This window comes from Camellia sinensis, chromosome 4, assembly GCF_055761805.1.
Source record: "Camellia sinensis isolate YWXY chromosome 4, ASM5576180v1, whole genome shotgun sequence".
NCBI lineage: Eukaryota > Viridiplantae > Streptophyta > Magnoliopsida > Ericales > Theaceae > Camellia > Camellia sinensis.
The window spans coordinates 102,221,885-102,366,063 of NC_138964.1; the positions used below are offsets into that span (position 1 = coordinate 102,221,885).

The 144,179-nt window shown below is 36.6% G+C and overlaps 3 protein-coding genes and 2 pseudogenes across 4 annotated transcripts; 2 read left to right on the top strand and 3 right to left on the bottom strand.

Moving 5' to 3' along the window:
• Window positions 1–20,878: 20,878 nt before the first annotated feature.
• Window positions 20,879–22,699, bottom strand: LOC114297198 (uncharacterized). The gene is made up of 2 exons (XM_082923500.1): window positions 21,391–22,699; window positions 20,879–21,306 (listed from the first exon to the last, which is right to left on the bottom strand). The coding sequence occupies exons 1-2, from the start codon at window positions 22,697–22,699 to the stop codon at window positions 20,879–20,881; spliced, it is 1,737 nt and encodes a 578-aa protein (XP_082779626.1).
• Window positions 22,700–25,655: 2,956 nt separating this feature from the next.
• On the bottom strand, window positions 25,656–27,473 carry LOC145823930 (disease resistance RPP13-like protein 4). The gene has a single exon (XM_082923501.1). It carries the CDS (start codon window positions 27,471–27,473, stop codon window positions 25,656–25,658), a length of 1,818 nt encoding a protein of 605 aa, XP_082779627.1.
• Window positions 27,474–45,655: 18,182 nt separating this feature from the next.
• LOC114297197 (ATP-dependent 6-phosphofructokinase 3-like) lies at window positions 45,656–113,413 on the bottom strand (annotated as a pseudogene). Its single transcript, XR_014366778.1, has 13 exons — window positions 113,083–113,413; window positions 96,709–96,755; window positions 96,548–96,587; window positions 96,259–96,321; window positions 96,015–96,152; window positions 67,907–68,065; window positions 67,665–67,718; window positions 60,849–60,917; window positions 60,596–60,725; window positions 60,120–60,385; window positions 50,512–50,557; window positions 50,201–50,355; window positions 45,656–49,231 (listed from the first exon to the last, which is right to left on the bottom strand). The product of XR_014366778.1 is annotated as an ATP-dependent 6-phosphofructokinase 3-like (transcript).
• Window positions 73,092–75,678, top strand: LOC145788957 (uncharacterized). Its single transcript, XM_082922820.1, has 3 exons — window positions 73,092–74,388; window positions 74,606–74,719; window positions 74,800–75,678. Exons 1-3 carry the CDS (start codon window positions 73,092–73,094, stop codon window positions 75,525–75,527), a joined length of 2,139 nt encoding a protein of 712 aa, XP_082778946.1. The 3' UTR covers window positions 75,528–75,678.
• Window positions 99,880–105,960, top strand: LOC145823232 (F-box protein At1g10780 pseudogene; annotated as a pseudogene).
• Window positions 113,414–144,179: the final 30,766 nt, after the last annotated feature.

The following is a 144,179-nucleotide window of genomic DNA, read 5'->3' on the forward strand; positions in this document are numbered from 1 at the left end:
ATGGATTTTATCGACCTTGGAATACCTTGTCGAAGCGGGTTTTGCTCGGCAAGAGGTTAGTTGATAGATTTTATCAACTTTGGAATTCCTTGCTGAAGCGGGTTTTGCTCAGCAAGAGGTTAGTTGATGGATTTTATCAACTTTGGAATTCCTTGCCAAAACGGGTTTTGCTCGGTAAGAGGGTAGTTGATGGATTTTATCAACTTTTGAATTCTTTGCCAGCGGATATCACCAAAGAAAGATGCCTTGCCAATCAAGTTTAGCTCACCGAAAAGAAAGGCTCCTTGCCGAGTGGATTTAGCTTGCCAAAGAAGGATGCCTTGCCGAATCAATTTAGCTCGCCGAAAATAAAGCCTCTTGTCAAGCGAATTTAGCTCGCCGAGAAGAAAGGCACCTTGTCGAGTGGATTTAGCCTGCCAAAAAGGGGATGAACTGGTGAAAGCTTACTAAAAAAGCCGCAATTGTTAGGTTCACAAAATTTGAATTTTTTGAGAGAGAAAGTGCAAAAACAACTGCTCCAAAGCCTAACCCAAGGGGGCCACGTGTTGTTTGGCAGAAGATAGCACATGAAGAAGTTAGAACTGAGCTACTATATTGTGATAGACCGAGCTGCATGGTAGCTCGACAATTGAGTATGTATGTCCGTCAGTGCCGAACTTGAAGTCCAACAGTAAGATGAAGATGGTGGCCGGCCGAGCGCAGTACTGAAGAAATGAAACCGAGTAGAACAATCTCAAGCAAGAGAGACTGGGCCCATCTAATAAAGATAGACCGAACAGACCATGGGAATTTTGAACTAGAGATGGAAGTGGCATTCTGTGATGACCGAATAAAGACACCTGACTGAGGTAATTTGAAGTTAGTCCACTAACCGAATAGTAGACAACCTTCGTGCACTCCCATTATGACCGAGAAAAATGGAGTAAAATGAGCAGCTTAAGCTCTAGGTGGTGGATTCAAACAAGCACTAAAATATCCCTTCATATGAGATAAAGGCTTAGCTGACCAATTGAGTAATAACAAGCAAAAATGGGCCGAGCTAAGTGAAGTTGGGGCCTACTGAGCTATCCTAATATTGAACACCAAACCGAGCTAAAGTTAAGTTGTGTAAGACTGAAGTAATCCTAATCATGTTGTAACAGATGGGATTAAAGGGCAATTGAAAGGAAAGTTTTGTGCCGAGCAAAAAGAGCCGAGCTGCCCAATGTAATGGGCCAAGCTAAGCCCACCGAGCTGTGGTGAACGAAGCAGAATTGAGACCTTGCTGGAGGACAAGGGCAATGAGCGCTTGCGTGTCTCCAACCAAGCTAATAGCTCGGTTAGCTCTAAGTGATAGCACGGCGTACGACGCGTGCGAGAAGGTCATGCGCTTAACCGAGCTACTGCTAGCCTGGCCAAGAGAGGCTCTGTTGGGAGCCTCTCGCGCCCCAATAGTTTGTGGGGGGACAAACTATGATCTACCCAAGTTATTGTTGCTTGTCAGGTTATCTACTTTTGACAAGTACATACGTGAAAAGGAATAAAAGAAACAGAATGTCCTTGCCCCAAGACAATGGGGGTAGTGCGCACCACATGGAGAAGTGGAGCAAGTTGTCTATATAAGACCTGCAAGTTCATTCTTGAAGGTATGAAATCTGAAATACCCAAAAATACTCTTTCATTCTCTTATATTCTAAGGGTGCTAACTTGACCACCGGAGGGGTTTTCCAGTGAGACACCCGCCGGTTAGCTCACTTATGTTGTGTTTGTAGGAAAGACGACGCCGTTATAGTGAAAAGAACACAGAGGCAAGGAGTACAGAAGTGAAGATTATTTACTCCCTATACCGCATCCATGATTTTGAATGTTTTGAAGCTTAATTTCATATTTTGAAAATTTTGGAAAGGAGTTTGAAGCTAAATTGTACATATATAGAAAATTGAGTTCCAATCATGAAGAATTCATGAAGTTTTGAACATAGGGTTTGAAATGGATTTTGTATTCATGTTTATGAAGGTATTTATGTGGTTTAGAACTTGTCATGTAGGTTTTTGACATTGAACTTGTGTTTTGAAGCCTAAATTATGTTATGGAAAACCCAGAATCCGACCGCATCGCTCGAGCGAACAAGTTGTTGCTCAAGTGCACATTTTACGCATCTAGCATTTTTTGCAGAGACATTGCATAATGGCTTGAGCAACTAAGTGTCCACTCAAGCGATCTTAGTACATTTACATATTGGCTCGAGCGACCATCGAGCCTAGATTTTGAGCATCTAGAAGTTTCACAGATCGCTCGAGCGACGAAGTGTTAGCTCGAGCGACCTTAGTGTATTTGCATGTTGGCTCGAGCGACCTTAGTGTATTTTCATGTTGGCTCGAGTGACCATCGAGTCTAGATTCGAACCATCCAGTACTTTTGCAGACCATGTGATTCGCTCAAGCGACCAATGTTGCGCTCGAGCGAAATGCTCTGTTTCAACATATCTTGAAATGCCATGTTTTGTTCATATTTGCATTCTTACTCCTTTCTAAGCATTCTTATCCATGAATTGAGCCTCTTAAATGAATTAATGAGTAAGAAATTGGTATAAGAGAATTGGAATAAATAAGAATAACTTGGTTAAGCAACAAGCCTCAATGTGTGTTATGTTTACGAAATGTGTAGGTACATCTACGAGGCCGTATCAGCAACCAAATCACTGTGAGTAATATCTTAGTAAAGATATTTTTATGTACATTATTTTCTAAGTGTTATCAATGTGGTAAGTTTTTCCGAACCTATGATTTTGTGCTATGAATGAGCCTTATATCTGTCTGATTCTTAAAAGATCTGTAAGTATGATTGACAAGAATAAAGCATGTGACGGACCCAAGGTCATTCTGAATATCTGATAAGTTTGAATATCTGTTATGAGTTGACCAAATGGTCATTATACAGTTGTAAATGATTGGACCCAAGGTCGTTCTGTTAAGTTATGATAAGTTCCTTTTTGTACATCTGTTGTACGTTAGACCCGAGGTCATTTCGTATCTATTGGACCCAAGGTCATTCCGTTATGAATCGTATATGATATGGAAAGGGTTATATTTATATAATAAAACTCATTCATATAACCTCTTTACTTTGATGTTATTTACCGGGTGCTAGCTTACTCTATTATGTATATGTATGTAGGTGAGCAGCAGCATGTCCAACCCCTAGTGAACTGGTCAAGTTCACCCAATCTTTGTGAAGTTTATCAAGGAGCCCCTCATGAGCGAGGCTTTTGTTTTCTTTGAACTTTTGTTTTCTTTTGTTGGTCATGTTTGACTATGGTTGTACACAAGCTTTTGGATCTGTATGATGATGATGACTTGTGAATGATCTTGGACATATATTATCTATTTGTATATGTATAGATGTGAGTTATTAACATGTAAGATATTTTTGTTTACGCCATATATGCATAGCTCATTGGACAAAATTTATTATTCAGCTTCCGCTTTTGGCCCCATATAACTAAATATGTTTTGAATTCTATATGAGGCCGTAGGTAATCTCATAATTACTGGCCGGTTGTGATCTAAACCTCTAGAGGCAGGTTCAGGTCGTGACAATCCGTCTCTCTCTCTCTTTTGTGATATAAACTTTAAGTTTAGATTGGGAGTATTTAAAGTTAGTGTTAGTGATTTTATAAAAAAAAAGGAAGTTGTAGATTTTGTCAAACTTTACATGCCTTATGTCTTAGAATTTTGATCCACCACCTTTAGAGATTTATGGTGCAATATCAAATGATAAAAGTGTTGGTAATGGAGGGATTTAGCATCAAGTGATTAAGAAATTATTTTGAGGTAATTTAGGTGGTACACAATATGCTTCCTTTAAATCTTTTTGCAAAGAGTTTTTATTTTAATTACTTTCAATTTGTAATCTTATTGATTATTTAGGTTATTTGATAAAATTCTGTGTTGATAGTGTTGATTTGTCTGACTAAATGACATGGAATTGCTCCGTACATAGATCGAGTGGACCTTGCCAATAGCTTGCACTAATATTTTCGGATAAGCGATTATTCAGCTTCCGCTTTTGGCCCCATATAACTAAATATGTTTTGAATTCTGTATGAAGCCGTAGGTAATCTCATGATTACTGGTCGGTTGTGATCCAAACCTCTAGAGGTAGGTTCGGGTCGTAACAATCTGTCTCTCTCTCTCTCTCTCTCTCTCTCTCTCTCTCTCTCTCTCTCTCTCTCTTTTGTGATATAAACTTTAAGTTTAGATTGGGAGTATTTAAAGTGAGGGTTAGTGATTTTATAAAAAAAGAAAGTTGTAGATTTTGTCAAACTTTACATACCTTATATCTTAGAATTTGATCCACCACCTTTGGAGATTTATGGTGCAATATTAGATAAACAAAGTGTTGGTAATGGAGGGATTTAGCATCAAGTGATCAAGAAATTATTTTGAGGTAATTTAGATGGTATACAATATGCTTCCTTTAAATCTTTTTGCAAATAATTTTTATTTTAATTACTTTCAATTTGTAATCTTATTGATTATTCTGGTTATTTGATAAAATTCTGTGAAGTTATTCTGTGTTGATAGTGTTGATTTGTCTGACTAAATGACATGGAATTGCTCCATGTATAGATCGAGTGGACCTTGCCAATAGCTTGCACCAATATTTCCGAATAAGCGATTAGTCAGCTTCCGCTTTTGGCCCCATATAACTAAATATGTTTTGAATTCTGTATGAGGCCATAGGTAATCTCATGATTACTAGCCGGTTATGATCTAAACCTTTAGATGCAAGTTCGGGTCGTGACAATCTGTCTCTCTCTTTCTCTCTCTCTCTCTCTCTCTCTCTCTCTCTCTGTCTCTCTTTTGTGATATAAACTTTAAGTTTAGATTGAGAGTATTTAAAGTGAGTGTTAGTGATTTTATAAAAAAGGGAAGTTGTAGATTTTGTCAAAATTTACATACCTTATATCTTAGAATTTTTATTCGCCACCTTTGGAGATTTATGGTGCAATATCAGATGATCAAAGTGTTGGTAATGGAGGGATTTAGCATCAAGTGATCAAGAAATTATTTTGAGGTAATTTAGGTGCTATATAATATGCTTCCTTTAAATCTTTTTGCAAAGAGTTTTTATTTTAATTACTTTCAATTTGTAATCTTATTGATTATTCTGGTTATTGGATAAAATCCTATGAAGTTATTGTTGGACAATTTTCTGTGTAAATAAAATAATTGAAACAAATGAAACAAATAAAAATAAGTTACTTACAGAATTTATTTTACTGAACCGAATAAATATTTAAAAGATCAAGTCGAGTGTGTGACACTCTGTCCTTAAGACAGATTTGCCCCGCTACGGTGCTTACGGATATAAGGTGTCTATCTCACAGGATACAATGATCTTCGCAAATTGTAGTAGCACTCCAAACAATTTGTTCAGAGAATAAAACCTGTGTTCTAAACTCTCTGAATTTTTCCTAAACATAATATGAAGAATAATTGATGCAAGAGAGCAAAAGGAAGGAAACTTGATGAATTTTCTAGACTGTTTTTTGGATCCAGAACACTGCTGGAAAATGCTAGTATATATAGGCAAATTGCAGACCCGAACAGGTAGGTTATTTGAATTAAATAGGTGCAAATTCAAATTGGGCAGATACAACATCAATCTGGACAGATCTGTTAACTGCAGCAGTTATAAAACTGTCCAGAACTGCTGGGTAGTTTTTTTCCAATCTGTTTGAACATTTGTTCTGTTGAACCTCAGTTTGAACTTGTTCAATCTACCTGGGCAGATTTAAATCTGTTAGAAAAAACAGAATCTGTCTGGGTGCAACAGATTTGAAAACTGTTTGGACAGTTTAATCTGTTTGGAAAAATTGGACTGGAGGAGATAACAATTGACAGAAAATTAAATTCAATTTTGGCACAAAATTTGAATTTAATTTCATTAAGAATTTCTAGAAAACTTCAAATAAATTTTGTCCAAAAAATTAATATTAGAACCGACCCCACCCACACCCGGCCCGGCTCGGCTCGGCCGGTCGATCGGACGGCGGCGCGCGCGCACGCACTTGTGTGGTGGTTTGAGCCAAGGTTCAATTTGTCTATAACTCCTCCCTTCTACAAACTTGGGGTGCCTCTTGGGGCCTAACCCAAAGTTGTACACCTAGAGCTTATATACTTACAAAAGCTCTCTTAAAGTTTTAATGTGGGACAACCTATTTTAAGGAAAGCCACATTTAATTCTTTAAACATCCATTCCACGAAGTCAAAAACGACATCAAGTTCCCATTCACTCATAAATGGTTTTGATAAACCGTCTTCACTGTGTTATTTACCATGTGGCAAAGAACATGTCATCTCTTTGGACCCACCCCAAAAGACGTGTTGACCGCACTCAATTTTGGGCTCAAAGTTGGCCCAAAATAAGCCTATAAAAAACTAATTTTCCAACAATCCCCCACATGAATGGAATTTTACGGAGAGAAAATGCAACAACATGATCTAATTACAGACAGTACAGAAATTGGGAATATTCTACAAAGGATAGGTAGTTTTTGGCTTTGAACCTTCTCTTGTGAGACACTATCGGATTTACTAGCTAACCAGTGAACATGATGTCTTGAACTATTCATCCGTTTATGTAAACCAGGATAATAGAACTCACACAGTATATTACCAGACATAGTTTAGTTCTCATTGTGTTCATTTTGGCCCTGAACAACCTGATATTTCATGAGTGCTCTTGAGAATTGTAGCCCTTCACAAATCTCATAGAACCGGCCCAATTCACACTCATATAGGTGATTCTTATGAAGAGTATCCTGACATACTCCACTAGGTTTACCTAGATATATGAATCATTAAAATTTTACTTAAGCTAAAACACTGCAGACATCACTATTAAATTTTACTTAAGCTAAAACACTGCAGACATCACTATTTCATCATAGAAATGGGTAAGAGTTTGATTCCCCAGTGATCCTTATGAGTCATACACAAATCGGTTGTCCCTTTGAACCTAGATCTTGGGATCTCTAGTCAACTAGGTTGGGTTGCCGTTGTGGTAACTCTTATTTAATAGGCTTAAGTCTCATTCCCTTTGATGAATTCTCAACTAACTCTCTTGCTAACCCTTTGGTTAGTGGATTCGCTATGTTGTCTTTAGAATTCACATATTCAATGGAAATTATTCCATTAGAGAGTAGTTGTCTCACAGTGTTATGTCGATGACGAATGTGTCGCGACTTATCATTATACATATGACTCTGTGCTCTACCTATTGCTGATTGACTATCGCAATGTATGTATATAGCAGGCACCGATTTTGACCACATTGGTATATCTTCAAGGAAGTGGCGAAGCCATTCTACTTCTTCCCCAGCTTTATCTAAAGCTATGAATTCTGATTCCATAGTAGACCTAGCAATGCAAGTCTGTTTGGAAAATTTCCAAGATACAGCCGCCTTACCAAGAGTAAACACATACCCACTGGTAGATTTTGAGTCTCTAGTAACTGATATCCAATTTGCATCACAGTATCCTTCAAGTACTGCCGGATATCTAGTATAATTAAGCCCAATGTTACGAGTAAATCGGAGATATCTTAGAACTCTTATAATTACTTTCCAGTATTCTACTCATGGATTACTCGTATATCTACTTAATTTACTTACTACATAAGCTATATCCGGGTGAGTACAGTTCATCAAGTACATTAAGCTTCCAATAATTTGGCATAGTTTAATTGAGAAATACTTTCTTGTACATTATTAGAAAGAAACAAATTAACATCCACTGGTGTTTATTCACCCAAAAAAAAATCCACTGGTGTTCTAGCAAGATAATCATCTTTGCTGAATTTGTCAAGTATTTTCTCAATGTAATGAGATCGTGACAAAGCATATCCTTCTGATGTTTTGGTAATTTTCATACCAAGTATTACATCAGAAATTCCTATGTCCTTCATGTCAAAATGTTTATTCAACATTTTCTTGGTAGTTTTAATCATATCATTATTACTACCTATAATGAGCATATCAACCACATAAAGACATACAATGACATAACATTTGTCTGTGTTTTTAATGTAAACACATTTGTCACACTCATTAATTTTGAATCCATTTGACATCATTGCTTTATCAAATTTCTCATGCCATTGCTTTGGCGCTTGTTTTAAACCATATAATGATTTAACCAATTTACAAACTTTCTTTTCTTTTTCTGGAATAGAAAATCCTTCTGGTTGTTCCATGTAAATTTCTTCATCTAACTCACCATTTAAGAAAGCAGTTTTCACATCCATTTCATGAATTTCTAGATTGTACAATGATGCAATAGCAATTAGCATTTTAATGGACGTTATTCTAATAACTGGTGAGTATGTGTCAAAGTAATCAAGACCTTCTTTTTGTCTAAATCCTTTGACCACAAGTCTAGCCTTGTATTTGTCAATTGATCCATTCGTTTTCATTTTTCTTTTGAAAATCCACTTATATCCAAGAGGTTTACACCCTAGTGGTAAATTCACCATTTCCAAAGTGTGATTTTGCAGGATGGATTCAACTTCACTGTTTACAGCTTCTTTCCATAAAGGAGCTTTAGGACTGGATATAGCCTCTTTAAAAGTTAAAGGCTCATTTTCTAACAAAAATGTTAGAAAATCTGGACGAAAAGATTTTGAGGTTCTAGCACGTTTACTACGCCTAGGTTCCTCTTCATCATTTTGATCTATCTCTTGTTCTTGATCATGTTCTTGATCATGACTAGTAATAGCATCATAATATCTTTTATTAATACTAGTCTCCTATCCAGATTTATTTGGAAATACATGTTCAAAGAATGATGTATTTCAAGATTCAATAATAGTATTTATCTGCATTTCGGAATGTTCTGATTTATGAATCAAAAATCGATATGCACTACTATTCATGACATAATTAATGAAAATACAATCAATGGTTTTAGGACCTATCTCAGTCTTTTTAGAACTAGGAATAGCCATTTTAGCCAAACACCCCCACACTTTTAAGTATTTGTATGAAGGCACTCTTCCATGCCACAATTCATATGGTGTTTGATTCACTTTCTCTCGGGGTACTTTATTAAGTATATAGTTAGCAGAAAGTATTGCTTTCCTCCACAAGTTCTGAGGTAATCCAGAACTTATTAACATGACATTCATCATTTCTTTTAAATTCCTATTTTTCCTTTCAACAATTCCATTTTGCTGAGGTGAGTAAGGGGCATTGGTTTGATGAATTATTCCATGTTCTTTACAAAACTCACCAAAAGCTAATTCAATTTCACCACCTCTATCATTTCTAAGTTTCTTAATTTTCTTACCAAGTTGATTTTCAACTTCATTCTTATATTGAATGAAAGTTTTCAAAGCTTCATCCTTGGTTTGAATTAAATAAGCATAACTATATCTAGTATAGTCATCTATAAAAGTGATAAAATACTTTTTTCCACCTCTAGTTTGTATTGATTTAAAATCACAAATGTCACTATGAATTAATTCAAGTGGTTCTTTACTCCTTTCAATTGGATGAAAATGAGTTTTGGATAATTTTGCCTTAACACAAATTTCACATTTATGATTTAAATCAATGTCAAATTTAGGTAAACATTCCATATTAATTAATCTACGCAAAGATCCATAATTAACATGTCCAAGTCTACCGTGTCATAAATTTGAAGACTCAAGCAAGTAAGAAGAAGATGTATTTTTATTAATAACAGAGAGTACAACATTCATTACATTCATTTTGAAAAGACCATCAGACATGTGACCTTTTCCTACATACATCCCGTTTTTGGTAAGTACAAACTTGTCACTTTCAAAAACTAGCCTAAACCCATTTTACTCAACAAAGATCCGGAAACAAGATTCTTGCGAATGTCCGATACATGCACCACATTGTTGAAAGTGAGTTCCTTTCTAGATGTCATCTTCAGAATAATCTTTCCTTGTCCTTCAACTTTAGAAGTCGAAGAGTTGCCCATAAAAAGTTGTTCACCGTTGTCCACTATAGAATAAGATGTGAACATCTTTTTGTCGGCACAGATATGGTGAGTAGCACCAGTGTCCACCCCCCATTCTTTAGGATTTCTGACAAGGTTTGCTTTGAAAACAACTGCAAAACGATTTATGACATCTCTATTGGAAATTTTGTCCATTTCGGTCATATAGGCTTAAGCAGGCTTCTTGCTTGATCTTTCTTTGCCTTTGTGTTTGCAACAGCAATCTTTGGCTAGATGTTCCTCTTTGTCACAAATGTAACACTTGCCATCAAAATTGAAGCAAAATAAACAAAGATTTAAGCGAATGCGAAGAGCTGAGAGAATTCAGAAATCAAAAGGATTGATAAAGAAAGAAATCAAGTGAATTGATATAGGTATCGAGAAAAGAAGACGAAGATCGAGAGTCATACCCTGATGACTCTTTGAGGCAAATCGAGAGGTCCAACAGCTTTTTGGTGTTGAATGGTGGCATGGGGTTTGTGCTTGTGTGAATGTGAATGTCAGAGAGACAAAGAAACAAAAGGAGACGTAGAGAGAGAGAGAGAGAGGGAGAGAGAGAGACACAAAGGATGTTGATTGTGCCATAAGGGCTTCCTTTTAGAAAACAAAATTTCTATCTCAGGCTATTGTTACTCGTGCTTGTGTAAATGTTGTGTTTTTTTTTTTTTTTAAATCCAAATAAAAGTCTGAAAGTTTAGGGATAAGCGGGAAGAGAGGAGGTAGGGAATTAGGAATAAAGTTTTTGCGGCCATTTTCAGGACAGTCGCGAATGAGCAAAAATAAAATCTTTTGTGACGGATTAACAAAGGGCGTCACAAAAAAATATAAAACACGCAAGACATATAAAAAAAAAATTATGACGGGTAACGTACCGTCGCGTATAATATTACTTTTTTCCATGGTTTTAGAATTTTCGTCTCTAATAATGGTATTTATTCGGTCCTTTTTTTTAATTTTTAGATATACCTAATATAAATAGACTTAAAAAGTATAATATTTGTGAATTTGTTTTAAAAAAAATTCACTAAATACTAAAAATACAAAATATATATGTATATATATATAAATTTGGTACATTTTCATATTTTTGTGTATTTATTACATCTTAATATTTTTTTTTACAAATGTTTTAGTTTTTAGATACATCTAAGTTAGTGCATCTAAAAAAGTAAAAAAAATTACTTAAAAATTTAAAAATATTCACTAAAAACAAAAAAACACGAAAAATAAAAAAATCAATTTTCAAAAAATTGAATCTAGAAAATTAAAATCAAACACAATAATTGAAAATTTTTTTAGTAGAAGTTTTCATGACATGCTAATGCATGCTGTGTAAAGTTATAATATTTTACGACATGAAATATATGTCGTCTTAAGTGTAAATATTTTACGACATATTTTTGTATGTCGTGAAAATATTTTTTTTTTACGACATATTGCATGCCATAAAAAAAATTGATTTAAATTTTTTTTCCAGTAGAAGTTTTCACGACATGCTAATACATGCCGTGTAAAGTTACAATATTCTATGACATGAAATGTATGTCATCTTAAGTACAAATATTTTACTACAAATTTTTGTAAACCGTAAAAATATATATTTTTCACGGCATACTTTTGTATGCCATAAATATATGAATTAACGACTTACATGGTATGTATGCCGTTATTGACAAAGCATTAACAGCTTGCAAAAAAAAAAAAAAATGTCGTAGGATGTACTAATTACGACTTGCATTTAATGCATGCCGTAAACATGATGCCGTAAATAGTTAGTTTTGTTGTAGTGAATGGATTTTAAGCTTGGAGGGTATCTAGGATTTCAACTTCTTGAAAAACATTTTCAGTTGGCCAAGTTCATTAGTATCACTCCCTCCTCCTGTTTGAGGTCCTCAAATTTCTCACAAGCCTGGTTGATTTGCACATTCATATGATCTATATACTTCTGAATCTTTGCCATGTCCTCTTTCATGGAAATAAGATCTCGATCAATCATGTTAGCGAGCGCAGAAGCTCCACCGTGGTAATCGTTGTTGTTTGTGGTAGTGGTTAGGACAACAGCGGTGGTGGTGGAAGTGGAGGCGACAGTGGTGGTAGCTAATCGCGGTGAACTCTTGCCTTCGGAATAATCCGAAGATGATGATACGGAGGGGGTTGTATTTGTTGACATGATTTAAGAAGAAAATTACAAATAATATTGGCAAGAAAATCAATTAGAAGGATTAATGGACACAACTAGGTACAGAGAATGAGTGAGCTACTAAGCTAATTCTTTTCAAACACTTGAACTCATCATATATCTATTTAGAATTTGAAAATAAATAGAATAGATTTATTTTTATTTTTTAAATTTTGACCCATTCCAAACTAAATTTGCACATACGTGCACTTTTCTGAGCCTGCCAAATTGGACCACAAAGAAGAGTTCCGTAAGCCAACCTTTTTAAAGATCTTGGCCGAAAATAATCAGACCATACCTAACAAAAATAAAATAAATAATCAAATGCCATGCCCTTTTAAAATAAATTCCTCAAAACTCATACAATTTTAAACTCGTATCACTTTCTGATGTGTTGTTTATGACTTTTACTTTTGAAATCATATTTTCAACACGATCCAATGAAGTTGTGTTTTTTCAATTAACATATAGTAAAATTTCTGAAGTTGTGTTCTAAAAACATAAATTTGTGTTTGAAGTATGATTTTACATCAACATAGAAAGTTACCGTAATACTAGGAAACCAAAAATTTTATCAAGAAAATACTTAGAATTGTTTGGGATGATCTAAATAAGTATATTTTTTGACTTTTTATGAAAAAATATACAGAAAAGTTGAGAGATAATGTGATCCAAAAAAGATAAAAAGATAAAAAAAAAAAAATGCATTTTTTTAATGCACCCTAAACACTCTCTTAGTATTGTGTGGTTGAAATTCATTCCCAGTGTAGGTCCTACAATAAACGAATTGAATTTGGACAATATATCACAAATCGGGATACATGTCTTGAAATTTTTTTTAGTCTATCTTTTGTGAGAAAGGAGCAATGTTAGAAACCCATAAATTTTACCCATATTGTGTTATATTATATAATAATTGAATCTAGAAAACATATCACAATTGGGAATAAAATTTTTAATATTTTCTCTTAATCTTTATTTTTTCTGAGAAAATTATCATAAGAAAGTAGAATTTTTATGATAAAAAGCATGCAAAACATTTGTTTTTGAAAATGAAAAATTCTTTTTCCAATTTGTGGTAATTTCTTTTAAACTTATTTTACTTAAATGTGATGGCAGGGGAAAATTGAACACATTTTAAATATGTGAGTGGATAAATTGATAATATGAAAAGATCATGTGTGAAATTCATTTTTAGGGTATAGTTGGGAGGGGATCATTTTATATTTAAATTTTGGATAGCTTGATAATTGATGAAGGAAAATGTTTGGGACCCCAACAAAGGAGGACCCACATGACCCCACCGATATATTGACCATTAATGTGTTTGAATTTTTTTTTCTATTTCTGACAGTGACATAAATGGTCCAGATCATTTTCGGGGTTGTGGGGGGTCGTGTTTTGTGGGGGTCTCTATCATTACTGATTGAGGAAAACTTATCAGTAGTTTTAAACTGTTCAATGAAAGAAAGAAAAATCATTTTAACACTTGTGTGATAGCTACTAGCTAAGTAAGAAGGAATGACAATTATTAGGTGAGAAGTGTATTCTTGAAAAAGTAAAAAACATGACAACCGTTAGCACCAACTCAAGTATACATTTTATAAAATATATATATATATCTATATATATATATACTAGAAAGTGTGCATTCAAAACGACAATTGTAGAATCCAAAGACATGCTTAAAATCTACAGTTACACTTACATAAAGGTAATTTAAAGATAAGAAAAGTTAATACGAAAGTTTTCAAGATAATATAGATATACTCATTCCAAAACAGCTTTGTGCCCACTTTTTTACCTTCCCAAAGTAAAGTAAATAATTCATTTTTTTCTCATGTAATTCATTCACTACAAAAAAATTGCTTTTTTGCGACGGCAAAACGTCGTTGCAAATATTCCAAACGCCGTCTCAAAAGGTTTTTTGTGACGGTAAGTGGCTTTTTGCGATGGCAAGTGGGGGGTCGCAACAAAGGGGGTTGCAAAAGGGTTTTAGCGACGGCATAACGCTGTCGCCTTTTTTTGTGACGGCAAAATGCCTTTTTTTGCGACGGAAAAATTCTGTAGCAAATAACGCGTAGAAATCTGAGTTTTTTTGAGACGGCACTGTGTTGCCGTCGCTAAAAATGTCTTTTGCGACGGCAAAAAATACCGTCACTAAACGTTTATTTAGACAACACATGAGTTGTCGCTAAAGGACTATTGGCGACGGCAATAAAACCGTCGCTAAAGGCGTTACGTTTCAACCAATTCCCTATCTTTTGCGACAGTAAAGGTGCCATCGCAAAAAATCCTTATTCAATTTTTTTTTTGAGACTGTGTGTGCTGTCATCTAAAAAAAAAATGTAATAAAATTATTAAAATTATGAAAATGACCTGTATTAAATGAAAAATAACTTTAAAAAAATCAATAATTACATAATAATATAAAAAGTTCAGTATATAAATAAAAATTCATCCATAATTAAAAATATGAAAATGATCTTCTATTTTTTTCTTTTTGCTGTCATACATTGTACAAGAAAGACTAACTGAGCAGTAATATAAAGCTAACAGAAGAAAGGGCATCACTAGCATCATCTCACTAAAATTTAGCAATAAGCACATATATCTTATTCACATCTTCATGTCTGCCATGGCACAGATGATTTCAAATGAACAGAATGGAAAGACAAGGGAAAATTACAGCTCTCAACACCGCCTTCTCCACTACTTTCATACTATGCAGATATTCTTTCTTCAAGTCATCCGGTAGCCAATTACAAACCCTGAAAAATAAAGATTATATTAAAACTAGACTAAAACAAAAAATTTAAAATTAAAATGTGCATCCCTTGAAACCATCATTAGTCTAAATTATCAAGACACACCGACAGTTCTCCAAGTCACAAAATCATACACCTAAACACCAATCCCGCAATAGGTGACAAACATCAAATGTCTGAAATAAAAGTCACTACATTAATATGGCAATGATATCACAACAATTCAAACTAACTGGACACTAGTACATGAAATTAAATCCTACAAAACTAACCCAATTAAACATGCTTCCTGGAATACAAGATAACTACATTTGATTACCATCCATGCCGTGATGAACTCAATTAAAAATCCCACAAACCTGATTCAACTCAACTCAACAAAGTCTGGAATTTCAAATTAAATTCCACTGAAATCATATTTCAACAAATTGGATAACTTTAATTTCCATGGAACATATTAGCACCACAAAAACCCATTTGAACTTGGGATACAACATTACTACCATTGTACTATATTAACTTTAAACATGAGATAGAACTTAATACCCTTCAACCCTTACTTGGAAAAACTATAATCACGGTATGATGTAGTTATTGTTGTCTTCAAAATTCCGATTGAACACTCACTGAACATCTGGACTCTCGCAATGGACAACAATACCGCAACAGTAAAATGGTTAAATGCTCGAAGATCTGATTTCACCAACCCCATAAATTCAAATATGATTTAAAACAAAACTATCTAAAAACATAAACCCTTAATTAAGTTCTTTACAAATACAACAATTTAACACACCTCTTCATCTACTTCTGGCTGACCATCAAACCGCAAGAGCACATGTAATATGTATGAGTCATCAGCCTGGAAGCAACCAGAAATTTAGACAAGGATGGTTAGGGCAATAAGAATTTAACTGGAGGCAGTAAATAACAACCCAGAAAATTTTTAATTTCTTGAAAGCATGTTATTCAAGGATGTAGAAAAATATGTCTACATTACCACAATAAATAAATAAATAAATGGGAAGAAGAAGAAGAAGAAGAAGAAGAAGAAGAAGAAGACAAAAGAAAGAAAGAAAATTGGTGGGAAGTAGACAAACACAATATATGCACACAACACAAAAACAGCAAAGCATTCATAATGAAAATAATCCGGATAAAAAGAAAGATCAGTTCTTTATTGCAAGCATAACTATAAAGCTTTGAAATCAAACTTCAGAAGTTAAGACATTCCTTGAATAATAACGGAGTTAATAAAAAAAGACTGAAAAGAGAAAAATATCAGTGACCAAAGGACTGAGAAACTAAAACAACAATCATAAATAGCTCCTTTTTTTATGTTTTTATCAGCAAGAAATAGCTCCTTGTTCTAGAATTGAATAATCTAAGCTATTGCAGAGGTTCATCCATTGAATTGTAGTCCGATAAAAAGATAATTTCCAGTTGTCTAAAGAATCCCATCAAACATTATTGCCAGCTAGAATTATCACAAACAAGCATTGCAAATGCAAGAGCAAAACAACAAACTAGTTTTTTTTAATGATTATCAAGCATAAAAATACCGTTTCCTTCTTAGTCTCTAAATCAAGATATGGAGCAAGTTCTTCACTTGTGACAACACCACCGTTTGATGCTATGTATTCTCCAGTTGTTCCCTTACCAAAGACATAGCTTGTAACACGAACCTTACAACTAGAACAGTACCTAGAAACTAACAAAAAACCAACTCCCAAGGACATTCAAAAGGATAGCCGAAATAAACCGACATGCTGATGTGGACAAAAAAGCAACAATACCTGTGCAACTGTTCCAAAGTAGATTGACCATCACCCATTATAATTGAGATCAAAGTGATGCTCATTCATTCTCATTTCAAACACGACATTATCACAGGATAGATCATGCACTGTACATCTCTAGTTGCGCATACCATTTAAATATAGAACTTGATATTATAGTCCATTATAACAATCAAGTTAGGCAAAAATATATGCTGTAAATGAATTTTCCTTGGTTAATCTATATCAGCAGTCAGCACCAAAGGACAAAATAAAACAGCAGATCATAAAAATATAAAATTCAAAAACAAAATTAATTCAAAAAATAAAAGACTGAAAAGTAGCGGAAGCACTGAAGATCATGGAGTTATTAACTAAACCCATGTTATTTTCGAACAAATTACCCTAAACCCTAAACTTATTTCTCAAACCCAGGATGTGAAATACATTCAAAACAACTTGGGATTAGGGAAATCTGTTTCAAAATAACACGAGTTTAGTGATCAAACTCGTAGAGCATACATAAATTTCTAAATCTACACATACATAGCAAAGATCGGAAAATACAAATCAAAGCAAAACCATCATCAATATCTAAAATTAAAAGTAAATAAAAGAATACCTGGTGGATGTATTCACAGAAAAATGTTAGATCTGCTAATCCACCACAATCACATTCAATTCAAGACTAGTAGTATCTTGATTGCTAATTGCTTTTTTTTTTGTTTAAAATTGGGTATTTTTAAAACGAAAAAAAGTAAGAGAAGCCACAAGAACAAAGCAGAGAAAATAAAACCCATTTACCAGAAAAGAACCAAAGCACCCTGCTTCAAGCCTCGTGGTTTTGATGAAGACTCCTCGTGCTAGCTAACGACAGCACAAGTGTACCTACTCAGCCCACACGCGACCTCTTCGAATTCTCGCTACTACCTCTGCTAACCCTAATTAGAGAGAGATTCGAAACTTAGGGCTCTACAAACCTAAAAGGAAATGAAAAAAAATGAGGGAAAGACGGGGAAAAAAGGGAGGAAATTAAGGTTTTGTTTGGTTTAGATTTTCGGAATATTTTTAATATTTTGATTTTCGGAATATTTTTAATATTCTTAATATTTTATTTTCTAAATATTTTTAATATTTTAATTATCTAAATATTTTTAATGTTTATACAGGTCTAAAAAATTAATTGACAACAAAATTAATTGACAGAAAATAATTGACATAGAAGTTGTTTGAAAAAAAAATATTCAAAAAAATTACTTAAAAACAATAAATTGAAAAAAAAAATTTGTTTGAGTATTTTAAAAATAGTTTGGTTATGACTGTTGATAAAAAATACGGATATCGAGTTATGAGTTATGTGTTTGATTATCAATTATAGGTTGAATTAAGTTTTGAAAACTCATTACCAAACAAATTTTTTTATTTCACATGTCACATCAAACTTTCAAAACTCAATTCCACATACAATTCAAAACTCAATTCAACACTCTATTAAAAAATCATAACCAAACAAATTTTTTGTAGTGGAGGAGAGGGAGCGACAATAGTGGTAAAAGTGGTGGATAAGAGGTGGTGGTGGTGGTGGTGGTGGTGATGGCGAAGGAGATTAGTGATGAAGTTGTGGTAGTGGTATAGGAGATGGAGTAGCGGCGGTGGATGAGAGGTAATAGTAGTCGTAGTAGTGGTGGTAGTGGTAGTGGCAGTGGTAGTGGAGTGGTGGCGATGGTAGAAGTCATGGTAGTCGTAGAGGTGAAGTGGAGACAGTGGAAGTAGTGGTGGTGGTGAAAGAATGGCGTTTGCAGTAATGGTGAAGGTGGTAGAGGAGATGGGTGGCGAAAGAGAGAGATGGATGAGAGACAGATAAAGGAGAGAGAGAGAGAGAGAGAGAGAGAGAGAGAAAGAGAGACAGAGTGATGAGCGAGAGAGAGACAAAGTGGTTGCTAAAAGTGCATTTTCGTATAGTGGATCGATAAATCGAGAGGGAGCTCAGTAAATAGAGAAGACGGGAGGGAGAGAGTGAGCAACGCAAACATAGTGGGAGAGAGAGAGAGAGAGAGAGAGAGAAAGAGAAAGAGATAGAGATAGAGAGACAGAAAAGAGACAGATAGAGAAGAGAGATGGACGAGAGAGATAAAGAGAAGAGAGATGAGCGAGAGAGACATGAAAAGAAAAGAGATGAACGAGAGAGACAGAGAGAAAGATAGAGAGAAGAGAGATGAGCGAGAAAGACAGAAAAAGATGAGAGATGAGAGAGATAGAGAGAAGAAAGAAGAGAGATGGGCGAGAGAGATAAAGAGAAGAGAGATGAACAAAAGAGACAGAGAGAGAAAAGAGATGAGAGAAGAGATAGATGAGTGAGAGACACAAAGAGAGAAAGGGACAAATAGACAGACAGACAGAGAGAGAAGAGTGATGAGTAAGAGAGAGATGAAGATGAAAAAATGGATGAAAAGATATAGACAAAGAGAGAGAGAGAGAGAGAGAGAGAAAAAAAAAGAGCGAAAATAGATAAACGAGAGAGAGACAGAGAGAGATGAGTGAGAGAGCGAGAGAGATAAAGAGAAGAGAGATGAGAGAGATAAAGAGAAGAAATATGGACGAGAGACACAGAGAGAAAGAGAGAGACAGACAGACAGAAAAGAGTGATGAGTGAGAAAGAGAAAGAGAAGAGAGACAGAGACATGGAGAGAAAAAAAGAGACAGACAGACAAAGAAGAGTGATGAGTGAGAAAGAGAAAGAGAAGAGAGACAGAGACATGGAGAGAAAGAAAGAGACAGACAGACAAAGAAGAGTGATGAGTGAGAGAGTGAGAGAGAGAGAGAGAGAGAGAGAGATAGAGATAGAGACAGAGAGATAGAAAGATGAAAAAATTGGTGAAAAGAGAAATGTTCAAAAGAGTGAGACGACGTCGTTTTTTATTTTTTTATTTTTTTTTTGTAACAGAAAAATACCGTTGCATTTATTTAAACCATTTTATGACTATACATATGAAGCCGTCTCAAAGCCACAATATATATATATATATATTTTTTTTTTTTTTTTGCAATGGTACGTATTACAATCGCAAAAAACTCTTTTTTTTTTTTTTTTTTTTTTGCGACTGCAGCTGGTACTGTCGCAAGAACTCTATTTTTTTTGCGACAGCAATCTCTGCCATCGTAAATACTCTATTTTTTTTTGCAACAACAATTTCTGCCGTCGCAAATACTTTATTTTTTGCGACGACAAGTTGTGTCGTCTCAAAAAGTCACATTTTTTGCGACGGCAAGTTGTGCCGTCGTAAAAACTCATTTTTTGCGACGGCAAATGTGCCGTCGCAAAAAGTTTCGTCTCATAAGTCCACTTTTTTTGTAGTGATTACAAGATTCCTAATTAGAGAAATGGTAAATTTTGAACTTGAACTCATGTAATATAACCCCCATCGGGTAACATACAAGAAAACTATATAAAAAAAAAAAAATTATAGAAAAAAATCCTAAGATTTGAGCCTATAAAAAAATAAATATGAATTTTTAATTTTGTCAATTTAAATTATGATCTTTTGGTTTGTTTTCAACTTAAATCATTTACCTATTTTCATCAATTTAAACTCTCGAAAAAAGTATATTTTAGTCTTTAAACTCAATAAGAACAGATATTTTAGAAATATTTCGCAAAACTACATTGAGTTTAATGACTAAAATACTATTTTTCTGTCAATTTTACTTAAAAGGAAGTAAGTGGATGGTTTAAATTGAAAACAAATTAAAAAAATTAGAATTAAAATTGATAAACTAAAAATTAAAGTTTGTTTTTTTTGACAAAATTCATCTTTGATTTTTTTCCTTTTTTTTTTCTTTTTGTAATTCCCCCCCCCCTCCTCCCACCCACCCACCCAAAGAAAAAAAAAATACCAGTAAAGACATACTCTGCCTTACCCAAATGCAACTTTATTGAAAACTTGTAAAGAAGCCTTGATGAATGACCTTGAAGACATATACATTTGATTCAATAAATAAATACGTACAACTAGTTTTTCATGAGAGAGGGAAATTACTAAATACTATCTCTCAAGACATTAATTTGCCACCAAGGATCCTCTAAAGTTTTTTTTTTCCCCTAAAGTTTCCTAGAGTGGTGTGTTGTATGGTTGAGATTTGTCATTTCCTTAGCCAAACACCATTCTGATTACACGGGAAGGAATTGAGGCCGGGACATTCTACTTTCTCCAAGTAAATCAACGTGGGAAATAAGCTACTAAGGTCCATCCAACTCATCTGGAAGTCACTTAAGTACATCAATTGCAACATTTCAACATTGGCAGCTACTATTTCGTCTAGCTTACACAATAGTCCTCCTTTGATGTAAAGTTTCTTCAAGTTCTTCAAATTGTTGGACCTCAACCAACTGGGTGTATCTATCTCAGGAAAACACTCAAGCTCTAATTTTTGCAACGATGAAGGAAGTTTCACTGAGGGAGGAAGTTCTGGATCATGCTGCTCAACAAATGATCTTGTCAGTGTTGTCCGCTTGGAAAATAGTTGTGCTTGCTTAGGTGAATCATCAATTTTACCTCGTAAAATGCATCCTGACCAAGATATTTTCAACTTCTATAGGAATTTTAATCTTTGTAAATGACGAAGTTGCAGATCTGTTGGAAATTCTTTCATACTTGTGGACATGCTCACTTTTCTTAGCCATGACAATTTTGTCAAATCATTGATAGTACATGACTTTTTGTCGTTGGAATTTCCAATAATAAATCCCTTAAGGACTCGGAGATTAGATAGTGCACCAAGCCCCTTGGGTATATGATTTAAAAGGTAACACTCAGATATGTCCAAGTATGTCAAATTCTTAAGCAAGCCAATCCAATCTGGAATCACCTCAAGATTGTGACACGCTTTGAGATCCAGAATCTGAAGCTTAGTCAATTGTGAAATGAATTGAGGAAGCTCTGTAATCAAAGAAATTCCTCGAAGGCTAAGAAATCTCAATTGTTTCATATTCTTGAGTGCATTGAAAATTTTGATGTCTGGGACTTCAATGTGATGTGTGACCGAGCTCTGCCACCTTCCCAAGTAAGCAACTTCCAAATTGGTGCCCCTTTTGAAAATAATTTCATGTCTTCCATCAATAATAGCCGCATCAATGTTGAAGATGCATCTATTCCAACAGGTGAGGCATCGATCCGGAAAATAATCAAAACCAAACCACTCTGATTCAATGGTTAAAGCAGAACGAATGTAAGGGGGCATCCTGTAGCTATCCACAACCAATCCACAATTTTTGTAGATAGGCTCGATGAAGCCCTTTGCAGTAAATGCATCCAAGATCTCGTCGACAGTATCCTCTCCCGTATTCCACATCATAAAATCGTACAGCTTTTCCTGTCCAATCAACCAGTGAATCATAAACCTCTTCTTTATGGTAGCCATTTCTGGGAAAATCCCGAAAACTTTCAAAAAGTTTTGTACTTTCGGGCGAAAGCTACGGCCAGACTCCTGGATAACTTCAGGTGCAGTGGTGTGATCAAACTGTGGCTGATTGTGCAAACTGTAGAAATTGCCGGCCTTGTTTACGTCGACTTGGTAGTTGTCGCTGCTACTGTTAATGGATCCATCAAACCATGGTTTCCGATGTGGTTTTGAATCATAATCATAACGGATTTTAAGCTTGGAGGGAATCTGGGATTTCAACTTCTTGACAGACATTTTCAGTAGGCCAAGTTCGTTAGTATCGCTCCCTCCTCTTGTTTTGAGCTCCTCAAATTTCTCACAAGCCTGGTTGATTTGCACATTCATATGATCTACAAACTTCTGAATCTCTGTCATGGTCTCTTTCATGAAATTAAGATCTCGATCAATCATGCTAGTGAGATCAGGATCTCCAACTTGGTAGTCGTCGTTGTTGTTTGTGGCGGTGGTAGCTTTGTGGTGATGGTTATTAAGTGGATTTGGCTGAAAGATACTACTGTCCATGGCTTTGAAAGGAACTACTACCAAAACAGGGTCGTGTTGGAGTCTTGGCTAGAGAGAGAGAGAGAGAGAGAGAGGACAGGTTTTTTCTTTGATGGTCTGGTCTGGGTTTAAAAGAGAAAAATGGATCATGAGAGAGAGAGAGAGACACGCCAAATGAGACCAAGAAAAGTTGCAGAAGAGATAAAGAAGGGCGTGACCTATTACAGATGTTTACCGGGGCAATAATTGATGAGACGCGGGGAAGACCAGGGTTGTTGAACCGCGTTCTCTTGAGAGAAGTTGAGGGTGGATTTTGTTACGGTTCTGTTTTGGTCTATCAAGTTTATTATGAATCTATAGTTCAAAAAAAAAAATTGTTTATTATGAATCTATAGTTCAAAAAAAAAAATTATTATGAATCTTATTTTAATAATTTAAATTTTTTATTTTATAAATTTTTTATGTATACTATTTATATAAAAAAAATTAAATTGATTCAATAATTATAATATTTTTTTTTTCTTAAAAAAATAAACAGTCTATTTTAAAAATATATATTTGTTCAATTTTTCGAAAACAGTAAAAATGTTACCATTATCAGTTTAACTGCATTGAATACCCCACAAAATAAATAATTATGATCATTAAAATGAAACTTATAATAAAGTCACATCACTAAAAAAAATAAAATCTTATTTAAGTCAAAAAAATAAATAAAATCTTATTTATGATCATTAAAATCTTATTTAAGTCACATCACTGAAACTTAGGCCAAGTTTGGCATTCCTAAAAAAATTTAAAAAGTCAAAAAGTCACTATCCTATTTGAGTCACATCATCTTATTTAAGTCACATCACTTCTCTATCACATCACTTCAAACTCAACCCATATCCAACCCATATTTTATAAAGAAAAATGTTTGGGAGCACTAATTAGTGCTCCCACTAATTAGGTGGCAGTGGGTCCCGCCATTAATGATGTGATGTTTTGGTCTTGGAGTTGTATTTTTTTTTATTTTTTTTTAACTTTTTTAATGCATTTGTGCTATTAGTGGTGATGTTTTTAGTGGGATGAATCATTGTTGTTTTATAAAAAGTCAAAAAATGCACTTATTTAGGACACCCCAAACAACCCCTAAATTTCACGGAGAAGCTCAACCCTTCTTTAAACAATATGAGGGAAGTTTTACTTTGTCCCCAAACTATCACTCAAAATCAATTCAACATTCATTCTTTCGATTATATGAATTTTACACATAAAGCATTCAATTTTGGATCAATTTCATCCCGATCTATGATCAGACAGAATTTGCTGACTTGGCATCATGTTTTCATTTAAAACTTTATTTTATCCCCCAAATTATCTATAAAATATTAATTAGACCCTCAAATTTCATTTTGTTTAGGGATCTAATTGATATTTTAGAAATAATTTGAAAGGTAAAATGAAATTTCGAATTAAGTTTGAGGGTCATATCAGCAACTTTTGTTTGATTATAGATGACAATTGCTAGTGAGGATAAAATTCATGCAAAATTAAATAGTTTATATGTAAAATTGATTTGATTAAAAGAACAAGAATTGATTTGATTTTTAATTAAGTAATAGCTTTGGGGGAAAAATAATATTTTCTCAACAATGTGCCTCCTTCACAAGGTGCATATCATGTATATTCTATTATAATATGCATAATATAATTATAACGTTTCATAGTAATTTAATTTTTTTAATAAATTTTATATAATTTCTATTCGACATATTTTTATTTTCTAAATGAATATAAAAGAAAATTAAATAGTTAGAATTACTTTTAATTTTATGTTACTAATTTTTCGTCTAACTTAACTATTATTTTTAATATCAAAATAAGTATTTATTTTACTATTTTATAATTTAGTATATATCATATAAAATTATTATATGATAATTACACTTTTATAATATGATAGAACTAAAATTATCAAAATACATAAATAATTTAACTAATATTAATATATATAAGTATTCAAGTAACAATTTTTACAGAACGATAGCTCAAATATTATTAAAATAAATAATTAAAACCATATTTTAATTTTAATTTTAATTTTAAATCATAATTAAAATTATTCTTTTATAACACATTGTACCATCAAATTTTTTTTTTTTAAAAAAAAAAACACAGCTCAACTGTTAGTTAAGAAAATAAAATGAACTAAATTAAGAAATCTAATTCTAAAATATTTATACTAAATTACAAAAATTTTAATTAAATAATATATAAAAATAATAATAAAATTAAAAATATAAAAATTTCTGAACTTTTGTCCTGGATTACATTTTTTATATGATATAAATCCAACGTATCGAATAATTTGTGGAGAAAGAGAGGAAAGTGACAAAGTAAGGACCGAGAAAAGGTGCAGAAGACATAAGGAAGGAGCGGACCTGGTTGTTGAAGCCGCGTGGTTTCCGTGGTATCCAAAATTTCGTTGGTTTGTCATTTTCAAATTATTGAGATTTAAACTCTCGAAAAATGTATATTTTAGTCTTTAAACTCAATAAAAACAGATATTTTAGAAATTTTTTGCAAAACTACATTGAGTTTAATGACTAAAATACTATTTTTCTGTCAATTTTACTTAAAAGGAAGTAAGTGGATGGTTTAAATTGAAAACAAACTAAAAAAATTAGAATTAAAATTGATAAAACTAAAAACTAAAGTTTGTTTTTTTGACAAAATTCATCTTTGATTTTTTTTTCTTTTTGTAATCCCCCCCCCCCCCACCCACCAAAAAAAAAAAAAAAAAAAAAATACCAGTAAAGACATACTCTGCCTTACCCAAATGCAACTTTATTGAAAACTTGTAAAGAAGCCTTAATGAATGACCTTGAAGACATATACATTTGATTGAATAAATAAATACGTACAACTAGTTTTTCATGAGATAGGGAAATTACTAAATACTATCTCTCAAGACATTAATTTGCAGGGTATGCTATTTCCTTAGCCAAACACCATTCTGATCACACGGGAAGTAATTGAGGCTGGGACATTCTACTTTCTCCAAGTAAATCAACCTGGGAAATAACCTCCTAAGGTCCATCCAACGCATCTGGAAGTCACTTAAGTACTTCAATTGCAACATTTCAACATTGAAAGCTACTATTTTGTCTAGCTTGCGCAATAGTCCTCCTCTGATGTAAAGTTTCTTCAAGTTATTCAAATTGTTAAACCTCAACCAACGGGGTGTATCTATCTCAGGAAAACACTCAAGCTCTAGTTTTTGCAACGATGAAGGGAGTTTCACTGAGGAAGGAAGTTCTAGATCATGCTGCTCAACAAATGATCTTGTCAGTGTTGTCCGCTTGGAAAATAGTTGTGCTTGCTTAGGTGAATCATCAATTTTACCTCGTAAAATGCATCCTGACCAAGATATTTTCAACTTCTGTAGGAATTTTAATCTTTGTAAATGACGAAGTTGCAGATCTGTTGGAAATTCTTTCATACTTGTGGATATGCTCAATTTTCGTAGCTTTGACAATTTTGTCAAATCATTGATAGTACATGACTTTTTGTCGTTGGAATTTCCAATAATAAATCCCTTAAGGACTCCGAGATTAGATAGTGCACCAAGCCCCTTGGGCATATGATTTAAAAGGTAACACTCAGATATATCCAAGTGTGTCAAATTCTTAAGCAAGCCAATCCAATCTGGAATCACTTCAAGATTGTGACACGCTTTGAGATCCAGAATCCGAAGCTCAGTCAGTTGTAAAATGAACTGAGGAAGCTCTGTAATCAAAGAAATTCCTCGAAGGCTAAGAAACCTCAATTGTTTCATATTCTTGAGTGCATTGAAAATTTTGATGTCTGGGACTTCAATGTGATGTGTGACCGAGCTCTGCCACCTTCCCAAGTAAGCATATTTCAAATTGGTGCCCCTTTTGAAAATAATTTCATGTCTTCCATCAATAATAGCCGCATCAATGTTGAAGATGCAGCCATTCCAACAGGTGAGGCATCGATCCGGAAAATAATCAAAACCATACCACTCTGGTTCAATGTTTAAAGCAGAACGAATGTAAGGGGGCATCCTGTAGCTATCCACAACCAATCCACAATTTTTGTAGATAGGCTCGATGAAGCCCATTGCAGTAAGCGCATCCAAGATCTGGTTGACAGTATCCTCTGCCGTCTGCCACATCACAAAATTGTACAGATGTTCCCGTCCAATCCACCAGTAAATCATAAACCTCTTCTTTATGGTAGCCATTTCTGGGAAAATCCTGAAAAATTTCAAAAACTCTTTTATCGGGGGGAAGCTAAGGTCAGACACCTGGATAACTTCACGTGCAGTGGGGTAATCAAACTGTGGCTGATTGCGCAAACTGTAGAAATTGCCGGCCTTGTTTACGTCGACTTGGTAGTTGCTGCTGCTACTGTTAATGGATCCATCAAACCATGGTTTCCGATGTGGTTTTGAATCATAATCATAACGGATTTTAAGCTTGGAGGGAATCTGGGATTTCAACTTCTTGACAGACATTTTCAGTAGGTCAAGTTCGTTAGTATCGCTCCCTCCTCTTGTTTTGAGCTTCTCAAATTTCTCACAAGCCTGGTTGATTTGCACATTCATATGATCTACAAACTTCTGAATCTCTGTCATGGTCTCTTTCATGAAATTAAGATCTCGATCAATCATGTTAGTGAGATCAGGATCTAAAACTTGGTAGTCGTCGTTGTTGTTTGTGGCGGTGGTAGCTTTGTGGTGATGGTTATTAAGTGGATTTGGTTGAAAGATACTACTGTCCATGGCTAGAGAGAGAGAGAGAGGGAGAGAGAGAGAGAGGACAGGTTTTTTCTTTGATGGTCTGGTCTGGGTTTAAAAGAGAAAAATGGATCATGAGAGAGAGTAAACACGTTTTTTCTTTGATGGTCAGGTTTCAAAGAGAGAGATGGATCATGAGAGAGAAGAAACGCTGTGACACCGAGAGAGAGAGAGAGAGAGAGAGAGGGAGTGTGTGTGTGCCTGTGTGTGTGGGAGAGAGAGAGAGAGAGAGAGAGAGAGAGAGAGAGAGAGAGAGGGAGTGTGTGTGTGCCTCTGTGTGTGGGAGAGAGAGAGAGAGAGACACGCCAAATGAGACCAAGAAAAGTTGCAGAAGAGATAAAGAAGGGCGTGACCTATTACAGATGTTTACCGAGGCAATAATTGATGAGACGCGGGGAAGACCAGGGTTGTTGAACCGCGTTCTCTGGAGAGAAGTTGAGGGTGGATTTTATTACGGTTCTGTTTTGGTCTATCAAGTTTATTATGAATCTATAGTTCAAAAAAAAAAAATTATTATGAATCTTATTTTAATAATTTAAATTTTTTATTTTATAAATTTTTTATGTATATTATTTATATAAAAAAAATTAAATTGATTCAATAATTATAATATTTTTATTTTATTTTTTCTTAAAAAAATAAACAGTCTATTTTAAAAATATATATTTGTTCAATTTTTCGAAAACAATAAAAATGTTACGATTATCAATTTAACTACATTGAATACCCTACAAAATAAATAATTATGATCATTAAAATGAAACTTATAATAAAGTCACATCACTAAAAAAAATAAAATCTTATTTAAGTCAAAAAATAAATAAAATCTTATTTATGATCATTAAAATCTTATTTAAGTCATATCACTGAAACTTAGGCCAAGTTTGGTATTTCTAAAAAAATTCAAAAAGTCAAAAAGTCACTATCCTATTTGAGTCACATCATCTTATTTAAGTCACATCACCTCTCTATCACATCACTTCAAACCCAACTCATATCCAACTCATATTTCATAAAAAGTCAAAAAGTGCACTTATTTAGGACACCCCAAACAACCCCTAAATTTCACGGAGAAGCTCAACCCTTCTTTAAACAATATGAGAGAAGTTTTACTTTGTCCCCAAACTATCACTCAAAATCAATTCAACATTCATTCTTTTGATTATATGAATTTTACACATAAATCATTCAATTTTGGATCAATTTCATCCCGGTCTATGATCAGACAGAATTTGCTGACTTGGCATCATGTTTTCATTTAAAACTTTATTTTATCCCCCAAATTATCTATAAAATATTAATTAGACCCTCAAATTTCATTTTGTTTAGGGATCTAATTGATATTTTAGAAATAATTTGGAAGGTAAAATGAAATTTCGAATCAAGTTTGAGGGTCATATCAGCAACTTTTGTTTGATTATAGATGACAATTGCTGGTGAGGATAAAATTCATGCAAAATTAAATAGTTTATATGTAAAATTGATTTGATTAAAAGAACAAGAATTGATTTGATTTTTAAGTAATAGCTTTGGGGGAAAAATAATATTTTCTCAACAATGTGCCTCCTTCACAAGGTGCATATCATGTATATTCTATTATAATATGCATACTATAATTATAACGTTCCATAACAATTTAATTTTTTTAATAAATTTTATATAATTTCTATTCGACATATTTTTATTTTCTAAATGAATATAAAAGAAAATTAAATAGTTAGAATTACTTTTAATTTTATGTTACTAATTTTTCGTCTAACTTAACTATTATTTTTAATATCAAAATAAGTATTTATTTTACTATTTTATAATTTAGTATATATCATATAAAATTATTATATGATAATTACACTTTTATAATATGATAGAACTAAAATTATCAAAATACATAAATAATTTAACTAATATTAATATATATAAGTATTCAAGTAATGATTTTTACAGAACGATAGCTCAAATATTATTAAAATAAATAATTAAAACCATATTTTAATTTTAATTTTAATTTTAAATCATAATTAAAATTATTCTTTTATAACACATTGTACCATCAATTTTTTTTTTTAAAAAAAAAAAACACGTGTATTGCACAACTCAACTGTTAGTTAAGAAAATAAAATGAACTAAATTAACAAATCTAATTCTAAAATATTTATACTAAATTATAAAAATTTTAATTAAATAATATATAAAAATAATAATAAAATTAAAAATATAAAAAATTCTGAACTTTTGTCCTGGATTACATTTTTTATATGATATAAGTCCAACGTATCGAATAATTTGTGGAGAAAGAGAGGAAAGTGACAAAGTAAGGACTGAGAAAAGGTGCAGAAGATATAAGGAAGGAGCGGACCTGGTTGTTGAAGCCGCGTGGTTTCCGTGGTATCCAAAAAATTTCGTTGGTTTGTCATTTTCAAATTATTGAGATTAATGTAAAGGGGATTTTTTTTAAGATTCTTGAGATTAAAATTTTATAAAATAAATTATATATAATGTTTTTATTATAGTTGGGATTTCTAAATATTTTTACAGAAAAAATTTGACACAGAAATTTTATCCTGACAAAAAGAAATTTCAATTTTCATAAAGAAATTTCTCTGGTATAATCACATAGAAATTTCATCAAGGAATCTTAACTAATAAAAAATATATATATTAGACTTCCCTTACTTTCCAAAATTAGAAAAAGGATGTTTTACTAATTTTCTATAATCTAAAAGTTGAAACAGCCAGCCAATTTCTTTTGCAAAAGACACTCTAAAATCTTTACACTATTGTTTGGTAATTAATGTAAAGGAGATTTTTATAATTGAGATTAGTGTAAAGGAGATTTTTTTAAAGATACTTAATATTAAAATTTTATAAAATAAATGATATATAATATTTTTATAATTGTTGGGATTCCTTAATATTTTTACAAAAAAAATTTGACACTCGACACAGAGAAATTTTAATTTTCACAAATAAATTTCTTTGCTATAATCACAGAGAAATTCCATCAAGAAATCTTAACTAATAAAAAATATATATATTAGACTTTTCTTACTATCCAAAATTAGAGAAGGATGTTTTACTAATTTTTTACTGAAATCTTTACACTATTGTTTGGTAATTTAAGAGAGAACATAAAAGAAATGATTAGATAAGTTATGAGAAAAAAGAAAAAAAATTATAATTCCTTTATCTTTTTATTTATTTTGTTTGATAGATAACTGAAAAAAAAAGTTATATTAATTTCTCTTTAATGTTGTTTAGTTAAATTATATAACAGAAAAAGAACAGAAATGATACTCTGTTTTTTTTACTAAATTCACTTGTTATAAGTGTTAGTCATTTTATTTGGTCTATATCTAAAAAGTTAATTTTAATATCATAACAAAATAATATTTGGGCACTATTTGGCATCCCCTATATTAGCACTTTTTTTTTTTATAATCTTTTTATCTTTTTTAGGTCAAATCACCTCTCTACTTTTTTTACACATCTTTCATGAAAAAAATATACTTATTTAGATCATCGCAAACACCCTCTTGATAAGTTTCATTTCTCTTCTAATATTTCCACTTTTGAAGAGATTGAAAATACGGGTTATGAGATAAATGTGTTCCTCACCCTTTCTTTCTATTTTTCTCATATCTGACAATCCAAACAAGTAATTAAAATTTATTTCCTTCCATTTCATTTTTTTTTTTCTCTATAAATCAATCAAACCAAACGAAGTATTAACAAAACATTTTTTTGACAAATAACTAAATTAGTCGTAATATTTATAAATTATTGTTCATAACATGACACAATATTTGTAAGGTAATCACAATTGATGCGTATAATTTTATTCTTCACAATTCTTACTTTATGTATATTATAAATTCACCATTTATAATTTTTATGACATAGTGACACAACACACAGCAAGCACACTTAACTTTTTTTCACAAAATACAATAATCAATAAATATATTATAATCAATATTATTGTATTTTTTTCGCAAGATACAATAATCAATAATCAATAAAGACTACAATTTTTTTTCTTTATTTTTTATAAACCAAGTGCAACTTTCTTGAAAATTTGTAAAGAAGCCTTGATGGATGACCTTGAAGACATAACATACATTTGATTCAGCAAATGAACATGTAGAGCCAATATTTTTAATGAGAGAAGGAAATTACTATGCTGGAAAATTTGGTTTTTATAGGTTTATTTTGAGCCAACTTTGAACCCAAAATAAAGAGGGTCCCACATGTCTTTTGAGGTGGTCTAAAGAGGTGACGTGTTCTTTACCGTATGACAAGTCACACGGTGAAGACGGTTCATCAAAACCATTTATGAGTGAATGGGAACTTGACGTTCGTGGAATGGACATTTAAAGAATTAAATGTGGGTTTCCTTGAAATGGGTTGTCCCACATTGAAACTTTAAGAGAGCTTTTGTGAGTATACAGGCTCTAAGTGTACAACCTTGGGTTGGGCTCCAAGGGGCATCCCAAGTTTGTGGAAAGGAGGAGTCATGGACAAAGTAAACCTTAGCCCAAACCACCACACACGCGCACCGCCGTCTGACCGGTCGTGCCGGGCGCGGGTGTGGGTTGGGTCGGTTCTAACATTAATTTTTTGGACAAAATTCATTTGAATTTTTTCAAAAATTCTTGTGGAAAAAATTAATTTGAATTTCAGAACGAAATTAATTTAATTTTGCGCCAAAATTTTTTTGTCCAAACAAACCTCCACCAGTCCAATCTCTACAGGTTCAAACTATTCAAATAGTTTAGGAAAACTGCCCAGCGGTTTTTTAACTGCTGCAGTTAAACAGATCTGTTCAAAATTTGAAACTATCTGTTCAGTTTCAAAACTGTACCTATTCGGCAGTTTGCATACCTATTCAGAATTTTTGAATAGTCACCATTGGCCCTATAAATTCCATGGCATTCTAGCAGTTTTGGGGGATTCCAAAAATTCATTTTCTTTGCCTTCATTTTGTTCTCTTGTATCAACTTATTCTTTATATTATTTTAGGGAAATTTTGGAGAGTATAGAACACAAGTTTTGTTCGCCATACAAATTGTTTGGAGTGCTACTACAATTTGTAAAGATCATTGTATCCTGGGAGATAGACGCCATTTGTCCGTAAGCACCATAGTGGGACGAATCTGTCTTAAGGACAGAGTGTCACACATTCGACTTGATCTTTTTGTACTTATACATTTCGGTAAAATAAATTCTGTAGGTAATTTATTTTAATTTGTTTAATTTGAGAGAAAATGCACCAACCTAGATCTTGGGATCTCCAGTCAACTAGGTTGGGTTGCCGTTGTGGTGACTCTTATTTAATAGGCTTAAGTCCCATTCCCCTTGATGAATTCTCAACTAACTCTCTTGCTAACCCTTTGGTTAGTGGATCCGCTATGTTGTCCTTATACTTCACATATTCAATAGAAATAATTCCATTAGAGAGTAGTTGTCTCATAGTGTTATGTCGACTACGAATGTGTCGCGACTTACCGTTATACATATGACTCTGTGCTCTACCTATTACTGATCGACTATCACAATGTATGCAAATAGCAGGCACCGATTTTGGCCACGTTGGAATATCTTCAAGGAAGTAGCGAAACCATTTTGCTTCTTCCCCAGCTTTATCTAAAGTTATGAATTCTGATTCCATAGTGAATTTAGAGATGCAAGTCTGTTTGGAAGATTTCCAAGATACAGCCGCCCCACCAAGAGTAAAGACATACCCACTGGTGGATTTTGAGTCTCTAGTATCCGATATCTAGTTTGCATCACTGTATCTTTCAAGTATTACTGGATATCTGGTATAATTCAGCCCAATTTTACGAGTAAATCTGAGGTATCTTAGAACCCATATAATTGCTTTCCAGTGTTCTACTCTTGGATTACTTGTATTTCTACTTAATTTACTTACTGCATAACCTATATTTGGGCGAGTGCAGTTCATCAAGTACATTAAGCTTCCAATAATTTGGGCATACTCTAATTGAGAAACACTTTCCTATACATTCTTAGAAAGAAACAAATTAACATCCACAGGTGTTCTAGCAAAATGATCATCAACTTTCCTAAATTTGTCAAGTATTTTCTCAATGTAATGAGATTGTGACAAATCATAACCTTCTGATATTTTGGTAATTTTCATACTAAGAATTACATCAGTAATCCCCATGTCTTTCATGTCAAAATGTTTATTTAACATTTTCTTTATAGTTTTAATCATGTCATTGTTACTACCTATGATGAGCATATCATCCACATAAAGACATACAATGACATAACCTTTGTCTGTGTTTTTAATATAAACACATTTGTCAAAATTTTAAGTTTTTAATTTTTTCAATTTAAATTCTAATCTTTTGATTTATTTTCAGTCTAAATCATTTGTCTATATTCGTAAGGCAACAAATCCATTGGGGTGTAATTATCCCTCTAGATTATATTTGGATTGCTCCACAAATCTCCACTCAATTTTTTTTTTTTTTTTTTTTTTTTTTTTTTTTTTTAATTCAAACACAACCTTAATCTTGATTTGTATCTTAAGATTTACATATTTCAAAATTTTCATTACATCGAATGGCCAGGAGTGCACAAAAATTGCACTTTATTAGATGTACAGAATTAGAATACAATGTACACAAAAGTCGCACTGTATGTGATTTGGATTCATTTTGAGTGTGATGTGAGTCACACTTATATTAAACTATACAATGCCCTTTATTATATTCTAATTCTGTATACCTAACATTTTAGATTAGGCATTAGGTACATGACATAAAAATTTTGGGTCTAAAATATATCCTTCACGAAAAAGTTATTTGATTGTTTGTAGCATTGTTCCACACCATTCATGTTTAGACAAATGTTCTATTGTCTTCTAAAAAGAGACAAATAGGTGGTGGAACCTCTGTTTTAGCTAATAAATATACAAGTTGAGACACCACCTAAATTTGCTCTCAAAGCAAATTATAATTTATGTTTGGATTCCGTTCAGGGTGCTGTCTCAAGTCCTGTTTCAATAATCCAAACTGTTTATTTTGGAGAACCTAACATGTATATCATCTTCTAAAACAAAAATAAAAATCAATCAATCTTATAATCATAACCTATTCAATAGTCTGTTTTTAAAAACTACATTTGTCATTCATTTCTTGACACAAACATAATAAATTGAATATGTTACGATTATCAAATTGATTTTTTTTTAATACTTTCAGATTAACACCTTCTAATTTAGATTGTGAACAGAAGAGAATCCAAGTACATATGATTTCTCATCCTTCACAGGTAGACGTATTAATTTTGTTTGTTTGACAAACAGAAGCTGTATAATTTGGGGGCGAGAAGAATAGGAGTGACATCACTCCCACCATTGGGGTGTGTTCCATTGGCAATCACATTGTTTGGAATGCATGAAAGTGGGTGTGTGTCAAGGATCAACAATGATGCTCAATCCTTCAACAAGATGATCAACTCTTCTGCAACTAACCTCCAAAAGCAACTTCCAGGACTCAAAATTGTCGTCTTTGACATTTACAAATCCCTCTATGACCTTGTTAAGACTCCTTCTAACTATGGTAGGACTATAAAATATCCTTATTTATTTATTTATTATGGATTTGAGTATTTTTGTTTGACTTTAATAAAAAATTAAATCGGATTTTATGAAACTAAGGTCTCGTTTGGAAATTAACTGCTTTAGTTGTTTTTTTTTTTTTTAATTTATTTAGAAAAGAACATATAGGAATTTAGAGAGAATGATACGATAATTTATAGTGACTTTTTGATTGTTTTAGCCAAATATCAAACGAGCCTTAAAAAGTGATTTTTGAATTGAATTATGACTAAAATATGATTGGGTGCCGATTTAGTTGTGTACTTTTTTTGCGGGGAGTTGTAAATTAAACTGACCTCCCTTGAGGTTTGCAAAACATACAAGTAGTCTTATAATTTGACATTATTACATTGAGTTTATATTGAGCTCCTATGAGATTTTAATCACATAACATTTATTCTCCTTTGATCAATGTTGGAAAAAATGGTGTTTTATGTGACTTATTTTGGGCCATCTTTAAGGCCAAAATGAAGTGGGCCCCAAATGCCTTTTGGGATGAGTCCGAAGAGGTGACGTGTTCCTTGCCGCGTGGCAAATCACACGGTGAAGACGGAACGTCAAAACCATTTATGAGTGAATGGGAAGTTGACGTCGTTTTCGGGTTTAACATTAATTTTTTAGATAAAAATTCTTTTGAATTTTTTCAATAAAAATTATTGTGGGAATTTAATTTAATTCTAAAATTCAAATTTTGGGTTCCTAAGTGGTTTCCTAAAGTTTGCAATTGTGGGAATTTAATTTAATTCTAAATTCAAATTTTGGATTCCTAAGTAGTTTCCTAAAATTTATACCTCTTCCTTTATTTATTAAACTATTTCAATAGTTTAATATATATATATTTAAATAGTTTAATATATATATATATATATATATTTCAAATAGTTTAAATAAATAATGTACCAATAGCATTTTTAAACTTTGACCAACGGTTGCTTTTTCAAAAGTTTGAATAAAAGACCAACGGTTGCTTTTCCAAAAGTTTGAATAAAAAGTGTTCATTGTCATACAGGCAGAATCTATTTATAACAGGTTGCACCTGTTCGGACCTCTATATTTGTCTATAAATACAAATCCATTTCAAGCAGTCCAGGATGGTTCCGAAAATCAGTCTGCAGATTATCTAAATTCCTGTCCAATTTTTCTCTAGTGCATTTATTCTTCATATTTAGTTTTAGAATAAATTAAAGAGAGTATAGATCACAGGTTTGGTTCGCCGAACAAATTGTTTGGAGTACTACTACAGTTTGTGAAGATCATTGTATCCTGGGAGATAGACGCCACTCAATCGTAAGTACCGTAGCGGGGCGAATCTGTCTTAAGGGTAGAGTGTCACACACTCGACTTGGTCTTTTATTTTTAATTCGGTTCGATAAATAAATTCAGTATGTTATTTATTTATTTTGTTTGATTTAGTTTCAATTTATTTTATTTACACAGAAAATTGTTCCAACAATCAATAATTCATTAGTCATATGAATGAAAAAATAATATTGTCATTTCTTTTACAAAAAAAAGAAAATATTATATATAATCTTATTTCTTATCCCATTTTCTTACTCTATACACAAGTAAATGAGTCTCGTGTGCGTTTATTGATGTGGATCACATTACTTTGTATCTTAGAGTGAGAAAGTGAGGGAAGAAACAATATTATGTATAGCGTTACTCTTACAAAAATATAACTTTTAGGAAAATGCTACATTTGTTTGTTTGTTTTTGTTTTTTTTTTTTGTTTTCTTTTTGTTTTTGTTTTTTCACTCGGAGACAGAATAGTGAATCCCATATGCATTTATAAATGTGAGCTCTATTATTTTGTGTCAGAGTGAGAAAATGAGATTATGGATAGAATGACTCTGACTTTCATCACCAAAAAATAACTTTGTTATTTATAACTTTAAGAGTGCATACTATAATTTCGCGATTCATAATTTTCACCACGAAAATCGTAACCTTTCATCAAAAAATTTAGTAACTTTTACGATAAAAATTATAAGATTTGTCTGTCAACTATGCTAATAATGTGTGGTTGCAGGTTTTGCAGAAGCGAGGAGAGGTTGCTGCGGAACAGGGATAATAGAAACGACATGGTTGTTGTGCAATCCAAAGTCGATAGGAACATGTAGGAATGCTACTGAGTATGTGTTTTGGGACAGTGTCCATCCATCTCAGGCTGCTAATCAGCTTCTTGCCAATGCATTGATCCTTCAGGGATCAGCCTCATTGGCTGATGAGGGAGGATCTTCCTCTCTGTCTATATATAATATACCATGCATTGTCAACAAGACCAGACTTTCAAGAGACAAAATGGATAATAAATCTACATGGTGAAAATGCTACTCTCTTCCTGCATTTCAATTTGATGCATATGAAACTAATTAGTGATGTTAGGAAGTTAGATTATGTTAGGGAGTTAACTTTAACCGTTCATCACTTTTTGGGATAAATTTCAAGATAATTTTTCTTGATCTCTATCTTTAGTGAAAGCTAATTGGTTGGGGGAATCTGATTAAATTGAAAAGGGTAGTCCAATGTCCTGGATTTTTACTATGAAAAATAGATCAATGGGGAGTATTTAAAGCTCTGGGTAAATTATATTGACTTTTCTTAAGTTTTAAAAAAATATAGCAGTCACAATTTTGACTTTATTGAACTCAGTTAAGATTTTAATTTATATAATACTCAATTTCATTTTCATCAATAACTTGTTAGTTATATGAATGAAAAAAAAAAAAAAAATTATCTCTTTTATACAAAAATATATATTTTTCACATTTATCTTTATGTCTTCATACTATTTACATTAGTTTTAGTCCATTTAGCCATACTAAAAGGGATGCTAGTATAATTATGCCAAAATTGTAGGGTTATCTATATTTTTTTTCAAATTTCAAGCGAAGTTGGTGTAATTTACCTTAAAGTTTTTTTTTTTGGGGGGGGGACCAAACCCGAATATTGGCCATTAATTTAAGTTTCTATGAGTTTTTATTTTTATTTTTTTTCCTTAGTAACCAATAAAATTTAAAACTATTAATTACTCTTGAAATATCATGTGTACAAGATGTGTGTAGACTAAGAGACAAAGAACATTACAAAAAGAGCAATGTATTCAAAAACAGTACACAAAAAGTATACGAATAAAAAGTATACATTGAATTTAAATTTACAATTTTTTTTTTTTTTTTGTTGAGTTTATTGATGTAAAAAGAGTAAAAAGAAGTACATCAAGAATGCATCAATAGAAAGACCAGGGTGAGATGAGAACATCACAAGGAAATAATATAACCCAACTAGGTTACCTCTTTTTTTTTTTTTTTTTTTATCATCAAAAAGACAAAATCTTTATTGATGGAATCAAAAGAATACTTCAATAAAAAGAAGGATGAATGTAAAGAGCATCAAAGCATATTAGAAAATTCCAATTAGGTTGGCACTGAAAAGAACGCACAATCATATGCTAGCACACCATCGAGGGTTGAGGGTTGATGAGAAACCAAGCAAACAAGGAAAGAGCAACATAGAAAACAAAAAACAACAAAACACAAAAAACCAATGCGGCAGCCCCAACAACTCAATGATAGCAGCCATTTAACCCAAACAATAGTGCAAAACAGATCAGCTAATTCAATCCCAGCAACAATGTAAAACAGAGCAGCCACCCATAAACTTCTGCCCAGAACCATCCACAATGCTCACTCTGCATGGATTCTACACCAGGAGTATAAATAATAACAGTCCCAACAACAATGCATTTCAGAGCTGCTTCAATACTCACACTGCAGGAAATCTAATCTGATGCATATTGGAAACCAGGTCATGCACGGATAACACACATCTGGGTGATGATACTTAATCCACAATGCAATCCTTACTTTTCCTAAATCAACAAGCATTTCCAACTGCGGCATGAGTTCCTTTAAAAACACATTCATTTCTACATTTCCAGATGGACCGCAGTAAAGCCATTGGTATAGTTTTCCATATCAGCCATTCAAACTTCTTAAACTCAAACCCAGCCCACCAATTGAGAAGCCACTCAATTGACCCAGGCACAACCACTGAATAGCCCACCAATCCACTGAACTAAACCACACCTTCCAGATTGAAGGACACAACAAAAGCACCTGATTAACAGATCAATATCATAATTGCAAAAATACAGGTGTTACGAACACTCCCACTAAGTACACCAATACTTCGAAGGTAGTCCACGGTTTTGACCCTCCCCTTCCAAGCCAACCACCCAAAGAATTGCGATTTAGGAGGAGAAAGATTGTTCCATATCAGAGAAGGAACATCAGATAAAACACCAACCTCATTTATGTAGTAAATAGAAGCAACATTAAACTCACTTGAGGAGGATGCAATCCATCTCAAGCAATGTTCAGAATCTGCCACTGATGTTCTGACTGCATTTAACATAGTGCTAAGCCTACCAACCTCAGCCACCTCCCATGCTCTTAATGGTCTTCTGAATGCCAGCACCCACTCTTCTGAGTTACCTTTCCTTTCCACAAGCATCCCAAGAGAGTCATCCTTCTCAACTGACAGCAAGTAGAGTCTTGGAAACAGAACTTTCAAACTTTGTTCACCAACCCAGCTATCAATCCAAAATCTGATTCCAGAACCATTTCTAGCAACTACCCTACATTTTGACAGAAAAAAATTCCCCAATTGGGATTACTACTAGCAACCGAAAGAATGTCACCCCATACTCTTGAAACTCTTCTAATATCTTCCAAGAATGGCATCCATCTCTCACCAGTAGATTCATATTTAGAACAAACAACTTTTTCTCCATGAGGCCTTGTCCTTATTGCCATATCTCCACCACCATTTTGATAACAAGTAGTCATTAAAGTCTCTGATTTTCATGATTCCCAACCCTCCTTGATTCTTACTTTTTGTGATGTTCACCCAACTAGGTTGCCTTGACAATTGTATGCAACACTACAGATCTACAAAGAGAAAAAACAAGGTACCTACTTCGAGTGGAAACTGTTAATGTACACTAAGCCTAACCCACTAACCTAACCCACTACATCCACCCCACTAAACCTAACACACTTACCATCTCCACTACCACCCACCACCTCCACTACCATCCACTACCACCACTCACTTACCTCACACCTCTGCTATATAATAGCTTGTAACATACAAATCAATACAACAATCTTGTAATCAATCAATCAATAATATATCAGTTTATTTTACATGGTATCAGAGCAGGTTTAAAACCTACTATTTTTCGCTTCACCGGCGGGCGGCAACCTCACCTTAGCCGTCCGCCGGACCTCCACCCATTCCGTTTATTTTCTATACATACCTTCACTATGTTGTAATTTTCGAGCTCTGCGTAATACACATCCCACACGCATCGGACGCATCCGCTGCCGCAACAGTCCCCCGACAACGGCTTCTCCGGCTGCGGCGGCCATTTGTACGGCCGCTCCTCCGCCTCTCTCTCTACACCATTTTACAAAGCGCTCCATTGACTTCACAAAGGCTTGCCTGCCCTTCGGGTTTGTTCCTTTACGAAACCAGAAAAAATGGCACCTTGAATTGATGCCACCAACTTGTGCACCTTTGCTCTGGCTTTACATTGCTTCTTGTGGACGCATCTTTTTTTTTTCAATTCCATTGGCAAGATCGAGCAAGAGATCGGCCGGATTGATTGTGATGGATGTTGGAAAACCAATTGAGTAGAAGTATTCCAAAGCTGTTGATGCAGGACCATAGTAGATGGGGCAGCCTTCAGAGAGCAAGACTACCTTATCAAACATGTGGTAAAGTCGGCTTGAGGGTTGGTGAATGGTGGTGATCACAGTTCTACCAACACACTTGCACTATATTTCTTTTATTTTAATATATTACCAACACAACTTGCACCCACAACTTTTTTTTTTCTTTCTTCACATGCTTCCCTTTCTTTTCTTTTTTTTTTTATTTTTCACTTTCAAACCCACTACTCTTTTGTTTAATCTCCATTCCTTCCTTTTTTTTATGCAAGCACACCTGCTTTCTTTTACTATATTCTTATTCTTATTATTAAAAAAACAAAAAAAAAAAAAAAAAAAAAAAACAAACCAAAACACACGCATGTGACTTGTCCCCTCTCTCCTCCGTTTGATTCCACATTTATTATTTTTATTTCTTTTTATTTATTTCTTAAAAAAAAAAAAAAAAAAAAAAAAAACAAAAAAAAAAAAAAAAAAAAAAAAAACCAATTGCAGCCGCAGAAGACGAACTACACACCAATCTTATTTTATTCATATCGGGACTCACCCCGATCACCATTTTACATAACATTTTACATAAAAAAAAAAAAAAAAAAAAAAAAAAAACACACCCCAAACAACCACACCCACAGTGGGATTTTTCTTATCCCTTCTCTACTCTGCCGCTGGTCTCTTCCTTTTTCCTCCGTCCTGGGCAGTCCTTGACGGTGCTGCCTCCGTGTTTCCCGCTCCACTGGGCACGATCACTACTCCCTGCTCCTCCACTGCAGCATATGGCGGCCCTCCAAATCGGAACATCACGGTGGCCTTCCGCTTCAGCTCCTTGTTTTCTGCCCTTAGCACGCTTATCTCTGCTCGGGCATCCTTATACATGCGTTGGAGCAGAGCCAGCTGGGAGTTTAATTGCTGCACCTCATTTGTCCTACTCTGCAGCCGGTGCGACAAGTTTGTGACCGCCGTCATGGACTCCACACATGCCTTTAAAGTATACTGATTAGCCTCCACATCCGTTTGCACTGCCATTTTTTGCTCCACCGACTGCATCGGAAAGTTCAACGGAGCAAACCCAGTGGTGTTTAGTTGAGGTTCACGGGACACCGCACCAGTTCTCTCTCCTGTGGACTCGTTGAGATCGGGAAAGAGAGTGAGCAGCCCACGGGACGACGAAGCCATTTTCTCTCGCCACAGAGTGTTACAGACTCTCTCTCTCAGCACAACAGTGTTACAGCCTCTCTCTCTCAGCACAACGCAGAATTCTTCAGAGGTTTCTCTCAGTTTCTTGTCTCAGCCTCTGCCTCGGCCTCAGCTCCGTCTTGGTTAAATAGCCGAGGCAGCCACGCGCATCGCGCGCCTCTTCTCGCCGACAAACTGGCACGCCTTTTCATGGCACGCCTTTTGATGCATTCGGGCACGCCTTTTGATGGCACGCCTTTTGAGGGTGCGGGCACACCTTTTGAGGGCACGACTTTTGAGGGCTCGATATCTACATCCATGTATATTTTTTGGGCAGCCTATATACCCACTCATACAGTGTCTTCTACACCGGTCAGCTTTATCAATCCCTTTGTTTCAACCTCAAATAGGTTTCTATCTTCACACCTATTTGAGTTTGAGGGGGGGTTATACATAGTATCATGTATAAGTCACTCATGGCGCACTCCCTAAGTCGCCCCCTTGGTACACCACCACAACATTCTACAACGGTCCGACATGACCCCATAAACTGTCCCGACATTGATTCCGGTCAGCTTCTACAATGGTCCAACATGACCCCATAAACTGTCTTCTACAACGGTCTGACACGACCACACAGTGTCTGCTACAACGGTCCGACATGACCCTGTAAACTGTCTGCTACAACGGTCCGACATGACCCCGTAAACTGTCCTGCTACATCGGTCCGACATGACCCCGTAAACTGTCTTCTACAACGGTCCAACATGACCCCGTAAACTGTCCTGTTACAACGGTCCGACATGACCCCGTAAACTGTCTTCTACATCTGACACGACCACACAGTGTCTGCTTCAACGGTCCGACATGACCCCGTAAACTGTCTGCTACAACGGTCCGACACGACCATACCGTGTCTCCTATCCTGTTTTGTTTTTTATTTATCAGTTTACTTTTCTGTTTTGTTACTCTCTTCAAACTCAAGTTGGTTAGTTCCTATCCTCCTTGAGTTTGAGGGGGGCTGTTAATGTACACTAAGCCTAACCCACTAACCTAACCCACTACATCCACCCCACTAAACCTAACACACTTACCATCTCCACTACCACCCACCACCTCCACTACCATCCACTACCACCACTCACTTACCTCACACCTCTGCTATATAATAGCTTGTAACATACAAATCAATACAACAATCTTGTAATCAATCAATCAATAATATATCAGTTTATTTTACAGAAACAATGCAGAAACTATAAACAAGAACACTAGCAGTGATTAGAGAATTAAAAAGAAGCCACCAGACCAAAATTGATAGATCACCAAAACTAACCCTAAAATTAAGCCTGCTGATTTGAATTTGATGGCGTTGATCACCTTCATCCGATTGATATCTGAAGAGTGTTGATGAAATTGGTTGAAAGAATGAAATTTTAAAACTTTCCAGCTTTGGTTTAGAATGAAAATGATGAAAAATAAAAGAAAACTAAATTTATTGTACAACACATATCAACATGGTAAATGACTTTTACAGAGAAAAAATATTTCATCATTAAAGTAGCTAATTGTTAAAAAAAAATTTCAAAAGTTTCATCTTAATCAAATGCTTGTTAGAAAATAAAATTTCCATTTTTTTTTTCCACTTCTCTTTCTATCACTTCTATTTTGTATCATATCTTTTACTTTTAAGACTGTAAACGAACAAAGCCTATTTATTTATCATTGTAAACAAAATTAAGATAAAAAATAACCATATTGCTGAAGCCCATTTATTTATTGTATAATTTTGAAAAATAATGAATTGAACTATTATTATATATATATATATGATTTTTTTGAACTCTATATATATGATGATTCATAGGTAGATGAATAAGGCAAAGTGCCTATCTTTGCAAAGGGCTAAGCCCTATTTGTTGATGTAAGTCCACGGGGCACAAATTTGAAATGAATAAAGTTACTTTTGAATCACATGTTGTACATTTTGAATCACAAAGAGATTCAATATAAGATGTACATGAATTGTGTGAAATGGAAATAGAGAGCGGGTTAAGTTTGAATCTCATCCTTCACTTATTATTATCTTCTCACTATTTCCCTTGACCCAATGATTCTCCATTGAATTTTTGGTGTTTCTTATTTTATCGTGTTATTGCCTTCATCCTTCTTGGGCTCTGAACGTGTTTGACAATGACTCTTTAAAAAGAGAAGGGTTGTACCCTTTCATCGGGAGAGACAACATGAAGAGTAGCAACATTTCATTCGAATGGGCCGTTTTAAATGAAAAGTTGTTATTTCAAATAGAGTCAATTCCCATCCACTTTTAAGTTTTCCAACAATTCCTCACATGAATAAAATTGACGACACAATACAAATGAAATGCAAACACAAATAAAGAGAGTATAAAATGAAAATATCCTGTATCGAAATATGTAATTTTTAGTGGCAAACTATCGAACTAATTAGTTAATCATATGATACCTGGAACTATTCAAACATTTATGTAAGCCGCAGCAATAGAATTCACACAGAAGAAAAAAGTTCACATTGAAATTTATCAAAGCGGTTGAAATGTTTGTAAGAGCCATGGGTTAGTGTTGAGAAGAAGGAAAAAAAATCAGATTGGATTGGTGCTGAGAAAATTTTAACATTAACTTAAAATGATACAACACAAATACAACTGACACGAACCTAAAATAACACCACAAATACGACTGACACGAAGATGACACAATATGAAGCACCACACCCCTATATCAAAGCAAGAATACATATGAAACAGTTGAAAATAAGATGGACGGGTCTAGTTCAGGCAAGCTTAAGTTGACAATTAAAAAAATTTCTCGTGCTCAAACCTAACTAGCCCGAGTTTGAGTCTAAAAGTCTCTCCCAAATCCAACACTAAAATATTATTACAATCACGAAGGCATCCAACAAATCCATAAATTAAATAAAAATAAAAATTAATAATTAATATTTTTGTAATTGAGTCATATAAAAACTTAATATTTAGTCCTTAAATGTTAGGTATAAAATTAGTTAAATTTGTTTTCCATCTTAAGTTCAATTTTTTAATTAATATATATATATATATATATATATATATATATATATGCACATACATCATACATACTTCGTAGAGAATTCTATCATACACATCTCTATATCATATTCATCCTACGTTGCACCTTCTTTTTTTCTTTAGTTATGATCAAATTTCTTATTTAATTATGACATTATTTTAAAATTTTGATTATGACTTTTTGTGTATTTGGTTATGACTTTTTATTTTTTATTTTTTTTTAGTTGTGACTCAGAAAATATAAAATTATACTATTTTCTTCTGTAGTCATAAGATGCATATGATACATATCTTTTGAGGGGTGTGTACTATGCCTTTCCCATATTTCATATTATAGATAACTCATCTACATAAACTTGTTCACAAAATCCTAACAAGTTCTCAAAATCCTCTGATTGTTATCATCAACAATATTCTACTTGAAAAAATCATGAAAACTCCATACTTACAAAACTTGTTCACAAACCCCTACAAGTAGTCAAATCATCTAATGTTCTCCAAAGTTCACCACAAATTAAGATAACGAAAGAGCACAATCATTTCTAGATGAATAGCTACTCTGCTTGGCCTTATTTTCCATTCTCTTTGCTCGTTGGCTCATCACTAACACTATTCCCATCTAAGAGCTGGGTTTTCGGTTGTTCCTCTTTCTTGGCTTCAATGATATCTTTAGGGTTCAAGAAACTTGGTTGATGTTGGGATCTGGGATCCCGCCCAAGACCTTATAGAAATTATTCCATGCAGAAAAACACACCCACACTCAAGGAGACACAATATTTAACGTGGTTCGGCCTCAATGCCTACGTCCACAGGAGAGTAGCCGGTTATCACTATAACAATGGAGATATTACAGAAAGATTACAATAGAGGAGGAGCTCACACTCTCCTCACTCACCCGTCTCCCTCGCTCACACCGAGGGAGACGGTCTCTCCGCCTCACATATCTCACTCTCTGTGGCTTGCTCTGCTCTCTCTCACTGTTCTCCTCTCACCCATCTTCATTTATACACTTCAGAATGGTGGATGGAGGGGCTGGCCAGCACATGGCCAGCTTGTGCCAATTCCTTCTTCACATGGCTAAAGGTTCTTCTTGCATTGGCTTCCTAACATGGCCAGCTCATGTGTGTTGGCTTTGCACATTGCCAACTCTTGCAGCACATGGAGAATCACCCCTCACATGGGGTGATGATATCCCACAAATCACCTCCTCAACCCATGTGAGGTGATCCACAACACACATTGCTGCTAATCTTGTCACGCCCAAATTCAACACAGTTTGCATCTCCTCACTGAGATGCTGCATCCCTTGAAAGCTAGAGATAATACACCAGAGATACAAGAGGAGGAGGGAATCCTACATCCTCAACTCAACTCACACCACTCTCTGATTTGGAGAGAACCGCTGCTCCTATCTCCTACAGATCTCTTCCACGCTTCCTGTCTCGGATGTCTTTAGCATAGTCTGCATCTCCTCACTGAGATGCTTGCACCCCCTGAAGCTAGAGATAATACACCAGAGATATAAAAGGAGGAGGGAATCTTACATCCTCAACTCAACTCACACCACTCTCTGATTTGGAGAGAGCCTCTGCTCCTATCTCCCACAGATCTCTTCCACGCTTCTGTCTCGGATGTCTATACCTGCTATGCTTGAACTTGCGCAACCAAGATATCCGACACCCCCTGATTGGATGTCCTGCATCCCCTGCTCGGGATACCTTTGCATTACCGTGCAACTCCTTGCATGATGAACACTGGAGCAACTAGAAAACTTCAGAGTTTGACACATCAACATCCTCAATTTTCCTTGCTCGGAGCTTATTTCTGAACAACCAGCCTTTACTTTCTGCACTTCAGAACAACTTCCCAGCGATCTCATACGCCCGTTGTCTGTGCTGCAATCCCTGGTGTTCGGTTCTGTCTCACTTGTACGTCCGTACTGATGTTTGACAGTTAGCCCTTCTGCCAAGACAACTTCCACCGGTCTGTACAAGTTACCACTATGCAACTCCGTGCATAGTGCTCGCACCCATGGCTTCTAGTCTCCCTGCGTCAAGCTTGCTTGAGAGATCTGCATCAACTCTATCATCTGCTACCATGGAACTAAAGAAACCACCATAGAGAAAATAAGACTTGCCACTCCTTGGCACGCACTCTTGCGTTTTACCTGTCTTAATTTCTCTGTCTAGAAGTTCCTGTGAACTGTCAACAACCCGCTGCTGCACACTCTTCTCGCGCCTCTGTACGACACTCTAGCGTACCCTTGCACTGTTGCACGTCTGCAATTGTACTTCTGCGCTTAGTATGCTCCTCTGCAACTATTGTTCCCATTAGTACCTACTCGTATACAGTAGCTCCAACAGCCACAGTATTTCCCTGAGCCTGTACTGGTTGCCAAATCATCTATCTGTCGATGAATGGTCTTCTCTTTTGATTGAACCAGATCCTCCGACGAACTCCGGAGATAATCATTTCTGCAATCCTCTGATCACCCCTGACCAATCTTGATCTCCCTCGATCTGCCATTTAATCAAGCCTGATCTCTTCTGGTCTTCAATAATCTATCTCAATCTGTATCTGTTTGTCCAATCTGGTCAGAATCTGCCCATTCTAACCTCTTCAGTGACTCCGCAGCGTTCCACAATATCCGGCAACCTTCCTTCGACTATTGAAGATGGCAAACTCCCATGTTTTGACAATCTTTCAAAACCGTTCAGAATTTCACTATTCTGACCTCGCGGTTGCTTCCGGAGCGGTCCGTTTAGCTAGGACCAACCTTCGCTGCACTTCTAGGGACCTCACTGACAAAATCTCCCCAAAAGTTGGGCCACACCACAATTTTCTGAAAAATTCTAGGCCAAATTGTAATTTTCAGAAGTTCAGGGAATATTCCGTGTACTAACAGAATATTCAGTCCACTGCCCCTGACGCCGTCTGCCACTTTAATCTGCCTTCTTTTTACAGAAACTCCGTCTCCAAAATCTGACCATACGGATGTGTCCGGAATACTCCAAATAGTTGAAAACCACTATTGGATTGCCAAAAAGCGGACTCCAAATGGCTTAGTTCTAGCCAAAACATTTTGTGCGCCTCAGATTTGCGGCTGCGCCTTAGCCGCGAAGCACTGGATCCTTCCTCTTGCAGCTATACCCTTGCCGCGTCGCACTGGATTCCTCCTCTGGATGCTGACGTGGCTGCTGACATGGCACGCGCGTGGTGGACACGCGCTACTCCCACTCGTCTTCTTCATTCTTTCGTGCGTGGCTCGCGTGCGTGAGACTAGGCCGACGCGCCGACTGTCTTCACGGTGCGTGGGGGCGCGTGCAGAGACTGGGCCTCACACGCCTTCTTCAGGAGGCGCGTGAGGGCGCGTGGGGACTCCTCTGGGTGTCTGCTTTACATGGTTGGACTTCTCTTCTCGAGCCCTTGCTCCTGGTATGCTCAAAACTTGATTTCGAGCAACTTGATTTATGGGCAGTTTCAAACAACACGCTGTTTTTGTTCCAAAACCCCACCAACGAGGCTCTGATACCACTTGTTGGGATCTAGAATCCCGCCCAAGACCTTATAAAAATTATTCCATGCAGAAAAACACACCCACACTCAAGGAGACACAATATTTAACGTGGTTCGGCCTCAATGCCTACGTCCACGGGAGAGTAGCCGGTTATCACTATAACAATGGAGATATTACAGAAAGATTACAATAGAGGAGGGGCTCACACTCTCCTCACTCACCCGTCTCCCTCGCTCACACCGAGGGAGACGGTCTCTCCGCCTCACATATCTCACTCTCTGTGGCTTGCTCTGCTCTCTCTCACTGTTCTCCTCTCACCCATCTTCATTTATACACTTCAGAATGGTGGATGGAGGGGCTGGCCAGCACATGGCCAGCTTGTGCCAATTCCTTCTTCACATGGCTAAAGGTTCTTCTTGCGTTGGCTTCCTAACATGGCCAGCTCATGTGTGTTGGCTTTGCACATTGCCAACTCTTGCAGCACATGGAGAATCAGCCCTCACATGGGGTGATGATATCCCACAGTTGATTGGTCGAAGACAGCAGCCTCGCCCACATTCTGTCAGTTATCACAACCTTGTTCTGTCTTTTCGTTACCCGCTGCACATCAACATACAAAAATGGATATGAAATCTGTTCAAGAATATTTATGAAGCATACACTCTGATAGTAGAGTAGAAATCTGTTCTAGCAAATAATTACGCTATGGAAGAATTTATTTTGTCATCTTTTGTATAGTATACATCAGTTATTAAGCTAAAAGAATCATAAAGATTTAAAAAGTAACTGAGCAACACCATAGATACCACTATCCAATTCCTCCACAACCATTAAATGATGCAAGACCATTGATCTAATATAAAAAGTTGGCAAATGCAAATTCAATTGTTGCAATTTTTATTTATTTATTTATTTCTATATTTAAAATCATTAACAATTTTTTCATGTCAAATCGTTTCAATCCTTCTTAACCATATATCTTCCAATAATAAAACTACATTTAGTGGAAAGTTTAATCAACTGGTCTCTGGCAGCAAGAGGCGTCACAATGCATGCATATTTAATCTCCTCATTTGGTTTGAGAAAAAATGATTTGGGTTGGCGAATGTATGTAAAATGTCATATGTTGCTCAATCCAGTAAATTAAACCACCAAGAATACCCTTCCATTAATATCAATCGTCAAACATGAACTTAATCAAAAAAGGAAACTTAAGGCAATTACTAATCCGCAATAATGGGGATAAAAGACTCCAATAATAAATCCCAAAAGAATCCTCAAACGGTCCCACCTAAAACAAAGATTGGAAATCTGAACAGTGGCATGTTAATGATATGTCAATTTTTGTTTTTATTTTTATTTATTTACTTATTTGTTTGATAAGTTCATGTTGACGATGTATCATTTAAAGCCAAAAGTAAAATGCCATGTTTAATATAAGTTGGTAGTTAGAGAGGAGCACATTGCAAGCAAGGTCTCTAAGTCACCTCTTCAAAGGACTTAATGACACCCAAATATTCAATCGTCAACACACTAAATACAAGGTTAGTTTTTCTATAATTAACTTACATAGAATGGTACATAAGCATGCTTTCCATTGACAGGGCCGACTGTGAAGCCTGTGTATCCTGCCATTGCACCATGGATTGCACTCTGAGCAAGGAGTGTGCAGTTCACATTATCAGATGCAATGCTCGGGATGGCCCGAATCATGTACGTGGGATCTGCCAAATGGGACAAATAATTGTCCAGTTATATCATTTGTTTTTGGACAAATCACCTTTATGTGTGTGTGTGTGTGTGTGTGTGTATAATAAAAAATAAAATAAAAAAAAGAAAAGAGGAGGAAAACAGCAAGAGGTGTTTTTCAGCAAAGCAACCTATATATTTAAGATTTAACACCTTCTTCTGCTTATTGAAATGATCCTGCAACAGCAAAAGATTAAAATTGTGAATATTTATGTAAATAAAGGTCATAGAAAAGCAAAATAAGCAGGAGGCTGACTACCTAAATAATATAGGTTGATACAAAGTACATAGTTGCACACAAAACCCAGATACACCCATGTAGACTATAGTTTCAACAGTCTTAAGGCTTTAGATTTGTTATGTTCCTTCAGTACATCTCCTTGACTGTCAATGATAATTTTTGGTTAAATTACATTTTCTCCCCTTGTAATTAGGCCAATTTCACTTTGTATTTTGAAATGCAACACTTGCACCAAGGGGACTGACCACTGTTAGATTTTCGAGTCTTCAGATTTTCCATTCAAAATAATTGCTACAGCAGAAATTTAATCCTTTGTGATAAATTCATTACAATTTAGTTCTATTTTTGTTCGCATTATATATATAAGAATCACAGACACTTTTAACAAGGTGATGTGTCCGTGTAGGACACGTGCCAGACACCAACAGTCCTCGAACACTCTAGGACACGTATCTAATACTTTTTTTTCCGTGTCCATGAGTAAAAATAAAAATCTTAATTTCGGGCACTTGTCCGACACTCGTTTTGCGACATGTCCATCACTTCTTGGCCATGTCTATTATTAAAAAATAAATATAAGACCAATACTTCTTGAACATTTGCCAATGTATGATTTTCAAGAACTTGATGGATATATCTGTTAGAATAAGGAAATTATATTCATATATTTTATTCTGATTTGTTTTATTGATGTAATGGGCTTTAAGAAGCTGGCCTATAATTCATGCCTTATAACACTCCTGTAATTATGCTTGATTCTTAATATACAAGGGGATGAGGTCTCACTCATTCCCTATCTCTTTCTCTTCTCTAAAAGAGGAAAAGCTCTCTAAAAGAGTCTACCTCTTTTTAGTTATTTTCTGTCTCAGGCTAAGTATTTTAATGAGGTCATTCACTGTGCTGGTCTTACTGATACTAAGGTTTCTGATATACCTACTGAGTTTCATGTGAAGCTCAACTCTACTGATGGTGTCCCTCTGGATGATCCCACTTTATATCGCGAGCTTGTGGGTTGCTTTGTCTATTTGAGAGTTACTCGTCCTGATCTTACCTATGCTGTTCATATGGTTAGCCAATTTGTTTCTGCTCCTCACTCCACACATTGGGCTGCATTGGTTCGGATTCTTCGCTATCTCCGCAATACTATATTTCAGGGTTCACTATTGTCCTCTACTTCCTATCTGGATTTGGTGGCCTATATTGATTCTGATTGGGCTGGTAATGTTATTGATTGTAAGTCCACGTCTGGTTTCTGTATGTTTCTTAGCGATTCCTTGATCCCTTAGAAAATCAAGAAACAAACTGTTATTCCTCCCTCTACTGCCGAAGCTGAGTACTGTGCTATGGCTCATTCTACTGCTGAGATTGTTTGGCTTCGTTGTCTCTTATCTGATTTGGGTGTCTCGCAGTCTTCTCTGACCTCCCTCTATTGTGACAACCGTAGTGCTATTTAGATTGCCCACAATACTGTCTTCCATGAACGGACGAAACACATTAAAATTGATTGTCACTTTGTCCGACAACACCTGCAGTCTGGCTCTATCTTGCTTCCTTTTGTCTCTTCGGCTTTGCAACTTACGGACTTCTTCACCAAGACTCACACTACCTCTCGGTTTCAGTTTCTTCTTAGCAAAGAATCTAACTGAAAAGAGGAAAAGGCTATCAGAGAGGTTGTCATAGGCAAATGCAAGCTTTTCACCACATAGAGGTCTCTAACTCTACGGCTAGTCCCAATCTACTACTTGGACATCCGATCCTGCACAGAACAGATAGAAGAAGAAAAGATAACATCAAAACTGGAAACATCAAGCTGACTGATTAGATAATAAATTGACAGATAACTGAGGAACATAAATGACAGATGAAATAGAAATAGCAGACATAGTAGACAGTAAGACAAACCCAACAGATATAACAGACATATCAGGCTCATTAGTAGCATTAACAGTAATAGGAAGGGGAGGGGGAGTACAATTTTGAAGTAAGAAGAAATGGTGAGTCATATGATGAGAGGTACCAGAGTCAAAAATTTAGATAGACGAAAAGATACCTGAAGAAGACCCAAGCAAACCTAAATGAAGAGAGGAAACAATTGAGGCAGATGGTGATGGTTGGGAGGTAGACAGTATATGCTAAAGCTGACTAATCTAAGTAATTAAGGAAGCCAGGTCAGGATCAGAAGCTAGAGCAAATGCAATAGAACCGGTGGGAGGCTGAAAAATATTCGGAGGAGGGGCACAAAATTGGATTGGAAATTGCTGAGAAGAAAAAGGCAGACAGACATCCCTTCTTGGGACAATGATACTTCCAATGACCCCTCTAATAGCAAAAGGCACATTCATCAAAGGCTAAAGACATTGTAATAACCAGAGAGGTGAGGGGTTCGAGTGTAATAAACTAGGAACTGATGAGTCAAAACATATAATAATCCCAAACAACTAGAACCAGATCACACAATATGATACACACACTGGTACTGATGTGGTCAAAGTGTAATAAGGACAAAACCTTGTGGACTAAGATCAGAGAACCAATACAAAGAGAGAGAGAGAGAGAGAGCGCTTAGTGACCAGAGAACAGAGACGAGACCAAAGACTAAGAGCTAGGGAGCTTCGTCAATACCAACAACAAAGCAGAGAGCTTCAATCAAAACGCAATCCTGAGAGATTACGAATAACAGAGACTGAGACTGAGACCCCGAAGCTGAACCCAGATGATGTCACGACTTCGTTGAGGCAGAGACAGATAATGAACCAAAAAAAAAAAATCAGAGAGTCAAAGACTCATGATCACGATCAGACCTAGAGAGAGGGAGTCGTGATTGAAATCTGAACCAGAAAAAGAGATGCAAGCTTTAGGCGAGTTTGACGAACCAGAAATCCCACTTACACAGTTCAATTATGAACCACGTGAGCAGATGACACTGACCAGATGAACTAGAACTTCGAACCAGACGGAACAAGGAAGAGAGAGCTTCAACCGACCATGATAATCCTGAATTGAGAGAGAGAGAGAGAGAACTCAATCAATTCGTGATTCAGAAACCAGAAGAAGAATTCATGAATCAAGCAGCTAGGGTTACGAACGTAGCTCTGATACCATGTAAGTTTCTGAATAAACTTGTATATTCAATTGTATCTTATTTACAAAGAGTTCATTAGTTGTATAACCCTAAACCTATGATTGAAAAGGGAAATACAGCCAATTCAAATATTTACACCACAATCTTTCCTAATTCCTAATATACACGATCATCCCAAATTGAGAATATACACAATATATTCTCACAACTTAGCCAAGGAGTTTGAAATCAAAGACTTGGGTAATTTGAAATATTTCTTGGTCGCATCTTCATATGCCAGAGGAAGTATGTACTTGACTTGCTAAAGGAAACTGAAATGCTTGGGGGTAGACCATGTGAAACACCTCTAGAACCGGGCCAGAAACTAATTGAAGATCAAGGGAGAGAGCCAGTGGATAGGAGGAGATACCAGAGGCTAGTGGGCAAGCTCATATACTTATCCCACTCGCATCTAGATATTGCCATTGCAGTAAGCATAGCTAGCCAATTTATGCATGCTCCCAGAACTTCCCACCTAGAGGCAGGTATGAGAATTCCGAGGTGCCTGAAGACTTCTCTTGGAAAGGGTCTCTATTTCTCGAAACATGGACATCTTGGTGAGGAGGCATTTACTGATGCGGATTGGGCTGGATCAATCACTGACAGACGATCAACCTCTGGATATTGCACATTTGTTGGAGGCAACCTTGCCACATGGCTAAGTAAGAAACAGAATGTGGTTGCTAGATCTAATGCTAAGGCAGAATTAAAGGCTATGGCATAGGGTGTATGTGAGTTGTTATGGATTAGACTATTGTTGAGTGACTTGGGGATCCGTTAGACTGATTCCATAAGATTGTACTATGACAATAAGGCAGTGATCAACATAACCCATAACCCAGTTCAACATGACAGAACCAAGCATGTGGAGATTGATAGGCACTTCATAAAGGAAAAGCTCACTAGTGGCACCATATGTACTCCATTTGTGAAGACTGGAGATCAACTAGCAAATGTTCTCACCAAAGGAATAGGAAGCAAATCATTTCATGACATTTTCAACAAGTTAGGCATGAGAGAGATCTTCGCACCAGCTTGAGGGGGAGTGTTAGAATAAGGAAATTATATTCACATATTTTATTATGATTTGTTTTATTGATGTCATTGGCTATAATAAGCTGGCCTATAATTCATGCCTTATGGCACTCTTGTAATTATGCTTTATTCTTAATATAAAAGGGGATGAGGTCTCACTCATTCCCTATCTCTTTCTCTTCTCTAAACTTACAATATCGTATACAGGAAGGAACAACCCCTAGTGCTACTGAGGCAACTAGAGCAATAGGTGGTGCAGCAGGGGGAACAGTACCTGCAGCTGAGACAGTAGTTGGCACAAAACAATGAAAATAATTATTTGGCTTTCCTATGAATGAGGTAGAGGCCATGTATATATAATAGATTCATGATACAATTTAGGAAACGATATAAATAAAGAAACAATATTAAATTAGTGATTGACACAATCACAGATTATATACATAATACTAAAAACAAAAAGATTCTATGTATTCTAATTTCTATATTCAACAATCTCCCTCAAGCTGGTGTGAATATATTCAACAATTGTAGCTTGGCAATGGATGACTGGAAGAAGCTGGAAAAAACTCAACGGTTAGTCCAAATAAATGCTACCGATCAAATCTGGTAGTCCACTAAATAAAAAGGCCAAAAAGTGCTTAATACATCAGCACCACACCCTAGAAAGGGAAAAAAAAAAGAGGGACCGAATTGCCCTAGAAGAGTTGCTGAAGCATCTATGGCCAAGAAACACCTTGGTCGGTAGCCAACAAGACCCTGGTCGGCATTAGAGGCTGGAGCTAATGTTGGGAGATAGTTTATGGTCATGCTGAACCATTGCAGAAACTGGTTAGAATGCCGGACCATTGCAGGAACTAACCAGAATCAATGTTGGGACAATTTACAGGGTCATGCTGGACCGTTGTAGGAACTAACTGGAATCAATGTCAGGACAGTTTAAGGGGTCATGTCGGACCGCTGTAGAGATTAACCGGAATCAATGTCGAAACAGTTTAAAAGGGTCGTGCCAAATCGATGTAGAGAACTGGATGACAAACTAGCAAGTGTGGCACACACTGGTACTTATAACGTGGTGTTGAACGATGATGGCAATAGATGACTGAGTGCACTAAGGGACGGCTTATTAGAAAGTGCGCTAGGGAGGGCGCCTTAGGTGGTGTGCCAAGGGGGCGACTTGAGTTGTGCGCCAAAGGGGGCGACTTGGGTTGTGCACCAAATGAGGCGACTTAGGTGGTTCACATGGTATATCACCATGCTCACCGCTCAAACTCAAATAGGTTTGAAGATAGAAACCCATTTGAGGTTGAAATAAAGAGAAAGACAAAGTGGAACAGAAACACAAAAAAATGGATTGCGAGTAAAAAAAAAATATGACAGATATTTGGGATATTAATAAACTAGTGGATAGAGGAAGAAATTATCACGAAGTGATACTGAAAGCAAATATGGCAGTGGAATGGGTTGAGGTCCAGCGGGCGGCCAAGGCAAGGCTGCCGCCGCCGACCAGTGAAGCAAAATTACTAGGTACTTAACCTAGCTCTGATACCAAAAAGAATGAAAAAAATTATTTGGCTTTCCCATGAATGAGGTAGAGTCCATGTATATATAATAGATTCATAATACAATTTAGGAAACGATACTAAATCAATGATTGACAAAATCACATATTATATACATAATACTAAAAATAAAAAGATTCTATGTACTCTAATTTCTATATTCAACATACTAAAGGAGGAATAGAAGAGGGGTACCTCATGGTTAGCTGCCCAGTGACTAGTTGCATTGCAAATGCACTCTGTTGGGTCTTGCGGACCTTGATAAGTACTGTACATTGAGACTTGGGTCCAATGGATGGGGGGTCAGGGGGGGTGACCCCCTAGCTGATTGTTTTTGGTATTTTGGTAATTTCCTGTTGTTTTGACTCAACCACACACTACTAAGGACTGGGGACTCATACCTCATCTAGATTAATAAAATGCAAGATATGTAATTCAATAAACCTACATCTTTGATACCACAATTGTCACACCCCAAATCAAAGGCATGACCGGCCGTGGGCACCAAGACCTTAGCCTAACGCAGATATGTTCCCTAGTGGCCAAAGTCACCACACAGAGTGGAATAAGTTCCCTGGGCTTTCATATATGGCTCCAATATAATCAAAATGATTCAGTTTCATAAACAAGATAGTTCACTATTACAAGCATGAGCCCATAATAAATAGTTTATTGTATGCCAAGTTTACACATGTTCAAGAATAGCTTAGTTCCAATGACCCAATAATAAATTTACCAAGGTAGTTTAGTCACGACATAACAATTCACATTCCAAATAGTTTAGGGTAAGGGAAATTTATAAAAATACGTAGCATACAACTACTCACCTAACAAAGGCACAATGCAATCCTCCTAAAAAATAAAACAATCCAACTAGCGCTCTGGACCAAGTAAGAAAATTACATGTCATTACTCACTCAGAAGTGACTAAAAAGGATAATAAACAAAGCAAGCCCAAGCTAGAGCGTACTCACACGACCTAACCTAACTCACCGTTATTAAATAATACCTAAGTTCATGTTATTCGAGGTGTAGAATCAAATAAAACTCTGGCAGGTACTGATGATATAAAGAGTGTACCTTGCACCACAAATGGCGTAGCCTCAACCTCTTCTCTAGTGAGAGCATATACACGCCCCGGAGTAGCTGACTTCTGCTCTTGAGTCCCATTACGAGATGTCTGCCCCAGATTAGTCCCATCTTCACTATTATTTTGCCTCTGGTTAGATCCACCACTTTGAAAAGGTCATCTCTCACCCAGCCCCTGAAATTATTGTGATGACGGCTGACTTCTGACTCCCTTAGACCTGCACTATGCTGGAAGATGCCCAGGCTTGCCACATGTTAAGTGTTAGTGTTATTTGAGTTAAGGGTATTTTTGGTACTTACGTAATTTGTGTCTATTATGGATACATGTGTCTAAGAGGAGAACCCTTTAATCATTGAGTATTATCTTTGCTTCAACTGTACTCTCTCTCTCCCCCCTTCTTCTTCTTCTGTAAAATTAACGCGGTATCAGAGCTAGATCTTCCTCCTTGAAGATTTTTCTTCTCCTGTTTTCTTTTTCCTTCTTTTTTTGCCTATAGCAATCGTAAAAATAAAATAAAAAATAAAAATTCCACCATGATATTGATCGACTAGTGATGGGCTAATTCACTATGACTTTATTTAAATTTTTTGATCAATTTTTTTTTTTGGAAAAACGGGTGATTTTTTAAGAATCCCTTGATTGAGCCTCTTCCAGCTGTTTGTCCTTCTTCTCATCTCTTCCCAGGGAGTCGACCGGAAGCATGGATGGCTCTGATGTCCTCGTTTTGAAGTTTTCTTGATATTTCTATCCATTTACCTGTGTTGTTAGACATTGTTTACTTCAGGTTCTCAGCTTCTGGTAGTTTTGTTTGCTTTGCCCTTCCACTATTTTTTGACTCAAGAGGTGCCTTCTTGTCTCCAGTTTATTTTTTGGACATGTCTCTCTTTGTATTGCTGCATCCGTGAGTAGTTGTGTGGCCTCTGATCTTCCATGGCTGAAGGTGAGAGTAAAGAACCTAAGGCCAATGAGAGGAGTGTGATGAATCATGTCGTGACTCTTGGTGATAGTCCCTCTCTTCAATTAGTCCCGTTAAACTTAATGGTACCAACTACTTGATTTGTTTATGCTCCTATTGTCTTGTTATCGTTGCCCGTTGTTTGATTGGCTATATTACTGGTGCCCTCCCTCAACCTACTAATGATGGTCCCTTGCGCGAGGCTTATGCTCTTGTTCAGCAAGAGGAGAGGCAAAGTAGTGCCATACCTCTATTTAAGATTGCTCGGCTTTGGTTGTTACTCCTAATCCACGAGACACCAAGTCCAGTTAGTTTGGCAATAAGTGTACCCTGGTAGATTGGGATAAATTGAAGTGATAATTATGGGAAAGACAAACATGATAGGGAACATTGTTGGAAATTGAATGATCGTCCTACTCGAGGACGTGGCCATGGTGGTGGTGGTGCAGTTCTTCCCACGTGTCTGAGATCACTGCTAGTACTTCTGGTGACACTAGTACTCTTTCCCAAGATAAGCTACACACTCTCAGGCGATTGATGGCTCAGCTTGATTCCTCGCCTACCATAGTTCCTTCTTCCCCTGCTTCTTCCAACTTTCCTCACACAGGTATTCTTGCTAGTGCCCTTAATACGTCCTCGTCACGTTCTTGAATTATTGATTCTGGTGTTACCAACCACGTGACAGGTGCCTCTAGTCTTTTCCATTCTTATTCTCCTTGTTTTGGATGGGATAAGATTAGAGTGGCTGGTGGTACTTTATCCTCTGTATCTAGCAAAGATTTAGTTCATTGTTCATATTTACTCTCTCTTTCATTTGTTCTTCATGTTCCTAATTTTTCTACTTACTTTCTGTTAGTAGCCCTTACTACTTTACTACTTTACTAAATTACTCTGTAATCTTTTTTCCTACTCATTGTGTTTTTCAAGAACTGGCTACGGGAAAAACGATTGATAGTGGCAGAGCACAAGGTGGATTATACTTTTTGGATGCCATCTCTCTTTCCTTGTCTTTGTCCTTTGTTTAGGCTCTTCAATGGACTACTGGCTCCTCCCTTCATCTTCTTCATCAGCAGCATCGTTGTGTGGGTCATCCTTCAATTAGAATTTTAGAAAAGCTTTTTCCCTCATTAGTTTAAGATTGTCCTAGGAATAATTTTGTTTGTGATGCTTGTGAACTTGCCAAGCATAAACTACTTGTTATCTTTCAGTTAATAAAAGAATTATTTTTCCTTTTATGCTTACTCATACTGATGTGTGGGCGCCTTCACCTATAATTTCTACTTCTAGGTATTGGTGGTTTGTCACCTTTATTGGTTGTTATTCCCAAGTGACTTGGATTTACTTACTTCGGGTTAAGAATGAGGACCGTTACACGCTATGTCCCATTGACATCATTAAAACAAAGGGCTACATTTCATATGGGTGCCATTTTTCTTCAGGGCCAGTGGGTAGCAGTGATGGTGCTACCGAGTGGTAACAAAATGAATAGAGCAAAACCCAAGTGGGTAACAGTGACTCAAAGATAGCTCCATTGCTTGCTCCTTCTTGGCAGTAAGATATTCAAGTATTATGCAAATATATCTCTCAATGTGTAACATATCATTCATGAGCTTTAAATAAATTCAGGAATCAGTTAGTATCGTAAATACATGCACACTGATACCACACACATGCACCTACAAACCAACCAGACATGGAAGACAATATGGCAACCAGTATACGGATGTGCAGATACCTTGATCTTCTGAGATATCCACAACCCAACATCTTGAAGTAGCTTGTTTCCTGATGCATCTTGCTGGTTCATGGTGTGCATGCTTTCAGAAAGAAGCTCTTGTCCAGCACCTTCAGCTATTACAATAACCATATGCCCATTTTCTTTGAGTCTTTTCTCCATAAATTCAAAAAGTCCACCTGGTCCTTCCAGATAAAAGGGTGATTCTGGAATTAAGCAACAATCCACATCTCGGCTGGCAAGAGTGGCATACATTGCTATGAATCCTGTATGAGTATTAAATATGAACTACATCAAGAAACCAGAAGTAACTTCTCGAGATATTTTTTAACCACAAATATGGCATGCCTTTCAAAGCAAGAAAATGTGGATTTCACGTAAAATCATCTACACTTTTGGAGGAGAGGAGGGGAGGGGAGGAAGTTAATGGTGGAATCAGTCAGTGCAGGAAGCAAAACTAGTGGAAGAAGACTTACCACTGCAGCGGCCCATTAACTTGACAACACCAACGCCATTCTCAAAACTTTCAGCTTCAACATGAGCTGCATTGATAGCCCGTTGAGCCTTCTCAACACCGGTGTCAAAACCGAAGGACTTGTCTATAACCTGAATCAGGCGAACTCTCATCGACATGAAAATATTTCATGAATAGTAACTAATTTATCATTTTGCATTCAATTATGGCAACATTTGTCACAATGAAGAGATTGTGCAAGGCATGAGAAGTACCGGAATGTCATTGTCAATTGTCTTGGGTATTCTAGCCACTGCAACTTTTAAACCACGCCTTTTTATTTCCTGGATAGCAGATTGTCATGTAAATGACCTTCACTATGACTCCCTAAAAAATTCAGTGCTATTCGAGTTCGTAAACATCATATCATTTTCCAAAATTAGAAAATAATGTAGGTGGTGTTTGATAAAACTGAATAATGAAAATTGCACTGAATTTCATAAGCTGAAAGACTGTTTGAAGAAAAATTAAGTGCTAAATTAAAACAAATTGTTTAATATGTACAAGATCAAATTTGAAAATTTTTATTTTCAAATTGTATATCTTACAATTTTTGTATTGTGATGGTGAGTTGGTAGTGGTGTAGGCTGCGGCGACATTAGCTATGGCGCCAATGGCAATAGTGTGGAGATTAAGGGATAGTAATTGTGGTGATGGTGGAAGGGTAATATTGTGGAGATAAAAAAGGGGTGTTAGTGGTGGTGGAATGATAATCGTGGTTGTAACAACGGTAGCAATGGTTGTGGAAGTGAAAGGTTGTAGTGGTGGGTAGTAATGGTAGTGACGACTGTGGTGGTGGTATGGTGGAGGTGGTGAAATGATTGTGGTACTTATGACAACAATGACAATGGTGATGAAGGTGGTGGTGGTGGTGGTGGTGGTGGTGGTGGTAGTGGTGGGGGAGGCAATAGTAGCGGTGGTGGTGGGATTATGGTGGTGGTGTGGTGGCGGTAGTGAAATGAGGGTAGTACTTATAACAACAATGACAATTGTGATGAAGGTGGCGGTAGTAGTAATGATAGTGAAGGTGGCGGTAGTAATAATGATAGTGGCGGTGGCATGATGGTGGGGGCAGCGGCGGTAGTAGCAATGGTAGTGAGTATATAATAGTGTATATCAATACTTATGCTTAATATTTTATAAATTCAATCAGAATTAAGTAAGTTTCATATAACTTAAATTTTTTTTGAACTTCAAGCCGACATTTTAAGAGGCATTTAATTTTTTAAGTGATATCAATTATAGTTATCAAACGGAGTTAATTGATTATCATTTAATTCATTTAGTTTTAAGTTGAAATATGATATTTTGTATTGTCTATTTTTGGTGATCAAAATTGGATTTAAGGATAGTTTAACTATGTTAGGATATTTTGGTCATTGCACAGGCTACGTCGGCCCCACACAAGAAGTTTGAAAGATTCAATCCCTTACCCATCCAGGTAATATTTGCATACATATTCCAACCATTTTGAAAAAGGTTTTTATACAAAAAGAGTTCTAATTGTTTCCCAAAACCTTGTTTTACAATCTTGGGCAAAATTTTTTTTTAGCCACTAGGTTGTCCAGATCAAAGCCCGACCAATCCCCAGGGATGCACAGCCCTCGACAAGGAGTTTTCCACAAGTGCACCATGGTTAATTCAAGGATTTTTCCCCAGTCCGATGGCCTCAAGAAATTGTTAGCACGTAAGAGGTTTCGATCCCTGAGCATTGCAGAGAGCACACTTGTACACACCCCATTTTGACCGACCCTAAGACTTGGGCTCTTTCTTCCAAACATCCGATGATGAAAGTTGCAATGTGCAATCTTTTGAATTCTTTTGCAGGAAAGCCTGATTCAAGCTTTAATCACAACCTTACACCCATTTTAACCAAACTATTTTTGACCTTTTCTTTTTGTAAAAACCCATCGTTTTTTAAAATCTTTTGGTTGTGTAATTCCAAACATTTCTACAATGTTATGAGGCTCACATTTCAAATTCCAAGTGTTATGCTTTTCAAGTAAACCGAGCAAAGGTCAAAGTGGAAATGAGTGGAAGGAGGATAATTCTTTGGAAAACCCTGTTTTTCCCTTCAAAACTATCTTGCAGTACAATATTCAATCTGGCCGTATGCTTTTTCTGTTTGGCTGTACAAAAAACCTATGGCTGGATGAAAAGTGGTCAGCCGGCTTAAAAGTGTGCCGACCGGATAAGTTGTCTGAAAAACAGACCATTTTCTGGGAAATTAGCTTCCATGCACGTGAGATATTTTCGGAGATATTTTCAAAGATATTTTTCGGAGATATTTTGCAGAGATATTTTGTGGAGATATTTTTGGAGATATTTTCAATAGATAGAAGCCATATCCGAAAACCTTGAGGATGTTTGGAAGCAAGTTTGGTAATCAAAAACTCTTCCTTGCTTTGAAAGGTAAGCATTGAAGTTTTTCTCATCCCTTTCTTCTTTTCTTTTTTTTTTCTTCTCTCTATTTCCATAGCTTTTTGTTGTTTATACTTGTGATCCTCTTTGGGATGTGGATGGCTCAGCCACCTCCATAGTGTTGTAGTATAATTTATGTTTGTTTCAATGTAATCTTTTAGCTTTGGGATGTGGATGGCTCAGCCACCCCTTATAAATGTTGTAATTTATTGCTTTCTTGTACTTAAATATGTATTTTAGCTTTGGATATGGATAGCTCAACCTATAGAATTGTTAGATAGTGTAATCTCTTCACTTTATTGCACTTTCTTACCTCCTTTGCATCATCCCAGTGTTTTGATCAATGTGATTCAATCCACAATCTTGATGAGAATTTGTGGTTTGTTATCTCTCTTTCTCTCCTTCTTTTCTTTGAAGCTATAAGAGTTTCCTCATCAAAAGTGCTGAAACCTCTTTTCTTAATCAATTTTGAACATGAAAGTGGATTTTACATCCTTGTTCCATGACCAAGAAGATGAGTCTTCAACTATTTTGATAAGTTATATGTATTGCTACTCTCTTCTTCCCTACTTTCTTAGAAGCCCTATAGAGTTTTCATTAGCTTTACGACGTTTCACCTTAGAAATGGTGGCAATCTGCTCTCCATTTGATCCCCATAGATTTGAGCATTAATTTACCCTTATATACAAAGAGATGAATGCATGTTTCTATCTATTTTTTTGGCTTGTATTTCTTTTTTGCTTTCATTCCTGTACATATTAGCGTCTGTCTATTTTATAGCTTTTGCACAAGTTACATAGCATATTTTGCTGTTGGATGTTGGATGAGGCCTATCTACATCTTCCTTCAACATCTTTATGATAGGAAGGAGTAAAAAGGATGAGCATCCTTTGGAAATGTTTTGTTTGTTCTGTTTTGTCTTTGCCGCACAAAATAGGGTTTTCCAAATCTGTTCATACGGCCGACCAGATAAATGGTACGGCCAACAATTATTTCATCTGGCCAAACCATTTATTTGTCTAGCTAGATGACTTTTCCAGGCAAAATAGAGCAGAATAGGGCGATTTCTGGCAGATGATCTCCTAGGCACGCGTAGCTTCTATTACATCTTTTCTTTTCTATTTTCATATGATTGTTAGATTCAACTCTTGTTTTGCTGAATCAATTTATTGTTGTAATAACTTCCAACCCCACACCTTCTATTCCTTTCATCGTAAAGGATTGTTGTAATAACTTCCATCCTCCATTTCTTTCTATCCCTTTTATTTTCATGCTTACCATATCTGTAGATGGCATCATGTTTTATTTATCATATCCATGCCTTGCATCCACTTTTCATGCATATGGATTCGGCTCATCTACATTTGTGGAAATTATCATTTGAAACGTAATTATGTATGCTACCTCATATTTTGAGATGATTCACATGTCATGTATTAGTAGCCGGATCTTTATGTATTGCATTCGATATTTTCATATAGGATCATGCATATGTTTATGGCATATTACTTTTGGGGCTTGCCATGGATGAGTACTAGGTGAGCATTTCTAGTTTTAGTATCATGTGTATGTCTGTTATTCTACTATGTCCGACAGTATACCATGTGGCTACTTGCTTATTTGGAATATTTGTATGAATGCCAGTGGATGGAGGTTGTGTTGCTTGAGTTGGAATGTTATTGATGGTCATGTGTGTGAACTTAGTTTTCTTTGAGTTGTACAAAAAGGCTTTTTTTTTTTTAAATACATGAAATCAAAGCATAACCAAAGTGAGCAACATGATCTATACTTGATTGCTTCACATAGTAATTTCTAGCATTATTTAATAAATTAGAACATGAGCATATAGTGTCTATAAAACTCATATCATGGCTTAATAGAGGCCGATATTTTGATCGGGTAAGCGGGAGTGCTCAATTCATAACCTTCCCCCCTCATACCTAAGGTTCTGAACTGAGATATCTTTGGTTATAACAAACAGTGACCTTTGGCACGAGTCACGAATTTCCTAATTTTCCCAAAAAGATTAGGTGACGACTTTGAGATCTGATGATGCAGTCTATTTTTGGCATATTTTGCAATAAATAGATTTTCTATAAAGTTGCTAAATTTGGACTCTCATTTTTTGTTTCACACTACACTAGTGATATCATATTAGAAATCGGGAGTCTGAACTGTTAGGTGCGCTTGGGTACCCCCGGAACATCCTACAACCAACCCCAAGACCCAAGACCTTGTCACCAACCCCACCCCTTGGGGTTTTAAAATCATGTGCAAAATATGTTTTCCTAAACATAGCAATCGATCGCATTGGGTAAGCGATCAATCACCGTTGGAGATCGATCACTTATCAACCGCTATGCTTTGAAAAACAGAACCTTGTGATTGAAAGGCGACCAAACCCTATTGGACTGAGCAATCGCTCTAGCGTATACGATCAATCGCTCTTCTACCTTTTTCCTATACCTAATTTTGTTTGTTTTAGAAATCCTTTTTCTTTTATAAAAAGCTTTTCTTAACCCAAATTTAGGTATCTGAACAATTGTGTTTTCATAGAAAAATACATTCTCACTATAGAGAGTTGAGTTTCAAAAGCCCATAAAATGCTTTACATTCTTGCATCATTCGCTCTACACCCTTGGCCGATTGGGTAATTAGAGCCGTTCGTGAAGGGAGATCGGACCTAAAGCTTCATGGACTCCTAAAGATCAAGAAGGCTAACTAGGTCATATTGTGCTCGTAGGAGTTACTACAAAACATTGTGCTAGACAAACCTAGGTGAAGGTTATAAGTCCTCTCAACTTTGTGTATATATTTTGATCATAGTGGATTTTCTTTGAGTGTTGGGACTATGATTTTTTACCCTATTGGGTTTTGCACGTAAAATCTGTTGTTCATGTGTTGATCGTTTATTCATGATTTAATCAACTAAAATTGAACTTAAAATCAATAATCAATAATTTCGTAAGTGTTGAATTAGATTATCAAACACCACCTTAGCCTACTCAAGATTAGAGATTTTGATGTAGTATAATAAGTGCCTTTAAGTGTATGATTACATGGCCTATTAGTTGTAGCTTAGTTGTAGTCTATAAATAGGTGATGTAATACCCATTGTACTTAGTGTTTTTGGATTAAAGAACATACATTGTGATTGGAGTAGAGCTTAGTTTCTCTTTCTAGCCCTTAGGGGCGTTACCCCTAATTGGGGCATTTATCTTCTCTTTCTCAATTTGATTCTTGATTTGCATTTGGATTCATTATTTGGTATCAGAGCATATATTCTGTGTTGGTTCCTTCCTATTACATTTCGATTCCACTGATCAAGCAGAATTTAAGTTCACTAGAGTTTAGTTCTCAATCCAAGCAGTGAGTCGAACCCTAAAGTTGCGAAACGTGACTCTAATTCAAGAACACAAGTTGAAATCGAGCCTTTAGGTCTTGTAATTTTGACTCTGTTTTGGATCTTTGACTCAAGATTTGAAACCCTAAGCCAATTCGAGAACATTTCGAGTTGAATTGGTTCTCTAGTTCAACATACTTGGGATTGGGAGACCTCTTCGAGTTATTCTTTCCATTCGGATTTGATCTGGCATATATTCGTGATTGTAACTTCATAATATACTTGGATTTGACTTCGTAGCATGATTTTGATGCAAATTTGAGATGCGATTTCGATCTAGAGTTTTTTTTTTTGATAAATAAATTTATTACCAAAAGCATCAAGCAGATGCCAAAGAATACAAAACCATAACCCCAAGCAAGGGCAAATACATAACCAACCAAACCATCTACAAAATCCCAAAAAGCAAACAAATCCAGATCTACCCGCCTAGACACCCAACTATACAAAACTTCAAAAAACCTATTCTCTAACATGGCGCTGGCCATGTAACCCTTTGAAAAACACGACGATTCCGTTCTAACGATACCAACCACATCAAGCACAATGGGGCCAAAGCCCACACCTTCCCACGCCTCTTCCCAACCCCACCCCCTCCCCAGCTACACAAAACCTCCAACACCCCCTTTTGCTGAACCCACACCACTCCAAAAGTAGAAAAAATAAGCTCCCACAAACGAGATGCCACTGGACAATGAATGAGCAAATGATCCACTTACTTTGCGTCACCATAGCACATGCAACACCAATTTACCAAAATATGATGACGACGACCCAAATTATCAATAGCGAGAATCCTTCCATAAGATGTCATCCACACAAAAAGTACCACCTTTGACAGCATAAATGTTACCCAAACACACCACCAAGGAAACTCCTCGTCCACACCCCTACACAAAACCCGATAGTAAGATGATACTGAACACAATATCCTATTAGTGTATGATTACATGGACTACTAGTTGTAGCTTAGTTCTAGTCTATAAATAGGTGATGTAATACCCATTGTACTAATTTTTTTTGGAATAAATAATATACATTGTGATTAGAGTATAGCTTGGTTTCGCTCTCTTGCCCTTGGGGTTTTTACCCCTAATTGGGGCATTTTTCTTCTCTCTCTCAATTTGATTCTTGTTTTTCATTGGATTGCATTAGATTTAAATATCTGAAGTGCAGTCTAGTGTCAAAGCTAGTCAAATTACACTACCTCAAAAATCACAGAAGCCCCTTTTTGAGCTCCATCTCCTCCAATTATGTAAACCTGAAATATAAAAAGTCACCATCCATGGATTGGAATTTTCTGCAATGCCAACATGACCTATGCACTGTGAACTTAATTAAATATATACACATACATATATTCAGTGTTTACACATGCACAATGACCTTTCACAATATCAAAAATAAACAGACGATACAAAATCGAAATAATAAATTCTTTTCCTATACCTGAGTAATGCCTCGGTCCTGAATGCTGTCAACTATTTTTGATGTCTCATGGCCCCCTCGTGATGTCCCAAGGATGGTGCCCCCACGTTTATGAATGTCATTAACAACTTTAGGTGTTAAAGGAATAGTATTACGGGAATAGAAACCCCTGTATCCCCCCTACATACACAAAGTAACCTCATTAGGGGCACATTTCAATCAAGCAGCAAATATCTCAGAATTTATGCTAAGACCAGTGTAGACACAAATTTTAAAACATGAAGTGTTTCAACACATTTTAAAATTTTATGTTACAAATGTCCACCGTTTAGTTTTTTGGACTAAATAGTGTTGATTATTTGAATAGCAGGTTCTTATTTCCGATCTGTATTTCAGATCGTTAATTGCACATTTATACAAATGAAACCTCCGATTAATGAAGAACAAAATAAACAACAAAAGACAATTTTTAAAAAAAAGAAATATTTTATTGAGATTGTTATGGGTTTTGAACCCTCGAATACAAAATACAGTTTGGGTTTGGAACCCTTTACCTATTCATCGCCATTAGCGTAGGCTCTTGAGTTCTCTTGGCTTCTCTTCTTCTTTCTTGTAACGATTTGTTTAGCTCTCAATTTCTTTCTCTCTCTCTCTTCTTTTTCACTTCTGATTTTCTCCTCCCCCGTCTTGTGTGATGGTCCTCATATTTATGGAGGGCCATCAGGTGATAGGAATGCTTCATCTTCAATTTGAATTTCAAACTGAATGATATTTGAATTTCAAATTGAATGATAGCGCCATTTAAATTTTGAATAATAGCGCTATCTAATTAATCGTATATCTGATTAATCGGATTGATCTTTGGGGTTTCATCCTGTGTGGTGTCCTTACTGTAGGCTCTACAGGTGTCATCTTTCGTAGGCTCCACGTGTCATTTGAGCATCTTGAATAACGTCGTTAAGATATGACGTTATTTTATTTATACACTTCAACGGAGCAAGTTAATCATTTTGGGAAGTGATTGCCTACAACAATCTTATCGTAGGCTCTATGTGTGTCATTGACTGTATTTGAAATTTAAACATAAATTTGGTTTAAAATTTATGTGCCAACAAATGCCCCTCGTGACTTGCACAAGTGAAATTTTTTTAACTGTGCGAGTCACGACAATTTGGAACTTTTATCTGAATGATTTTTAGGTCTCGGATGGGATTATTTCTTTGCTTTGGTCCCTAGCCTCTTTTTTTTTTTTTTTTTTTTTTAGGATTGACAGCTTTTTCATGAGCCTTTTTACTTTTGTTGCATGGGTCCTTTTTGTGGACTTGATCTTTTTTTTAAAAAAATAAAGGGTTAATTGCCCTTTATAGTCCATGGGCCAGTTACTTCTGTTGTATGGGTCCTTTTTGTGGACTTGATTTTTTTTTTTTTTTTTTTTTTAAGGGTCATGAGTAAGGTCCAAGATTTAATTGGACGTTTCCTTTTGTGGACCTCCAACTTGCCACTTTTTTCTATACAATGGACCTTTACTTTTCTAGGCCACCATTTTTTTTTAATTGGGCCTTTTCTTTTGTGGGTCTCCAACTTGCCACATTTTTATTTTTTTTACAATAGATTTTTTTGTAAGCCATCATGGATTTTTTCTAGACCATCATGGACCTTTCCTTTTCTAGGCCATTATTTTTTAATTGGGCCTCTTTCTTCATTCCGTGTGGGCTTACTTTTCTTTTTGAAAGAATCTCCTAATTTTTTTTTTTTTTTTTTTTTATGGGCTGGCTGTTGTATGGGCTCTTTTTGTAGACTTCACCTTTGTAAGCTCCACAATCTCAAAAATATACAACCTCTTTTTATATATATATATATATATTTTTTTTTAGAATCCTTGTGGGATAGGGCTTTACACAAAACTGTTTTTGTATAAACCTGGAACTCTTGGAACAAGACTTCAATCCTATATAAACTATCCTTCTTAGAGAGACACATTCAAGCAAAACCCTTTGCTCTACAAATACTCTGCCTTGCACACGTTATTGTGCACATAGTTTGGTAAGTCCAGCCATTCTCTCTCCTCTCCTTCCAGCAAAAAGAGTACGTTAAGGAATACACAAGGATCTTTTCATATTAGGTATGTTTTTTTTTTTTTGTAACCCAAATATGAACACAGACAGTTTTTATTATAACAACAAATAATAATTTATTTTAAAAAAAAAAAAACAAAAAAAAACCTTTTTTTTTTTTTTTTTTTTTTTAAGACTATGAATCTAAATAGGCCAAACAAAGTCCTTGTCACAAAGCCTTCTTTTTTTTTTTCTTTTTTTTTTTTGGGATGGAGGGTTTGTTTGAGGACTATGGATCATGTCCCCAGACTTTAGAGCGGGGCCAGTGGTTGATGATGATGGTTCCTCAGATTCATATCATCGAACCCCCTGATATCTCTCTTCTCCCAAAGATCCTACTCACAGAATCAAGTTCCCTTCTAAGAGTGGAGCTGTTCCCGGTGAGATGCTTTTAGGTGCTGGGCATGCAAGAGGGCATCTGAGCTATTAGGCTGGGTTAAAGATGTATTCCAACAGTGTGCACCAAATTGGGACCGGTTTTTTTTTTTTTTTTTTTTTTAAAAAAAACCCTTTTTTTTTGTAGACCATAAATCTAAGTAGGCCAAAACAAAGTGTTTTTTTTTTTTTTTTTTTTTTTTTGAAGAACAAACCAACACAAGTTGCCTTTTTTTAATTCCCATACTAGCTTCATGGATACCATGCTTTTTTTTTTTGGCTAACTATGAGCCCAAACAAAGACTTTTCTTGTTTAAAGAAAAAAAAAACCTGCTATTTTTTTTTGTAGTAGCAAATATTTGTTTATTTAGCAGATTTTGCTAAACCCAAATACAAACAGACTTTTTTTTTTTTTCTTTTAGCAGCAAATATTTGTTTATTTAGCAGATTTTGCTAAACCCAAATACAAACAGACTTTTTTTTTTAAGCCTGCTACCTTTTATTTTATGTTGTATTAGTAGCAGCCCTTTGTACAATTGGCCAATTTTTTTGTTAAAAGTCAAATCAGCCTTGCCCCTCGTGATTCGTGCGAATGAATTTTAATCGTACGAATTACGATTTTTTTTTATTATTATTATTATTTTTTTTCAGTAGCTCACGTCTTTTTCCCTCTTTTGCAGGCAACACGCAAGGCGTCAGAGTTTGTTTGCAGGTATCATTGCCCCTTCTAGCCTAATGGCAATAAGTGGCTTGAATCCTTGGCAGTGATTGTGTCCTTCACCCCAATGGGTTGAATCCTTGGCAGTGATTGTGTCCTTCAACCCAACGGCTTGAATCCTTGGCAGTGAATGTGTCCGTCACCCTAACGGCTTGAAACCTTGGCAGTGATTGTGTCCGTCATCCCAACGGCTTGAGTCCTTGGCAGTGATTGTGTCCATCACCCCAACGGCTTGAAACCTTGGCAGTGATTGTGTCCATCACCCCAACGGCTTGAAACCTTGGCAGTGATTGTGTCCGTCACCCCAACGGCTTGAAACCTTGGCAGTGATTGTGTCCGTCACCCCAACGGCTTGAGTCCTTGGCAGTGATTGTGTCCGTCACCCCAACGGCTTGAAACCTTGGCAGTGATTGTGTCCATCACCCCAATGGCTTGAAACCTTGGCAGTGATTGTGTCCGTCACCCCAACGGCTTGAGTCCTTGGCAGTGATTGTGTCCGTCACCCCAATGGCTTGAATCCCTGGCAGTGATTGTGTCCGTCACCCCAATGGTTTGAAACCTTGGCAGTGATTGTGTCCGTCACCCCAATGGCCTGAAACCTTGGCAGTGATTGTGTTCGTCACCCCAATGGTTTGAAACCTTGGCAGTGATTGTGTCCGTCACCCCAATGGCCTAAAACCTTGGCAGTGATTGTGTCCGTCACCCCAAATGGCTTGAAACCTTGGCAGTGATTGTGTCCGTCACCCCAACGGCTTGAGTCCTTGGCAGTGATTGTGTCCGTCACCCCAATGGCTTGAAACCTTGGCAGTGATTGTGTCCGTCACCCCAATGGTTTGAAACCATGGCAGTGATTGTGTCCGTCACCCCAATGGCCTGAAACCTTGGCAGTGATTGTGTCCGTCACCCCAAATGGCTTGAAACCTTGGCAGTGATTGTGTCTTTCACTCCAATGGTTTGATTTCTTGGCAAGGGGCTTTAGTCACTTTCTTTATATTAGGACATTTTGCCCCAACTAACCCTTTTTTTTTTTTTAGGAAGCATGGAAAAGACACTTGAATATCTTCGACGTGACGAGAGGAATGTATTGGATAAATCTGGTCCGAAAATAATTCGGCACAAACCTATCACTGCTTTATTGTCATCTATCGAGTTGGACCCCTACATCCCTTTACATACGGCTTCCGAAGACTTGGTCTATATAGGAATTTGAAACTGCTGTGAGATTCTCGAGAAAGGGCACTCCAAATCAATCGGTTCATTCCCTGTCTCAATCCTCCGTCCATTTTCTGAAGACATTGACTGCTCTGAATTTAATACTCTTCTCAAGAGAATGAAACATGAAAAATTGAAGTGGGATAATTCTTTTAATGTCCGCGGTATTTCTACCCATTTGCAATCCCCTATATGGATTTTTTGGTTGAATGACGTTCTTTCCACATTTGCCCCTATTTTGAAGAAGTGTGGGATTTATGCTGCAATCTATGTATCCCAATTTGCTTATGCTAGGAATGTTGCCCTGCTCAAAGGATTTTTAGAGCGGTGGTCACCCGACACCAACACTTTCCACACCATTTACGGCGAACTTGGGATCTCTTTATGGGACCTTCATCGCATTAGTGGGCTCCCCATCCGCGGTGAGTTTTATGAGGAGTTCACCCCCTCCAATGACATTCTATATTCATCCCAAACATCCAAGGCATGCCGTGGGCTTTTCAACATTTATGCCAGCTCTTCTCAATCCAAGAAGTTTAACCACTGGACTTTCAAATTCATTGATGAATCCCCAACTTCGATTAGTGGTTTTCAACGAAAAGATAGAATTCCTGATGATGTGTATCTTTTTGATTTTTTAGCGAGCTAGCTTAGCGGATTTGTCTTCCCTCACTCTTCCGGGGAAATTCGTCCGACGACCTTTCACGTAGCCACCAAAATGGCAGGTGGAACCTTATTTAGCCTGGCCATCCCCGTCCTTGCATACCTCTATCATTCTCTTGGTAAAATGGCATCATCATCTTCACCTGGGAAAGATAATATTCAGGGTCCTTTAGATTACCTTTTTGGATGGATTTCATTATATTTTGTTAAGACTTACTCTCATGGGGATCCTCAGTCGATTTGTCCGATTTCTGATATTCATTTCATGCCATATCTTGGGTTTATTGGAAACCAATCGGCTGCCCAGTTTTTTACTAATAAGTTTCCATTTGTGGACTCTCTCCTAACTTGTCGTACAGAGTGTCAGTTTAGGGCTCTTACCCATGAAAGTGAACCTTCAGGCGTTCTGGTCGACTCTGAAAGGATATCACCGTTCCACCTTGGCTATCTTATATCTTTGAGGCAAGGGATTTTAACTTTTAAAATGGGATTTAATTTCATTTCTGAACTGTACTCCCCCAGCCGATATGGTCGTCAATTTGGGTTTGCTCAAGCGTGCCCTACACCGCTTAATGTATCTTGTCGGCAGCCCTCTGAGTGGTCTAACTTTTATTACAACTGGCGCCATATGCTACGTTGCGGTACAAAAGTCTCATTGGAGTTACCAGGCTCCCGATCTACTTCTCACGTAACCATGCCTTATGCCAATTGGTGGTTGGGAACTTCCTTTACCGTGCTTCAATATGTTACTCATACCCAGCCGAAATCTTCACGCAAGAGAAAACTGGATATGTCAATTAAAGACCGAAAGACGAAGAATCCTCCTTACTCTAGAGCTAGGTCATCATCTTCACCTATTGCTCTGGAAGCATCATCACCTCAGAGAATGGATAATAGTCGACCACTTATTGCTCCTTCTCGATCTAGTTACTCGGTTTCAGATCTCCTTCATCTTTTCGAGGATATGTGTAATTCTCAATTTAAAATGAGATTTAGCTTTGAGCAAGTAGATTCTGGTCCTCAATTTTCTAATCTCACAAAGCTTTTTCCAGAGACTATGTTTATCAGTGATTGTACAGGAACTTCCCAGCCCACCGTAGCGACCAAAACCCCAATGGATCAATTTCGCACATACTTGTACTCTTTTCTTGAAGATAAAGATGAGAATATGATTCAAGAACTCTTTGAGGGAGATGGGTATGAATTAACTGCCTTGGGTCGTATTCACATTAAGAGTGCTGAAATTCCTTCTCCTACCAAATCTTTTAATTGTTCTCTCAATGGAAGTAGCGAGATTGAAGATGAGTTTTATGACTGCACCCCTCTTTTAGATGGCACACCAACTAAGATGAGTAAATCGCCTTCAGCAAATGTAGTTTTTTCTTCTCCTTCGAACGAGTCATCCAAGCTGTTAGATAAAGGTATAATTCTTTTTTCTCTTTTTTTTTTCTTTTTTTTTTCTTTTTTTATATATATTTTTTTATTTTTTTATTTTTATTTATTATTATTTTTTTAATACCTTTCATTTTCTTAGACACTGCGCCTCGGACTTCCCCAGCTGCCTCGCATATGCCATTGGCTACCTTTAAGGGTATTCTTATTCATTTCTTGTACCTCATTTTATTTCATTATGTATAGATACTCAAAGAACTCTTTTCTCTTTAGATCATGCCACATTGCAAAATCCACGGTCCACTTGTGGGAATCACAACTTGTCTCCTCCACCTAAGTCTCTTCAAGCCGTACACCAAGGTATACTTCATTCATATATATATATATATATTGTTTTTACCTTCTGCGTTTTCATTGAGTATCTCCTTCTATTTTCACAGAAAATACTTCTGACACATTGGAAGAGACAGACGAAATTATTTCTGATACCTCGGAAGAGGCTCAAATTCTTGCAGACTTACTTGGAGCAAATGGGGTTAACAAATTATTTGACAAACTTGAAGCACCCTTTGCTCCATCTAACCTTCTATTGGGAACTTCCTCTAACGAAGCAGCCACCTATATTCAGAAAGGTCTTACTATTTCTCTCCAATCAATGACGGATGTTAATGGCATGATTGCTGTAGCAAACAACGTTTTCATGATTTTGAAGAGTTTGGGTGTAGACTTCATCTCCTTTTATGAGAAGGTGAAGATATTCCTTGGGTGCTTTGCTATGAAAACCGAACTTGCAGATTCTTCAAACTTGTCTACTGCAGAATTTGAGGCCCAATATTATGAGAAGAAGCTTCATTTCGACAAAGTTTCTGGCGAACATGAACAATTGTCTGCTTCAATTATCAAGTCGGATGAGCACATTGCGGGTCTTAATCAAAGGATTATTCAAACCAAAGAGTTACTCAAACAACTTGAAGAGGAATTGTCATCCACCCAAGCGGAACATGCATCCTTTATGTGTGATTTTGCACAAGCTTCCGAGAGTGTTTCTAAATCAGAAGAAGACGTGCAAACTGCTCTGAATGTTTTGAGCCAACACAAGAAGAAGAATGGACAACACAGTGTTGTGGAACGTGCTTTTGAAAGGGCTAAGGCTTCTCTTAATGAATGAATGCACTTTTATTTTTTTTATTCATCCGAACATAATGTATTTATGAAATTTCGCTCAATGATAGATTTATTTGTTATATGAAATTTCTCAATACAATACATTGATTTGTCTTATTTTAGCCGTACACAATAGATTTATTTGTTTATATGAAATTTCTCAATACAATACATTGATTTATCTTATTTTGGCCGTACACAGTTTATACTCTTGCGGGCCAGGAGTATCCGATGTTTTATCACCTTAGATTTCGGTGAGGTATTTTAGCAGTTTAACCACATACAATACCGTTGGTGGTGTTTGACTTTTGTTTGGCTGTACACAGTTTATACTCTTGCGGGCCAGGAGTATCCAATGTTTTATCACCTTAGATTTCGGTGGGATATTTTAGCAGTTTAACCACATACAATACCGTTGGTGGTTTTTTTTTTTTTTTTGCCTTAACTTTTGCCTAGGCCGCCCTTTCGGGTTTTCAACCTAGCAGGCTTTCTTAAGGGTAATATCTCTTCAAGAACCTTGCATTGGTTGGGGGAATGATTTTGTCACCATCCATCATTATCAACAAATAGGTCCCATTAGAATAAACCTTCTCAATCACATAAGGTCCTTCCCATTTGGGCTCAAGCTTTCCTTTAGTTCTTCGTGAGACTACTATGGGTGTTCTAACCATTAGTACCAAGTCTCCCTTTTTAAAGGAACAAAGCCTCACTCTTTTATTGAATGCATTTGCCATCCTTTGTTGGTAGATTTTCAAGTTCTGTTGAGCATACAACCTTCTTTCATCCAGGGTCTCCAGCTCAGCCAACCTCACTCTTACACTTTCATCTTCTATTAAGGACTCTTGTATTGCCACTCGTAATGATGGTATTTGAACCTCAAGTGGTAACACTGCTTCTCCTCCAAAAACCAACGAATAAGGGGTTGCTTGAGTAGGAGTTTTGTGCGAAGTCCGATAAGCCTACAAAACTTCTTGTAACTTTTCGTGCCAAGCTTTTTTGTTCTTATCCACCATCTTCTTAAGAATTTTGCACAATGTCTTGTTGAAAGCTTCTGCCAAACCATTGGCAGGTGCATGATATCTTGATGAATGGTTGTTTTTGATTTTGTACTTGGAAAATAACTTGTTCAAAGCATCACTCTTGAATGGCTGTCCATTATCCATGATGATACTTTCTGGAATCCCGAACCTGTAAATGATATGGGTTCGGATGAACTCGGAGACAACTGTGCTTTTTATATCCTTTAAAGCCACGGCCTCTGCCCATTCTGAAAAATAGTCAGTTGCAGCTAGGATGTATCGATATCCTGCTGAAGATGGAGGTACAAAAGGACCAATAATGTCCATACCCCATGCTGCAAATGGCCAAGAACAAGTTGTTAAATGTAAAGGCTCTGGGGGTTGGTGGAGAAAGTTCCCATGGAATTGGCTGACTTGGCATCTTCGAGCATAATCTATGCAATCTGCAATCATAGTCGGCCAATAGTAGCCCAACCGTTTTAGCTGCATATGTAATTTAGGACCACTTTGGTGTGCCCCACATACACCTGCATGTATTTCCGTCATTACCTCTTGAATACGCTCCTTGGCTATACACCGCATGAACATTCCATCCAAAGACCTTTTGAATAACGTTCCATCTTTCCACAGGACGAATTTGGTAGCCCTGCGTCTCACTTCAATTCTTTTTACTTTATCTTCAGGTAGCCTACCATGTTGGACGTAAGCTATGAATGGTTCCCGCCAATCCTCCTCGTTTTCTCCTTTCGTGGTGACAACCAAGATTGGAACCAAGTCAGAAACCTCTTTTAAAGGTTGTAACACCCTTTTTTCACCTACCGTGATAGTAATTGTTTTGCTATCTGGTAGGGTGAGTGATGCAGCCAAACTTGCAAGTGAATCAGCTCGAGCATTTGATCTTCTCTTCACATGGAAAATATGTGCTTTCCTGAATTGCGAAAGCAATTGATCAGCCCTTTCATGATACGGGATGAGACTTGTTTTCTTAACAATGTATTCTCCACGGAGTTGCTTTACCACCAGTTCCGAATCTCCATACATTGAGAGTTCTTCAATAGGAATTTGTAATGTCAATTCTAATCCAGCAATTACAGCTTCATATTCTGCCTCATTATTGGAGCATCCTTCACTTAAGGCGAAAGAATGGGTGATTATAGCATTGTCTGGAGTCACAAACACAATTCCAATTCCAGCTTTATTGTTTTTAGGATTTTCTTGCTTTTTGTCATCTGGACTCCTTGAAGCTCCATCAAAATACATCTCTCATCCTTTCTGAATTTCTACTTGCATAACCTCTTCATCTGGTAAATCAGTTACTAGAAGTGAGTCATCATGTATAGGATGTGCTGCCAAAAAATCTGCTAGAGCCTGCCCCTTTACAGCTCTTTGGGGAACATATTCAATTGCGAATTGTTGGAGAATTACAGCCCACTTTGCAATTTTCCCTGAAAGTAGGGGCCGTGAAAGTATATATTTCAAGGGGTCTGCTCTTGATATCAACTTGACTTCGTGTTCCAAGACATAGTGCTTTAGTTTTTGCAAGGCGAACACCAAGGCAAGACATGTCTTTTCGATAGGGGAGTAATTGACCTCTGCCCCAACCAAAGTACGACTCAAGTAATACAAGGCATTTTCTTTCCCATGCTCATTATGTTGTGCCAACAACGCCCCTAACGAACCATCCAAGGCTGTTATGTACAACAAAAGTGGTTTTCCTTTTATTGGGCTCATAAGTACTGGAGGCTTCAAAAGATACTCCTTAATACTATTAAAAGCATTTTGGCACTGCTGATCCCATTCAAATGGAATACCCTTTTTCATCAATCTTGAGAAGGGCAAACATCGACCAGCCAAGTTAGAAATAAATCTTCTGATATAGGCCAATCTCCCTTGTAGCCCCTTCAATTCCCTTATATTTCGTGGAGGAGGCATTTCTGCAATAGCTTTAATCTTGGTAGGGTCAATTTCAATCCCTTTGTTTCGAACCACAAACCCAAGAAATTTTCCTGATGAAACTCCAAATGCACATTTTAGTGGGTTCATCTTGAGTTTGTACTTCCTCAAACGTTCGAAGATTTTTCTCAAATCTTCCACATGGTTTTCCTTTTCCTTTGTCTTGACGACAAGATCATCAACATAGCATTCGATGGTGTCATGGAGCATATCACCAAAAATTACAGTCATCACCCTTTGATACGTGGCCCCAGTATTTTTGAGGCCAAAAGGCATTACCTTATAGCAAAAGACTCCTCTCGGAGTCCTGAATGCAGTCATTTCTTCATCTTTAGGTGCCATTCGGATTTGATTGTATCCTGAGTATCCATCCATAAAAGACAAGGTTTCATACCCAGTAGTTGCATCTACAAGAAGTTCAGTGATGGGCAAAGGAAAGTCATCTTTAGGACAAGCCTCATTGAGATCACGGAAATCAATGCAAACCCTGACTTGACCATTCTTTTTCTTGACTGGCACTATGTTTGCTAGCCAGGTTGGATATTTGACTTCTCTGATGAATCATGCATTGATAAGCTTGTCGACTTCGGCTTCAATTTGGGCTGTAAGCTCTAGTCGAGTTCGCCTCTGAGGCTGTTTAACTGGCCGTTTCTCAGGGTGAATTGCAAGCTTATGGACTGCAATCTCTGGATTAAGACCATGCATCTCACTATAGTTCCATGCAAATATGTCACGATACTCCCTTAAAAAGGAAATATATTGCCGAGCTTCTTCTTCCTTTAAATTTGCACTAATGAAAGTTGGTTTGTTTTCTCCTTCATCACCCAGATTTATTTCACGAAGGTCATCCACGGTGACTTGGCCTCTTGCTTCAAATTCTGTTGGTGCAGGTTGAGTTTCATCTTGGTCAACATCTTCCAACACATCTTGAGTGATAGTCATGTTTACTGAAAATTTTTCCTCATCCCCCTGATAGCCTAACCCTTCTGTCCTGGCGGTGATAATACCGCCTTACTGGATAGCCTGCCTATGTGAAGGTGTTAATGCAAAGTCAAAGGGTGTCATTGTTCCTGGTATTTTTTTAGGATCTAAACCAACTTTTACCAACATCTGTGTGATTTCTGTACTGAAGGTAGGCTTCTCAAAACTCGAGATGTTTTCTTCTGGCACTTGTTCAACTTTCACTTTTTGTTCAACATCTCCAAGTGAGTGGAATATGATGGGTTTCGACCCTTTTCCTTTAGAAGGGACCACAATCTTATTATATTTCTCCACATAGGTACATTTTGTCTTCCTTAATGGCAACGTGAACTCACCCTTGAGATCCAAAATTGGATTTATTGGGGCTAGAGCCTTTGCCCCCAGTTTCCTTTCGGACTTTGGCACATATCGAAAAGTTCTTTTTGTTGAAACTGGAATAGACTCTAGAGCGTCTTTGACATTCGGAGTATCTTCAGACTTCTTCACATCTTTTCCCTTTCTTTGTGAAGTCTTTGTATAGAAGCGAGCATCAGCATAGTAGGCTTCTACTTCTCCAAATGGATCATTGTCAGCCACAATTGTCCCCTCTCTTTTGGGTGAAGGCAACGGGTACTTAATACATTGGTGATAAGTTGATGGCACTGCATGATGATTATGCATCCATAGTCTCCCAAGCAAAGCATTGTAAGAGGTGTCTACATCAATGACCAAGAACTCAGTGCTTTCTTCAATATCCCCAAACTTGGTTCGCAATTCAATCTTCCCCATTGGGCGTTGTTCATTCTGATTAAATCCTTGAATGACCAAATGACTTGGGCGAAGTTGTGAAATTCGAACCCCTAATAAGTTTAAGGCCCTCCGAGGTAGGAGGTTTACCGCAGATCCTCCATCAACCAGAATTCGAGAAATTTGCACATCATGGATAAGCCCAGTGATAAACAAAGGCCGATTATGGTCTGTCATTTTAGCACACATGTCTTTGTCACCAAAGGTTACCATGGCCATGCATGTAGTTGCCTTCTCTTGATTTCTACCCTCGATTTCTTTGTGGAAATCCTCTGGCTTGGACAAGGCATATATTAAAGACTTTCGAAGCTCTAGAGACATTTTTAGTGCATCATATACGCTCAACAATGCTGGAATTTTCTTTAGATGAGCTAATACATCATATTTCACTTGCTGTTCCTCCAGCAAAACTTGTGGAACTTCCGACGTTTAAGGGTCCTGAGGATTTCGTAATTTCCTCCGGTAGGTCAAATAAGTCTGGCATACTTCAGCAACCGCCTGTTTTTTGACCTCAACTTCTTTTATTCCCTCACTTATTTGGACCATGTTAACTGGTCTAGCTGCAGGGTGATCATCATCATCAGTCACTTCTCCATCTTCTTGGAGCTGCATTCTTCTCCCATTTCTTAGGTACCGGGAGTCACGCCTATAAAAGCATTGAGATTCTTCAAAACCATTCTTCATGGCCTCCCAACTAGGCACCACGACTCCATCGAGGGAGCAATACCAGTCAAAGGCGATCCCCTCTAAGGAAAGGGAGAATTGTTTTAGGCAAAGTGCTTCATTTTGAGCTGTTTCCCCACACTGTTTCAAAAAACGCCTAATATGTTTTTGAGGATCTCCATACCCCTCATATAGGACAAAATTTGGAAGTTCGTATCCTTCAGGAAATGGTGTTTGCTCTACCCATAAAGGGAACAAATCCCTTGGGCGATAAGTGCCCATCTCTCGAAGGTCAAGGGCAGTTTCAATCTTCTCCTCAATTGTGCCTTCTATGAAATCATATGTTTGAGAAGATGTACCTTCGTCATCCAAATGTTCTGACATCTCAATTTCTATTGGCCATGGTTTATAAAATGTCCTATAGAATCGATCAGCCATGGTGTCCCAATCTGGGATTAAATTAGGTGGCAGGCTGAAGGACCAATCCGCTGCCCATCCTTCCAAAGAAAGAACGAACTGGCGTAGAAGTAACGCCTGGCTTTTTACTGTGTTTCCACATTGTGCAAGGAAACGAACCAAATGGCGCCTTGGACAACCTGTCCCATTATATAAAGGAAAACGAGGTACTGCATATCCTCGTGGGAACTGAACCCATTCGACCCAATTAGGGAAAGGGTGTCCAAAAATTTGATTTCTTTCAATACTCAAATTTTGATGGGCTTCAAAACCCTCATCTTTCAAAGAGACTGTTACTTTTGCCTGATGTTCCGTTTCCCTTCTAGCTTCAATTTTTGCTTTCTCATCATCACCTGGATTGCGAATTATATGTATTTCTCGCTCTTCAAAATTTACGTCTACAGTGATGACATTACATGAAAAGTCAAAGTGGTCACTTGATACACTTTCTCCATCGTATGTCCTAGCTGGGGATGTGTATGGTGAACCATCAGGGGAAAAGTCAAGTTCCCAATCTTCATTAGGATCCTCAACTTGAGATGACTTTGCTTGTTTACTTGAATGCTTCCATACTTCATCATCCGACTTACACCTGCCATTCACCTCATCATCCTTGAAGTGTAGTCGTTTTTTCGCCTTTTTCACAAGCTCAGAGCCGGACCTACACCCAATGTCTCTTTGTTCTGTTCCCCTTACATATTCTGGAGTGCTTTGATAGTACATTGGTGGTACTGGCAAATACTCTGGAGAAGCTGGTGTATATTCTGGAGAGGCTGGTGTGTATTCTGGAGAAGTTGGTGTATACTCTGGTGAGTCAGGTATACAGATAGGAGATGTAATGCAATCCCCTTCCCTAACTTTTGAACCAACTTCACCCTCATCTTCCTCGCCATCACTCAAAACAATGATGGTTAGGCAAGGGGCCAAAGTAAACTTTTCCTCCCTTCTTTTATCAAAGTATGTCTGCAACTCCATAGATTGAAATTTTGAAGGTAGAAATTCCTCCAATGTGACTGGGACAAGAGGACCTTGCTCTAACTGGTCATCAGGGACCAATTTCTCCCCCTTTTCCTTCTTTGGGTTCTTTTTTCCTTTTCTCTTACTTACTTTGGTTTTTTTTCTGTTTCCTAGAAACATTTGTTTTTTGCTTTTTGGAAACTTTTGGCCCTTGTGTTGTTGAATCAACCACACTTCTAGCTTTCACTGTGGCATTTTGTTTTTTCTTCATGCTTTTTGACTGATAAACAACCCATTCACCTTCATTATCATTGTCGATAGTGATTGGGTTAGCAGATGCTTTCTCTTGAGGAGGGAGTTCGATAATTTTAGAGTCCAAAAGTTCCTGAATTTTATCTTTCAGAACAAAGCACTCTTTTATCGGATGGCTAATCAAACGATGGTAGGAGCAATACTTTGGATCATTGGTCTTTCCTACCTCATGTGGTCTTTTCACCTCAGGGAGAGCAATCAACTTTTGCTCCAACAGATCTTCAAATAGGTCTTCGACCAGATCATCCATGAAAGAATACTTCTTCTCCAACCTCTCTTTCATAGTCACCTTTTTAAATTCCTTAGGTTTTTTAGCCCCTACTACAACGGGACCCTTCTTTTTGGTTTCGATTGTAGCTGCAGTCGAGGACTCAACCCTTTCAACGGCCCTAGGCCTCCTTCGTTTAGCTAGATGCAGCTCCATATCATGAGCTTTAGTACATAGATCATTGAATCCTTCAGAAGTTTGAGCCATAAGAGCCGTAGAGAGCTCATGTCGAAAGTTGTTAAGGCAAATCCGAATTAACTCTAATTGTGTAAACTTTTGAGGACAAGCAAATGTCAAAGCTCGCCATCTTACAATGAAATCTGTAACAGACTCATTGTCACGTTGTTTGGTCTCAATCAGTTCTGGTACTCCAACTCGCCTTTGTGTGTTGCAGAACTATTTAAGGAACTCCTTCACCATGGAATCCCAATTTACGATTGATCCCTCAGGAAGGTTAGCATACCAAGTAAATGCAGAACTTTCAAGTGATTGAACAAATAGCTGCAGACACTGGGCCTCATTCTGGGCTATTGGCCCGCATCTTGAAAGGAAATGAGCCACATGTTGTCTTGGATCTCCTGTTCCATCAAACATTTTGAAATCTGGTTGGGAAAAACCAGAAGGGAATGGAACAGCATCTACCCATGCTGGGTAAGGTTTTGTAATTATTCGAAAATTCTCATCATCTTTTTCTTTGACTTTCTTTACTTGTCTCCTCACCATATCATCAATCATGGCCATGAGCATTGGATTCATACCACCACTAGTTAGATCAGAGTAACAAGGACCATTGCCCCCTGGGGCTAGTGTACTTTGTATGCCTACAGATGTTCCCACAACAGGCTGTGTCATTTGTTTGGGTGCACTTCCTGGTCCTGTCATTTGGGCCTGCAACTGTTGCATTTGCTCCAACATAGCAGTCATTTCCCGTTCTCTTCTCTCAAGTTGTTCTTGTAGGGCCACCACTTTTTCCTTGAGACCTTGGTCTTGCTGGACCTGCGAATTTTCACCTTCTTTCTCAACCTCAGTCATCATAACTGCGACTTTGTTGATATCTTTCAATTCATTGCTTCCAATATTCGTTGAAACAAACGAGATAGAATCATCTTGTTCGTACAAAGGATTATCAACCCCCACAACATTATTCATATTTGAAGCATCTGACTGCGATGCTTTGTTTTGAGCTTGACGGGTTATGGACCTTGTCACAGGCCCTTTTCTTATTCCCTCCATAGATAGTTCAACCAAAGTAGAAATATTTCCCAAGGGTTGCTTACCCTCCTCCACCTTGGATTTTCCAACAAAGACAGGACTTTCAATTTGTTTTTGGGGTTCATCTTTCGAGAGAGCCCTTTCAATAGCTCCTATAACATTTGTTGCCACTGTTCTTAGTTCTAGTTTCTTTAAAGCCTTATTTCTTCTTCGCCTTTGTCTTTACGAAACTGGACCGAATGACATATCAAGTTGAGCCCCCAGGGGCATAGAAGGAACCGTTTGCGTTTTTGCAAACACCTCATGAATTTTCAAAACAGTCCTTACATTTTTAGAGTGGACCAATTGATGTTGATTCAAATCCTGTTGGGCCAACAGGTGTTTGTTATTCGAACCTTGTCGGGCTAACGGGTGTTCCTTATTCAGTCGGGCCAACGGGTGTTTCTCATTCGAACCCTGTCGAGCCAACGAGTGTTCCTTTGGCTCTTGAGAGTTGATTGAGATTTGGTTTGACCGATTTTGTGCTCTGAACAGAACTATCAGTTTGTAGGCCGCAACTGTTTTTTCAACAACAGAGGCCTTTTTTCCATCAACAGGAGTTTGGATCATTACCCTCCTCCCAATGGCCCTAATGATGGCCATGTTTTCAGCAGAGGCTTTCCTCTGGGCAAACTCCACCATTTTAATGGAGTCTTCTACCCTTTTGAGTAGTTGGGCCACAACATTTTTTGTTGCCCCCGTTGAAGCTGCAACAAAAGTCGTAGTTGCAAACTGATTAGCCTCCTTTTCCTGAATTAGAAAGCTCTTTGTTCGGGCTGTGGCCCTCACAGTTGCATACTGCTTTGACGCTTTCACATAATCTTTAGTAATCTTTCTCAAACTTTCAGCTTTCTGGAGAAGTGTGACTTTCTTTGTCACACCAGTTACCTTCGAGACAGCCAAGAGCTTTCGCTTCGGAGCCCCTTGGGTGATAGGGGAAAGAAGTGCATCTTTCCAGGATTTCGTTGGTTCTACCCTTGGGACAGCCAAGAGCATTCGCTCCGGAGCCCCTTGGGTGATGGGTGCTATCTCCACCCTTGGTGATTTCAGAACCACTGGATTGTAGGTTTGTCTCTTGACAGTTGCTTCAGCATTCCTATAACAAAAGAATACATCAGTAAGTTTCAACTATATATATATATATATTTTTTTTTTGTTCTTCAGAAGATGGGAGGAGAAATAAGTCCCACCGGGCATGCCAGAATTTGTAGACACAAATTTTAAAACATGAAGTGTTTTAACACATTTTAAAATTTTATGCTACAAATGTCTACTGTTTAGTTTTTTGGACTAAACAGTGTTGATTATTTGAATAGCAGGTTCTTATTTCCGATCTGTATTTCAGATCGTTAATTACACATTTATACAAATGAAACCTCCAATTAATGAAGAACAAAATAAACAACAAAAGACAATTTAAAAAAAAAAGAAATATTTTATTGAGATTGTTATGGGTTTTGAACCCTCGAATACAAAATACAGTTTAGGTTTGGAACCCTTTACCTATTCATCGCCATTAGCGTAGGCTCTTGAGTTCTCTAGGCTTCTCTTCTTCTTTCTTGTAACGATTTGTTTAGCTCTCAATTTCTCTCTCTCTCTCTCTTCTTTTCCACTTCTGATTTTCTCCTTCCCCGTCTTGTGTGATTGTCCTCATATTTATGGAGGGCCATCAGGTGATAGGAATGCTTCATCTTCAATTTGAATTTCAAACTGAATGATATTTGAATTTCAAATTGAATGATAGCGCCATTTAAATTTTGAATAATAGCGCTGTCTAATTAATCGTATATCTAATTAACCGGATTGATCTTTGGGGTTTCATCCTGTGTGGTGTCCTTACTGTAGGCTCTATAGGTGTCATCTTTCGTAGGCTCCACGTGTCATTTGAGTATCTTGAATAACGTCGTTAAGATACGACGTTATTTTATTTATACACTTCAACGAAGCAAGTTAATCATTTTGGGAAGTGACTGCCTACAACAATCTTATCGTAGGCTGTATTTGAAATTTAAACATAAATTTGGTTTAAAATTTATGTGCCAACAACCAGTATAAGATTATAATGAATAAATAGAAGAAACAAAAGGCCTTAATTACTTGGAACAATATCTAAAGGCATGTTTGTATGTTCCGAAGACACAATCCATTTTGTTATAAATTGCGAATGAAGATACATCCAACATTTACGATAGGTATTGAGTAAAAGGAATGCATAACCACAACTAATTTGGTGAGATTAACTCAAAAAATGGAAAGAATTATTTGGCTTACCAATTAATGAGGTAGAAGCCATGTATATATAATATATTCATGATACAATTTAGGAAACAATATACACAAGGTAAGATTCCTATAATCAAAATAATTTCAATTCTAATTCATATTCTAATTTCCATATTCAAACATAATATTTTGATTTCTATATTCAACACTCCCCCTCAAGCTGGCGTGAAGATATTCAACAAATGTAATTTGTCAATGGAAGACTGGAGCAAAGTTGGTCCCATAGATTTTGTGAACATATCTACCAACTACTGAGCAGGAGAGACAAAGGATGGACATACAATGCCGGTCCAAACCTTTCTTGAATGAAATGTATGTCAATCTCGATATGCTTGGTACGCTCATGAAGCACAGAATTAGAGGATAACATAATGGTAGATTTGTTATCACAAAATAAAGAGGAGGGAACAGTCTCCTCAAAACCCAACTCTGCCAGAATAAAGCGAATCCAAAGAATCTCACGTCCCATGTGCCATAGCCCGATATTCAGCCTCTGCAGAAGACCTAGAAACCACCGCTTGCTTCTTACTTTTCCATGAGATAAGATGATCACTATAGAAAGTACAGAAGCCAGAAGTAGAACGCCGATTAGTCTTAGATCCTGCATAGTCTGCATTGATGAAACAAGAGAGCCCAGATTGGAGACTAGCGGTAAAGAACAATCCTAAGTTAGGAGAAGTCTTCAAATAGTTCAAAATATGATGAACCGCGTCAAGGTGCTCTTTACGAGGTGCATTCATGAACTGACTCACAACGCTAACTGCAAATGTCAAGTTAGGTCTAGTGTTGATTGAATAAATAAGGTGTCTAACAAGATGCTGATACATGCCTGGGTCATCCAACAACTCACCAGACTTTGATGTGACTTTAATATTAGGATTTATAGGAGTAAAAGCAGGTTTACACCCTAACATATCAGTATCCTGAAGCAAGTCAAGGGTGTACTTTCTTTGAGAAAAGGAGATCCCCTCTCTTGAGCAAGACACCTCAATTCCCAGAATATCAAAAGTTTGGCCTAAGTCTTCTTTACTTGACCAATGCCGACAGTCATCACCTGTGAGAATAATATCATCCACATAAACTAACGAGACTATACACTAACTTGCAGAATTCCGGCAAATGAAACAAGTGTGAGTTTAACATTAGGATTCATAGGAGTAGAAGCAGGTTTACACCCTAACATATCAATATCCTGAAGCAAGTCAAGGGTGTACTTTCTTTGAGACAAGGAGATCCCCTCTCTTGAGCAAGCCACCTCAATTCCCAGAAAATATTTGAGACATCCCACATCCTTAATATCAAAAGTTTGGCCTAAGTCCTTCTTTACTTGACCAATGCCGAAAGTCATCACCTGTGAGAATAATATCATCCACATAAACTAACAAGGCTATACACTAACTTGCAGAATTCCGGCGAATGAAACAAGTGTGATGGGAGTGTGTAGACACCCCATTTTTGACCGTCCTCAAGACTTGGACGTCACCGTTTGAACACTCGGTGATCATCCATGATTGTGTTCGTTTGGAGTTCCCGGAGGTCTCGGCTCGCGCGCCTTGCCTCAGGATCCCCGAACTCGACTGTTTAGTGTCTGGTTTTGCACCAAACACTTTTGTTTTGCCTTAGAGGGGCAGGGAATGCCTTGTGAGATATCCCCATACACCACCGGCAGTGGCTGGAGGCCACCGGCTGGTCTTTTTCTTCCATCGGCAATTTTGTTTGCCGGTCGGCACACTTTATTGCCGGTCGGCATAATATGTTGCCGGTCGGCACTGTTTTTTGCCGGAATAGCCTTTTTGGGCAGCCGACCACTGTTCCTCCACTTTATGGAGATATTTTGTGCCAGCTGTGATAGCTGGCACCAACTCCTTTCCCCTCCATACACGTGTATGGAGGGATTTCCCTCTAGCCAAGCTTGTTGAAGAAGCTTTGCAAGAGGGATCCTCATAAGAGGGAGGCTTTCCTCTTGGTTCTATGTTAGAAAAACAGAAGCAAAATCAGCCTTTAGAGATATAGATACATATTATCTCTATACCTCTCTCCCTCTCCCTTCTTGTGTGTGTTTCTTGGCCCAAAAGGTGTGTTTTACCTTACTTTTGCACCATTACACACACCATTACACCTTAGTCCGAGATTGAGGGGCTTGGGGGAGTTGTTTCTTGAGTTTTGGACTGGTTTTGATCCAAAGAAGGAGGTTAGGCCATTTGTTCTTCAAGGGTTCTTCAAGGGTGAGCATCTTCCCTTTTATTCCCCAAACTTGCATTGATTTTCTACCTATTTTGTTTATTGTTTTGGCTCTTGTGTATAACATAAAAAAGGCTCATATTTTCCTGCTCTAACACTTTCATTAAGGTCACTTTGTGGTTAGATTGCAAACTCACCCTCATAGGCCTTGTTTGGCCTATTTTGGTGCCTTTTTGATAAGGTTTCGTTCACTTCAGCATTTTGATCTTTTGATCACCAAAAATCAGTGTATTTTAGTGTCAAAAAAGTTGGTTTGAAGTCTTGCATAGGGGAGAGACACCCCTCTCCCTTTATGGTTTTGTTTCCTTGCTTTTTGGGCTCAAAAGGATAGCATGTGTGCTTGTTGTTTCTTGGCTTCATTTCGGCACTTTTTTAGGCATCTTAGGTCTTACATAACCTCTGTTTTTGGCCGGATTTGGCCCTCTTGTATGCTTGTGATATTTGCTTTGTATTGCTCCATCTTGCTTAAAAATACATCCCATGATTAGGCCATGATTTTTGTGTGTGTTGGCTTGGTTCCATGGAGCATTTAGCATTGTTTTTCCATGCTTAACATCTGTTGGTTATCAACTTGGTCATGCTTAGCATGTTTGTTAGAGTTGCTTTGTATTTTGGCTTGGAAGCTTTGGGCATTTTGACCTCTAGCATGCATGGTTGTGTTTACCCTCTTGATTTGGCATCATCTAGGGTCATATTTTAGTCCAAGAATCATGCTTACATGTGTGCATGCATGGTCTTTTTCATGTCTTGAGGGTGTGTCCTCTTATGCCTAAGAATGAGCCTTAGCGTATTTGCTTCATGGGGGATATCTTAGTTGCCATATTAGGAGCTTTTGGGGTCCTATTTTGCATCCATAGATTCTGTTTTTACTTGTCTTGATCATGCCATGAGTGGTCATGTCATTGAAGGTAAGTTGTCTCCTTGTGTGCCTTAGCTTTGGGACCATGAATTTGCTTGTTAACATGAGTTGATTGTCTATCATTTTGAGCACTCTTGGCCACCGTTTTGAGGAGGGTAAGGGTCTGCCCTTTTGCCATTTTTAAGCCCTCTTGCATGCTTACTCCATGTTTGTTGCATAGTTGTTCCATTAAGCTTTGTAGCACATCAATCCCATAGTCAATTTGGTCCATGTTTGCGCCATTTTTGTACCTTGTATGCTTAGCATTGTACATTTGTCATGTTAGTTGCATAATGTTTGTTGTGCTTTATATCTTGGTGGCATGATGTATTTGAGCCTTGTTGAGCATTACATGCATTGCATTTACTTGGTTTGGGGTGTCAAACTAAGTTCGGGAATCAAGGACCATTCATACTTCAAGTGATGCAACGCGCCTTGATTCCCGGTCATCGGGACCTTTGACTCTAACTTGATAAGGCCTCGGTTTTTCATGTTGTTTGTTGCATGCATTTTCATATCAAATGGCAAATTCGATCCTTTGACTCATCATGTACCATTGATGATTCAAGGATCGAAAGTCATGCTTCTTTGAGTCTAAAATATGATAAGAAGTAGGACCATGCTTACATGTATCCAAAAACTCCATACTATGTACTGCCTGTCCTCTGTTTGCTGTCAAAACTGTCTTCTGCAGGAAGTTTCTGCCGACCGGCAGAATTCAGTGCCGGCCGGCAATATTTTAATGGCCGATAAACCCAAACAATGCCGACGGAAATCCTGGACTGCCGATGGGAATTCTGTCCAGCCGGTGGTGCTCTGCAGCATGCAAGGAACATGTTCTGGAGTTTTGGCAATTTTCAGAAAGACAGGGCAGTGTAAACAGAGGTGGCAGTGTTATGGCACGGGCTTTTCGGGCGAGATGGGTCAAGCATGCATCATTCACGCATTCCAAGGCGGGCTGTGGCCACTTTCCATTTACATTTAATTTATTGATTAATTAGGAAATTCTGTAATAATTTTTATTTGTTTATTATTCAGGACTGTAATATTTATTTGGACCCTCCGAGTGAGGGCAATGGTGTAATAAGTGTGCGTGAGTGTATGTATGTCTTCCAACCCCCACTTCTTTCTCCCTTTTATTTACCTGCTTATGATGGTAGATTAGGGCACATTTATTTTAGCATACCTTATGCTATGCATGCGTGCATCCATACATTTGTACTGCATGCATTAGGCTCGGTACATCACGCTAACTGCATTCGTACTTCAATTCAAAAATTGACTATGTGATAGTTGATCGCATTTCATATGCCATGTTTAGGGCTAGCCGAGCCTGCCTAGATCGCATTTTGCATGTGATGCATTAGCCACTTTTAACATGAACTAGGACATGCATGTTTGCTAACTAGTTTACTGTTTTGGCACGGAGTACGATGTAAGTATTTTTGCTTTAGCATCCAGCATGCATGTGAGTGTTGCCATGACAGTATGCTTGCCATGCGGCTAAGTGCTTACATGAGATAAACTGCTTGAATGCCTGTGGATGGAGGTTGAATTACCTAAATTGGAATAATGCATTAAAACTGTGAGTTTTAAGCCCACTAGATAGTGGCAAAATCATCTTTTCTAAAAGCCCACTTGAGGGTGGCAAAATCTGCATTTTAGCCTACTTGCAAGTAGCAAACCATTTTCAAAACAAACATGAAATGTTTTGTTCAAATTTGGGTGATTTGGTCTATACTTGTTTGCTGCGCGCACAACATAGTAATTCTAGGCTAATAACCGGTTTAAGAACACGTAACGTTTTCAAAATTGGATATCACGGTTAGTAGAGGCCGGTCTTCGGACCGGGCGAAAGGGGGTGCTCATAGCTGACCTTCCCCGATCGTACCCAAGCTCCCGAGCCGAGACAACTCCGGTGATGACGGACATGTGGCCTTCGGCACCGAGTCAGGGTTTCCTAAATTCTCCCATAAAAAAAATATTTAGGTGGCGACTCTGTATCTGGCAAAGCAGTCCATGTTTGGCACTACTTTTTCAAAAATCTGTTTCTCAAAACGATTTGCCAGATTTGGACTCTTTGGTTCAGACTTAGAACCGCAACAAAATCGAGTCCGAACTGTAGCGTCGAGGCCCCCTCCACGGGCGCGTCTATAGAGTGGCACTGAACAAAGCCCATAGATATAATAATAGAACTGAAGCGACCAAACCATGCTCGTAAAGACTGTTTTAGACCATACAAGGATTTGCGTAACCGAAACACTTTATCCAAATACTCCCCCTCAACCCGAAAACCCGGTGGAGTAGCCATGTAAATCATCTCAACATCTCCATGGAGAAATGCATTCTTGACATCAAGCTGATGAAGAGACCAAGAATGAGATGCTGCAAGGGAGATAAGGAGACGTACAGAAGCTTGGCGACAGGGGCAAAAGTGGCACCAAAATCTTTACCAGAAATCTGTGTGAAGCCTTTGGCCACCAAGCGGGCTTTGTAACGATCAACTGAGCCATCAGCAAAGTACTTTATAGTGAACACCCATTTGCAATCAATTGTGCTTTCCCAAGGAGGTAAAGGTACAAGATCCCAAGTGTGATTCTGTTCTAAGGCCGCCATATCTGTCTGCATAGCCGCTACCCATTTGGGATTCTGAAAGGCCTCAGACACAGAACAAGGAATGGAGTCCGACTAAAGCTTGCCAAGAAAAAAACGATAAGAAGGGGAAACCCTGTCATAGGAAAGATACCGGGAAATAAGATGATTAGTACTATTCAAATAACTCAAACAATTTGGAGGATGTCGATCCCGATGTGGATTACGATGAGGAGATGGAGGAGGAGCTAAAAGAGAAGAGTTACCTGACCTAGGGATCGGAGATGCAATAGGAAGGGTGAGTGCGTGGGTGACGGGAGTATACTTGCAATGGGAGAGGAGGCAAAGGTTGAGAAGGAGGAAGGGGGACAACCTCATTCTCAACCTCACCTAAAATGGTCACAGGGCGAACAGTGGAAATAATAAGAGGAGAAGCCTACAAAGAAGGGTTAGTACCAAAGAAAGAAAGATCCTCAGAAAACATAACATCCAAAGTGTAGTGAAAGTGATGAGACACAGGGTTATAACACCTACCCTATGGATATGGAAGAGTATCCTAAGAAGATACAATGAATAGATTTTTCATCTAACTTTGTGCAAGTGGGACTCTGATTTTGAACAAAATAGGTACACCCAAAGACACGAAGTAAGAGTGGAAACAGAGTGATGGTGTGCATAAGGGTATGAAACAGAGTGAGTCTATGCAACATACAACTAGGGGTCCTATTAATGAGGTAAGCAGCAGTAACGACAACCACATGCCAATAAGACTTGGGAACTCCCATATCCCAGAGAAGATACCGGACAACAGACATAATATGACGGTTTTTGCGTTCAGCAACACTTTTTTGTTCAAAGGTCCGAGGACAAGGAAGTTGTTGAAGAATACCAGTTTGATTAAGATTGGAACAAAAGGCATTAGAAATATATTCCCCACCATTATCAAAACGGATAGTCCTAACAACTGTATGAAACTGAGTTTTAACCATCTGTAAAAATTGGACAAAAATGGGAAAGACGTCAGACTTACGACAAAGTAGACAAACCCAAGTGCACCTAGTGTGATCAATAAAAGTCACATAATATCTATGACGAGAAAAAACAGTGACAGGGGCAGGGCCCTAGACATCAGAATGTATAAGATCAAAAGCACTAGGAGCACGAATCATATGAGGGATATATCTAGTACGGGCATGTTTAGACAACTCACAAACCACACAATGAAACTTAGAATCTTTGCAAGCTTTATTAAATGAGGAAAAAAGTTGACATATATATTGAAAATTAACATGACCCTTACGAGCGTGCCATAATTCTAAAGTCTAAATATTAAAAACACAAGACATGGAAATAGACAAAACAGAGGCCTAAAAACTAGCTAAGGAAGAAAAAGAAGGCTCATCAGGTGGATCCCCAAAGTAGTACAGTCCCTCACGCTCATAGCCGTTGCCAAAAATCCTCTTCGAACTTAGGTCCTGTAAAAGGCAAGAAGAGGGTAAGAAGATCATAACACAATTAAATTGTTTGGCAAGACGACTAACGGATAAGAGATTATATGCAAAATTTAGAACATGTAAAACAAATGATAAATAATGGTAGGGGATAAAGACACTACACCCTTATGACAAACAAAGGATAATGAACCATCAGCAAAACATACAGATTGGGCAATAATAGCAGGGACTGGCGAAGAAAGAAAGGAAAACTCACTCGTTATATGATCATTAGTCCCAGAATCCATAACCCATGAGGGACTAGCAGATCGAACATGGAAAGTAGTAGAAGTACCTGTTGCAAGGGTTGCCGTGGTGGCAGATGATGGGCCAGGAGAACTAGCAGTAAGAGATCCAAGCAGAGCCTGAAGCTGACCAATTTGAGTTTGTAATTCCTGTAAATTAGGGAGATGAGAAGACCCAGGAGAGGAGTAGCGGAATCCACTAGAGCTGTAATGCGAGGGGTGCCAGCGCCACGAGAGCGAGAGGAACGTTGCCTCAACTAAGGATGAAGTTTGAAACAATGAGCCTTAATAGGACTAAAAACGCCACAATTATGACAAGTAACTAGACCAATAGAACCTCGAGAACCAGACTTTGTATCAAGAGCTATCTGATTAGATGAAACTAGAGACAGGGGAGAAGGATTCGGCTGAACCAGACGCCGACGACACTCATCAGTATTAATGGTGGTAGCCTCATAGAGAGTGGGCATAGGTGATGTATTTAAAATCTGAGTTTGAAGGGATTCAAACTTAGAGTTTAAACCCATCAGAAATTAGTAAGTATGTTGGCGAGCAAGACGTTTGGACACAAGAGAGGCAACATCTACTAGTAACTCAGTCAAGAGCTCATATTGAACCAATTCTTCCAAACAGGCCTGAAGGTATCCAAAGAATTCCGACACAGAAAGACCTAAGGCAGGCTGGGAAGCATGAGTACTATCCTGATAGAACTCAAAAATGCGAGCATAGTTATGAGCATGAGCATACATCTGTGACAAGGAATGGCATAGACCGGGAACTATGCTGTAATAGAGAAACATGTGATAAATATGATCTTCCATGGAGTTGAACATCCATGCCAAAATAGTATAGTTATCAATATCCCACTGTACACAGGTAGGATCTGTTGCAGCAAGCTGGGAGTGGAAGATAAAAGCCAATGAGCTTTCCCTTGCCCCCTAAATAGAGTTTAACTCCAATCGGCAAAAATTTTCCCGTTCAACACCACAATCGTAACACCATGAACAGGAGTATGATGAGAAAGAGAAAAATCAGAACTAATTGGGACAAGCTTGGTGGGTATATCAGCAAAGGATGGATCAGTCATGGTGGAAGAAAAAGGGCTGAAAAACACATAAAAATAGCAACACAGTCCAAGAAAAAATAAGAAGCCGGAAAAAACTCAACGACTTATCCAAATAGATGTTACCGAATAAATCCAGTAGCCCAAGAGAATAAAAGGATAGACAAAGGGGCTTAATACATCAATCCAATCATCCCAAGAAGGGAAAAAAAAAGCTACGGACCACCTGAAGAGGCAGCCAAAGCACGTAAGACCAGAACCAAGTCTGGTTCTGGTCAGCAGGGATAAAGAAGGCCTGCTGAGGTAAAGACAAGGAAGGAGAGGGGTTGCGAAGGCTGGGTTGAGAGTGAGCGGATGGAGAGAGAAAAGGACTGTTGGAGGCGAGGTGAAGGCTGGTGGAGGCTAAAAGAAGGCTGGGTTGAGGCTGTCGGAGGGAGAAAAAGAGCTGGAAAGGACTATCGAAGGCTAGAGACAAGAAAGAAGGGAGTCGGTGGTGATGGGTGGTTGAGAGAGAGATGGCTAGGGAGGCTCTGATACCAAAAAGAAAGGAAATAATTATTTGACTTACCAATCAATGAGGTAGAGGCCATGTATGTATAATATATTCATGATATAATTTAGGAAACAATATATACAAGGTAAGATTCCTACAATCAAAATAATTCATATTCTAATTCCTATTCTAATTTCCATATTCAAACATAATATTTTGACTTCTATATTCAACAAACTCTAGATTTTCTTCAAGTAGCACTTTTAGACATTTAGTATCCAGAAATTCGGTAACACATAAAATGAATAGGGAAGATAACAACAAAATTAGGACTTTTACTCTTGGGAAAAACATATTAAAGCAAATTAGGCATAAATTTCAACTGAGGTACATGATAAAAGAGTCCTCTATTCCAAGAGCATTGTTTACACCATACGTGTAGTATAGGCCACAAAATCAGGACTTCTACTCTTGGGAAAAACATATAAAACCAAGTTAGGCATAAATTTCAACTGAGGTAAATGATAAAAGAGTTACCTCTATTCCAAGAACTTTGTTTACACCATACATGTACTATAGGCCACATACTATTTCCCTAATTACAGTATTTATACCAGGGCACAGACCACCACATGTTACTATAGATGCGTGCACTTCGTCAGACTCAAAATACACCTGAGGAAAATCCAAGAGCATTGGTCATCATTTGGAATTGAATAGAAATAGGGACAAAAGATATATGGGAAGAGGAGAGAGAGAGAGATAGAGAGAGTAGAAAAACCTTTTGGCGAGGTCCTACACGGCGAAAATGTGTCCCTCCTGGGCTATTCTTGTGGACAATAATCTATGCAGAGGAAATGGACATGAATAAAAAATGATATGACCAGTCGATGTAAGCAGTGGTATTCTATCAACCCAATACATTTATTCAAGTAAGCCTATAAATAATGACCACTGCAACACCACCCCACATCTATGCTAAATATGAGTGATATAACATAGCCAAGAAATACATAAGAATGACTTTCAGCAAAAATCGGTTTAAAAATAGCATAATAAAATATATTCACCTGCTGAGCAACAGTATCATCCTCATTGACAAAATACTGCCTGGTGAAAAAGAGATTCATTGACCGTGAAATAGAAAACTTTGGGCAATTCAATGAAAAACAAATACAATTACCATTAAACAATGCCAATTTAATTCACAAATACAAGTAAACAAACTTACTTAACAGCTGAATAGGAATGATTGTCTTGCAGTGGATTGGGGTAGGTCTACAAAAAAATAAATAAATAACATGATGTTGTGTCAGAACCTATCAATCCTACAAACTGACATGGAATAAACAGCTAGCTTATTTAATGACAATCTCAAAATCAGAACAAATAAAATATAGTCCCAGTTAGGTATTTGAGTGACATAAGTGACCTTGCTCTCATAGAGAGGGAAGTCAAATAATGCTAAGATGTCAAATAAAATGATCGTGTGTCAGTTTATCTGGGCACCAACCTATGGATTAGGAACTTTTGCCACCAACTATAAGGTATGATTACCCTTATGACATAAAATTTAAAAAAACAAAAAATATATACAATTTTTGAATACAAAATAATACGACTCAATTTGAACCTATTGTTTTAAAATGAGCTTTTTTAACAGAAAGTCATGTATATAGACTGTACCATATTAAGTCCCAAAGATATTTTACAAACCCAAAAAAGTCCGGTAGCTATGCAACAAACCAAAACCCAATTTTTAACTGTAACCCTAAAAATGGCAAAGAACTACATATTTGACGAGAAAATAACAACAGTTGGAGTACTTACTCCATTTGGATGGAAATATTAGAGTATTTACCTATGAAGCACGGGTATGGATACGAGTACTAATACTGATACAATACGAATATGTCGATACAGTTAAATCTAAAAAAAAGTAACATATAATACGGCTGGGAACGTTTGTAAAAGCATATTTACTTTTAATTTAGAGTAATGCAAAAATTAGTTAAATGGTTTAATTTGTTAAGGCCCAACCTACAATTCACATTTAATGCCAAAAGTAAAGATATAAACCAAAATTAAATGTAGTTATATTAAATAACTTACAAACCATAGCTTAAAATTATGCTAAACAGAAAAATAAAAAATAAGTCCAATGAAAGTAATTTTACCTCTGTATTAGAAGAAAATATTATTTTGATTGAGATATAGCACGGCATGGGTATGTATTAGATATGTCTAGATACGCCAAAAATTAAGAACAAAAATTTTAACTACGTATTTTGTGTATCCAGTACGTATGCAAAGGTAACCGAATGAAGTACCAGTACCCGGTATGGGTATGTATAGTATAGCATGTTCGTCGAAGTATTCATGAGTCATAGGTATTTACCCATTTGAACTGCTTCTCTTTGCATTTATGTATATAATAGTGTGAATTTATAGTAAGTGTGAAAGTTGTAAGTGTGAATAAGCACACTTTCAATGAATATAATAGTGTGAATTTTTAGAATGTGTGAATATTCACACCTAAAACTGTGATACAGAAACTGTGTGAAAACTTCACATCAATAAACTTACTAAAACACTCATTCGTATAAAAATGTAAATGTTCACACTTTTTTTTACACTGAAATTGCAAAAATCATCCAATAAAAAGTTTGAACATTCACACTTTTTTATTCTAAAAATACAAAAATCATTTGACAAAAATTGTGAACTTTCGCAATTGTTTACACTGAAAATACAAAAACCACCTACAAAAAGGTCCTTGGGGGAAAGAGGGAGGGAAGAAAGTGCCAGCCTTACTATAAAATTTTATGGTGTACGTTCGGCTATTGCTAATCCTCAAAATCAACATTTTTAAATTCCCTAGAAGTTCCGACGATGACAAGAGAGTTCGTGGCGGCTATGAATATGATTAAAAATAGGCTAGAGAGAGAAGCCATGAGATTCGTCATCTTGATTTTCTAGTACTCACAAGACAAAGCTTAATGGTAGTAATTTAGTAGTAGATGTAGAAGGAGGCAATAGAAATTAAGGTAATGTTAACTTCAAACTGTATATACAAGACATTAGTGGTTGCCTTGGTGGGTTCATTTGTATCCTCATGTTATTTGTTTCTACATCATATTACAACATTGTTGTGCATTTCAATGGGATAATCTTCACAAGAACCCGAAAAAGGCAATTTTTAAATGAGGACAGCCAGATGACCCTTCTCTACACAAATCCCAATAATGTAACTTCAAAAGGATAATAAAGGCCATAGAAGGAGGATGAGAAGGAGAAGGATATATCATTTGGGGTATACAATATAGAAGACAAAAATATTAAAGGGTTCTTCACCAGAGAAATCACCATGATTATCATGTAAATCTCCACAAGAAAGGGAAATGTTTATGTCTACAATATAATGATATGCATACCATTTAAATCAAGTGTGTGTAAAATAGCCATTAAAAATCGTTCAAATTAGAAAATGGGGCTTTATCCCCTAACATTCAATATAAGTGGGGCTAAATGGGTTTGTTAGATCACCAATTTTTTGAAAAGCTTAAGATGTTAAGAAACGACCCCAACAATGTATATCAAGTCAAGCTAGTCAACACCCTCCCTCCATGGAACCCCGTCTTGCATGTGGAGATGCAAACATCCGTACATGATGAAAACAAAAATGGAAATGACAAAAGAAAGACAAGGAACAAATACAAATGGAGAGAGTTGAACCCAAAACCTCCCTTAACTTGAGCTCTAATACTATGTTAGATCACCCATTGTCCCCAAAACTTAAGGTTTTAGGAAATGAGTACAACAATGTATACCAAGTTGTTATGGTATCAGAATAGGCAATAGATTCTGTGTTCGAACCTCCCCAACTACCTGATAATTGAAATACTTGAACATGTTTAGCCCACTTATGAAGGAGAGCCTAACTATACGTAAGGGGGGCATGATAAGAAAATAAATAATGAAGTTACCCTCTCTCTAACAACTTAAGCTTTTTGATGAGTTGGTAGTCAATAACTGAATAGGGTAAATAGATTTCCCAAAAGATTTATCATAAAATAAAACCATTCAGTAGGACTTTTCACTAATTTTCCCTTTAAAATAAACAGTCCACAAAGACGGCTTCTAAATACAAAAGTAGCACAGTCACATCATTCTAGTAAAGAATCATGTTTAAAAGTTATGTAAGAATAGAATTTTCGTTAGAAAAGATAGTCTCAAAAAGTAACAAAATATGCAAAGCAAATAATCACTTACAAATTTAGCCAACTATTTTTGTGCCGAAGGAAGAAAAAAGGCACCATATATCAAAGCAAGGGCAGGCCAAAAATTCTATTTTGTGGGGCAATGTAAGTGTACCAAAAGAATATATAGTTATCTTTTAATACATTTGTTAAAATCCACCTACTTCACCCACTTAAACCTACTCCACTAAACCTAACCCACTACACCACTACCACCTCACCTACTCCACTAAACCTAACCCACTACACCACTACCACCTCCACTTCACCTACTCCTTACCTACTACACACTCACCCTCTTCTATATATAGGAATCATGAATCATTGTAATAGAAATCAATAAACATACACATCAATCAATAATACATACAATTTATTCTCTCTCTATTTCTCTTTATACTCTTTATACATTAAATTTTACATGGTATCAGAGCAAGGTTAAGCACTTAGTATTTTTCGCTTCACCGGCGGGCGGCAACCTCGCCTTAGCCGCCCGCCGGACCTCAACCTAGTCCGCTAAAATTCTCTACACATACCCTGACTCCGTTAATGGGTCAGCGTCACTTCAATCCCTCACCAAGTCCCTGCGGCATTCCCAGGCTCTGGGCAAGATTACTCATCCTTTCTTTCATGGCTTCAACACTCTTCTGGTGCGCATCCTTGTATGCTTCAGTGACCAAAAGGGAGAGTTTTTTTCAGCTCCCAACTCCATTGCAGCCTCAGTTATCTCAGTGCGCACAGGCTGCTGGTTACCAGAAAGTGTTACCTTTATTAGCTCACCTTCACAATAGCCATCAAACTCTGCTGCAGCAAGTTGTTGGTGCAAGATTGGAGGACCCCGCATTGTCCGATGCACTTCAGGCATGCCCAAATCTGACGCATCTATCTCTGCTTGCGTGTGAGGGGTTGAGATCTGTTTCAATTGAGCTGCCCCAGCTAGAGCAATGCAGACTTGATTTTTTATGGCTTGGGTAACTGCTCACTTTCCATTGTTTCTCCAAAGCTTGAATTGCTCGAGGTGCAAGGTTGTAGTTGGATTAGGGTTCGAGAGACCCAATGCTTAAGAAATCTTTCCATTGCCAATAATTCCGAGAGAGTTTACATGGTGGATTTTGGAAAACTTGTGGGTCTTGAGTTCTTGTCCATTAGAGGGGTGCAGTGGTGTTGGGATGCAATAAGCAAAATGCTTCAATTGGCAAATAAAGTGAAGCATCTCTATATGAAGGTGGAGTTCACGGGGGATTTTGAAGCCCTCTTGCCCTTTCCGGAGATTGATTTTGTCAAATTCTTTATCAGCCATCCCAAGCTGCGAAAATTCGATATGCATGGTGCCATGTTTGCTGCTCTTTGTCAGAAAAACAGCTTGAAAAAGGTGGATTCGAGATTTGTGATTCCCTGCCTTGAGGAGGCAGTGGTCACAGTGAGATCACCATTAAATGCAGAACAGAAAATGAGCACTCTCGAATCATTGGTCAAGTATGGTAAGAATTTGAAGACACACACAGACAAGCTGGACCTCTCTCCATCTCTCATTATATTATATATATATATATATATATATATATATTCTTTTCATCTATTTTACACCACCAAACTTCTTTTACTTTCCAGACCACTCACCGACACACACATTGATTTGCCCATGTATATCTCTTTTCTCTCTCTCTGCCACTTTCAAACCCTCTTTATCTTTTATATATATATATATATATATATCTATATCTCTTTATTATACTATATTCCCAAACACTCATCACACGCATGCACATGGCAGACACCACTCCACTTTCTTTCTTTTATTTATTTCTTTATTTTTTTTTTCATTTAAAAAAAAAAAAAAAAAACACAGAGGAAGAAGACGAACTGCACACATTTTATTCATGTCGGGACTCACCCCGATCACCATTTTACACCAAAAAAAAAAAAAACAAAAAAAAAAAAAAACCAACACCACAACGGCTTTGTTTTCTTTTCTGCAGACGGCCACACGCCGACATCCCTTCTCTACTCTACCGCCGGTCTCTTCTTCTTGCCTCCGTCCTGGGCGGCCCTTGCCGGTGTTGCCTCCGTGTTTCCCACTCCACTGGGCATGATCACTACTCCCTGCTCCTCCACTGCAGAATATGGCGGACCTCCAAAACGGAACATTACGGTGGCCTTCCGCTTCAGCTCCTTGTTTTCTGCCTTTAGCACACTTATCTCTGCTCGCGCATCCTTATACATGCGTTGGAGCAGAGTCAGCTGGGAGTTTAACTGCTGCACCTCATTTGCCCTACTCTGCAGCCGGTTCGACAAGTTTGTAACCGCAGTCATGGTTTCCACACATGACTTCAATGTATACTGATTGGCTTCCACATCCGACTGCACCGCCATTCTTTGCTCCACAGACCGCATCGGAAAGTTCAACGGGGCAAACTCCGGGGCGCTTGGTTGAGTTTCCAGTGCCACCGCACCAGTTCTCTCTCTCGTTGACTCGTTGAGGTCGGGAAAGAGAGTGAGCAGACTCCGGGAAGATGACGCCATTTTCTGGGCAACAGAGTGTTACAGAATATCTCTCGCAACAGAGTGTTACAGACTCTCTCTCTCAACACAACGAAGAGTTTTTCAGACTCTCTCTCTCAGCACAACGAAGTTTTTTTTTTCAGAGGTTTTTCGCAGCTTTTCTCTGCCTCAGCCTCAGCCTCCGTCTTATAGCCGAGGCAGCCACGCGCATCGCGCGCCTCTTGCCACCAGCCGACAAACGGGCACGCCAACCAAGACACTCACGTGCCTCGCCATCATGTCCGGCACACCTTTTGATAAATTGGGCACGCCTTTTGATGGCACGCCTTTTGAAAGATTGGGCACACCTTTTGAGGGTGCGACTTTTTAAGGGTCCGACAAGACTCTGTAAACTGTCCCGACATTGATTCCGGTTAGCTCCTTTATGGGTCCGACAAGACTCTGTAAACTGTCCCGACATTAATTTCGGTTAGTTCCTTTATGGGTCCGACAAGACTCTGTAAACTGTCCCGACATTGATTCCGGTTAGTTTCTACAAGGGTCCAGCAAGACTCTGTAAACTGTCACAACAACTGTCACCACATTGTCTGCTACAACGGTCCGACATGACCCCATAAACTGTCTTCTACATCGGTCTGACACCGCCATCCAGTGTCCTCTACAACGTTATGACACCACCATCCAGTGTCTTCACCAATGGTCTGACACGACCATACAGTGTCTCTTATCCTCTTTTATTTTTATGTATTTTCTTGTTTTGTTACTCTCTCCAAACTCAAGTTGGTTAGTTCTTATCCCCCTTGAGTTTGCGGGGGGCTGTTAAAATCCACCTACTTCACCCACTTAAACCTACTCCACTAAACCTAACCCACTACACCACTACCACCTCACCTACTCCACTAAACCTAACCCACTACACCACTACCACCTCCACTTCACCTACTCCTTACCTACTACACACTCACCCTCTTCTATATATAGGAATCATGAATCATTGTAATAGAAATCAATAAACATACACATCAATCAATAATACATACAATTTATTCTCTCTCTATTTCTCTTTATACTCTTTATACATTAAATTTTACAACATTACTACTCAAAGATAATTTCTTATATAGGTGTTGTGAAAAACATATTTAATAAGAAGGAAAACCAATGCAACAATTGCAGTCATTTTTTACTACTTTTCTAATTATTTAATATAATTTTTGAGCTATATAGTTAGGATCTAGTGTATTATTGATTACATCATCATTTTAAGGTATTTTATTGGTTCATAAAATTTACATTAAAAAACACTACCATTATTATTTTTAAAATTAAAAAGACAACAAATGATATGTACACCATGTATAAAGTCAAATAAATAGACTTGATTGTATTACTTAATATGCATAATTGTCAAATCGGGATTCGTATCGTCAATCGAAATGGCCTCGTACCGAACCGCGAATCGAATCAAATCGTGAATCGTAAAGATTCGGTCACTTTTTCTAAATTACTTAAAAACATAGATGTTAAATATATCTTATGAATATAAAATATCTTAAATGAACAAAAATATTATTTTGAATGATAATCACATAATTTAATAGGTAAGAAGTTAACAAAGGTTCCTATGTAAAATCACCATCTTACTAATAAAGATAATAACCAAATAGACAAACTGTTAATTTCTAAAGTAACAATAGTTAACAACGATATTGATATTTGGACAATAAGCATATATACTTTTCTAAGTAAAAGTGAGCAAATAATAAGAAAGAATTATTTAGGATATTTTATTTTAAAGCCTAAAACATTTTAAAAGGTTTAACTGACCTCACACATGTAATATTCAATTTAATAAAATAGTAATATATAATTCATAATGTAACTTTAATCTTAAATATCTTTAGAAGATATATTACAATTTTTTGAAGGGGAAAAAAATGAGAAGAAAGGTTAAAAATATGTTAGGTCTGACTGAATCTGATTGGATCTTATAAAAAAACTCCATGATCACTAAAATAACAACAAATCATACATATATGTTGGTTATTTTGGTATTAAATGCTATTAGAAGTTGTATTATATCATTTTCACTAAAAAGATGAAAAAAATGAGTTGAAAATATGTCGAACACAATAATTTCAAAAATTGCATGAATCGTAAAAAGTGAATCGAATCGTGAATCGTGCGATTCACTAGAGATTCACTTCCAAAATAGATTCACTTATAGATTCGTATCGATTTTGCAAAAATTGCATATTGAATCGTGAATCGAATCGCGAATCGTAAGATTCTGATAACAGAGTTAATATGTGAAATAGTCATCTCATATATGTTGTGAGAATACTGATCTAAGAGCATGCGACATGACACAAACACTAAAAAATGAAGAGAATAGAATGGCTTAGTCTAGAATGGAGACTAGCCTGTGTATATAAACTGATAGAGATTTATAAGGTAGGAAATAACGTAAAAGGAAACAAAATCAAGACCTAAACAATGGCCATTAAATAAGACCTACTTGATTCTAATTGCTTCTAATTCCAACACTCCCCCTCAAACTAGTGCGAATACATTCAATAAACCAAGTTTGACAATAGACAACTGAAGTTATGATGGACGAGCTGACTTTGTGAACATATTAGCTAGTTACCCAAAAGAAGAGACAAAGGATGGACTCACAATACTAATCCGAACCTTTTCTCAAATGAAACGTATGCCAACCTCAATGTATTTCGTCCGCTCATGAAATACTGAATCAGAGGATAACATAATAGATGATTTGTTGTCACAAAACAAGGGGAGGAAGCCTTTTAAGCAAATCCTAACTCTGTAAGAATAGAACGAAGCCATAAAACTTCGCATGCACCCTGTGCCATTGTCTGTTTCTTACTTTTCCATGATATAAGATGATCGCCAAAAAAAGTACAAAAACCAAATGTGGACCGCCTATCAGTTCTGAATCCTGCATAGTCTGCATCAGTAAAGCAAGAGAGCCCTGATTGATGACCAACTGTGAAAAATAATCCCAAACCAAGAAAAGTCTTCAAATACCGCAAAATGTAATGAACAACATCAAGATGCTCTATACAAGGGGCATGCATAAATTGACTTACAACACTCACCACAAAAGTCAAGTCAGGTCTACTGTTAGTCAAGTATATGTATATGAGACGGCCAACAAGGCGCTGATGCATGCCTGGATCCTTCAGTAACTCGCCAAACTCTAATGTAAGTTTGAGGTTAGGATCCATAAGAGTAGAAGCTGACTTACACCCTAGCATACCACTGTCTTGGTTTAGGACAACAAAATCCCCTAACGAGAACGAGCGACCTCAATACCAAGAAAGTATTTGAGAGGACCCAGATCCTTAATATCAAATGCTTGCCTCAAATCCTTCTTTACTTGAGCTATGCCAACTGAACCATCACTTGTAAGAATGATATCATCAACATACACAAGCAGAATAATACACTAACCAGTGGGATTCTTGCGAATAAAGCAAGTATGATCGGAGTGGCACTGAAAAAATCTCATGGATAAAATAACAAAGCTAAAGCGGTTGAACAGGGCTTAAGGAAACTGTTTAACCCCATATAAGGACTTGTGCAGTCAACACACGTTCCCTGCATACTCACCCTCAGCCTGAAAATTGGATGGATGATCCATATAAATTGTCACAAGTAACTCTCCATGCAGAAAAGCATTCTTGATATCTAGCTAATGTAAAGTCCAAGAATGTGAGGCAGCAAGGGAGATGAGGAGCCTAACAGAGGTAAGTTTGGCAACTGGTGCAAAAGTAGCCCCAAAATCCTTGCTAGGAACTTGAGTAGAGCCCGTGGCAACCAGCCATGCTTTGTAGCGATCCACAATACCATTCGCAAGATACTTAATGGTGAACACCCATTTGCAACCAACTATCTTTTCACCAAATGGAAAAGATACAAGCTATCAGGTCTGATTCTATTCCAAAATTGCCATCTTTGTATGCATAGTAGCCACCCACTTGGCATTCTGGAGAGCTTCTGACACATAACGAGGAATAGTTTCCAACTCGAGCTTGCCAATGAAAGAACGATAGGCAGGGAGACACTGTCATAAGAAAGATACTAGGAAATAGGATGATTAATACTACTAAGATAACCAAAACAATCGGGGGGATGTCTATCACAAGGAGGGTTGCGATGAGGAGTAGTAACGAAAGGAGAAGAAATACCTGACCCGTGTATCAAAAAGGTTGTTAGCAGGGGACGAGGATGAAGAGAATATAGCTGCAATGGAGGAAGAGGAGGATGAGGAGGAGCGTCAGTAGAGGTAGCCTCAACCACATCAAAAATGGGGAGGGACCGAACATCAGAGTCCACAAATGGGACAAAGTGAAAGAGGAATCCTACACAGAAAGGTAAGTACCAAAACAGGGAACCTCATGAAACGTCACATCACAAGAATGATAGTACCTACGAGTGCTAGGATCATAACACTGATACCCTTTTGACAAAGTGGAATACCCTAACAAGATACATCTAAATGCTTTATCATCTAACTTAGTGCGAGTAGGACTTGTTCTGAACAAAACAAGTACACCCAAAAACCCGAGGTAGGAGACGAAAAAGAGTCCTAGTAGGGTGTAAGACTTAAAGAGAGGCAAGGCCATGCAAGACACGACTAGGAGTGCGATCAATAAGATAAATCGCAGTAAGAACTGCATTATGCCAATAAGACTTAGGGAAATGTGATAGTTTTTTCATTCGGCAATCCCATTTTGTTTAGGAGTATTAGGACAAGTAAGTTGTTGAAGTATACCAACCTGATTAAGATGAGAACGAAAAACATTAGAGATGTATTCCTCACCATTATCAGATCGGATATTTCAAACAACAGTGTGAAATTGGGTTTTAACCATCTGAAGAAACTGAACAAAAATGGGAAAGACATCAAATTTATGTTCAATAAGATAAGCCCAAGTACCATGAGTGATCATCTATAAAGGTCACATAATATCTATGGCTAGACAAAGTAGTAATTGGTGAAGGTTCCCAAACACCAAAATGAATAAGATCAAACGCAGAAGGAGCACAATCCATATGAGGAATATAAGTAGTATGTGTATGTTTACAAATATCACATTGAAACTTATGAGTCTTACAAGCTTTATTAAAAGTGGGAAACAATAAACATAAATACTTAAATTTGCATGACCTAGACGGGCATGCCACAATGCTAAAGTCTTAAAAAATAAATAAACAAATAAAACACCTAGAAAGATGAATCCTTTAGTAACACGAAAGCGGAAAAACTAGAAAGAGGCCGCTAATCAGGTGGATCTCCAAAGTAGTATAAACCATCACGCTCATATCCCCTGCCAAAAATCCTCTTCGAACTCAGGTCCTATTAAAATCAAGAATTGGGTAAGAAAACGATAGCACAATGAAAAACCTTGGCAAGCCAACTCATAGACAAGATTATACACAAAATTAAGAACATTTAGGACAAAGAAGAGAGTATTATCAAAAGATAAAGTAACACTTGGCGAACAGAGGTAGTAAAAACATCAGCTAGACATACAATATGGGCTGTAGCAAAAACTAGAAAAGAAATGTAGGAAAGCTCACCCGTCATGTGATCATTAGCCCCAGATCCATAACGCAAGTAGGACTTGCAGATCGAACATGGAAAGCGGTAGAAGTACTTGTAGCCAAAGTGGTAGTCGAGGATGATGGCCTTGAAGATATCATAGAATCAAGCTGAGCCTGAAGTTGACCAATCTGAGTCTTAATAAGATGTAAATCTGTAGTAGAACTTGGGACAGTCTCCACAACAGTGGCGATGCGAGAGGAGCCTGATGGGTGAGCACAAGAGAAACATTGTTGCAACTCTAGATGGAGTTTGAAGCAGCGAGCCTTGACATGGCCCGGTTCTCCACAATGATGAAAAATTACCTTCCCAGCAAAAGGACAAGACCCAGACTATACAACAAGAGCCATCTAATCAGAGGAGGCAGAAGGCCCAGGAACTGGAGAAGAAACAGGTTGAACCAACCGGCGACAGCACTCATTACTTTCAATAATAGCAAAGGTTTCATATGGAGAAGGCAGGGGAGAAGTGTTTAAAATCAAAATGCAAAGAGATTCAAACTCAGAGTTTAAAACCATCAAGAACTGGTAGGTATGCTGTTGAACAAGACGTTTGGTCACAAGAGAAGCCGCCTTAGACGGAAGATTAGTCAAAGACTTATATTGAGCCAACTCTTCCCAACGGGCCTGGAGATACCCAAAAAATTCAGCCACTGAGATACCCAAAGTAGATTGAGAAGCACAAGCAATATCTTGATAGAGCTCAAAGATGCGAACATCATTATGAACATGAGCATACATCTAAGATAAGGCACGCCACAAACTAGGAATGATATCACAATATAGGAACATGTGATAAATTCGGTTGTCCATGGAATTGAACATCCATCCCAAGATAGTGCAGTTGTCGATATCTCATTGACCACGTGTGGAATTTGTAGTGTCTGGCTGAATGGTGGTAGATGAAAGGCAATGCGCTTTCCAAGCAATGAAAATTTTCTCTTTCAACACCATACTTGTGATACGATGAACAGGTGTATAGTGTGAGAAAGAAAAATCTAGATTAACTGAAGCAGGTGTAACTAGTACCACAGTGGGAACATCAGACTCAGTCATGGTCGCTAGATGGATAGATGATATGTATAGTTAATATAGAACAATACACAAATCACAGAGTAAACACACTAGACACACGGTGTAACTTATCCAACAATTGCTAACGAACAACCCAGTAGCCCACTAACAAAAATAACGGAGGAAAAAGGCTTACCACATCAGCACCAAATCCCAAAACAAGGGACAGAACCTGCCAAACTGTCCTAGAGGGCTGTTGGCCAAAACTAGAGCTTCCAAACAGCCTAGGAATGGTTGTCGGCCTCAACCCAGGTGGTGAGTGGCCTGGGCGAAGGGTTTAAAGGGCCAGGGTAGGGTTTAAGGGGTCTGTCGGGTGGAAGAGAGGGGCTGGGAAGGGCAGTCGGTGGCTAAGAAGGAGGAGGAAGGCAGCTGAAGGTGATGAGAGGCAACCAGAGGTGATTGTTAAGACGGCTAGGGTTTTTTCTTACCATAAAGAATGAAGAGAATAGAATGGCTTCGTCTAGAATGGAGATTAACCTGTGTATATATACTAATGGAGATTTACAAGAAAGGAAATAACGTAAAAGCCTAAACAATGGCCATAAAGTAAGACCTAATTGATTCTAATTAATTCTAATTCCAACAAATACAACATGGACACGTCAACACGCTAATTTTAAAAAAATGCAGGATACGACACATTGTGACAAGTTTGAAATATATAATCTGATATATATTAATAAATAATTCAAAGATAATAAAAAAATGAAATATATCACTTATTTGTAAAATTTGCATTGTTTTTCATTTATTATTGTGTCCTAAGTTATTTTATTCTCAAACTTATAATTAATTTCATGCACACGTAATCGATGGACACGTATGTCCTCTAAGTATCCAAAGAGTGTCCGCATTTAAAAAATATTTTAAAATATAGGACATGTTTTGATGAGTGTCGGACACGGGTCGAGAAGTGTCCAACGAGTGTCAGTGTCCGACACGGACACACCACCTTCTTAGAAGTGCTTATGCTTCTTAGATACTCATAAAAGCGAGGGCAAATAGAATAAATTTTCATAAAACGTAAGGAGGCCATTCTATATACATTATAGAAATATTCATGAAATAGATGTCCCTCTATCGAAGCATAGTATGAGGGGATTGATCAGAAGCAAGTCAAAGGTTCACTAGAGAGGGGTAATACACGTCAAAAGCAAGAATCCAAAGAACAATGAGAAAAGACAGGGCAGTAAGGTATCATAGCTCAAAGTACAAAGCTTATGTCCAATCTAGCTAGAAGAGTGTGCCGTCGAAGAAACTTGTGAAGTAACAATTAAATTTTCTTTTTTTCTTTTTTTTTTTTTGTTGATAAATTGTGATGTAACAAATAATTCCTTTTGATTTATAGAAAGTTAAGCATGAGACTGTAATTAATTATTTGAAATTTTCCATGAATCCATTAGGATTTGTCAAAAAGATATCAAGTTGTTAGAAACACAATCATTATCTCAATAAGATTGGCCTAAGGCAGCTATATCTGCTGGGGCATAGCACCTATATTACATGGGCTCTTCAAAACAAATCAAATATCCATGTCAGAAACACAATACTTGGACAAGAGTGTAGGATATGTGTCTGATACTTTTCATCCGACACTTTTTATATATTTATATTTAACACTATTATTATATACATATAATGTTGTAGAAATGCCTTTTTATATTGTATGTTATACAATAATACCATTTATGTCACATAATAATAATAGATTAAAAATATAAAAATATAACCTATTTTTGTTGAGTGCATACTCTTAAATTTAAGGTTTCATGGACTTGACCTTTGGACCTGCACCCGACACCCACACCCAAAGCCTATACCAAAGTCCATGTAGCATAGCATAGCATCAGAATGAAGTCTCCATCTATAGCTTCCAAATTGCCAAGGCCCCCAAAGTCCCATAGTGCACAGTGAAATCTTCTATACGAGCCAAAACCCTTCCTCTTGACTTGGGCACTTGAGTAATGCAACGCAATATAACACCTGTGGTAATTTTATAGTAGCTTGTGCGACCCATTGTGTTAAGGTGATTATGACTTTGCTGCTATAAGATGGTCCAGAACTTCGTGGCAAGAAATTTTTATGGGGGCCTCACTCCCTCTCTCATTCCCTCTCCCAGCCTTAAATTCTTCTATAGGCCCCTTGTCCCCTGCCCTTACTCCTACTTCATGCAACTATGGTCTGGGATCTTGACTCTTGCAATAGGTTAGGTAAGATAAATCTGTTTCTTAAAGAATCAGTACTAAGACTTAGACACATACAAGATGCTTGAAAGCTTAGTTGCATGAAACGGAAGCGGGAGCGTAGGAGTGTGACCACTTAGAAGTGTCATAGGTTGGAAGCGCTTATGTATTATTTGTATTGATAATATTTTTAATTTATATATAAATATTTTTTATTTTTAATTGACATATATATATGTTATAAATAAATAAAAAAGAGTATAACAAATAAAGAATAACTGATTCTGTTAAAAAAAATAAAAAAGAGATGGAAAAAAAATTATTTTAGACATAAAATAAATTATATTATATATGATAGATGTAGAGGAAATTATAAATATTGATTTTAGAAGATATGAACTTCTCTCCCCTCCAAAAAAACAAAATATTTGTTAAAATATTCTAGTTATATAATTTTATTAGATTTTTTTAAATAGATGATTTATTTTCTTAAAAATATAAAATAAAATGATTTTGTTATTTGTTAAAAAGAGGAGAGAGAGAGAGAGAGACAGAGACAGAGAGAGAGAGAGAAGAAGAAGAAGAAGAAGAAGAAGAAGAGGAGATCGAAAGACAGATCGGAATCGTGTTTCTCTCTAGTCAGAAGTGCGATTCTTCATCGGATTCATGGTGAGCTTCCAACGATTCCTGCTAGTGAGCTTGAACTTTCAATCCCATTGACCTAGGATCAACTCTATAGAATGTACATGTCCCTTGCATCTTAACAAGTGATGTAGAGCACATCTAAATGCCTACGTGTTCATAATATGTGACACTAGCAGAAACTAAGTCACCTAATTCATTCAAATACACTACACTCCCACTCTAAATTTGCAAAATTGCCTGAAATTTGGGGTAAATTCACAAATTATTTCAGCTTAGTTCGCAAATCGCCTAAATTAGGGGGCAAATTCAATAATTATGTAAATGTTTGAACTTTATGTTATTCGAGCCAAATGGTCACTTCAAATTACTTGTGTCAGCTACACGTGAAATTCACTTAACTTTGGCAAATACTGCGTTATATTATTCAAAATACTTTAAAATTAATGAAGTTCAATTTATTTATGAACAAAATAAACTATGTTTAATATTTTTTGCATACATATAAAGATGCTCAGGGGGTGCTCTCCCTTTCACTCCCGCTCGACAGATTGGTGACTTAGGCCAGAGGTACATGCCACTTAATTTTTCCATAAGTAGGATTAGCTCTACTACCTCTCTCTTTGTCGCTTCTAATGCGATCTATACCATACCTAAATCATAAGAAGCCTGGTACAGTCGAAAGTCACATCAACAAAAATAAAATAAAAACATTCACCAATAATCTAGGAGTGAGATAACGGGTAATCCAGACTTACCCACCTAGAATTTTCAGGGTTGGTGATTTTGTGATGGATATTAATTTGTGTAGTGTGGGGTGTATGTGGGGGTGTGATGGAAATTAATTTCTGGGTTAACAAGGGTGGGTTTATAGTATTACTCATGAGATAACCCTCCAAACAATGTTGTCCACCAAAAACTTAACATTGTGCCAAATTAATTAATTATATAAAAAAAAATTTAAAAACTCATATAAAATCAAAAGTGTGAAAAGAAAAAAAATGAATTTGATTATAATAATAGAATTAGCACCAATTTAATAATTCAAGCTCAGTCCAGACACATAAGTAAACCAAAAAAAAAAAATCACAATTGCATCAAATTCATATATTCATGCATGCATAATAGAACACATATCATAGAAATATTAAACAGAACAGGATTAGTCGGTATAAGACGAGTACAACAAAATCAACTCAATGATAAAAGAAATCACAACTTGAGATGAGATCAGAGCAATCAATTCCACCAACAATGCGTGCATTGCAACTAAAATTGCATATATTTATAAGAGAGAGAGAGAGAGAGAGATACAGGGAGGTCGGGGATGTAGTCGGACAAGTGAGGAACATCTTCGAGAACGTAACCATTGTCTCCGGTGACAATCTTACGCTGATCAGCGCTTGAAGTTCCCATAACGGCCTTCGAACCACTGAATTTGAATTGGAAGGCGAGGAGGACGATGTCGAAGTCGCAGGGTCGAAGCAGCGAAACCTGGGAGTAGTGATCCTGGTAGAAGAAAAGGAGTCCATTACCATGATTGTGATTGTAATATTTCCAGCTGTTAATGGTGAGTGGATCAATCGGTGGACTGGTTGTGACTGTGTATTGACAATTGTACGAAAATGGTCGAAACTAATAACCAGGTGGCGAATACTGGATTGATGGCCGCTAGCTTTCCTTCGATTTGGGCTTTTATATAAAATTTTGAAAAATGCTCAAATAAATTATTAAACTTTTTATTAAATCTCTTACATATCATATGAATTATTAAATTTTCTATCAAATTTTTCACGTGAAATTCACATAAATTACATGTGTACGAATCTCACACCCATATAAAAGATTTAATACCTAGCATAACTCTAAATTTCATTTTTATTTTTCTCTCCTCTTGGATATGACTTGTTTGGAGGATTTATAATTATGAGTTTTGCTTCTCAAGTTATGATTTCAATTTAAAAGAGTATTTGTATTTGATAAGTGTTTTTTAAAATTAATTTTGATGATCCAGATCGTTTATTTTTTCTTTTAGATTCATTGAGCAGAATATTTATTCAAAAATCAAAATTATTAGATATTGAAAACTATATATTTAAATCATATTTGTTTTAAAAAATAGACAAATATAATTTCAAAAATAGTCACATATTTTTTAGTAATATGAATTTGATTCAAATATATAACTATTGATATTCGATCATCTTTATTTTTTTGCATAAATATTGTACTCAATGATTGTTAGAAGGTGAACGGTTTAGATCAGCGAAACGAGACCTATGATGAGTTCTACGGATCCCTCAAGTTCGCTCATGTTAAAATCCCAAAATGAGATAAACTCAACCCATTAATTATTTTTTGGGGTAAAATGTTATACACATAAATTATTGTGCATAAGATAATTATTTTATGTGTATAAAATTATTTTAGACTAAATTATAAATACATTCCCTGAAAAATATTTAAATTATAAATTGCCCCTGTAATTTTGAGTAATTTTGAAAATTACATGTCACCCCTGAAGTTTCTAATTTAATAACAAATGTCCTATTTTATTAATAAATCATCAAGTTAATTAACAATTTTTAATGATGTCACAAATTTATTTTAATTTAATAATTCAGAAAATTTTATTATTGTATAGAAGAACTGTTAGGGATTTTATATTTTCAGTTAATTATGCTAAATAAAAAATTCTGATAAAGGAGTACTTGTAATTCTTCAAACCATATGAAAAATCTGTATTTTAAATAAATCTCAAGAAGTGTATTTGTAATTTACTCATTATTTTATTATTTTTCTTAACATTTGAGACAAATCCATTAACATTTTTGGTTCATTTTCCGATAAACATTGACGATGTGAAATTTCATTGATTAGTACAATCAAATTTCACTTCTCTAAAGAGTCACTAGATATTGTAATTGTTATAGAAAAAAATTGTTATGATAGTGAAATCTTTTTAACTTTCTTCAATTTTAATAAATTTAGTCAGTAAAAAAATTCACTGACCAAATCTACTGAAATTGCAGAAAGTTTGAAAGTTTTTTCATTCGAACTTAAATAAAATCTAAATATTTTTACATCAGTACAACAATAAATGTCAATAATAGAAATATAAGAATAATATCGAATAAAGAAAGGAAAAAAAGATAAATGAATCATAGAAATAATAGAGACATCAAGAGAGAGAGAGAGAAAAAGAAAGAAAAGGAGAGAGAGAGAATCGACAAGTGGAGTTGACAACAATGAGGTGATGGAGGTGCAAACGATGAACAAAGGTTTAGATCTTAATGGTGGTTACGAACGGCAACATAATTAATGAGACAACGACACAAGAGATGGATATGGTTTAAGTTAGTAACGATGGTGGAGATGGATGTAGTTGAAGGCGATAACGGCGGCGATAGCAAACAATGATGGTTGAAATGATCGTCTATTGTAGAGAGAATACAGACAAAGCGAACAAAAGCGAGAGAGAGAGAGAGAGAGAGAGAGAGAGAGAGAGAAATCTAGAAAATATATATATCGTAAGAGAATTAGGGTTATAAGTTGTAAGGTCATTTTTAACCATTTATCTCAAGACTTTTCCTTATCCTTCTAGAATTTGAAATTTAGGAGCTTTAACTAGCAATCAAACTTTGAAGGGAGCATTTTTAGTAAATCAGACTTATATTCCATCTAATTTGTATTCTTTTTGAGTACTATATTACATCCTATTTAGTGTAATAAGACCAAATAACCCTCAAGCCCTCCCATGCATATTTCCATTCCTGAAATCAACAACCGATCAAAACACTCATCTTTCTTCATTTCATAATTCACGCAAAAAATCTCTCATTCCCAAAAGCCCCAACCCGTTGCAATTATCTCTCCCAAACCCTAGGTTTCTTATCGCGCCGTCCACCATCCTACCGTCATCCCACCATCATCTCGCCATTGTCGGCGTTGGAAGCATAGACCGAATTGATGATTCACTATTGTGAAAGTTCACATCAAATCGATCCCACCAACATCTTACCAGCCAATCGTCGTTCATACGTTTCTGTTAATTGAAACCCTACTCTAACGTGAAGAATCAACTCTGCGAAAGTTTGAATCAATCGATGTGATGCAGGCCAAATGTAAGTGCCCATATTTCTCTGTCTTTTGTTTGTGTAATCATCGAACAATTATTTAGTTCAATGTGAACTTTCACATGTGTTGTTCATATTATTGTTATTATTTTCCCTCTTTTTGTGATTGTTGTTCTTATGGTATTGTTGATAATGTTCAAAGGATGTAAATCACTCATTTTGTACTTTTTTCCAGAAAACATTGAAATAGTTGGTTAATTTATTGTTCATGTTTTGTAATTGATCGTTGGTATTGTTCATGGTGTTCAAAGGATGTGGACCATTAGTTTTTTATTATTATTATTATTAAGGAAAAAATGAAATAGTGACCTAATAAATTGTCTGTAAAATCCCATATTTTTGAGGTGTTAAATATCTTAATGAGAGGTGTTGGCAATTTATTATAGTAGTTTGATGGTGAAATTTTTAGATGAGAACCTAATTTATTCTTTTATATTTATTTTAATCTCTTTTATCTTCTCTCCATTATTATCTTATTCATCTATTTAAGAAATTTTTGTTTCGTTTTTCACCCTTTCTTCCTTACAAAGAAAAAAAAAAAAAAAAACAAAAGAAGAAGAAGAAGAAGAAGAAGAAGAAGAAGAATATTGACCAACAGACAGCTCATGGTCTACCAACCATGCCTATTCATTTTCCCCATACCCTTGTGTAGCTCAACATTTTTCGCGCCCCCTTTCGGAAGTTTGAAAGAACCCCTACAGTTCGAACTCCCACGGTTCTGAATCTAATCTCACAAGTGCAATGTGAAATTGATAAAAACCAAAGAGTCTAAATCCAGCAAATCTTTTTGGAAAATCGATTTTAGAATCAAAAATGCCAAAATTAGACTGCTTTGCCAGATATAGAGTCACCACCTAAATATTTTATTTTGGAGAAATTTAGGAAACCTATGACTCGTGCCAAAGGCCACGTGTCCGTCATCACCAAAGTTGCCTCGGCTCGTGAACTTAGGTACGAAAGGGAAGGTCATGAATTGAGCACCCCCGCTCGCCCGATCAAAGATTGGCCTCTACTAATCATGATACAATTTTTATCAACATTATATGCTCTTGTTCCAATTATTAAGCTACTTTTCTATGTGATGCGCACAAGCAAGTATAGACTAGTTTGCCCGAATTGGAACAATTTAATTCATGTTTGTTTTACAAAGGGTTTGAATTTGCCACTCAAGTGGGCTTAAAGTTTGTGAATTTGCCACTACAAAGTGGGCTTAAAACGTACATTCGTTGAATCATTCCAATTCAAGCAACAAGCCTTCATTTATAAGCATTCAAGCAGTTTAACAAGTACGCGTTTAGCCTCATGGCAAGCATGCTAGTCATGGTAATCACTCACACTCATACAAGTATGCTAAAGCACTAAAAACTCACCTAGTACTCCAAGCTAAGACAAAACAAAAGAGTTAGAAAAAAAAAAAACATGATTCCTAACTATGCCAAATGTCTAATACAACGCATGCAATAATGCAACTAAGATAGGCTCGGCTACTTAACATGGTATTTGCAACAATTTGATAGCATGCGTTTTAAACATGTAGTCATCAAAGTATTGAAATGACAATGCAGTTAGAATGATGCGCCAAGCCTTGGTGCATGTAATATAAGATGAATGGATACAAGCATAAGATATGCTAATTGAAACATGCCCTAATCTAACCATCAAAAGCGGATAAATAAAAGGGAGAAAGACGTGAGATTGGAAGACATACACATTATTACATCGTGCTCTCACGAAGGAGAGTCCGAATGAATAACTAAGCTAAGCTATTTAAACTAATTAAGCTAAGCTAAGCTAATTATTACAAACCAAAATGAATAACTAGCCAAACTAATTTAACTAATTATTACAATAACAAATGAACTAATTAGCTAACTAACTAATTAAATAATTACAAGATGATTGCAACTAATAATTAAACTATGTAACTAAGCTAAGCCAATTGGCTACTTTGCCTCGGGAAATGAAGGATGTGCAAGCGTATGCTCAGTTTCCACCTAAAAAGACCTCTGTTTTGCTCTCGAAAGCCTCTGTTTGCACAATTGAACACTTTTAGAACAACTTTGTTCCACCTTAACAGCACTCTACTGAGATTTGCATTAGTGGCCAGCCGGCCACTGGTGAAGATTACCGGCCACCTGCCGGGCATGGATGGTGGTCTGCCGGCCACCTGCCTGCCACTGATGCTCTGGTTCATCTTGCTACAATAGAGGACAAACAGAGCACACACAAGGTATTTTTAAGGATTGTTTGCACAACTCACCCCTCCTTTTCATGAACAAATCCAAGGAGTTGTGAACTTAAGCCACAAACCACCAATTCAAGCAATTTTATTGCAGGATGGTTTGTAACTCAAGAGGTGCAAGCTCAATAAATGCAAAACAAGACATAAACATCATCCCTTTCATGAAAGATCAAGGAAAGAAGGTGACCTTGGAGGCTTGGATCATTTCATTACTAGCAAGTATGAAATGGTCCAAGTTCCATGTGTTCAATTAACGTCCGATTGAACACATCAAAAACACAACCAAATTCTTATCTTTGCTCACTTTTGGTCCCAAGTTTTAGTTACTCATTTTAACTTACCAACCATCATTTAATCAAATTAAGTCCAAAGGTGAATTAAAGTCCTCTGATGGAAGGAAGGCTCAAAACACAAGTTGCTTTAGGTATGAAAGAAGTATCATACCGTTGGTAATGAACCCCTTAACGGATTAAACCATTAAATATGAGACCTCAATTTCACACTTAGGCATGCAAATGACTTGAAACCACTTTCAAAGCAAAATTAAAAGCCAAGAAATAAGGGAGGTTGCAGAGATTATGCTTGTTGAAATTAAGTGTGAAAAGCATTAAAAACATGTAATCAACTCAAACAAGTGGTGTCTAAAGGCCTAAAACACCAAGCTTGTGAGGACTATTACACTAGAACTATGCAATGTAAGACTCCAATGCAACAACCAGCCAAAAACAGAGTTAGAACAGTCTGAAATAGAGCCTAAAACATGCTGGAATAAGGCTAGAAAAAGCTAGAAAAATAAGCTAAAGCATGGCATCAACTAGACTAGCAAACAAGACATAAAAAGAGGAGGCTAACCCCTCCAAATTTGGACTTCAAAATCTGATTTTTTTCACTGAAAATACTCTGAAAATCAATTTTTAAAAACCCAAAAAAAAAAAGGTTTGAAAATGGGAAACAAAGGTGAAATGGCTTTATAAACAAGGAATGAAGAAGGGTGAACCACCCCCTAACCTTAAATGGCCAAAACACCAATTTCAGTCCACAAAAGCAGAGTTTTTTATAGCTCAAAAACAGCCCAAAACAGTGGGAAAAAGTTAGAGAAACAAGTATGCAAAGCAAGCCAAAAAAGCAAGTATTATACCTCTTGAAGCAAAGGGTAACTCTAGGCCACAATTCAATCCAAAACCAACTTCAAGAGCTCCGAGAAGGCCTCAAGGAACCTCAGCTCAAAGGTGAGAGGATTTGGTTAAGGAAGTATAGGCAAGAGTGTAGTGTAAGTAGGCTAAAGTGTAGAGAATTTGTAGAGAGAGAGGAAAATTTTTGAGTCTAAACTTTTCTAATCTCAAAACATGAGAGAGGGGGTCCCTATATATAGAAAACATGAAAATTCTACAAGGAGATCCAGCCCTCCACATGTGGACAGATGCATGCATCTGTGCAAAACAGTTGGCACAACTGGCATAATATATCTGCAGAAAACACTGGTGGTCGGTCGGCCATCAGTGGTGGCCGGCCGGCCATCACTGGTGGTTGGCAAGCCATATCAGTGGCTGGAAAACCAAAAGTGATGGCCGACAACCTCTAGGGATGGCCGGCAGGCCACCAGAGGTTGCAAGCTGGAAAGACCAAGGCATGGTCCAAAAATGGGACAACAAGGGTGCAGGGTTTGAAAGGCTCAAAGTTGTGGCGTTCCGCTGAGGACTTTAAGCGCTTGGTGAGCAAATAGACTCATCATCGGGTGTACCTGCAAAGACATCCAAGTCATAAGGTCATCAAAAATGGGGTGTCTATACCTTGTTTTGATTAATTTCAACATAGATCCTGCCTCTTCTCTTTTCAATCTTTCATTTGTTTTGGTAAATTACAAATGCACCCTTTGAGATTTGATTAAAATACGAATCACTCCATGTGGTTCTAGAAATTACATTCCACTTCTTGAAATTTCTAATTTCATAACAAATTGGCCATTTTATTAATAAATCATGAAGTCAATTAACAATTTTTAATGATGTCAGAAATATGTTTCAATTAATAATTTAGATAATTTTATTATTGTATAGGAGCACAATTATGAATTTTATTTTTTTAGTTAATTCTGTTAAATAACAAATTCGGATAAGGGGGTATTTGTAATTTTCCAAATCATAGGAGGCATTTTGTACTTTAACCAAAGCTCAAGAGGTTTATTTGTAATTTACCCTTTTTTTAAATTGTCTTACTTGCTCTCCAAACAAAAACTCACTATTTATATGAGCAAAGTTTGAAGAAATCTTCACTTCAACTTCTCCTTCTTGCCTGTGCTCCTTGCCTCATCCGTATGACAACCCCATCACGTATTAAACTTATATCTATTTAATTTTGAATGTGATCTATGTGTTTAATGTGTATTTGAATGCCTATCTGTTCGTTGTAGGAATATTTGTTATGATTTCTGTTTAAAATCTAAAATTGAAAGTCTTGGTGATTTCAAAAACCAAAATTGATTAGTTTAATAAGAATGACATAATTTTTGGAACCTAATGAGAAGTTTGATTAAAATTGATTCAGTTTAGAAAAATTAAGTTTTGATTAGTTAGCTTTAAGCTCTAATTAATTAGCATAATCCATGATTAGTAAACTAAACTAATCTAGCCTATATATAAATGTTAAGATAGGAGCTTAACTCATTTGGAACACACAAAATTTTGCTGGAAATACTCCTAGAAAGAGAGAGTGAAGGCAATTTAGGAAGAGAGAATGCTTGAATTTGGAAGATTTGGCTTGGAGGTTGAAGAATTTGGAAGAGAGGCTCAAGATTTTGCTAAATTAAGCTTGATTGAAGACCATAGGTAAGCATTTGAACCTTAATTCATGATTTTAAGTCATCAAATATGTGAAATTAAGAAGATAATGTGATTAAATGTGAGAATTGAGCTAAGGATGATGAATTTGAAGCTAATTCATACATGCATGCATCAACATGAAGTGTTTCATCATTTTTTAACATGATTTTGTTATTCATGTTTGAATTGAAAGTTGAATTATACATGCATCTGAGAGGGAAGTTTTGTGCCGAGCAAAAAGGGCCGAGCTGTCTAATGTGATGGGCCAAGCTAAGCCAATCGAGCTATGGTGAACCAAGCAGAATTGAGACCTTGCTGAAGAACAAGGGCGACAAGCGCTTGCGTGTCTCCAACCAAGGTAATAACTCGGTTGGCTCTGAGTGACAGCACGGCGTAAGACGTGTGGGTGAAGGTCATGCGCTTAACCGAGCTATTGCTAGCCCGGCCAAGAGTGGCTTGGTTGGGAGCCTCTCGCTCCCCAACGGTTTGTAAGGGGCAAACTGTGATCTACCCAAGTTATTGTTACTTGTCAGGTTATCTACTTTTGATAAGTATATGCATGAAAGGGAATAAAAGAAACAGAATGCCCTTGCCCCAAGATAATAGGGGTAGTGCGCATCACATGGAGAAGTGGGGCAAGTTGTCTATATAAGACCTGCGAGTTCATTATTGAAGGTATGCAATCTGAAATACCCAAAAATACTCTCTCATTCTCTCATATTCTAAGGGTGCTGACTTGACCATCAGAGGGGTTTTCCGGCAAGACACCCGTCGGTTAGATCACTTCTGTTGTGTTTGTAGGAGAGACGATGCCATTACAGTGAATAGAACATGGAGGCAAGGAGTACAAAAGTAAAGATTATTTACTCCCCGTTTAATTGGCGCCGTCTGTGGGAAACTTGACACTCAAAACCTTGTCCTTCAAGCTTTTCTACCAAATTCAATGGCGAATAACGATGAGATTCCGCTGTCCGCCGTCGACGGCATCACTCCAGAGTCAGTTTGGAGGTGAGGCGACCTAGCCACCGTTCCTAACATGGTTGGTCTAGAGACCTCCCTAAGGGGGGCTACCTAGAGATGCGTGAGACAAATGCGCAAGGAGCTTTGAGCACTCGTAGAGCCTTAAAGGGCATCAGCGACGTAGAGGGTCGCATACTCAACATCTTGAGCATAAGTTGAGAGACCAAGACGTTGTCATCCACAAGATGGTGACAGAGATGGAGGCCATGAAGTGCCAACTAAAGGGAAAAGGCGCTGCTGGAGTGGAAAACCACAGTGAGTGCCAATTCCACTACTCTGGTAGTCAGAGTCGACGACCCACTCTTTCACTCTCTATCTCAAGGAGTTTTAGAGCCACCTATTCCGTCACACTAGCAGAAATGTCTCGCACTCAAAATTACAGTTACCGTTCCTCGCGTCCGAGCCGATGTCAATATACTCGTACTCCGCTAGATCGGGACTTAAGAGATGTCTTGGAGGAACAAGCATGCCGGAGGGAAGCCATGAGGGCGCCGATGCTACAGAGATCGACTCCTAGAGTTCATGCAACTGAAAAAGGTAGCCATGCCACCGTTACGTTCAATAGTGAATACATCGGCGAATAAAGACTCGGTAAGATTGAATGCTGCTCCCTTTTCTTTGGAGATCGAAAACGCACCTCTCCCCTTAAGCTTTCATCATCCCAAGTTCATTCTCTACGAAATGAGGACCGATCCTTACTTACATATAAGTCATTTCCGCCATGTCATGGTTATCCACAAGCGTAATGATGCCTTGATGTGTATTTTATTCCCATCAGGTTTAGGCGAGTTGGGCCTAAAATAGTTTGAAGGATTGATGGTTGGTAGCTATTGGCCGAAACATTTGTTACCAGATTTGGGACAAATACAACAGCGCCAAAAGAGGTCGACCATCTCCTAGGGATAAGTATAAGACCAGGAGAAGCGTTGAAGGCATTCAACGCTAGGTACTGAGAGGCATTCAATGAGATCCATGATTGCCTAACCAACCTGGCTATCGCTCAGTATAGACGGGGTTTGCAAGTTGGACATAGACTGAGAGACTCACTCACAGGGGCCCTCAATGTTGGAGCTATTGAGGCAAATGATCAATGAGTATATAAGGGTTGTAGATGACACAGCCGAAGCTATCGCGAAGACAAATCCGGTAGTAGCGAACAAAATGGTTTGGGGAAAAGTTCATGCCGTTAGACAAGAAGATAATAGTCCGAACAACAGTGGAAAGAAGGCCGAGGAAAAAGGGCATAAAATTTGCAGGATATAAATGGTCGATCTATTTCCAGAACGTGGAACACTGCCAATCTGAAGTTTTATTTTTAGTTTTACTTTTGTAACCCTTTCCACTCTTGATATAATGAAACAAGTAGATTGTTTTCTCAAAAATTGCTATGTTTTCGCCTCAGCGAGCATATTTAGCATGGTCCAAGGGGCAATTGACGATCATTTCGATGGAGAAATCAGAAGTCCTTGCCGGTTTGATTTTTCTCGGCAAGATGAAAGTTAGTGTTTTGTTCGACCTTGGAATTCCTTGCCAAAATGAATTTTGCTCGGCAAGAGATTAGTTGATGGATTTCATCAACCTTGGAATTCCTTACCAAAGTAGATTTTGCTTGGCAAGAGGTTACTTGATGGATTTTATCAACTTTGGAATTCCTTACCAAAGTGGGTTTTGCTCAACAAGAGTGTAGTTGATGGATTTAACAACGTTGGAATTCCTTGCCGAAGCCGTTTTTGCTTGGCAGGAGGTTAGTTGATGGATTTTATCGACCTTGGAATTCCTTACCGAAGCGAATTTTGCTTGGCAAAAGGTTAGTTGATGGTTTTTATTGACCTTGGAATTCCTTGTCGAAGCGGATTTTGCTTGGCAAGAGGGTAGTTGATGGATTTTATCAACCTTGAAATTCCTTGTCGAAGTAGATTTTGCTCGGCAAGAGGTTAGTTAATGGATAATATCAACTTTGGAATTCCTTGCCGAAGCGGGTGTTGCTCAGCAAGATAGTTGATGGATTTTATCAATCTTGGAATTCCTTGTCGAAGCGGATTTAGCTCAGTAAGAGGTTAGTTGATGGATTTTATCGACCTTGGAATACCTTGTCAAAGCAGGTTTTGCTCGGCAAGAGGTTAGTTGATGGATTTTATCAACTTTGGAATTCCTTGCTGAAGCGGGTTTTGCTCAGCAAGAGGTTAGTTAATGGATTTTATCAACTTTGGAATTCCTTGCCAAAACGGGTTTTGCTCGGTAAGAGGGTAGTTGATGGATTTTATCAACTTTTGAATTCTTTGCCGGCGGATATCACCAAAGAATGATGCCTTGCCAATCAAGTTTAGCTCACCGAAAAGAAAGGCTCCTTGCCGAGTGGATTTAGCTCGCCAAAGAAGGATGCCTTGCTGAATCAATTTAGCTCGCTGAAAATAAAGCCTCTTGTCGAGCGAATTTAGCTCGCCGAGAAGAAAGGCACCTTGTCGAGTGGATTTAGCTTGCCAAAAAGGGGATGAACTGGTGAAAGCTTACTAAAAAAGCCGCAATTGTTAGGTTCACAAAATTTGAATTTTTTGAGAGAGAAAGTGCAAAAACAATTGCTCCAAAGCCTAACCCAAGGGGGCCACATGTTGTTTGGCAGAAGATAGCACATGAAGAAGTTAGAACTGAGCTACTATATTGTGATAGACCGAGCTGCATGGTAGCTCGACAATCGAGTATGTACGTCCGTCAGTGCCGAACTTGAAGTCCAACAGTAAGATGAAGATGGTGGCTGGCCGAGCGCAGTACTGAAGAGATGCAACCGAGTAGAACAATCTCAAGCAAGAGAGACTGGGCCTATCTAATAAAGATAGACCGAACAGACCATGGGAATTTTGAACTAGAGATGGAAGTGGCATTTTGTGATGACCGAATAAAGACACGTGACTGAGGTAATTTGAAGTTAGTCCACTAACCGAACAGTAGACAACCTTCGTGCACTCCCATTATGACCGAGCAAAATGGAGTAAAATGAGCAGCTTAAGCTCTAGGTGGTGGATTCAAACAAGCACTAAAATATCCCTTCATATGAGATAAAGGCTTAGTCGACCAATTGAGCAATAACAAGCAAAAATGGGCCGAGCTAAGTGAAGTTGGGGCCTACTGAGCTATCCCAATATTGAACACCAAACCGAGCTAAAGTTAAGTTGTGCAAGACTGAAGTAATCCCAATCATGTTGTAACAGATGGGATTAAAGGGCAATTGAGAGGAAAGTTTTGTGCCGAGCAAAAAGAGCCGAGTTGCCCAATGTAATGGGCCAAGCTAAGCCCACCGAGCTGTGGTGAACCAAGCAGAATTGAGACCTTGTTGGAGGACAAAGGCAATGAGCGCTTGCGTGTCTCTAACCAAGCTAATAGCTCGGTTAGCTCTAAGTGATAGCACGGTGTAGGACGCGTGCGAGAAGGTCATGCGCTTAACCGAGACTATGATCTACCCAATAGTTTGTGGGGGGACAAACTATGATCTACCCAAGTTATTGTTGCTTGTCAGGTTATCTACTTTTGACAAGTACATACGTGAAAAGGAATAAAAGAAACAGAATGTCCTTGCCCCAAGACAATGGGGGTAATGCGCACCACATGGAGAAGTGGAGCAAGTTGTCTATATAAGACCTGCAAGTTCATTCTTGAAGGTATGCAATCTGAAATACCCAAAAATACTCTTTCATTCTCTTATATTCTAAGGGTGCTAACTTGACCGCCGGAGGGGTTTTCCAGCGAGACACCCGCCGGTTAGCTCACTTATGTTGTGTTTGTAGGAGAGACGACGCCGTTATAGTGAACAGAACACAGAGGCAAGGAGTATGGAAGTGAAGATTATTTACTCCCTATACAGCATCCATGATTTTGAATGTTTTGAAGCTCAATTTCATATTTTGAAAATTTTGGAAAGGAGTTTGAAGCTAAATTGTACATATATAGAAAATTGAGTTCCAACCGTGAAGAATTCATGACGTTTTGAACATAGGGTTTGAAATGGATTTTGTATTCATGTTTATGAAGGTATTTATGTGGTTTAGAACTTGTCATGTAGGTTTTTGACATTGAACTTGTGTTTTGAAGCCTAAATTATGTTATGGAAAACCCAGAATCCGACCGCATCGCTCGAGCGAACAAGTTGTTGCTCAAGTGCACATTTTATGCATCTAACATTTTTTGCAGAGACATTGCATAATGGCTTGAGCAACTAAGTGTCCACTCAAGCGATCTTAGTACATTTACATATTGGCTCGAGCGACCATCGAGCCTAGATTTTGAGCATCTAGAAGTTTTACAGACCGATCGAGCGACGAAGTGTTAGCTCGAGCGACCTTAGTGTATTTACATGTTGGCTCGAGCGACCTTAGTGTATTTTCATGTTGGCTCGAGCGACCATCGAGTCTAGATTCGAACCATCCAGTACTTTTGCAGACCATGTGATCCGCTCAAGCGACCAATGTTGCGATCGAACGAAGTACTCCGTTTCAACATATCTTGAAATGCCATGTTTTGTTCATATTTGCATTCTTACTCCTTTCTAAGCATTCTTATCCATGAATTGAGCCTCTTAAATGAATTAATGAGCAAGAACTTGGTATAAGAGAATTGAAATAAATAAGAATAACTTGGTTAAGCAACAAGCCTCAATGTGTGTTATGTTTACGAAATGTGTAGGTACATCTACGAGGCCGTATCAACAACCAAATCACTGTGAGTAATATCTTAGTAAAGATATTTTTATGTACATTATTTTCTAAGTGTTATCAATGTGGTAAGTTTTTCCGAACCTATGATTTTGTGCTATGAATGAGCCTTATATCTGTCCGATTCTTAAAAGATCTGTAAGTATGATTGACAAGAATAAAGCATATGACGGACCAAAGGTCATTCTGAATATCTGATAAGTTTGAATATCTGTTATGAGTTGACCAAATGGTCATTATACAGTTGTAAATGATTGGACCCAAGGCCGTTCTGTTAAGTTATGATAAGTTCCTTTTTGTACATCTGTTGTACGTTAGACCCGAGGCCATTTCGTATCTATTGGACCCAAGGTCATTCCGTTATGAATCGTATATGATATGGAAAGGGTTATATTTATATAATAAAACTCATTCATATAACCTCTTTACTTTGATGTTATTTACCGGGTGCTAGCTTACTCTATTATGTATATGTATGTAGGTGAGCAGCAGCATGTCCAACCCTAGTGAACTGGTCAAGTTCACCCAATCTTTGTAAAGTCTATCAAGGAGCCCCTCATAAGCGAGGCTTTTGTTTTCTTTGAACTTTTGTTTTCTTTTGTTGGTCATGTTTGACCATGGTTGTACACAAGCTTTTGGATCTGTATGATGATGATGACTTGTGAATGATCTTGGACATATATTATCTATTTGTATATGTATAAATGTGAGTTATTAACATGTAAGATATTTTTGTTTACGCCATATATGCATAGCTCATTGGACAAAATTTATTATTCAGCTTCCGCTTTTGGCCCCATATAACTAAATATGTTTTGAATTCTATATGAGGCTGTAGGTAATCTCATAATTACTGGCCGGTTGTGATCCAAACCTCTAGAGGCAGGTTCAGGTTATGACAATCCGTCTCTCTTTCTCTCTCTCTCTCTCTCTCTCTCTCTCTCTCTCTCTCTCTCTCTCTCTCTCTCTCTCTCTTTTGTGATATAAACTTTAAGTTTAGATTGGGAGTATTTAAAGTTAGTGTTAGTGATTTTATAAAAAAAAGGAAGTTGTAGATTTTGTCAAACTTTACATACCTTATATCTTAGAATTTTGATCCGCCACCTTTAGAGATTTATGGTGCAATATCAAATGATAAAAGTGTTGGTAATGGAGGGATTTAGCATCATGTGATCAAGAAATTATTTTGAGGTAATTTAGGTGGTACACAATATGCTTCCTTTAAATCTTTTTGCAAAGAGTTTTTATTTTAATTACTTTCAATTTGTAATCTTATTGATTATTCAGGTTATTTGATAAAATTCTGTGTTGATAGTGTTGATCTGTCTGCCTAAATGACATGGAATTGCTCCGTACATAGATCGAGTGGACCTTGCGAATAGCTTGCACCAATATTTTTGGATAAGCGATTATTCAGCTTCCGCTTTTGGCCCCATATAACTAAATATGTTTTGAATTCTGTATGAAGCCGTAGGTAATCTCATGATTACTGGCCGGTTGTGATCCAAACCTCTTGAGGCAGGTTCGGGTCGTGACAATCTCTCTCTCTCTCTCTCTCTCTCTCTCTCTTGTGATATAAACTTTAAGTTTAGATTGGGAGTATTTAAAGTGAGGGTTAATGATTTTATAAAAAAAGAAAGTTGTAGATTTTGTCAAACTTTACATGCCTTATATCTTAGAATTTGATCCGCCACCTTTGGAGATTTATGGTGCAATATTAGATAAACAAAGTGTTGGTAATGGAGGGATTTAGCATCAAGTGATCAAGAAATTATTTTGAGGTAATTTAGATGGTATACAATATGCTTCCTTTAAATCTTTTTGCAAATAATTTTATTTTAATTACTTTCAATTTGTAATCTTATTGATTATTCTAGTTATTTGATAAAATTCTGTGAAGTTATTCTGTGTTGATAGTGTTGATTTGTCTGACTAAATGACATGGAATTGCTCCGTATATAGATCAAGTGGACCTTGCCAATAGCTTGCACCAATATTTCCGAACAAGCGATTAGTCAGCTTCCGCTTTTGGCCCCATATAACTAAATATGTTTTGAATTCTGTATGAGGCCATAGGTAATCTCATGATTACTAGCCGGTTATGATCCAAACCTCTAGATGCAAGTTCGGGTCGTGACAATCTCTCTCTCTCTCTCTCTCTCTCTCTCTCTTTTGTGATATAAACTTTAAGTTTAGATTAAGAGTATTTAAAGTGAGTGTTAGTGATTTTATAAAAAAGGGAAGTTGTAGATTTTGCCAAAATTTACATACCTTATATCTTAGAATTTTTATTCGCCACCTTTGGAGATTTATGGCGCAATATCAGATGATCGAAGTGTTGGTAATGGAGGGATTTAGCATCAAGTGATCAAGAAATTATTTTGAGGTAATTTAGGTGGTATACAATATGCTTCCTTTAAATCTTTTTGCAAAGAGTTTTTATTTTAATTACTTTCAATTTGTAATCTTATTGATTATTCTGGTTATTGGATAAAATCCTATGAAGTTATTGTTGGACAATTTTATGTGTAAATAAAATAATTGAAACAAATGAAACAAATAAAAATAAATTACTTACAGAATTTATTTTACCGAACTGAATAAATATTTAAAAGATCAAGTCGAGTCTGTGACACTCTGTCCTTAAGACAGATTTGCCTCGCTACGGTGCTTACGGATATAAGGCGTCTATCTCCCAGGATACAATGATCTTCGCAAATTGTAGTAGCACTCCAAACAATTTGTTCGGAGAATAAAACCTGTGTTCTAAACTCTCTGAATTTTCCCAAAAATAATATGAAGAATAATTGATGCAAGAGAGCAAAATGAAGGAAACTTGATGAATTTTCTAGACTGTTTTTCGGATCCAGAACACTGCTGGAAAATGCTGGTATATATAGGCAAATTGCAGACCCGAACAGGTAGGTTATTTGAATTGAATAGGTACAAATTCAAATTGGGCAGATACAACATCAATCTGGACAAATCTGTTAACTGTAGCAGTTATAAAATTGTCCAGAACTGCTGGGTAGTTTTTTTCCAATCTGTTTGAACATTTATTCTGTTGAACCTCAGTTTGAACTTGTTCAATCTACCTGGGCAAATTTAAATCTGTTAGAAAAAACAGAATCTGTCCGGGTGCAACAGATTTGAAAACTGTTTGGACAGTTTAATTTGTTTGGAAAAATTGGACTGGAGGAGATAACAATTGACAGAAAATTAAATTCAATTTTCATTAAAAATTTCTGGAAAACTTCAAATAAATTTTGTCCAAAAAATTAATATTAGAACCGACCCAACCCACACCCGGCCCGACTCGGCTCGGCAAATCGGTTGGACGGCGGCGCGCACGCAGGCACTTGTGTAGTGGTTTGAGCCAAGGTTCAATTTGTCCATAACTCCTCCCTTCTACAAACTTGGGATGCCCCTTGGGGCCTAACCCAAAGTTGTACACCTAGAGTTTATATACTTACAAAAGCTCTCTTAAAGTTTTAATGTGGGACAACCTATTTTAAGGAAAGCCACATTTAATTCTTTAAACATTCATTCCACGAACTCGAAAACAACGTCAAGTTCCCATTCACTCATAAATGGTTTTGATGAACCGTCTTCACCGTGTGACTTACCATGTGGCAAGGAACATGTCATCTCTTTGGACCCACCCCAAAAGACGTGTTGACCGCACTCAATTTTGGGCTCAAAGTTGGCCCAAAATAAGCCTATAAAAAACTAATTTTCCAACAATCCCCCACATGAATGGAATTTCACGGAGAGAAAATGCAACAACATGATCTAATTACAGACAATACAGAAATTGGGAATATTCTGCAAAGGATAGGTAGTTTTTTGCTTTGAACCCTATAAAAAACTAATTTTCCAACAATCCCCCACATGAATGGAATTTCACGGAGAGAAAATGCAACAACATGATCTAATTACAGACAATACAGAAATTGGGAATATTCTGCAAAGGATAGGTAGTTTTTTGCTTTGAACCTTCTCTTGTGAGACACTATCGGATTTACTAGCTAACCAGTGAACATTATGTCTTGAACTATTCAGCCGTTTATGTAAACCAAGACAATAGAACTCACACAGTATATTACCAGACATAGTTTAGTTCTCATTGTGTTCATTTTGGCCCTGAACAACCTGATATTTCATGAGTGCTCTTGAGAATTGTAGCCCTTCACAAATCTCATAGAACCGGCCCAATTCACACTCATATAGGTGATTCTTATGAAGAGTATCCTGGCATACTCCACTAGGTTTACCTAAATATAAGAATCATTAAAATTTTACTTAAGCTAAAACACTGCAGACATCACTATTAAATTTTACTTAAGCTAAAACACTGCAGACATCACTATTTCATCATAGAAATGAGTAGGAGTTTGATTCCCCAGTGATCCTTATGAGTCATACACAAATCGGTTGTCCCTTTGAACCTAGCTCTTGGGATCTCTAGTCAACTAGGTTGGGTTGCCGTTGTGGTAACTCTTATTTAATAGGCCTAAGTCCCATTCCCTTCGATGAATTCTCAACTAACTCTCTTGCTAACCCTTTGGTTAGTGGATTCGCTATGTTGTCTTTAGAATTCACATATTCAATGGAAATTATTCCATTAGAGAGTAGTTGTCTCACGGTGTTATGTCGATGACGAATGTGTCGCGACTTATCGTTATACATATGACTCTGTGCTCTACCTATTGCTGATTGACTATCGCAATGTATGTATATAGCAGGCACCGATTTTGACCACATTGGTATATCTTCAAGGAAGTGGCGAAGCCATTCTGCTTCTTCCCCAGCTTTATCTAAAGCTATGAATTCTGATTCCATAGTAGACCTAGCAATGCAAGTCTGTTTGGAAAATTTTCAAGATACAGCCGCCTTACCAAGAGTAAACACATACCCACTGGTAGATTTTGAGTCTCTAATAATTGATATCCAATTTGCATCACAATATCCTTCAAGTACTGCCGGATATCTAGTATAATTAAGCCCAATGTTACGAGTAAATCGGAGATATCTTAGAACCCTTATAATTACTTTCCAATATTCTACTCCTGGATTACTCGTATATCTACTTAATTTACTTACTACATAAGCTATATCCGGGGGAGTACAGTTCATCAAGTACATTAAGCTTCCAATAATTTGGCATACTTTAATTGAGAAATACTTTCTTGTACATTATTAGAAAGAAACAAATTAACATCCACTGGTGTTCTAGCAAGATAATCATCTTTGCTGAATTTGTCAAGTATTATCTCAATGTAATTAGATCGTGACAAAGCATATCCTTCTGATGTTTTGGTAATTTTCACACCAAGTATTACATCAGAAATTCCCATGTCCTTCATGTCAAAATGTTTATTCAACATTTTCTTGGTAGTTTTAATCATATCATTATTACTACCTATGATGAGCATATCAACCACATAAAGACATACAATGACATAACATTTGTCTGTGTTTTTAATGTAGACACATTTGTCACACTCATTAATTTTGAATCCATTTGACATCATTGCTTTGTCAAATTTCTCATGCCATTGCTTTGGCGCTTGTTTTAAACCATATAATGATTTAACCAATTTATAAACTTTCTTTTCTTTTTCTGGAATAGAAAATCCTTCTGGTTGTTCCATGTAAATTTCTTCATCTAACTCACCATTTAAGAAAGCAGCTTTCACATCCATTTGATGAATTTCTAGATTGTACAATGATGCAATAGCAATTAGCATTTTAATGGACATTAATCTAATAACTGGTGAGTATGTGTCAAAGTAATTAAGACCTTCTTTTTGTCTAAATCCTTTGACCACAAGTCTAGCCTTGTATTTGTCAATTGATCCATTCGTTTTCATTTTTCTTTTGAAAATCCACTTATATCCAAGAGGTTTACACCCAAGTGGTAAATCCACCATTTCCAAAGTGTGATTTTGCAGGATGGATTCAACTTCACTGTTTACAGCTTCTTTCCATAAAGGAGCTTTAGGACTGGATATAGCCTCTTTAAAAGTTAAATGCTCATTTTCTAACAAAAACGTTAGAAAATCTGGACCAAAAGATTTTGAGGTTCTAGCACGTTTACTACGCCTAGGTTTCTCATCATCATTTTGATCTATCTCTTGCTCTTGTTCTTGATCATGTTCTTGATCATGACTAGTAATATCATCATAATATCTTTTATTAATACTAGTCTCCTGTCCAGATTTATTTGGAAATACATGTTGAAAGAATGATGCATTTCGAGATTCAATAATAGTATTTATATGCATTTCGGAATGTTCTGATTTATGAATCAAAAATCGATATGCACTACTATTCATGACATAATTAATGAAAATACAATAAACGGTTTTAGGACCTATCTCAGTCTTTTTAGAACTAGGAATAGCCACTTTAGCCAAACACCCCCACACTTTTAAGTATTTGTATGAATGTACTCTTCCATGCCATAATTCATATGGTGTTTGATTCACTTTCTCTCGGGGTACTTTATTAAGTATATAGTTAGCAAAAAGTATTGCTTCCCCCCACAAGTTCTGAGGTAATCTAGAACTTATTAACATGACATTCATCATTTCTTTTAAATTCCTATTTTTTCTTTCAACAATTCCATTTTGCTGAGGTGAGTAAGGGGCGGTGGTTTGATGAATTATTCCATGTTCTTTACAAAACTCACCAAAAGCTGATTCATATTCACCACCTCTATCATTTCTAAGTTTCTTAATTTTCTTACCAAGTTGATTTTCAACTTCATTCTTATATTGAATGAAAGTTTCCAAAGCTTTATCCTTGGTTTGAATTAAATAAGCATAACTATATCTAGTATAGTCATCTATAAAAGTGATAAAATACTTTTTTTCACCTCTAGTTTGTATTGATTTAAAATCACAAATGTCACTATGAATTAATTCAAGTGGTTCTTTACTCCTTTCAATTGGATGAAAATGAGTTTTGGATAATTTTGCCTTAACACAAATTTCACATTTATGATTTAAATCAATGTCAAATTTAGGTAAACATTCCATATTAATTAATCTACGTAAAGATCCATAATTAACATGTCCAAGTCTACCGTGTCATAAATTTGAAGACTCAAGCAAGTAAGAAGAAGATGCATTTTTATTAATAACAGAGAGTACAACAGTCATTACGTTCATTTTGAAAAGACCATCTGACATGTGACCTTTTCCTACATACATCCCGTTTTTGATAAGTACAAACTTGTCACTTTCAAAAACTAGCCTAAACCCATTTTACTCGAGAAAGATCCGGAAACAAGATTCTTGCGAATGTCCGATACATGCAGCACATTGTTGAAAGTGAGTTCCTTTCTAGATGTCATCTTTAGAATAATCTTTCCTTGTCCTTCAACTTTAGAAGTCGAAGAGTTGCCCATAAAAAGTTGTTCACCGTTGTCCACTATAGAATAAGATGTGAACATCTTTTTGTCGGCACAGATGTGGCGAGTAGCACCAGTGTCCACCCCTCATTCTTTAAGATTTCCGACAAGGTTTGCTTCGAAAACAACCGCAAAAAGATTTATGACATCTCTATTGGAAATTTTGTCCATTTCGGTCATATAGGCTTAAGCGGGCTTCTTGCTTGATTTTTCTTTGCCTTTGTGTTTGCAACAACAATCTTTGGCCAGATGTCCCTCTTTGTCACAAATGTAACACTTGCCATCAAAATTGAAGCAAAATAAACAAAGATTTAAGCGAATGCGAAGAGCTGAGAGAATTCAGAAATCAAAAGGATTGATAAAGAGAGAAATCAAGTGAATTGATATAGGTATCGAGAAAAGAAGACAAAGCTCGAGAGTCATACCTTGATGACTCTTTGAGGCAAATCGAGAGGTCTAACAGCTTTTTGGTGTTGAATGGTGGCCTAGGGTTTGTGCTTGTGTGAATGTGAATGTCAGAGAGACAAAGAACCAAAAGGAGACTTAGAGAGAGAGAGAGAGAGAGAGAGAGAGAGAGAGAGAGAGAGAGAGAGAGAGGATGTTGATTGTGCCATAAGGGCTTCCTTTTAGAAAACAAAATTTCTATCTCAGGCTATTGTTACTCGTGCTTGTGTAAATGTTGAGTTTTTTTTTTTTAAATCCAAATAGAAGTCTGAAAGTTTAGGGATAAGCGGGAAGAGAGGAGGTAGGGAATTAGGAATAAAGTTTTTGCGGCCATTTTCAGGACAGTTGCGAATGAGCAAAAATAAAATCTTTTGTGACGGATTAACAAAGGGCGTCACAAAAAAATATAAAACTCACAAGAGATATAAAAAAAAAATTTATGACGGGTAACGTACCGTCGCGTATAATATTACATTTTTCCACGGTTTTAGAATTTTTGTCTCTAATAATGGTATTTATTCGGTCCTTTTTTTAATTTTTAGATATACCTAATATAAATAGACTTAAAAAGTATAATATTTGTGAATTTGTTTTAAAAAAAATTCACTAAATACTAAAAATACAAAATATATATGTATATATATATATATAAATTTGGTACATTTTCATATTTTTGTGTATTTATTACATCTTAATATTTTTTTTTACAAATGTTTTAGTTTTTAGATACATCTAAGTTAGTGCATCTAAAAAAGTAAAAAAAAAAATTACTTAAAAATTTAAAAATATTCACTAAAAACAAAAAAACACGAAAAATAAAAAAATCAATTTTCAAAAAATTGAATCTAGAAAATTAAAATCAAACACAATAATTGAAAAATTTTTTAGTAGAAGTTTTCATGACATGCTAATGCATGCTGTGTAAAGTTATAATATTTTACGATATGAAATGTATGTCATCTTAAGTGTAAATATTTTACGACATATTTTTGTATGTCGTGAAAATACTTTTTTTTTACGACATATTGCATGCCATAAAAAAAATTGATTTAAAATTTTTTTCCAGTAGAAGTTTTCACGACATGCTAATACATGCCGTGTAAAGTTATAATATTCTATGACATGAAATGTATGTCGTCTTAAGTACAAATATTTTACTACAAATTTTTGTAAGCCGTAAAAATATATATTTTTCACGGCATACTTTTGTATGTCATAAATATATGAATTAACGACTTACATGGTATGTATACCGTTATTGACAAAGTATTAACAGCTTGAAAAAAAAAATGTCGTAGAATGTACTAATTACGACTTGCATTTAATGCATGCCATAAACATGATGCCGTAAATAGTTAGTTTTGTTGTAGTGAATGGATTTTAAGCTTGGAGGGTATCTAGGATTTCAACTTCTTGACAAACATTTTCAGTTGGCCAAGTTCATTAGTATCACTCCCTCCTCCTGTTTGAGGTCCTCAAATTTCTCACAAGCCTGGTTGATTTGCACATTCATATGATCTATATACTTCTGAATCTTTGCCATGTCCTCTTTCATGAAAATAAGATCTCGATCAATCATGTTAGCGAGCGCAGAAGCTCTACCGTGGTAATCGTTGTTGTTTGTGGTGGTGGTTGGGACAACAGCGGTGGTGGTGGAAGTGGAGGCGACAGTGGTGGTAGCTAATTGCGGTGAACTCTTGCCTTCGGAATAATCCGAAGATGATGATACAAAGGGGGTTGTATTTGTTGACATGATTTAAGAAGAAAATTACAAATAATATTGGCAAGAAAATCAATTAGAAGGATTAATGGACACAACTAGGTACGGAGAATGAGTGAGCTACTAAGCTAATTCTTTTCAAACACTTGAACTCTTCATATATCTATTTAGAATTTGAAAATAAATAGAATAGATTTATTTTTATTTTTTAAATTTTGACCCATTCCAGACTAAATTTGCACATACGTGCACTTTTCTGAGCCTGCCAAATTGGACCACAAAGAAGAGTTCCGTAAGCCAACCTTTTTTAAGATCTTGGCCGAAAATAATCAGACCATACCTAACAAAAATAAAATAAATAATCAAATGCCATGCCCTTTTAAAATAAATTCCTCAAAACTCATACAATTTTAAACTCGTATCACTTTCTAATGTGTTGTTTATGACTTTTACTTTTGAAATCATATTTTCAACACGATCCAATGAAGTTGTGTTTTTTCAATTAACATATAGTAAAATTTCTGAAGTTGTGTTCTAAAAACATAAATTTATGTTCGAAGTATGATTTTACATCAACATAGAAAGTTACCGTAATACTAGGAAACCAAAAATTTTATCAAGAAAATACTTAGAATTGTTTGGGATGATCTAAATAAGTATACTTTTTGACTTTTTATGAAAAAATATGCAGAAAAGTTGAGAGATAATGTGATCCAAAAAAGATAAAAAGATTAAAAAAAAATGCATTTTTGCAATGCACCCCAAACATCTCTTAGTATTGTGTGGTTGAAATTCATTCCAAGTGTTGGTCCTACAATAAACGAATTGAATTTGGACAATATATCACAAATCGGGATACATGTCTTGAAATTTTTTTTAGTCTATCTTTTGTGAGAAAGGAGCAATGTTAGCAACCCATAAATTTTACCCATATTGTGTTATATTATATAATAATTGAATCTAGAAAACATATCACAATTGGGAATAAAATTTTTAATATTTTCTCTTAATCTTTATTTTTTCTGAGAAAATTATCATAAGAATGTAGAATTTTTATGATAAAAAGCATGCAAAACATTTGTTTTTGAAAATGAAAAATTCTTTTTCCACTGTGTGGTAATTTTTTGTAAACTTATTTTACTTAAATGTGATGGCAGGGGAAAATTGAACACATTTTAAATATGTGAGTGGATAAATTGATAATATGAAAAGATCATGTGTGAAATTCATTTTTAGGGTATAGTTGGGAGGGATCGTTTTATATTTAAATTTTGGATAGCTTGATAATTGATGAAGGAAAATGTTTGGGACCCCAACAAAGGAGGACCCACACGACCCCATCGATGTATTGACCATTAATGTGTTTGAATTTTTTTTTCTATTTCTAACAGTGACATAAATAGTCCAGATCATTTTGGAGGTTGTGGGGGGTCGTGTTTTGTGGGGGTCTTTATTATTACTGATTGAGGAAAACTTATCAATAGTTTTAAACTGTTCAATGAAAGAAAGAAAAATCATTTTAACACTTGTGTGATAGCTAGTAGCTAAGTAAGAAGGAATGACAATTATTAGGTGAGAAGTGTATTCTTGAAAAAGTAAAAAACATGACAACCGTTAGCACCAACTCAAGTATACATTTTATAAAATATATATATATATATATATATATATACTAGAAAGTGTGCATTCAAAACGACAATTGTAGAATCCAAAGACATGCTTAAAATCTACAGTTACACTTACATAAAGGTAATATAAAGATAAGAAAAGTTAATACAAAAGTTTTCAAGATAATATAGATATACTCATTCCAAAATAGCTTTGTGCCCACTTTTTTACCTTCCCAAAGTAAAGTAAATAATTCATTTTTTTCTCATGTAATTCATTCACTACAAAAAAATTTCTTTTTTACGACGGCAAAACGTCGTTGCAAATACTACAAACGCCGTCTCAAAAGGTTTTTTGCGACGGTAAGTGGCTTTTTGCGATGGCAAGTGGGGGGTCACAACAAAGGGGGTTGCAAAAGGGTTTTAGCGATGGCATAACGCCGTCGCCTTTTTTTTGTGACGGCAAAATGCCTTTTTTTGCGCCGGAAAAATTCTTTAGCAAATAACGCGTAGAAATCTGAGTTTTTTTGAGACGGCACTGTGTTGCCGTCACTAAAAATGTCTTTTGCAACGGCAAAAAATACTGTCGCTAAAGGTTTATTTGAGACAACACCTGAGCTGTCGCTAAAGGACTATTGGCGACGGCAATAAAACCGTCGCTAAAGGCCTTACGTTTCAACCAATTCCCTATCTTTTGCGACAGTAAAGGTGCCATCGCAAAAAATCCTGATTCAATTTTTTTTTTGAGACGGTGTGTGCTACCGTCTCAAAAAAAAAATGTAATAAAATTATTAAAATTATGAAAATGACCTGTATTAAATGAAAAATAACTTTAAAAAAATCGATAATTACATAATAATATAAAAAGTTCAGTATATAAATAAAAATTCATCCATAATTAAAAATATGAAAATGATCTTCCATTTTTTTCTTTTTGCTGTCATACATTGTACAAGAAAGACTAACTAAGCAATAATATAAAGCTAACAGAAAAAAGGGCATCACTAGCATCATCTCACTAAAGTTTAGCAATAAGCACATATATCTTATTCACATCTTCATGTCTGCCATGGCACAGATGATTTCAAATGAACAGAATGGAAAGACAAGGGAAAATTACAGCTCTCAACACCGCCTTCTCCACTACTTTCACACTATGCAGATATTCTTCCTTCAAGTCATCCGGTAGCCAATTACAAACCCTGAAAAATAAAGATTATATTAAAACTAGACAAAAACAAAAAATTTAAAATTAAAATGTGCATCCCTTGAAACCATCATTAGTCTAAATTATCAAGACACACCGACAGTTCTCCAAGTCACAAAATCATACACCTAAACACCAATCCCGCAATAGGTGACAAACATCAAATGTCTGAAATAAAAGTCACTACATTAATATGGCAATGATATCACAACAATTCAAACTAATTGGACACTAGTACATGAAATTAAATCCTACAAAACTAACCCAATTAAACATGGTTCCTGGAATACAAGATAACTACATTTGATTACCATCCATGCCGTGATGAACTCAATTAAAAATCCCACAAACCTGATTCAGCTCAACTCAACAAAGTCTGGAATTTCAAATTAAATTCCACTGAAATCATATTTCAACAAATTGGATAACTTTAATTTCCATGGAACATATTAGCACCACAAAAACCCATTTGAACTTGGGATACAACATTACTACCACTGTACTATATTAACTTTAAACATGAGATAGAACTTAATACCCTTCAACCCTTACTTGGAAAAACTATAATCACGGTATGATGTAGTTATTGTTGTCTTCAAAATTCCGATTGAACACTCACTGAACGTCCGGACTCTCACAATGGACAACAATACCGCAATAGTAAAATGGTTAAATGCCCGAAGATCTGATTTCACCAACCCCATAAATTCAAATATGATTTAAAACAAAACTATCTAAAAACATAAACCCTTAATTAAGTTCTTTACAAATACAGCAATTTAACACACCTCTTCATCTACTTCTGGCTGACCATCAAACCGTAAGAGCACAGGTAATATGTATGAGTCATCAGCCTGGAAGCAACTAGAAATTTAGACAAGGATGGTTAGGGCAATAAGAATTTAACTGGAGGCAGTAAATAACAAGCTAGAAAATTTTTAATTTCTTGAAAGCATGTTATTCAAGGATGTAGAAAAATATGTCTACATTACCACAAAAAATAAATAAATAAATAAATGGGAAGAAGAAGAAGAAGAAGACAAAAGAAAGAAAGAAAATTGGTGGGAAGTAGACAAACACAATATATGCACACAACACAAAAACATCAAAGCATTCATAATGAAAATAATCCGGATAAAAAGAAAGATCAGTTCTTTATTGCAAGCATAACTATAAAGCTTTGAAATCAAACTTCAGAAGTTAAGACATTCCTTGAATAATAAAGGAGTTAATAAAAAAAGACTCTGAAAAGAGAAAAATATCAGTGACCAAAGGACTGAGAAACTAAAACAACAATCATAAATAGCTCCTTTTTTTATGTTTTTATCAGCAAGAAATAGCTCCTTGTTCTAGAATTGAATAATCTAAGCTATTGCAGAGGTTCATCCATTGAATTGTAATCCGATAAAAAGATAATTTCCAGTTGTCTAAAGAATCCCATCAAACATTATTGCCAGCTAGAATTATCACAAACAAGCATTGCAAATGCAAGAGCAAAACAACAAACTAGTTTTTTTTTAATGATTATCAAGCATAAAAATACCGTTTCCTTCTTAGTCTCTAAATCAAGATATGGAGCAAGTTCTTCACCTGTGACAACACCACCGTTTGATGCTATGTATTCTCCAATTGTTCCCTTACCAAAGACATAGCTTGTAACACGAACCTTACAACTAGAACAGTACCTAGAAACTAACAAAAAACCAACTCCCAAGGACATTCAAAAGGATAGCCGAAATAAACCGACATGCTGGTGTGGACAAAAAAACAACAATACCTGTGCAACTGTTCCAAAGTAGATTGACCATCACCCATTATAATTGAGATCAAAGTGATGCTCATTCATTCTCATTTCAAACACGACATTATCACAGGATAGATCATGCACTGTACATCTCTAGTTGTGCATACCATTTAAATATAGAACTTGATATTATAGTCCATTATAACAATCAAGTTAGGCAAAAATATATGCTATAAATGAATTTTCCTTGGTTAATCTATATCAGCAGTCAGCACCAAAGGACAAAATAAAACAACAGATCATAAAAATATAAAATTCAAAAACAAAATTAATTCAAAAAATAAAAGGCTGAAAAGTAGCGGAAGCACTGAAGATCATGGAGTTATTAACTAAACCCATGTCATTTTCGAACAAATTACCCTAAGCCCTAAACTTATTTCTCAAACCCAGGATGTGAAATACATTCAAAACAACTTGGGATTAGGGAAATCTGTTTCAAAATAACACGAGTTTAGTGATCAAACTCGTAGATCATACATAAATTTCTAAATCTACACATACATAACAAAGATCGGAAATACAAATCAAAGCAAAACCATCATCAATATCTAAAATTAAAAGTAAATAAAAGAATACCTGGTGGATGTATTCACAGAAAAATGTTAGATCTGCTAATCCACCACAATCACATTCAATTCAAGACTAGTAGTATCTTGATTGCTAATTGCTTTTTTTTTGTTTAAAACTGGGTATTTTTAAAACGAAAAAAAGTAAGAGAAGTCACAAGAACAAAGCAGAGAAAAGAAAACCCACTTACCAAAAAAGAACCAAAGCACCATGTTTCAAGCCTCGTGGTTTTGATGAAGACTCCTCGTGCTAGCTAACGACAGCACAAGTGTACCTACTCAGCCCACACGTGACCTCTTCGAATTCTCGCTACTACCTCTGCTAACCCTAATGAGAGAGAGAGAGAGAGAGAGAGAGAGAGAGAGAGAGTGTGTGTGTGTGTGTGTGTGTGTGTGTGTGTGTGTGTTGTTTCGAAACTTAGGGCTCTACAAACCTAAAAGGAAATGAAAAAAAATGGGGGAAAGACAGGGAAAAAATGGAGGAAATTAAGGTTTTGTTTGGTTTAGATTTTCGGAATATTTTTAATATTTTGATTTTTGGAATATTTTTAATATTCTTAATATTTTATTTTCTAAATATTTTTAATATTTTAATTATCTAAATATTTTTAATATTTTTAATGTTTATACAGGCCTAAAAAATTAATTGACAAAAAAATTAATTGACAGAAAATAATTGACATAGAAGTTGTTTGAAAAAAAAATGATTTGAAAAAAAAAATATTCAAAAAAATTACTTAAAAACAATAAATTGAAAAAAAAAAATATTTTTTTATTTGAGTATTTTAAAAATAGTTTGGTTATGACTGTTGATCAAAAATATGGATATCGAGTTATGAGTTGTGTGTTTGATTATCAATTATAGATTGAATTAAGTTTTGAAAACTCATTATCAAACAAATTTTTTTATTTCACATGTCACATCAAACTTTCAAAACTCAATTCCACATACAATTCAAAACTCAATTCAACACTCTATTAAAAAACCATAACCAAACAAATTTTTTGTAGTGGAGGAGAGGGAGCGACAATAGTGGTGAAAGTGGTGGATAAGAGGTGGTGGTGGTGGTGATGGCGAAGGAGATTAGTGATGAAGTTGTGGTAGTGGTATAGGAGATGGAGTAGCGGCGGTGGATGAGAGGTAATAGTAGTCGTAGTAGTGGTGGTAGTGGTAGTGGTAGTAGTAGTGGAGTGGTGGCGATGGTAGTAGTCATGGTAGTCGTAGAGGTGAAGTGGTGACAGTGGAAGTAGTGGTGATGGTGAAAGAATGGCGTTTTCAGTAATGGTGAATGTGGTAGAGGAGATGGGTGGCGAAAGAGAGAGATGAGTGAGAGACAAATAAAGGAGAGAGAGAGATAGAGAGAAAGAGAGACAGAGAGATGAGCGAGAGAGAGACAAAGTGGTTGCTAAAAGTGCATTTTCGTGTAGTGGATTAATAAATCAAGAGGGAGCTCAGTAAATAGAGAAGACGAGATGGAGAGAGTGAGCAACGCAAACATAGTGGGAGAGAGTGAGCAACGCAAACATAGTGGGAGAGAGAGAGAGAGAGAGAGAGAGAGAGAAAGAGATAGAGATAGAGAGTGAGAGACAGAAAAGAGACAGGTAGAGAAGAAATATGGACGAGAGAGACAGAGAGAGATAGAGAGAAGAGAGATGAGCGAGAGAGACATGAAGAGAAAAGAGATGAACGAGAGAGACAGAGAGAAAGATAGAGAGAAGAGAGATGGGCGAGAAAGACAGAGAAAGATGAGAGATGAGAGAGATAGAGAGAAGAGAGATGGGCGAGAGAGATAAAGAGAAGAGAGATGAACAAAAGAGACAGAGAGAGAAAAGAGATGAGAGAAGAGATAGATGAGTGAGAGACACAGAGAGAGAAAGAGACAAATATACAGACAGACAGAGAGAGAAAGAGAAGAGAGAGATGAAGATGAAAAAATGGATAAAAAGATATAGACAAAGAGAGAGAGAGAGAGAGAAAAAAAAAGAGCGAAAATAGATAAACGAGAGAGAGACAGAGAGAGATGAGCGAGAGAGCGAGAGAGATAAAGAGAAAAGAGAGAGAAGAGAGATGAGAGATGAGAGAGATAAAGAGAAGAAATATGGATGAGAGACACAGAGAGAAAGAGAGAGACAGACAGACAGAGAAGAGTGATGAGTGAGAAAGAGAAAGAGAAAGAGAAGAGAGACAGAGACATGGAGAGAAAGAAAGAGACAGACAGACAAAGAAGAGTGATGAGTGAGAAAGAGAAAAAGAAAGAGAAGAGAGACAGAGACATGGAGAGAAAGAAAGAGACAGACAGACAAAGAAGAGTGATGAGTGAGAGAGAGAGAGAGAGAGAGAGAGAGAGAAGAGAGATAGAGATAGAGACAGAGAGATAGAAAGATGAAAAAATTGGTGAAAAGAGAAATGTTCAAAAGAGTAAGACGATGTCGTTTTTTATTTTTATTTTTTTTTTGTAACAGAAAAATACCGTTGCATTTATTTAAACCATTTTATGACTATATTTATGAAGCCGTCTCAAAGCTACAATATATATATAATTTTTTTTTTTTTGCAACAGTACGTATTACAATCGCAAAAAACTCTTCTTTTTTTTTTTTTTTTTGTGACTGCATCTGGTACCATCGCAAGAACTCTATTTTTTTTGCGACAGCAATCTCTGCCATCGCAAATACTCTATTTTTTTTGCAACAGCAATTTCTTCCGTCGCAAATACTTTATTTTT

Bases quoted from the DNA above. Each gene is read 5' to 3' on its own strand.
- LOC114297198 (XM_082923500.1), bottom strand. From the start codon at position 22,699: ATGGACAGTAGTATCTTTCAGCCAAATCCACTTAATAACCATCACCAC. The intron at 21,307-21,390 runs GTATGAAAGAAT...TATCTTGGTCAG, and splicing joins AAAAGTGAGCATGTCCACAA to GATGCATTTTACGAGGTAAA.
- LOC145823930 (XM_082923501.1), bottom strand. From the start codon at position 27,473: ATGGACAGTAGTATCTTTCAACCAAATCCACTTAATAACCATCACCAC.
- LOC145788957 (XM_082922820.1), top strand. From the start codon at position 73,092: ATGGCATCATCATCTTCACCTGGGAAAGATAATATTCAGGGTCCTTTA. The intron at 74,389-74,605 runs GTATAATTCTTT...CATTATGTATAG, and splicing joins ATCCAAGCTGTTAGATAAAG to ATACTCAAAGAACTCTTTTC. The intron at 74,720-74,799 runs GTATACTTCATT...CTATTTTCACAG, and splicing joins TCTTCAAGCCGTACACCAAG to AAAATACTTCTGACACATTG.